General features: G+C 41.8%; 2 protein-coding genes across 2 annotated transcripts; one reads left to right on the forward strand and one right to left on the reverse strand.

The window, feature by feature from the left end:
- Nucleotides 1–11,292: 11,292 nt before the first annotated feature.
- On the forward strand, nt 11,293–85,808 carry LOC121868617 (retinal homeobox protein Rx-B-like). The gene is made up of 5 exons (XM_042369437.1): nt 11,293–13,035; nt 48,079–48,245; nt 80,819–80,966; nt 82,854–83,027; nt 83,778–85,808. The coding sequence occupies exons 1-5, from the start codon at nt 12,351–12,353 to the stop codon at nt 83,906–83,908; spliced, it is 1,305 nt and encodes a 434-aa protein (XP_042225371.1). The 5' UTR covers nt 11,293–12,350; the 3' UTR covers nt 83,909–85,808.
- Nucleotides 85,809–88,975: 3,167 nt separating this feature from the next.
- On the reverse strand, nt 88,976–116,673 carry LOC121868619 (venom phosphodiesterase 2-like). The gene is made up of 15 exons (XM_042369438.1): nt 116,592–116,673; nt 107,622–107,726; nt 105,809–105,961; nt 104,721–104,864; nt 103,148–103,258; nt 102,449–102,556; nt 101,485–101,716; nt 101,037–101,118; nt 100,104–100,239; nt 99,340–99,525; nt 98,142–98,379; nt 97,110–97,292; nt 90,668–90,872; nt 90,213–90,363; nt 88,976–89,704 (listed from the first exon to the last, which is right to left on the reverse strand). Exons 1-15 carry the CDS (start codon nt 116,601–116,603, stop codon nt 89,513–89,515), a joined length of 2,238 nt encoding a protein of 745 aa, XP_042225372.1. The 5' UTR covers nt 116,604–116,673; the 3' UTR covers nt 88,976–89,512.
- Nucleotides 116,674–144,179: the final 27,506 nt, after the last annotated feature.

Below are 144,179 nucleotides of genomic sequence, written 5' to 3' on the forward strand. Positions count from 1 at the left end.
TAAACAATAATAACTAAGCCACAAAGCCAGGTCACCTAGAGTCCCTATCCCCGACCCCTGTTGTGTGCTTGACCCGTGCCCCCTCCGTGACCACAAGGCCCTGGGTCACGCAAGGTCAGGGGTGAACACGGACCACCAGGGCACCTCAGCACGTGGGGACATTTGCGGTAATAACGGAGATCAAATGTCAGTTAGTATGAGTGGGGGGTGGGATGAGGTGGGTAAAAGGGTGGGGTGGGGTGGGGAAGGTTGCTTTGGTGGGTGCTTGAGGGGGAGAGGATACATAGATGGTTGGAGGATTGTGTGGGTGGGTTGGGGGAGTAGGTGGGTGATTGGGGGGGAGTAGATGAAGGTGGGTGGGGAATTGGATGGAAGTAAGTAAATCCATGGTCGGGGAAGAAGTTGGGTATAGATGAGGGGGGGGTAGGTGGGGGGTGGGAAGTGAGGAGAGGAAAGAAGGTGGGTGGTTGAGGAAGTAAGTGGCTTGGGGGGAGAGTTGAGTGAATGGATAATTGACGACACAAGCCGGAATTAACGATGCTTGAATGATTTAAATCTAATGCAATTGAAGATACAACCCGGATTTAAAGGTAGCATCAGGAGAAACACACACACACACTGTTACCAGACTAAACAGACGCAGTATTGTCCAGGATGTGGTCACAAATACAAGGGGCAAGTCAAGTGTGTACTAACAGCACAGATTACACGACATGAACAAGAACACCAACCCTACATTTAGGTCGACACGTTCATAAACATCACCAGTTAGGAAGAAAATTCAACATAAGAAGTTTTGAGAATTTGAACACATATTAAAGGACAACCAATACTTAAGGACAACTAAAGAGGACAACCCATACTTAAAAGAGGGCAACCCATATTTAAGGATATAACTAAGGAGGGAAAAAAGTCGAATACACACGAAATGAGGAACAGTGAAGAACCAGCAAAAAGAAAGAGGAGATGCCAGATCAGCGGTGACACTTGCGATGGCAGTGTCAGCAGGTCAGGGGGGCATCAGCAGTGTGTGAGGCGTCAGCAGAGCAGATGTCAGCAGGTCATAATTCAGCCAACGTGACTTGGGGTCATCCCGGCGCCAGAACCATCATCATCATCATCACCTCTTGCTCCTCCTCCTTCTTCTTACTCTTCCTCCTCCATCTTCTTCACCTCTTCTTCCTCTCCTCCCCCAACACCACCATCACCTCCACCACCCTCTCTAACCTCAGTATCCACCTTGATATTTAAAAAAAATAGTGATGTAAGAAATATTTAAAGTAACATTAGTCGATTATTATCAATAGTAAAATTAAAGGGTGCATAAAAATGAAGACTGCAATACATACATACAAACATACCATATTTATGAAGACCTTTCTAACATCTTATGCATTAGAACTTATCTTTAGAGTTGGACACAAAATATATTATCTTTGTTTTGGGTTCTACGTTCTTGCCTGTACTGTACATGAACAAGGTGATGGTTCAGCAGTAAGATGCTCTTGATAGCATTATTAAAATTAGATTCAAATGTTATAATGATCTGGGTCCCATATACACGGCCCAAACTCTGGTACACATATTAGAGACAAATAAAGCATGAATGTATACTTTTTTATAAATTTCCTAAAACAAGATTTTAAATTAAAAAAAATAAGTTTAAACTCTAAAACCTAAAGATGATGAGTGTCTCAAAGGTGTTACTTTCTGTATAGTGACCCAAATACTTGCAACAATAACATTAATTAACTTGTAGACAGAGTGAATTTATTATTCCGTCTTCATAGTCAGCTGATAAGAACAGAAGAATGGGTGAAACTGCAGCGGGCCTATTGGCCCATACTGGGCAGTCCCGTTTACACCTAACCCCCATCGCTCATATATCCATCCACCCTATGTTTGAAACTATCGAGCTCATTGAGTTAATGATGATGTTTGGCAACTTGTTCCACTCATCTATTTCCAAACCAATGTTTACCTATCTCGCGCCTAAATCTAAATTTGTCTAATTTAAAACCATTGTTACGAGTTCGCTCCTGGTTGGATAGTTTGAGTACCTTTGTTACATCACCTTTGTTTAGCCCTGACTTCCATTTATACACCTCGATCATATCGCCCTCTACGTCTCTCGAGGGAGTGCAGATTCAGGTGCTTTAATCTGTCTCCTTAGACAGAATTTTTTCCTCTTCCTCCACTTATCTTTTGAAAAAAAATAAAATCAATTTCCAATTATGATAAATCATCACATTCACCCATTTTCCAGCTTTGTCGTTACCATCAGTACCGTTTTTGGGCCCTATATTTTACTTCTTTCCAAAATTATTTAAAAAATTTTCTCCATGCACTTTTCTTCAATAACTCTATCATTTCACCGGCTTCGTTTATTAGTACATTTCTTGTATTCTTCTCTGGTGTCTGTCATCCTGGTGAACTATAATGAGTGCCTCGCCTTGTCATCATCCAGCTAGAACAGATGCCAGATACAAGACAGTGTACTGTGGTCTTCCTTGGCTACAGCCAGGTATTATATTATAGAGATTATCTTCTGGTAATATCTGCATATATCAGAATACAATGGACTACTGAGATGGTTATATAATACCTGTGATTAACTTGCTCCAGGTGGGGTGAATCTCAACTACCTGTAATTCTAACCTGTCATACTGGGTCAGGTCTATACAGCGGCTCAAACTCCTTTCACCATCTCAATTCTCCCAAGGCTCTTAATCTGCTCCTCTCAGCGTATAGTCAGAATTACATTTATACTTAATCTTGTTCTTACATCATTTTATATGTATCCATTACTTGTTACAGAGGCTACCATGGGGAGACGGTCATATAATACAATATTTTCAGGGATGAAACTCTCACACTGAACCTCTACATAGTACTTGACAATGATGTCTTCCAACCATTTACATTATGAGCTGTAATATGGTATAAAAATAAATATAGCTGCCTCCAACATCTCTCTATCAAAGTAGCAGCAACAGCAGTAGTAGGAGCAGCAGTAGTAGTAGTAGTAACATCAGTAGTAAGAGCAACGCCAGCGTGGGAAGTGTGGCCATTAACAGTTTACGAGTGTTGTGGTGCGGGTGAGTTAGCAAGGACGACCTGCTGGTTTACTAGCTTATAATGTGTGCCAGCGGCTCTCTCTCTCACCCCCGAACCCCACTTCACCCTCTCTCTTATACTTGCGTCCCTTATTCCATTTTTCACCCTCCCCCCCCCCCTTACTTTTCATTCCTCCTCAACCCCCTGTCTTTCTGTACCCCTTCCATCTCTTCTCTACCACCCTTTTCCGTCCCTCCATCTCTTTCTCTCGCCCTCCCTCTTTACTCACTCCTCCTCTCTCTCTCTCCCTCCCTCACCTTGGCCCCCCTCCTACTACCACACCAATAAAATATATTAACACACACACATGTGCCTTCCTCAGCAGCACCAGTTCCCTGACTCACTGAGGCCACATACTGTACATGAATATACCATGCACGTGTTGAGTAACTTTTACACACACACACACACACACACACACACACACACACACACACACACACACACACACACACACACACACACTACAAAAAAGTCATACCCACAGGCACCCTTCCCCATACCTTCTTGATTTGACACTCACAAACATTAACCCCTCCCCTCCTCAACACCTATTATACACAAACACTTTCTGCTCTAAACACTCCCTCCTACCCATACCTTTCCTAGCCTCGCCCACAACATACACCCATCTAAATGCCTTCCCCCAACACAAACACACCTACCCACCCCAGCACAAACACCCCCTACCCCACCCCCAACCTACCCACCCACCCCAACACAAACACCCCCTACCCACCCCCCCCAACACAAACACCCCCCCTACCTACCCCCCCCCACCCCCACACCCCCCACCCACCCCATCCCCCCACACAACATAACGCTGGGATTCTTACCTTCACAATCTCATCCAGGTGTTAATATTTAGGTAAAGGAACCAATTAACATTAAAGACAGGTGATAAAATAGTCTTAACCAGAAATAAACTGACACCAGCTGAGGTCAACGCCATGTGAAGGAGCACTTTGGAAATACGAGTATAGGTCTTGTCAAGGTCGTGGTTTTGAATATACATGTAATAGCAAATTCCTTGTTTTGTTATATTTTGCTGTTATTTGTTTTGATTATGTTAACATGAAGTTCCTTGATTTGATAATGTTAACATGAAGTTCCTTGTTTCGAACAGTATAAACTATGTTCCTTGATTTAAAATTAGTATTATTATCAAGTCGATCTCAAACAAGTGAATCAATAGGTCGAGCTGAACGATTAATAAGAGGTCGAAATAACTCTCACAATTTTTCACTACGACACATTTCTCACACATGGTCCAGGTTGGTGCCTATTGGTGAGATCCAAGACCAAACACAGGTGCTGTTTCTGCTGTAATAGATGTGTTATGGTGCGGTGTTCCTCGTGCACAACAAGGCCCCTAAATATCACTGTTTTATCCTTGTCGCTTCACACACGCCAGCATAACGTCCTTCACCATTGAACTACTTGATGCCACGGGACTATTAGTGGGTGTAATATATCCTGGGCTAACACTGTGTGGAACTCCCAGCCACAGTGCATGTGTTCCCCCCCCCCTCCCCTTCCTCTATATGTAACGTCCATCGGTTGAGAACATCCTGCTTACAATATTATAAGCTTGTCACTGTTAACCATTCCTGTATGACGACCACGCTCTTCTGTTTACTTATTGGAATTTATGTTGAAAAAATGAATATAAATTAAAAAATAATGAAAAGTAATAAATTAATGGTCAAATAGAAAACACGATTACAATTTAAATGATGTCGCTCTCTTCAACTCTCAGTTATAAATATTCTGGTTTAGGTAACTGTCAGGTACAGCGATGATGCTTAATACATTGACAAAGAATGTCTTACTAACCAATAGTTTCGATTTGATTTGACGAAAACTAATATCCTAAAATGTTTATAATTTCTTATCTTCAGGCCAACAGTAGCACCTGTTTTATTTTAAATATTGATTATTATGGCCATCTTTAGTGCTTTTAATATTTCTGGCAGAGAAACACGGAGACGGACTGCTGAAGACATATGTACATCAAGTTAAGAAAATTAGTTATAGAAGAAACAGACACTGCAGCAGTACCTTCACATACAGCAGTAATAACAGATGCTGCGTTAAAAACATAAGTGTTAGCAGCAGTAACAACAACAGCAAACGTAAAGCCACAAGCAGTGGTGAGACCAGCTACAAGAGTAGTGGTAGGATAAGAACCACCACTGGTAGTATTATAAGCAGACGCGATAGAATGAGAAACATTAACAGTGTAGCAGTGGTGGTGGTGGTAAGGTAAGAACCAGCAGTAGCAGTAAAATAAATAACAGTAGTACAGTGAGAACTATGAACAGTACAGGAGGAGCAGCAGTAACAGCAGCAGGAGTCAGTGAGGACCTTGCCATGGGCTGGAGTACATGTGGTCAGGTCCGCCACACCTTCTCTTGACGTGAGCGTCGTCGGAGCATCAGCGTCAGGTTCACTTAGGACGGGGCGTGGATGATGGTGGCCAGGGGTCTTGAGGAGAGGTGACGTCCTGAGGTATCCAGCGAGGGGCGGCGGCCGTGGCTTCGTCTTGGAGCTCCTCGCCTTTTAATGTGTTGAGCAGCTGTGTTGATACCGAGATGGTCCTCCATGTCAGTGTTGTTTATGTTTACCTTAGTCGCTGATTGAGTTTTACAGGTGGGGTCTTTTTATCCTGTCGTCCTCCTGATGCCCAAGACAAATTATATCATGACGGAGGTGACGATCTGGTGAGGGAAGTCGAGGAATATGCAGATGAAGATTTAGTCTTGATATGGTGGTGAGACCTAGAGGGTTTGAGGGTGAGGGAGGAACTCACTCTCCGGCTCACCCTTACAGCCCGGGCCTTTGAGGAGTGTTAAGAGATTTGTTTATTTGTGTGCGCGCGGTGACACGACCCCCAGATCACCCAGCACAGGCGCCGACCATCCCACCCAAATTACGAGCTTTTCTTTCATTCTGGGCCGCTGAGAACACCGTCGTGTGTCATTACCTCTGACGACTTAATTGTTGGATGCACGACACAGCAGCTGCAGCCAAGGTGTCATTAACTCCCCCTCATAAATACTCGCTGTTCTTCTCGCTTTCTGCTGGTTTTATATCTTGTGTTCTTTAAGTATCATCCAACTTTACGATATTTACTGGATCATTAAGTGACTTTAATTGATAGTTTGTTTAATCAAGATTTCTCGAGCTTTTATTTGTCCTGTATTTTTCTACACGTTATCTAAATTGTTAAGGATTATCAGCCCACATGGGAGATCTAGATACGTGATGAGTTTAGTTGGATTGTTTTATCTGATCTCCAAGTTTTTTTCTTGGCGACTTTATTATTGAGATTAAGAAACACGCATTTCATAAACATGATACCACAGTGAACCTTGAGTAGCCTGTGTGTGTGTGTGTGTGTGTGTGTGTGTGTGTGTGTGACGCTCCCCCAACACTGCACCATCATACTTCAGAACGAGGAGTCCATATTCATCACCTTAATTTATGTGTTTATACAATTCTATCTGATTAACGAAGCAAGATATTAATATTACTGGATGGTCGTTAAAGATTATCTTCTTACTCTTCTTCTTCCTCTTCTTTTAATATCACACATTAAAGACCTTCTCTTAGCGACAAACAACCCAGTTCATTCTTAAGCGCAGACGGCTCAAGCCTCTATAGATCTTTCACACTGATTCAAAAATAAGATTTACACAGCCAGACAAGAGACAGCCTCATCTAACACACGTCTAGCTGAGTGGGGTACATGCAAGTCCCTTCAACACCACTAAAACAAAATACATACTATTTAGTGAGAAGCGTAACACACACCATTCATTAATAAGTCAAGCTTGGGTAGTAAGATGACTCGCTATAGTTTTCCAGAGGCCGACATAACATAAACGAGTGTACAGAGATGTGCTGACAAGACGTGTTATGTCACCTAAATGATTGTATTACTTTAGGATATGAGTAAGTGTGTTTGGGATATTTCAACTGGGTGTTGTCCTCCCCTGTCACTTACTACACAAGTCTTACATTAATCTCCCTCGTGTTTCTCTCTTTAAGTTTCTACCCGCCTTCCTTCCTTCCCCGGTATTGGTTAGGTTAGGTTAGGTATAAGTGAGATAGACAACGTTAAGCTAGGTTTGAGGTGGGTTAGGTTAAATTTAGATAGACAACGTTAAGCTAGGTTAGTTTCAGTCAGGTTAGGGGTCGGTTAGATAAAGTCAGATTAGCTTACGGGTAATTAAGATTAAATTAGTTAGATTAATTTATGGGATCAGGAACTACTGTGTAAAGCATAAAGATCAAGACGATGACAAAAATTAAAGAACACTTGAGAACGAAGGAGCTGATAACGGTGACGACCCCCAGGTGTGTGGTGTAGTCGTCATCAAGGTGCAGGTGAGGTGTGAGGAAGAGACTGGCCGAAGGACCTAAGGATATAGTTTAGGATGCCTACACAAGAGACCAGAGAGAATAAAGGTGAACGATTAAATGAAGATGGCGGTAAGGACATTTATGTGGAGTGCAGGTGTTTACGACTCAAGACACACTGGGGGAAGATGTCATTAATTAGTCACAAGTGTTTGAAGTGTGAGGTACAGTGAGAGAAGATGAGAGAGATGAGGTAGTGAGAGAAGATGAGAGATATAGGTCCAGTAAGAAAAAATGAGAGAGAGAGAGAGAGAGAGAGAGAGAAGACATGAATGAGTGACACGCCTTGATTATGAGGAACAAGACATGAATGAGAGACATGCCTTGATTATGAGGAACAAGACATGAATGAGAGACATGCCTTGATTATGAGGAACAAGACATGAATAGGACGTGACTTGCTGCATCGATTTTTTTAACTTTTCTATAAATTGAAGGACAACATAAAAATGTCTTCACACACACACACACACACACACACACACACACACACACACACACAGCGGAGGAGGTCAGTGTTGTTGGTGAACCGGATGAGATAACCATCTGACTCCTCCCTCACCGCCGCCACCACCACCACCACCTCCGTCACGTAAACCACCACAACTACCACCGTCACGTAAACCACCACCACCATTACAACTACCACCATTACCACAACTACCACCATTACCACAACTACCACCACCGCCACTACCACGACAGATAGAAAAAAAACACTTTCACTGAGTTAGATAAATATTATCATAGGCAGAAAAGTAACGTGTCGCCCACAAGATTTGAGAGAGAGAGAGAGAGAGAGAGAGAGAGAGAGAGAGAGAGCTACCACACTGTCAGGTCCTGGACACTAACAAGACGTTCTTCTCTACTACAAATTAGCATAAGCCCTCGGTAAGGACCCCCAGCCCGCCCTTAGGGTAATTCTCACCCTAGGGGGACCCCATACGAGGGTAAATATTTAAGGGGAGAACATGGGGGAGGCTTTGGGGAAATAGTACAGGGAAATATTTTAGGAAATGTGAGAGAATATGATAATGTAGGGAAATATCGGGAGATTGTTTAAGGAAATAATTTTATAATGATGTAAGTTAGGGAAAAAATGGTAATACAGTATAAAAAAAAATCTTGAATATTCAGATAAACAGCGAGACGATTTTAAGAAACAAACAGGAAAATAAGGAATCATTAAAAATTAAGAAAATATTCAACCAATGACTAGAAAAATAATCAACAGAATGAACACGGGAATTACTGAAATATACAGATAACACGGGGAATAGTTCAAAGCCAGGAATAGGTTAATAAAATGAGATTGGTTAAAGGCAAGAACGTGAGAATATATAGGGAAAGAAAACGGGAATACCTAAAGAAAACGAGGATAAAGAAAACGGGAATACCTAAAGAAAACGGGAATACCTAAAGAAAACAAGGATATGTAAACAGAAAGGTTCAGGTTTATTTATTTACATCAAACAAATATGACTTGTGAACTATTAAGGAAAATGAGTTGGCTCTATGAAACTGTGTAAAGGTTAGGTAGATGACTGGGAGGAGGTGAGGGGAGGTGAGAGGGAAGAGGGGAGGGAAGAGAGGGGTGAGGGGAGGGAAGAGAGGGGTAAGGGAGATGGGTGAAGCAGAATGGTAAAGTGGGGTAAGGGGGAGGGAAGAGGGTGAGGGGAGAGGGGTAGGGCAGATGGGTGAAGGTAGGAGAGGGGAGAGGTGAAAGGGGGAAGAGGGTAAGGGGTGAATGGGGGGAGGGTGCGGAGAGGGTAAAAGAAGGGGAATTGGAGACTGGTGAGGGGAGAAGAGAGGGAAGGATGAGGAAAGTGACAGAATGGTGAAAGGGGGTGGAGTATGGGACTAACGAACACACACACACACAAAACATAATTCCATTCAAAACAATTAACACTCCAGTACGTGTTGATGTCCTCGCGCGTGTGTGTGTGTGTGTGTGTGTGTGTGTCAAGAGCAACCAGCTATGACACCGCCAGCCCGACTGTCAACGCCAATCACGACCACACCAACCACCTCTTAATTACTCAACTACCCTCCTAATCACTCACTCCGGTCGTCTTATATTGAATCGAATTTCTTTATTAAACTCGTAAAATTATTAAGAAAAAAATCCTTTATTAAATTGTTTGATTAGCCAGTCTGAATACCTGTTGATTGGTTATGAATGATTAAATTGTAGCTGTTTGATTAGCCAGTCAACAACCTTGCACACCATCAACTACTAAATTGACCAATCTCAAAATTAGTATAAGCTATTTAGTCATCATTAACCTGCAAGTGTTTAATTTATTTATAAAAAAACAACCAACAATTCTATCTATCTATCTATCTGTCTGTCTATCATATGTATATGTGTTACCTGCCTCACCTGGTGTGTTAATAATAATGGGTGAATCTAAAAATTTATAACACGTACATCTGTTATAGAATTAATTGCATGACACTTAATAATCTCACCCAAGAAAATAAACAATTTATACTGACAGTGAAAAAAAGAAAATATTACTAGATGATAAAATAAAAAGATGGATCACCAAAACAAACGAAAAAAAATACTATAAATAAAATTAACCGTAAATGAGTTTATAGTCAGATTTTATTATTAAAAATATTATTAATAGTTTTAATGTTTTATTTAGTTCAAAAGCCAAAAATGTTTAGTGTTCCCCATCTGACATGTGAGAATAAATGTGGAGAAAACATCCATTTAATAAAGTAGATAATTTGATCATATCTCGGACCTTTGTCGCTTACTACAGAGGCGCCTCGAGGCCCCACTTGTCCCACATATTAGGAGCTTCCCAGGACCAGAGCGTTATCCACCTAGCCACGACCTCCACCAACACTTGTATACTGCATTAAGTGACTCGTTAAGTAAGTCCAGGTACAGTGAGCAGGACCACACCACTGCATCACATCAGCCGTCACCACACCACTGCATTACATCAGCCGTCACCACACTGTAAATAATACACAGGGGACTTGAAGCCTTGAACCAACGTCAAGGTATTTAGGCAGGTGATAATTAGTGGACAATCTGTGTTTAATCCTCGGTGACACTGGCATTGTAAAGTGGTGTCATCAGATAGTGGTAAGCACTGTGGGTGGCCCGCTGTATAGTGTATGATACCGTGCCGCCCCGCCACCCCTCGCCGCCGCCCCGCCACCCCTCGCCGCCGCCCAGCCGCCCCTCACCGCCCCCCTGTCCATCAAAAGTGGCCTGTGACAGTTTTATAACTTGCCTCTTGTGTGATACTCTCTTAAGATGACGTCCACATACACCTCAGGTTTGTTTGTTTGTGGATTATTGTGTGTATGTGTGTGTGTCAGTCGCCAGGGTGTGTGTGAGGGGGGTGGCACAGTAAGGTTGAACAGGCGTGTGGGCGGGGCGAGGGCGTGTGAGTGAGGTGGAGAGCCAATAGCGAAGCGCGGCAGGTTGCGCGGGGCAGCACACTGAGGGGACACAACAACTGGTTCCCCACATCTGACGGATCAATCCCTGGTTATTTACTCACATTTTAAGTATCATAGAGAGGACCAAAAACCACCAGGTGTGTAGAGTAAACTGGCGGTGTGTAGAGGTAGTGGATGTAGTGGTGCGGGTGCCTGCTGGGAGAGTGAGGGCAAGAAGCTCCTCCCCCTTAGGGCACGTGTGGGTGTGGCCAAGAGGGAGGGCGGGGCGGGAGGTGTGAGGGTGAGGGTGGCGCCGGGGTGTCAGTGAGTGTGGTGGCACCTTCTCCTGCTGGCTCCTGGTCCACGCTCTCCCCACCCACCTACCTACCTACCGTGTTGGCGCCACCGTCACCAGCACATAATAAGGTGCAGGTGGGACGACGCCACGCACAAGACACGGTCTCATCCCCCCTCACACACTACACTACACCACGAATATACCCGCTCTTTTTTTTCTATATTATTTTCCTGGCTGTCCCCTGACCAACAGCCGCCTTAAAACCATTCTAACATTAACACGAAGGAAAGATTGGATCACGAATTCCTTGGGAAGTTCTTAAGTCGCGTAAGAGTGCGGTAGCGAGGTGCTGTTGTTACTCTGGGCATTGGCGAAGGCCCGCGACCCCGCAGGCCAGCCGCACCTCTCACGGTAATTGAGAGTGGCACCCCCGGGGGCAGTGCCAACCTGTGCCACTCAACCTCCTCCTGCTGCTGCTACACACCTTGGAAATGAGGACTGACTCAAGAAAATCAGATAAGGGGAATAAGGTCCGGGTTTAGAGGCAGGAGGTGAAGCAGTGAGGAGGTGTACGGTGCGACCCAGGGCACGACGTCCCTCTGTAGGCTTCCTTGCCACACAGCGCCTCACAAACTGTCCTCTATGTTGAAGGAATCCATTACAAATTATCAGACGAGACACAGCAAGAAAAAACACCATCATGGATATTACCGCCGACAAGTGTAGTTGTGTGTGTGTGTGTGTCCTGCGGGCAGTGAACTGTGCCTGTTGATTTGTTCTTAAGTGACGCGTGCTCGATAAGTCGTTTATAGTGACATTCTTGATAATATGGTCCCGATAACTTTTCTTTTGTGACCCTTGCATAGTCATATATAGCGCCTGGTCCCCTGTGTGAAATAATACGTAACACAACTATTTTTTTTGTGATCAGTGTGTAAGAATATATAAGGCACATGTTTATTTGGTGACGTGCGTAATACTATATGAAGCGCACCTATTTTTTGGGTGTGACGTGTGAGCGGTAATTTGTTCCTGGTGACGCGAGTGTGGTCAAGACACATCGCTCTCCATCTTCACCTGGTGACCAGTGACCGTCACCATGATGAGCTACAACATGGGTGGTGGCGGGAGCGGCGGTGAGGTGGGTTACCTGGACAAGGTGGTGACCGCCCCTGGCTCGCCTAGTGAAAAGCGCTTCACGGTAAGCCACCTCCTGGACCTCCCTGACCTGGTGAGGCTGCCCCAGAGCACGCCCTTCACCCATGACCTCACCCCGGCCCTCCACGCCCACCCGACGCCCGACCTGGCGGCACTACACCAGCTACAGGGCGCTCCTCACCTATACCATTCCGCCAGGTCCCCGTCCCTCCACCACCACCAACAACACCACCACCACCACCACCAGGCACAACAGCAACACACACCTTCAGTCCACCAGCATCATCCTGTTGACTGCTCAGTGGCACAGCAACAACATATCCACCACCATCAAAAGCAACAGCAGCAGCAGCAACAACAGCAGCAGCAGCACCACCATCAGCTGCAACAACAGCAGCACCACCCCCAACAGCAGTCTCAACCACAGACACAGCACACTGCTGCTGGTCAGGTTCGGGTACAGCAGCAGCAGCAGCAGCAACAACAACAACAGCAGCAGCAGCAGCAGCAGCACCGGCAACAACAACAAGGAACGGCAGCTGTCGCGGACAAACATGTGAGCTGCCCGACGGCGCCCAAGACGGAGACATCGCCCGCCTCTGCCCCCGACACCGACAAGAGCGACGGTGAGTGTTACCGCGTCCTTCACACACACACACACACACACACACACACTGGATGAGGTAGTCACAAAACAACATAATCAACTTTAACACTTAATGAACAACACATAACATCTGTATCAAGTAAATACGGTGATTTAAACTGTTATTTATTTGTGATTCATCACTTACAGTAGTTCCCTAAAACTTGTAATTTGTTTAGCGGTCGTCAATGACCAGTGATGTATTGAGCGGTCGTCAATGACCAGTGATCTATTGAGCGGCCATCAATAACCTGTGATTTATTGTGCGGTCATCAATAACCTGTGATTTACTGAACGGTCATCAATAACCTGTGATTGAGTGGTCATCAATAACCTGTTATTTCTTGAGCGGTGCTCAATAACCTATGATTTACTGAACTGTCAGCAATAGCCTGTGATTTATTGAGCGGTCATCAATAACTTGCGATGTATCGAGCGATCATGATACTAACAAAACCAATAACTTGGGTGATTGGTTATTTAATCTTCCTATGCTAAAATACCCATAGAAGAATTAAACTGCACAATTCTTTGTAATTTACTTGTACAATTAATTATGCCCCTTCAAAGGTATTTTTATCACCTGTACTCAAGCTAATTAATTAACACGATGAGAAAAATAATAGCAAATGTAAAATAACACGAAATTTAACAAGAAGTAACAAGGCAAATTTAACAAATCGATTAAAAAGACAAAGTGCGTTATATAAAGGCCGATAATCCAAGAACAATATCTTAAATCGGCCAACACCGATATCACCAAGATGGTCAGGCTATATATACACTGTTAGTTATCAGTGTAAATAATAATAATAATTAACAGTTTATTGAAAAAGTTCTGCAGCCCGAAGGCTGAAAATATACAATGGACATAAATGACTTATTACATACATTGGTGGTTTAACAAAAGCCTTCATTAGAGAAAGGCAAAGGAACATACAGTGAACATACAGATTAATGTAGGTGTTGAACAGCAAACACGTATTGTAGTAACTCCCTCCCAGATGGTGTCATGAGGGACCTGACGGTGTAGTAATTCCCTCACAGATGGTGTTATGAGGGACCTGACGTGGTGTAGTAGTTCCCTCACAGATGGTGTTATGAGGGACCTGACGGTGTAGTAATTCCCTCACAGATGGTGTTATGAGGGACCTGACGTGGTGTAGTAACTCCCTCACAGATGGTGTTATGAGGGACCTGACGTGGTGTAGTAATTCCCTCACAGATGGTGTTATGAGGGACCTCACGTGGTGTAGTAACTCCCTCCCAGATGGTGTTATGAGGGACCTCACGTGGTGTAGTAACTCCCTCACAGATGGTGTTATGAGGGACCTGACGTGGTGTAGTAGTTCCCTCACAGATGGTGTTACATGAGTGAGGTGTGGTCCCAGGCCTTCCTATCGTAGACAAATTAACACATCGCTGGTTGTTGTTGGGTCTCACGGGCAGTTATCACTGGGTACCTGGGACCTCACTGTGTGAAGGTTAACTTGGGTACGACTCGGCTGTTACTGTTGAGTTGTTCTCATTGACTTAAGCACTGTTCACCACAGTTCAACTCTGTTCAACACTGGTTCCATTCCTTTCCTAAATGAAATTGTAACTTCTGGCGAGAACTTGTTGATATTCCGGTGGGGAGGAGGGGTTCAGGGGAGGGAGTTGGTATGGGCCAACTTAACAGTTGACCTGGCTGCTACCAGAGCAGCGCCAGGTACGTCTTGACCCTTCAGTGGTCAAGGATAGTATGTGTGTGTGTGTGTGTGTGTGTGTGTGTGTGTGTGTGTGTGTGAGAGAGATAACAGTATACAGCTAATAACCTCTGCCCTCACGAAACACTCCATTAAACCTATACAATAACAACCACACTTACACCTCAACTACAACAAAAACAATAACTACGCAAGGAGGACACGAGGGAGAGAGGGTGGGGGAGAGTCACAACCAACACAACCACTACAACAGTAAACGTGTGTCGTATACAGCAGGTGTTGTTATATAGGGTGTGGAGGTGTATCATACAGTAAGGTGATAAGGTGTAATACAGGGTGTGTGGAAGTGTTATACAGGGTGTGTGGAGGTGTTATACAGGGTGTGTGGAGGTGTTATACAGGGTGTGGATGAGGTGTATCATGCAGTAAGATGACGAGGTTTACTACACACAAGACACCCCATCCATCATCTTCTCGTATACCCTCAACCTCTGCTTGGTGAAACTCCCGGTGTTGACAGGACGAGTCACTACAGTATACACACGCTTATTAATGTTAGTCCAGAGATAATTTACTGAGGTGGGAAGTATAAAGAGGAAGCCACTAACAAACGGGACAAAATAAAGCGAATCTTGAGTTTATTTAGAGAATGCTGATAAGTTATAGAGATGAAGCACTTGTTGTTAAGGTAATTTTGTTATTATTAGGTGAATTAATATTTGGTATCTGGACCAAGTTGAACCACCGGGCCAGCTGCTATCGGTGAACTGGATCAATTTGGTCAACAGCGATCGATTCATGACGAGAACTTTGAAATCTCAGTAATGGTCTTAAGTCCCATTAAAATCATACCGACGTACTTATTTCATTACTGTACCTGTACTTAATGAATAACTGTAACCGTACTTAAAATATTACTGTACCCGTACTTTATAAAAGACTGTAACCGTGCTTAATTCATTACTGTACCCTTTATGAACAACTGTAACCGTACTTAATTAATTACTGTACCTGTACTTACTAAATTACTATACCCGTACATTGTAACTTACTGTGCCCATATTTTATTAATTACTCTATCTGTATTTTATTATTTACTGTATCCGTACTTAATGAATTACTGTACCCGTACATTACAACATACTATATCCGTACTGTATTGTACCCGTACCATATAATGAGCCTGTACTCCTACTGTTATTTCTGTATAAACCACTTTCGTAATACTTAAATACTGTATCTGTACTTTAAAACTGTATGTGTACTTGAATACTGTACTCTGTATTTTAACACTGTATCGGCATTTTAACACTGTACTGTATTTTCACAACTGTATGGACTTAGTAGATGTCCGTCCGTTCCATCCGTTTTCCGTCCTTCCGTGTGTGTGTGTGTGTGTGTGTCCGTACATCCAGTAAACGTTTTAATTGGGACATACACAATACACGGATAACAACCCAACACGATCCCAAAAGACCAGTTCAATATAATCAGTGTATTTCCTTCATAACTCAGGAGGGTGTTGTAAGTTGTGGTCAGTTGTGCCTACTGTATGGCGTCGGGGGGGGGGGTAGGGGGAGCTGGATACATAACATACAACACTCAGGGGGTTAAATTACCATACCCAAGGGATTGTCATCGTACTCAAGGGGTTAAATTACCATACTCAAGGGATTAAGTCATCGTACTCAAGGGGTTAGATTATTATACTCAAGGGGTTAAATTATCATACCCAAGGGATTGTCATCGTACTCAAGGGGTTAAATTATCATACTCAAGGGATTAAGTCATCGTACTCAAGGGGTTAGATTATTATACTCAAGGGGTTAAATTATCATACCCAAGGGATTGTCATCGTACTCAAGGAGTTAAATTATCATACTCAAGGGATTAAGTCATCGTACTCAAGGGGTTAGATTATTATACTCAAGGGGTTAAATTATCATACCCAAGGGATTGTCATCGTACTCAAGGGGTTAAATTACCATACTCAAGGGATTAAGTCATCGTACTCAAGGGGTTAAATTATCATACTCAAGGGTTAAGTCATCGTACTCAAGGGGTTAAATTATCATACTCAAGGGTTAAGTCATCGTACTCAAGGGGTTAAATTATCATACTCAAGGGTTAAGTCATCGATTTTCATTGGTTAAGCCGGTAAGTCATCGTACTCAATTTGTTAATACTGAAGATAAGTTTGGAGCGACTTGCATTGACTTACAAGTGGATGTTCGTCATGGTTGTTAGTGTAAACGAGAAGTTATGGGTTGTGGATGTTGGTGTGGATTTGGCAGTTATGGTTTCTGGTTGTTAGTATGAACGAAGCAGTTACAGTCACTAGCTGTTGGCGCGAATCAGGTAGTTATGGCTTCTGTTTGTCCGCACGAACGAGGTACAGGTAGTTACGGTTGCTAGTTATTGGTGTGATAATACAGCGTGTAGTAGTTAACTGGTTGTTACGAGGACACGAGTCTTTCTTAATGTGTGTGAATACAGAAATCTCTCAACCACATCACACAGACAACTCAGGCCTGAAATAATTAAGACGCAACATGTGTACGTGTATAAAAAGCGCGCACATACACGCACACATGTGCATGGGGTGAACTACTTCCTTTAAAAGTTTTTCATGAGTTTACACATCGGACTAGTAGCATACATATGTTTACATACTGTACGTGCGGTGTATAGACTTAGAAATATGCGTTGTGTGTACATATGAACGTGTCTGGTGTACGTATTAATGTTGACATATGACCAATACCCCACAACAAATACAACTTACCACTGCACAAAATCCTGCTGCCCTTTATTTTAAGCCCCCTAATCTTGCCGGATACGTTAAATTAATTAGGTCCTGGGTCAAGTTCAGGATTAGCATAGGTTAAATTAACCCTTATTAGTTAACCTAGCCTGAGGTCTGTCAGACCCCCCCCCCCATCCCCTAAAAAAAAAATCCTACCATTCACTGAAATTTACACAACATATTCAATGTATTTACTCTAAATGAAGCCTAAATTTACGTATGTTGGTTATATAAACAAGGCGTGTATGGCGTTTATTATTATTAATGTATTACTGTGGGAATCATTTTTACATAACCCAACCCCAATCTAGTATAACCTGACCACAATCTAACAACCTAATCCTAATCTAAAGTAACCTAACCGTATCTACCTTAACTTAACCTAACTGTACCTACCCTAATTTAACCCCAATCTGACCTGACCTAACCGCACTTATTTTAACCTAACCCTAACCTAATCTAACCGTACCTACCATAACCTAACTTTAATTTCACCTACCTTAACCTAATCTAAACTTAACCTACCCTAACCTTAAGCAAACCTAGCCTTAACTTAATCAGAATTAACCTTAACCTAACCTGCCATAATTTAACCCTAACCTCAACTTAACATTACTACCTAGCCTACCTTAAACGTAACCTAATCTAGTCTTAAAACATTAACCTTCTAACAAAACCTAACCAAACAATAACCTTACAGCATAACGGACCTTAACCGAACCTGTCATAATCTAACCTAACCCTAACTAAACAATAACCTACCGTAACCGAACCTGCCCTTACCTAACCTAATCCTAACCAAAAAATAGCCTACCTTAACCTAACCTGTCATAACTTAACCCTAACCTAACCCCAACTAAACAATAACCTACCGTAACCGAACCTGCCCTTACCTAACCCAATCCTAACCAAAAATAGCCTACCTAACCTTAACCTGTCATAACTTAACCTCAATCCCAACCCGTTCAAACAATAACCCAACAACCGAAAACTCATACCTAATCCCAACCAAACAATAACCTACCTTAACCGAACTTCCGTCATAACTTCACCCTAACCTAACCACAAACAATAAATCTACCTTAACCGAACCTGCTCCCATTCCAATCCCAACCTCGGGGGGTACTGTACGAGCATGACCCCGGGCAAGATGGGGAATGACGACCTGTATATGACCTAGTTTGACTGGTAGGGAAAAATAGTTTAATTAGTATTTATGAGAGGCTGGAAATGTTATGACACGGAGGAGGGGAGGAAGGGGGGTAGAAAGGATAGGAGGGGGGGGAGGGAGGAGGGGGGAGTGAGGGATAGAGAGAGGGATGGATGGATGGATAGAGGGGTATGAGAGATGGAGAGATAGGAGGGATGGAGGGGGAGTGTGGATAGAGGGATAATGGGAGGGAGTGATAGATGGAAGGATAGGAGGGATGGATGGATGAAAGAGGGGCAGTGAAAGATAGAGAGATAGAGGGCTGGATGGATGGATAGAGATAGAGGGATGGATGGATGGATAGATAGAGGGATGGATGGATGGATGGATAGAGATAGAGGGATGGATGGATGGATAGATAGAGGGATGGATGGATGGATGGATAGAGATAGAGGGATGGATGGATGGAGAGAAGCGGTGTACAGGGCGAGAGGAACGGTGTGATATTTTATCTTATGTTGTTTGGAAAGAAATGGCTGTGACGCAACCTATCTATCTATCTATCTATCTATCTATCTATCTATCTATATCTATCTGCTCCAGCTCCATTCCATCTACAAAAAAAGCATACCATCTAAACAACTTGTGTATACTTCCACATAAAAAAACATAGATAGATAAATAAATAAATAAATAAATAAATAGATAAATAAATTAATAAATGCTCTAAGTAAATAGATAAATAAATAAATAAATGTAAATAAATAAATACTGTAAATATATAAAATAAATAAATAAATCCTGTAAATAAATAACTGCAGTAAATAAATAAATAAATCCTGTAAATAAATAAATAAAGAAGTAAAAGGTTCATAGACAATAAGAGTAAAGGTAAATAAAGACTTGTGAAGGTAATGAACGAAGATAAAGGTCTACCAAGGGTCAAATTACTGGTGTGAGAACTGAAGGAGTGACCATAAAGATTAATTGTTTACAAAAAAAGAGAGAGACTCGGGGGAACACAATGTTGTATGCCTCTGCTGTAATGGTAAGTTATACAGTAAATAGAAACGAGGCTGTTTACCTAATGGCCACCCATAGAGATGGCCATTAGTTTGTATAGGATCATTCCATTCTTGATAAGAAAATACAAAATACAAATAGTACTTTATTATTAACAGTTAAAATTTTATATATTAACAGGTCATCTGAACTACCATGATGAGGGTTTGTTGTTGTTATTGTTGTCGTTCTTGTTGTTATTGTTGTTTTTGTTATTATTATTATTATTATTATTATTATTATTATTATTATTATTATTATTATTATTATTATTGTTGTTGTTGTTGTTGTTGGCCTCTATTGATCGAGTTATATTTATTATCAAATTTATTAATGTTCTCGGTTTTTGTGATTATTTGGTTTTGTTATGGGTGGGGGTGGTGGTGGTGATAGTTGTGTCGCCTGGTGGTGGTGGTGGTGGTAATGTTGGTGATGATAGTGAGTGGTGATGGTGGTGGTGGTGATGATAGTGAGTGGTGATAGTGGTGGTGGTGATGATAGTGAGTGGTGATAGTGGTGGTGGTGGTGAACGAGTCTCAGGTCTTCAGAGTTTCGCTATTTTCACTTGACTGTAATCATGGCACCCTTACTTGGCACCGACTCATTTGGCACTTGCCTTTCCCGCTCGTATCTATTCATTTATCTCTGTGCCACACATTCCAGTCGGTAACAGCTCGGCTACCTCAAGTCTTCCAGCAGTTTAGAGGCTGATGGTGGTAATGTGACCCCCTCAGTGACACGCTCCACCCCCTGCCCACCTGGTAACAGTCTAACTCACTTACAAATTAACGCCAATCGATTCCTTTTGATGTGACTTGTAAGTGAAACTATTTAAATCTCCTTTAAGTGACTAATTAATTAAAATAATTGGATTCGTTCTCAAGTGTCCTTTAAATTACAGTAATTCCCTTTTAAACGATGTATGACCTATAACAATTCGAATCCTATTGAAGCAACATGCGTTAAAAGCGAACCAAATGCATTTCTTTATAGTGCCACGGATACCAAATCGAATTCTTATTTTATAACTAATAAATACAACTCTATGAAGACTCTAAGAATTATCTAAAATAAAAACAAAAGATCTATTCTTAGTGACCAATATAAAAGACTGGAACCCTTAAAGTGACTTATTACTTAAAACAACTTAAAGTCCTCTCACGTGGATTATGCATTCAAAACATCTCTAATTCCTTTACATTAACAATATAAATAACGCGAACTAGAATATCTTTTGAGTGACTTCTGAATGAAAGCAATGGAAATCGGATCCCCATTGAGCGGCTTTTACACAATAACATATCAAATTGTCTTCAGTGATTAATAAATAATTTAAATTTGTGATCACCTCTAAGCGACTTGACACTTTAAAGAACTATAACCCATTTTGGTGCGGCAGAATATACGATACAGCGCTCGCTTCGTATCCTTAGCGCCACTGGTTTGCATCCGGGGCACTATCAAACCACTTAACTGTGAACAGACACCTTATATCACAGTTTTGGAAGTGAAGACGGTCGAGTGCAGTGCCCTAACCAGACATCACTCCTATGGCGCTTAATTACACTGAAGGAACTAATAAATCGATACAACTGGAATCCCTTTTAAGTAACTCACGAGCAAAAACATTAAATCCGTTTCCAAATCGTATCTTTTTAATTGTAATAATCTACAACCATTAAAATCCTCCTCTTCAACACCCTATACTACTGGATCCTACTGGAAATAAGTAATTGATGGACTTTGTCGGCTATCCTTGGTCTAATTGCCTCACTGCTCAGTTAAGGTAATCTCATTGTGATGTTGTGCCCTAACTGTATGATAAATTAACGTATAAGGTTTAGTCTTTCATTGCATTTTGTCCCCTTAACTGGTGGCAAGTGAATGTGTCTAAACTATAAGTAATGTTAATATAAATGTATCTTCTAACTGGTGCTAAGTGATATCTAGTCAGTATTTCAATATATAATTTTGATGCATAATTAGATGTTGTTTTAATCTTGATTCAAAAGGTTTTATAGATTAACTTATTAGTTTATTTTTCAATCATGTACTTTTTCTTATTTGGTTCTTCGTGGTGTGTGTGTGTGTGTGTGTGTGTGTGTGTGTGTGTGTGTGTGTGTGTGAAAGGAAATATAGAAATGAAGATCTGTATGTCCGTCCGTCCGTCCGTTCATAAACAAGTTTTTCTCACAAACACGATGAATTGTTTTCAAACTCTGCGTCGGCGCCGACTTAAGTCTTCTACAAAATCTAAACAACTCAAATTAAATAAAAAGGTCCAGATGTACTTACAACTATAATGATAAGAATGAAGAAGTGAAGTAAAAATTAATAAACAGATAGAAAAGAAAAATACATGGAATGGTGGTTAAATAAACATGGAAAAACAAATTACAAATTAATAGACAAAAATATCCTTCTTATCAAATTATATGAATAACAGAATAATATGCATATTTAATTACTCGTATATAATCATCTGCACACTTCACTGGATTTAATTTTCATATTAAACTACATAACTACATGCTGTACACATTAACTTATGCAAATTTCTTGTTTATTCATTCAAACTTTATTTAATTTCTTTATTATTATTATTATTACAGTACTGCGCACCAGCATCACTGTTATTACTGCTATTATTTAATAAAAAAAAAATAATTCCTACCGATAGTGATATTCCCAGCCACACGTAGGTCAGAGTCACAGTACAACACACGAACAACAGGTACTATATTATGTACTGGCGACCGGCGGCTGAGTGTTAAACCTTATCACAGCAACACAACGGCCGCTAAAAACTACCCCCTTAGAACATGAATTAACAGATAGTATCACAGCTGCTACAATCTCTACAATGATAATGTATACCACACGTAATATTTTCCCGAGAACGCAATACGATGCCGTTTATCAGTCTCGCTGGCTGAGGTACACACAGTTTATTATCTACTGTGTCTATGAATAATTATTTTATAAGCTGAACATAAAGTGTATTAAATTACTAATAATATTTCAAGAAACAAACAGGTGATCTCAAGTTTAATTGTTACTGACTGAAATAAGAATAAACTGTTCACCTGCGCGGTAGTCGACGAGGTTCTCAACAGTACAGGTAGCGTCTCAGGCTATCAGATGACGTCGGTATACGCTTGACAATACCAATGGCTTTTATTGTATACACATCAACGGGAACCAGGTTAAGTTAGGTTGTAACATCGTACAGGCTACATTACAAACTGGTAGATGGTTTTTGAACAGAGCAGCCCGTAAGAATATAGAAAATTCCGTGTAGCCCAGTTAACAAGATTTCATACGGCAGGTGGTGAAATTATAAAGTAGTGGAGCAACACACACACACACACACACACACACCTTAACTACACAATATCTTATTACTTAACATTATTAATTGGGCTCCACTCTTGGATCAGCTCTCACTATTGGTGTAAAATGTTGCATATTTAACACCTATTACCGTTGAACAGTGACAAATCAGGCCCGCTGTAGTAACCTCGGTCGTGGAGAGGGAAGACCTGTTTTGTTTACCCATATTAGCAAACAGATCACGCGAAGTTGAGTAAACCCCGTTCATTTCACCTGCTGATTAAACACCCTTATGCTAACCTAAGCAAACATAATCTAATACAACCTAACCACATTTAATCTAACATAACCTAACCCCTCTATACAAAGTTAGGGTGTTTAATTATCAGGTAAAACAGGTGAGGGTTCCTAATGTTCATGTGGTCCTGGTAACTTACACGACGAGGACCGAACACGTGTACTGTATGACGTCTCACCCGGGGGACGTTCCCTCCTAGGCGGCGCTCAAAAGTCCTCAATTAGGGATTAGAACACAGGCATTGTCCGACACCACGTGAAGAAGGTTTCCCGTGGTGGTGCATCCCCCGACACTCATTTATAAGGGATTACTGTGGGAGAGGGAGAGGAGGGAGAGCTGAGAGAGGGGCAGAAGGGTCCTAGGTGGAGGAAGGAGGAGGGGGGGTGCAAGGAGGGAAGGGGAGGAGGTGGAGGGATGGATCTGAGAGCAGGGTGAGGATGGTGGCAGGATGACGGTGGTAGCAGGATGAGGGGAAGGCAGGGTGAGAGTGGTGGCAGGGTGGGGGCGGTGGTAGGGTGAGAGTGGTGGCAGTGTGAGGGCGGTGGCAGTGTGAGGGCAGTGGCAGGGTGAGAGTGGTGGCAGGGTGAAAGCAGGACAGGGTGGGGGTGGCAGTGGCAGAGCCAGAGCTGGTGGCAGGGTGAGGGGCGGTGGTAGGGTGAGGGCGGTGGCAGGGTGGAGGGCGGTGGTAGGGGTGAGAGGCAGGAGAGGATTGTAGGGGTAGGGTGGGGGCAGGGGTGAGGGCAGGCAGGTTGGGGGCGGCAGCAGGCTTGGGGCGGTGGCAGGGGGGTGGGGGCGGTGGCAGGATGGGGGGGGCAGGTGGGGGGCGGTGGCAGGGTAGGGGCGGTGGCAGGGTAGGGCGGTGGCAGGATGGGGGCGGTGGCAGGCTGGGGGCGGTGGCAGGTTGGGGGCGGTGGCAGGTTGTGGGCGGTGGCAGGCTGTGGGCGGTGGCAGGTTGGGGGCGGTGGCAGGTTGGGGGCAGTGGCAGGTGGGGGCGGTGGCAGGTTAAAGGTGGCAGGGTGGGCGGTGGCAGGTAGGGCGGTGGCAGGGGTGGGGGATAATGGCAGGGTGGGGGGTGGCAGGGTGGGGGTGGTGGCAGGGTGGGGCGGTGGCAGGTTGGGGGGCGGTGGCAGGTTGGGGGGCGATGACAGGGTAGGGTGGTGGCAGGTTGGGGGCGGTGGCAGGTTGGGGGCGGTGGTTGGGGACGGTGGCAGGTTGGGGTGGGGGGGCAGGGTGGGGGCAGTGGGCAGGTGGGGGTGGGCGGTGGCAGGGTGGGGGCAGTGGGGGGTGGGGGGTGGCAGGGTGGGGCGGTGGCAGGGTGCAGGGGGGGCAGTGGCAGGGTGGGGGGCAGTGGCAGGGGGTGGGGGTGGCAGGGTGGGGGCGGTGGCAGGTGGGGAAGGCGGTGGCAGGGTGGGGGCGGTGGCAGGGTGGGGGCAGTGGCAGGGTGGGGGCGGTGAAAGCAACTCTTGTGGATCAGGTTTATCTTCCGGCGGGCGGTTCTCCAAAGACTACTCCCCCCCACGACCTGATTACCGGGGTGGTGATGGGTGGTGAAGGGACCTGGCCGCCCACACCACCGCCCAACCTCCATCATTCACACTCTCCAACACGACTCCAACTCCACCCATCCCTCCACCACCCAAATTACTACCTCCTCTGCACCGCCCACCACTACTACTAATACCAACTCACTAGGCCAGCACCACCAACACACCGCCCATCACAGCTACTACCTCTACCACACCACACCACCCTCTGCCACACCACACCACCCTACACCCACACACGGTATCAATAATGAAATCTCGGTGGAACAGAGCCTTTCACTGGTGGTCATACAGCGTCTTATCAACAAGACATCGGCCTCTGACTAATAAGCTTCTCAGTGAGCAACTTGGTGTACTTGATGTTGCTGACTGACAGGATCACAGGCTCCGTCAACCTCACCATAAATGACTAAGCTGGGATGCTCGCAGTCATGAATTTAGATACACAAAGATTCTTAAGTTAATTTACACCAAATTGGTGGGTGGGGATGGGCGGATCATTCCCCCTGTGGTGGACGGAGGTGGGCGGACCACTCCCCCTGTGGTGGGTGGACTCCCCTTTGTAGTGGGTGGAGGTGGACTGACCACTCCCCCTGTGGTGAGTGGACCCCCCCGTGATGGGCGGAGGTGAGCGGAACACTCCCCCTGTGGTGGGTGGAGGTGGGCGGAACACTCCCTCTGTGGTGGGTAGAGGTGGGCGGAACACTCCCCTGTGGTGGGTGGAGGTGGGCGGACCACTCCCCCTGTGGTGGGTGGACTCCCCTTTGTAGTGGGTGGAGGTGGACTGACCACTCCCCCTGTGGTGAGTGGACCCCCCCGTGATGGGCGGAGGTGAGCGGAACACTCCCCCTGTGGTGGGTGGAGGTGGGCGGAACACTCCCTCTGTGGTGGGTAGAGGTGGGCGGAACACTCCCCTGTGGTGGGTGGAGGTGGGCGGACCACTCCCCCTGTGGTGGGTGGAGGTGGGCGGAACACTCCTCTCATCTCATAATTACAGCCGCCAGTTATATATCAAACGAGAATCTCATCCTAATTTCTCAACTGCTGTCTGTCTCTGTTGTCTCTCAGTGCTGTCTAGCTGCTGTCTGTCTCACTGCTGTCTAAGTGCTGTTTGTCTCTGTTATTTCAAGCTTCTGTCTAACTGTTGTCTCTCACAGTTGGCTCTTAGGATTGTCTAACCGCTGTCTACATCATGCACTCTTGTCCCCCCAGATGTCTAAATGCTGTCTATCTCTACTATTTAACTCCTGTCTGTCTCAGGGCTGTCTAAACGGGTCTGTTTTATTGGCGGTTACTAAATTAGATCACTATCTTCATATCCAGTAAGATAGAGCCTCAATAAGAATCACACACACACACCAAAACCTGAGTTAAGCATTCCAAGCATCAAGTTATATGAAATATTCACGTTTTCTAAACTTATCACACACAGCCAGTAACTGAAGGATACATCGACTTAATAACACAAGGGCAGTACTGACACACCGACGCCAGCAGGGTGTGTTGTGAGAGAGGACCCACCCAGTACCTTGAAGACTGTGTGTGTGGTGTGTGTGTGTGTGTGGGTGTTTTTTTTTTGTCTTTAAATGTGGCAAAACTTTTAAGAAATTATAAGTTTCTGTCTTTTGATGTTTTTTTTTTATTTTCGAGTCATATACTTTTGTTTATAAATTAAGTGAAGTGTCATGGGTGTCGTTAAATCCAAATAATATAAAGGTATATCGTGGTGTTGAGTGCTGACATTCTCTGCGGTGCACCAGTCTCTCCCCAGGGTAAAGGGACTGTATATCTTGGCACTGCCCTGACACGCGGCCCCTCCTGGATACTACTGATGTCTGCCCCGAGTCTTGTGTCTCTTTATCAGTGTTGTGTCTGTCCTAATGGTTTATAGATAAGTTAAGATCGGGTACAAAATATCCTGCTAGAAAAATTGGAACTAGCGGCCAACATTTCAGCTGAATTGGTCTATTTGGGTGGCGGCGGTTCATGACGTAGGACCTATTGTGAAGTATTACCCAGCGTCTCGGGGATACCACGACCACAGCAAACGTAAACATTGCTCTACTCTCTTGTTGCTATGGTTGTTACGATGTGCTCAGCAAAGACAGTATCGCTAACGAAAAATACGTCATCGGTACTGTTTTCCTGAAGGCAGTCTTTGGAGGTGGCGTGTGTGTGTGAGAAGGGTGAGATCAGGTCAAGTGTTGGAGGGTGTGGTTAGGCCGGTAGTCGTCTGAGTCACTGGTATACAGACAGTCTGTGTACACAAAATTATTTCTTGGTATTCCAATAAGCAGCCTGTTGGATATACAGTATTTTACGCTAACGTCAGTGTTGACTGTCTCGACCCTGTCTATCTTGCTGACTACTGTCTCATTATCGTCTTACCTTCATCACCGGTGAACTGACAGTTGCTGCCTACCTGTGAGAGAAAAAGAAAACAACAAAAGTTAAAGTGTACCATTGCATCCTGATAGAGTTAATTATCACCTCATCCTAATCACGTCAAACCGAGACTCACATAAACCCCGGACCCGGAACTAGGCATAAATGTGACATAACCTAACCGTAATCTAAGGGCGCGACGGCCGAGTGGATATACACTTACACCCTGTCCTTAGGTCGCTGGTTTGCGTCAATTGCACCCCCAGATCACCAGTATGTGCAGGGGTACCCATCTTTATAGTTGAAAAAAAAAGGAAACGGGGTCAAGTGTAGTGCCGACCATGCTGCCTCCTTGTGTAACGAAAACTAAAGTTACACCTTAAAAAATACAACAGTCTAAAATAGGTTCTTGATTATCTTGTGCACCAATTAGACACACTAACAACTATTTTTATTTGAGAATTACTCTGAGCTCCTTATAAGGTAAACAACAACAAAGACACAGCAGGCGACAATCAAGGAGACGACAACTGGGTCGTCCAGATGCCAGCTGCCCCTCAATGGAGTAGCCTTTCCTGCTCCACCAGATACAAAACAAATACACAACAGATACAAAGTCATAAAATTAACTGAGTTAGTCTTCATAAGCTTGTAAGCTTCTCTCAATTAAATAAAAAATACATCAACAAGATCAGATTTCCATTCAAGGACATCATTTGTCAACGAACTTTAACAGCACCGTCAGCAAGATTAAGGCCAGTGACAAGATAGTGCGAACCAGTCAGTGTGTGCTGCAGTCATGAATAACGTGATGGTAAACAGGATATGAGAGAGAGAGAGACCCAACACTTGGCAATATCCGGCATCAAGTTTGGGTTATAAGTGATCAGTTTATTGCTGGAGAACACTTTTTATGGTAGAAAAACACTGGTTAAGGCTGGTTAAGTGTTGCCTCTCACTGGTTAAGTGTTGTCTCTCACTGGTTAAGTGTTGTCTCTCACTGGTTAAGTGTTGTCTCTCACTGGTTAAGTGTTGCCTACACTGGTTAAGGCTGGTTAAGTGTTGTTTCTCACTGGTTAAGTGTTGCCTCTCACTGGTTAAGGCTGGTTAAGTGTTGCCTCTCACTGGTTAAGGCTGGTTAAGTGTTGCCTCTCACTGGTTAAGGCTGGTTAAGTGTTGCCTCTCACTGGTTAAGGCTGGTTAAGTGTTGCCTCTCACTGGTTAAGGCCTCACCGTTAATCTGACGTCTTAGTGACCTATTTATATAACGTCTGGCTAATATCTTTAAAATTAACCCAACCTGAGTTAATTATGATCTAAGTCTACGTTATTTTATTGCTCAAGTCACTGTATGTGTTTAATGGTTTATAGCTCAAGAGACACTGTATTTGTTTAATTGTTTATAGCTCAAGAGACACTGTATTTGTTTAGTTAATAAGTGACGGACCCCCCTATACCCAGTCTCTTTAACCACATAGTGGTCATTTTATATAAACATTTACCGAAACCCGGCGCTTGAGTTTCCCTTGTGAGTGGTGTGTAGTGGACGCCAGTGTTCTTGTGAGTGGTGTGTGGTGGACCCTGGTGTTGCGTCGCACGTGGCTGTGGTTGACCATCACCCATGCAGGAAGGACACAAACCACGGCCATCACCTGCTACTTGTCACACTCACCTCCTCACTCTTGAAAGAAAAAACATTAAATAATCTTACTTCTCGTACTCCTTATATTCTACCAATTCTCTTGCTGTTTTAATCATTCTTATTCATTTTTAATTTGTTATTCGATCAGTTTAATTGATCTTAATATAGCAGTCTCTTGCAGCACTGTAATTCTGAGCCCTCTAACCTCCTCATGTCTGTTGAATTGTCCCGCCTCACACCCTTACACCAGTACTAAAAATAATCAACATTTCAGAGGACGTTTTCTCAATCTAAAATCAATGTGCTTTTTTTAATAAATCTCTAAGATTATTAAAAGCAAAAGTGTGTATTTATCTTATATACAACGACAATAACTGTACTGTGTCTCGATAAATAATGAAAAGTTTTTTTTTTTTAGGTTTCAGTCAAAACTAAATAGGATATATGAAAGTTAATAACAAATCTCTCTCACACACCATTGTATAAACCAACCTCTGGCGGAGAAGGGACATGGGGGGAAGGAGGGGTTGGAGGGAAGGAAAGGGAGAGGAAGGGGAAGGAAGGAAACAACCCTCGCGTTATTTTTGCCGACCCTCGTGCCCACAAACAGCGGAAGAGGGCAATTTTCACTTCACTGTGGGCCCAGAGTATCGCCTCCAACCCCCCCACCTAAAACATCCCCGCCGGTCCTGCCCCGTGGACAAGGGTAAGGAGGAGGGAGATGACGGGGGAATTGAGGGGAGGGGAAAGAAGAAGTGAAGAAAAGGGGAAGAAAGATGTGGATGGGATGGGAGGAGGTAGGGAAGAAGAGGAAGAGGGAAAATAGTGAATAAGTGGGAGGGTGGGGGAGGAAGGGAGAGGAAATGTAATCGGAGAGAGAGAGAGAGAGAGAGAGAGAGTCAACGTATACAGTACAGTACAAGTATATCTAAAAAGCATAATTGATTTCGCTCTCTTGTTTTGAAGTGAACTGTCCACTGATGACGATGATGATAATATACACTTGAGACAGACATGCGTTTGAAAAATTCCTCAAAGAAATATAAAGACGGAAGAGGAGAAAGGGATTGGGGAGAGGTTAAGGAAAAATAAGAGAAGAAGAGATGGAAGGGAGAAAACTAGAGGAGAGAAGAGGTGAGTGAAGGATGGCGAGAGAAGGTGAGAGACATGGGAAGAAGGAATGGGAGAAGGACGGGGAGGAAAAGAGGAAAAGAGGCGAAGGATATAGAAGAGAGAGAAGGAGAGGGAAGGACAGTATTGGTGGTGGTGGATGTTGTTGGTCCAGGTCAAACACGTCACAACAGGTCAAGCTTCCGAGTCAAGGGTCACCACCCACCATTACAGCTGACACGCACATGGTTGTTGCCACGGTCCAAGTGTGTGTGTTTTTCTAAGTAGACACAAAGCGATCATACTAGACAAAAACATAAAGAAAAACATTTAAAATAGACAAGAGTGTTGACAGACATAAACAGACGACCAAGAAACACACATTCGAACGAACAACAGACACATCAGGTCAAACATAAAGACAAAGAAACAGACTGTTACAGACAAATACAGACTACAGGTATAAACACAGACACATATACATCACCACACACTGAGAATATAAAGACATACAGTTAAACAGGCGGACACTAAATCAAAGAGACAGCCAGACGAACACTGAGACAGTGAACAAGTCGCGTCAGCGAGTCAGGAGACAACAATACCACGTGCTTAGTGAGCAGACCTCAGCCTCCGTCACCAAGAGGGGCTGAAGGAGTTGTGTTAAGTCTTATGCTCTTTAATGTAGCCTTACACACACTTATTGTAGACATTCTACAGTAGTACAACTCACTGAAGCTCTGATGTTACGGTGATAATATCTGCATTACGGCACAGACCAAACCCTACACAAGACGATTCATCAACTGGGAATAAAAAAAATAGAATATATATGACCTTGGATTCTCTAAAGCCGTTATTAGAAGTATATAATTACAAATGATGAACTCTGACCAAGATGACTTGATAAACGTGGAGACCTGACAGTAATAAAATCGGCCTGTATGACAAATTTTCTGAACGGAGGCACAGTACAGCACCGGTATACACAAACACAACTAGACGATTATGGGATGGAGTCGTTGGCACATCTGGCGAGGCTGTAAACACCACCGGAACACTCAGCATGTAAACCATGTGATAAGCCTTTGAATATAATCTTGAACTGTACATTATAGCACTGCCAGAGCTCACACCTGGCCCATTATATCATCAATTAAGTAACTTCTTCATTGAATCAGGTAGCCTAAAAAATATTCTGACAATTCATTCTAAATTCACTTGTCTTTTTGTAATTAGTAATATAGTGTTAAACCCTTGAGTACGGGGTTAGGTTAGGTTAGGTTAAGTGAGACAGTCTATAAATGAGTCAAAGCAATATTATAACAAGAATACTCATCCTACCTTTATCCTATCTCTCCTATTCCCTTCCCCTTCCTTCATCCCTTTTACCCCTTTCTTCCTCTATTCCCTTCCTCCACCCATCCCCCCATTTCCTCTTCATACCTTACCCCCGTGACCTCCAAACACACCTTCTTCTCCCCTTCCCTCCTTCATCACCTTTCCTTCCTTCCCCTCCCTCATCATCCTCTCCTTCCTTCCCTTCGCCTCCTCATCACCCCTCACTTCCCTTCCCTCCCTCATCACACTTTCCTTCCTTCCTCCTCATCATCCTCTCCTTCCTTCCTTCCCTCCTTCATCACCCTTTCCTTCCTTCCCCTCCTCATCACCCTCTCCTTCCTTCCCTCCCTCATCCACACTTTCCTTCCCTTCCCCTCCCTCATCATCCTCTCCTTCCCTTCCCCCTTCATCACACTTTCCTTCCTTCCCTCCTTCATCACCCTTTCCTTCCCTTCCCCTCCTTCATCACCCTTTCCTTCCCTTTCCTTCCCTCCTTCATCACCCTCTCCTTCCCCCTCCTTCATCACCCCCTTCCCTCATCCACCCCCCCTTCTCCACCCCAGAGGCCAATCACGTAACTACTTCCTTAAACCCGAGTCCTTAAAGGCATTCTTATAACTACCCTTAACTCACTTGTCTAAAACGATGGATAACCTGAACATTAGGCACCCCAGTTTATTTCACGTGATGTCTTAAGTACCCCAACTACCTAATGGGGTCAGGTTAGGTTAATGTTAATTTAGATTAGATTAAGTCAAATTAAGTTAGGTTAGTGTCAGAGTGGTTAATCACCTGAAATATGATGGGGTGTTTATTCTTCAGGTGATCCCTTTAATCTTGTGATATGTGAAGACATTGTCCACTCTTATGTAGGAAGCTCTGTCATACACACGAGGAAAGTGGCGGAGAGGAAGAGGAGTGAGAGAAAGAGGAGGAGAAGTGAGGGAAAAGTAGGAGAAGTGAGGGAAAGAGGAGAAGTGAGGGAAGGAGGAGAAGTGAGGGAAAAAGTAGGAGAAGTGAGGGAAAGAGGAGAAGTGAGGGAAAGAGGAGGAGAATGAGGAAAGAGGAGGAGAGGTGAGGGAAAGAGGAGGAGAAGTGAGGAAGAGGAGGAGAGTGAGGGAAAGAGGAGGAGAGAGTGAGGGAAAGAGGAGGAGAAGTGAGGGAAAGAGGAGAGAGGTGAGGGAAAGAGGAGGAGAAGTGAGGGAAAGAGGAGGAGAGGTGAGGGAAAGAGGAGGAGAAGTGAGGGAAAGAGGAGGAGAGGTGAGGGAAAGAGGAGGAGAAGTGAGGGAAAGAGGAGGAGAGGTGAGGAAAGAGGAGAGTGAGAGAAAGAGGAGGAGAAGGAGGGAAAGAGGAGGAGAGGTGAGGGAAAGAGGAGAAGGAGAGAAAGAGGAGGAGAGGTGGAGGAGAAGTGAGGAGGAGGAGAGGTGAGGGAAAGAGGAGGAGAAGAGGGAAAGAGGAGGAGAGGTGGAGGGAAAGAGGGAGAAGTGGAGAAGAGGAGGAGAAGTGGGAAAAGAGGAGGAGAAGTGGAGAGGAGAAGTGAGGGAAAGAGGAGGAGAGTGAGGAGAGGGAGGGAGGAGGGAGAGGGAGGGAAAGAGGAGGAGAAGTGAGGGGAGGAGGAGAGGTGAGGGGAAAGAGGAGGGAGGAGTGAGGAAAGAGGAGGAGAAGTGAGGGAAAGAGGAGGAGAGGTGAGGGAAAGAGGAGGAAGGAGGAAAGAGGAGGAGAGGTGAGGGAAGAGGAGGAGAAGTGAGGAGGAGAAGTGAGGGGAGGAGGAAGTGAGAGGAGAAGTGAGGAGGAGAAGTGAGGGAAAGAGGAGGAGAAGTGAGGTGAGGAGGAGTGAGGGAAAGAGGAGGAGAAGTGAGGGAAAGAGGAGGAGAAGTGAGGAAAGTAGGAGAAGTGAGGGAAAGAGGAGAAGTGAGGGAAGGAGGAGAAGTGAGGGAAAAAGTAGGAGAAGTGAGGGAAAGAGGAGAAGTGAGGGAAAGAGGAGAAGTGAGAGAAAGAGGAGGAGAAGTGAGGGAAAGAGGAGAAGTGAGGGAAAGAGGAGATGAAGTGAGGGAAAGCGGAGGAGAATGAGAGGAAAGAGGAGTAAGAGGAAGGGATGTCTGGGGCTACACTTCAGTATCTATCATAATATTTATCGGACTCAGTTTGAAATAAAAACATCCTGGCGCTCACATCATGATACTATATCTTATAATTTCCCGCAATAAAAAAAATAACAAGAGAGATGGAAGTAAAGTGTTTGTTCCAGGGCTTGTGGTTGGTTAATAAATAGTCGGCTGTTGATTGGTTGAGCTCGTGACTAAGTCGTAGGGCGTGTGCATAGTTGTCGCCAGTACAGAATACACAGACAGCTCAAGGTTCCTTCACGGACACTCGCGAGAGGGTCACTTATGCATCTTTATATGTAGCGAGTCTCTGGCTGTATGTGAAGTATAAACAATCTTTAACTACATGCATAGTCAGACCTGGTGGATGGGCACTATTGGGAGAGAAGAGAGTGTCTGATGCTCTGGTAAGTCTCGCAGTGGTATATGGCAAGACTGGCACGTGGGAATAATGACCTTTTGGCAGCAACGACCTAGGCTGTGCATTAGTTAGAGGCGGATGACCTCTTGACCTGTGGCCTTTGGGAGCAATGACCTTTCGGTTTACGTTGTGTATTCACCTTGCACAGGATGTAAGGGGGTGCCCAATAAACTAGCCCCCTCGAGGGCATTCTAAAAAAATAAATAAAAAATCTTGTGTAGGACGACCTATAACGCAGCGACCTTCTGAACAGTCACTTTTAGGAGGGCAACCCCCTTGTACAGTATATTACTAACACAAACCCACAACTCTACCATAAACTTAGTATCGGACTGGAACCATCTTGGCATATACCTGTACTGTATATGTCACGCTACTTCTAAACTTCGAAAACAAATTTTATGAAACTTCGCCGAATATTGTTAACAGTTAATCCTACAATCTATGGTTACAGATACAAAGCTCAGAATGACACACAGACAGATACGAATAAATATACTGCTGTATTCCCCCTTCTAGGCTGCAGGCATAAAAGATTTATATTTAAAACCGACATTCCAACAAGCACACTCCACGCAGTTTAAACGGATAAGAGTTAACCATTTTTAGTAAGTTCTCATAAACATAAGATTTGTTTCTTCCTTCTTGTAACCTCAGCCAGCAGCTACAACGCAGAGCCTGAGCCGCTGTGTGGGTTACCTCACTCCCTTGACAGCCTCTTGTACACCCAAGGCTTCTTCTATCATAGCCAAACTCTCTCGATACTGTCTGTACTGTACTCTTGTTACGGATCAATATGTAAGAGCCAGTGTATTGTACAGCGAGCACCCAACCCTCCACCCACACCAGGAATCAAACTCATCACGATCTACTTTACCAATGAATCACAGAAAATTATGATATTATTAAAATTACATAATACTATAAAAACAGTAACGAGACAGAAGCATAAAAGAGACGAGTAATTCTCTCATTTGTAAGTCGCATACGAGGAAGATTATAAACTAAGCAACTACAAAAACATATAATTATAAAGATAATCTTACTAGTAGCCAGACGAAATCAGCCATGCGTGTTAAATACGAATAATGTAACTACATATACCAAGGCCCTGGTGGACAGACACTCAGTCAAACACAAAATAAGAGTCATCTGTAAATGCCCCCCCCCCCACTATCCTGAATCAAGGGAAAAATAATTCACAGGAAATAAAATCACATAAAAGTGTCACCTAACCTAGCGAAAAACTTTGCTTACTTTTCTCTTGCAAATTTTCCCCGGTCACCCCATCACACCCAGGCGACCGAGATGCAGTTGTGGACAAAATCCCTGAACACTTGACAATATAAGGCATCTACCATCGTCTCGTATACTGCACAGTTTATGATAACGCGACTTTTAATCACATATTTTTTGAGGGAACCAGAAAAAAAAAACCACTTTAAAAAAAAAAAATCTGAGAAAGTACGTTCAAATTCGAATCCTCTTCCCCCAATAATCCTCAAGTACTTAAACGCCAGATACAGTACAGTACTACCAAGTGTCCAGAGAATTGTGTCTGCATCAGTACACTTCACAACAGAGCCATAACCGAGTCAAAAGTCATCAGAATTGAATCATCTTAGCATATGTACATTAACCATCCATACACGCCATATGTATTAAGCTTAGTGAGATTCCAATGACAATTAATATCAACTTAAGATTAGACACCCCAGCTTATTTCACCTGAAGATTAACCACCCTAAAGCTACCTAGGGGATTACAGAAAAGACATACTGTATATTTCACTGCACACAATTAAACATACTTTAATTACAGACAAGACATGTTTTTATTACAGACAATACACGATTAACATTGATATTGTCCGTCACCGTGACTGCATGTGTGTGTGTGTGTGTGTGTGTGTGTGGGGGGGGTGTAGACTCCGCCACGCCATGGGAAAGCGAAGGTGGACGAAAACCACACTCCACTACCTGATACCGCCAGATACCACCACCATTCCACTTATACCACCTCATACTAGAAATGTATTACCTTGTATACTAATCTAGTCTACCTTACACCAGCAGTATACTACATAAAACTGCCTACTACCACTTTAGTTTACCTTCTAGGATAGTAGTATACCGACTCACACCGACTTATACCACTCGCATACCAATCAAAATAGTTTATATACTGTCTCAACACACCAGGTACCGTCATATACCGCCGTCCGCATACCACTACCATATTTATATCGCCAAACACTTATACTTGTTCCCTAACACCATCCAACTACCACCTAATACCATCCAACCACCACCTAATACCATCTTTTCATACTATTTAAAACGAATTATTTAAAATACCGTTCCAATACCACCTTATACAGACTTATACTTGCTACTTGTCCACTAATACCATCAGAAACCCACCTGACACCATTCTTAAAGTGCCTAATACTTCTTCACTACTATCACCCATATACCAACTGATACTTGAACAGCCACACATTCCCTCAACCTCTTTCAGTACAAACCACAGTACCTGAAGACCCTCATAAAGACAGTTCAGAAACAATCAAAGATCACTCAATGAATACAAACAATTAATAATACACCAAAAATATGCAATGGCAACAGTCCCAAAGCGTGATAACGTAACCAGAAATTGATGTTTGTGATGGATGGCTGGACAAATAAACGTCTGGAGAAACAGACAAAAGACGGACGGACAAACAGACAAACGGAAAGGGGAAAAATAATAAATAGGTACAATAGATAAATTGATGTATGAACTCAAATATAAGTAAAAGTGAATAAATACTCAAAGTCAATAAACATTAAGTACAATAAACAAGCTTAATATAAATCAATATATAATTTTTAATAACAATAAACTCAACACAAAATCATATTATATTCATCATAAACACAAACAAAATCATTAAGCTGTACCAACAAACAGGAAATAAAAAACACAATTACAACAAACAAACAACCAGAAGTCACGGGATAAACACCTAAAAACATCCAAACAATAAACACAATCACAACAAAACAATAAACACAGTAAATCACACACACACAGTAAATCACACACACACAGTAAATCACACACACACAGTAAATCACACACACACAGTAAATCACACACACACAGTAAATCACACACACACACACAGATACATAATACACGGGATATAAACGACACGACCCAACCTGCGCTGACCACAAGGGTTTGTTTAAGCTAACAAGCAGCTAACAAGAGCGGTCATTATGCTCTAGGCTCGAGGGACGTCGCACTGTGAACCTCGCCAGGGTTGGACACACAGTCGCCCCCCACCCACTAACTGTTGCCAGACACCCATCCACGCCCACCCCTGACCCCCCCACACCCAGCTGGGACGAGTACTGTACATTGCCTGGTCTGGAGCTTGTAGGAGAGGACAAAATGCACATAGCTTCTGGTAGTACTGAATGGTCGCGTTAAAGAGACTCGTACGGGGGTTCTTGCACTACAAATTAATTCTTGTATTGTATGGGTGTAACTGGTGTTTGTGCTCACATGTAGAGGCCGGCAACAGAACGAAAAATACACAAACTATATGAACAAACACAAGAATACTATAAATCAGCACATACAATAAAAATCAACAGACAATGTAAACTAATGATAAACAAAAAGTATTACAAATTAACATACTATAAAGCAGACAAGATAAATTAACAAATAACTATCAGGGTGTGGAACCATATGGAATCAAATACAAAGCGGTTATCCTAAATACACATCCGTGGTTAAGCTGTTATCCAAATTCATACTTCCTGAATCTTGTGTTGATTAAACCTCACGAGCACGTCAAATAAGTGTCGAATAAGCCAACATCATTTCAGTCTCCATTACTCCCTGTGGCTCCAGATCCAATCGTCATAAATTTGGACAACAACTTCACCACGCAACTCTTTGTATAACTGCATTGTCTTAATTAATTCTCAAAATGCTGAAAAAAAACTAATCATTACTTCACATTTTCTTTAAAGCAATACAACTTAATAAAGAGAACACTAATAATCCAGCAGAATTTATCATGCAATACAAACTAACAAATGAAATATTAACTTAAGAAAACACAAATTACTGAACAGATAAAAATATTCAAACATTACACATTAATCACAAGCTATACAACGTAATAAACATTGCTATACAAATTAACATATATAATGAATTTATAAATCCCACTGAAAATTCATCCACGAAAATATTTGACGAGGTCTATTTCTTCCTATTTACTATTTCTTAACGATTTTGACCATCAACTACCAATGTGTGTGGCTTATCAATAGACCAATCAACTGTGACAATATCAATCAAACTCGGCTGATAACTGTGGAAGCTATGGACTTGATAATAGAAAGATACATCATAATTGAAGCTCTGTTTATTTTCTAGCTCCCTTAGCAACCATTATATTGTAAATTACTTCTCGATGTTGACTGGATGATGGTTGTTAAGTGACTCGTGACTTCACATCAGCGAATTCACTGATCTCTTTCTTTACTTTTCGATTTACGATATTTATTTTTTTCCCAGGTAAGAGTTCTGTAGGAAAGACTATGTAGCAAACAATCCAAAAAATGTCTTCAGAATTTTACGTTAGACAATATGACAACAACGAAGGATTTGGACACAACCCTACCCAAACAATAGGAGTCTCAGTGTTCATTTTAAAATTCATCTGACCCCTCCGTAAAGATACTTTTTTGATTGTGTATATATAGAAAATATCTTCCTTCCTGTTATATATGGGAACTCAAGTAATAACTATATCATAAAATACCTGCAACAAAAACATTACCACTGTTATTCTTCTCAGTTAACACCAACAATTTCACCACGACTACCATCGTCACCACCACCCTTGTTACTATAACCATCACCACCAGTACAATCACCAGTAACTTCATAGATAATTTACTAATACAACCAGTCACCTGCACTACCATCACAACGACCACCATCACCACAAGTACCACCACTACCACTACCCCACCGGCCGTGCCCTTGGGCTGGTTCGTATCCAAGATAGGATAGCTTTTACACACCAGGTCAGCTAATTGAGCCATTTCTCATGGTGGTGGTGGTTGTTGGTCTCCCAGCGTCACCGGCACAGCTCCCCTCTGTCCCGCCAACCATCCTACTTTTAGGTATGTGGCTCTCTCTATCTCTCTCTCTCTCTCTCTCTCTCTCTCTCTCTCTCTCTCTCTCTCTCATATTAGTCCGTCACATTACCTATTCCCCATGTGTGTGTGTGTGCAACTCTCCTGTCCGCCATGCACCCAAGTACACTCCCAGGTAGAGTATACGTAACATAAAGTCTCTCTCTCTCAAGCCCAAGCCACAATCTCGTTATCCACCTCTCACTACCACTACCCTCTCTCTCCACCATCACCACCATCTCTCTCCACCACTAGCCTCTTTCTCCATCACCATCACTACCCTTTCTTTATCACTACTCTCATTCTCCACCACTACCATCTCTCTCCACCACTACCATCTCTCACCACCACTACCATCTCTCACCACCACCATCTCTCACCTCACCACTACCATCTCACCGCCACTACCATCTCACCTCACCACTACCTTCTCACCGCCACTACCATCTCACCTCACCACTACCATCTCACCACCACTACCACTCACCGCCACTACCATCTCTCACCTCACCACTACCATCTCTCACCGCCACTACCATCTCACCTCACCACCACTCACTACCACTACCCTCTCTCTCCACCATCACCACCATCTCTCTCCACCACTAGCCTCTTTCTCCATCACCATCACTACCCTTTCTTTATCACTACCCTCATTCTCCACCACTACCATCTCTCTCCACCACTACCATCTCTCACCACCACTACCATCTCTCACCGCCACTACCATCTCTCACCTCACCACTCAGCAAGAGACAGCGTGAGACAGAGGTTTGAGGGACCCTCCCCTAAGACCCTTCGTGGTATTAGAGAGATAAGGCTAGTTAGTTCAACCTCATTGTGATAACTGCTATCACCTGAGTGTCTGTATGTTAGTGTGTGAGTGACTGTGTGTGTGTGTGTGTGTGTGTGTGTGTGTGAGCGAGCGACTGTGGGTATATTTATGTGCGAGTGACTGTACGTTGATGTGTGAACGACTGTATGCATATTGGTATCTGCCTGTATTTCTCCCTGTATCTCTGCCCGTATCTTTCCCTGTATATTCGTCCTTATGCGTGCCATTGCCAATCTAGCCGGCGGTGGACATACAGTACCGTATTAAGGGACTTTTCAACGTAAGACGACTCCAGACAGGAACAAAGGTGTCGGCAGCTTTCATTACTGAACCTCAGTATGCAGACCACCTCACCCTTGTCGCTCACACTGAATGCGACTTACAGATCCTAAACACCTACCCAGATGTGTATGCATCTCAAGCCTTTGGCAGACTACGTACCTGTGCCTTCATCTGTAGGAAGCTGAAATTATCAACAAAATTGCATATGTATCGAGCAGTGGTCCTCCCCACCCTGCTGTATGGCAGCGAGACATGGGTCACATACAGGAGGCACCTCAAGGCACTTGAAAACTTTCACCAACGTAGTCTACGTTCCATCCTCCGAGTTCGTTGGGAAGACAAGAAAACAAATGCCAGTATTCTTGCTGACATCAACTGTAGGAGCATTGAGGTTACCATTATCCATGAACAACTACGTTGGACTGGCCATGTTACCCGCATGCACGACAGTAGACTGCCAAAGCAGCTTCTTTACAGTCACCTAACGAATAGTAAACGTAACGCTGGTGGGCAACTGAAAAGGTGTAAGACAAACCTGAAAAACTGCCAAATCGACCCCCTCACCTGGGAGACGATCACTCCACACCGTAAAGCTTCGAGGAGCACCACACGAGAAGGTGTCAATACTTTCAATTTAGCCCGACTACATACCGGAAAGACGCTGCCGCCGGCCCTCTCTCACTAGATGTAGCTCTCCACATGTATCGGTCTCTTAAGTCACCTCAGAGCTCACCAATGAAGGTGACATCCTTAATAACTCAGATCATTGTATCATACCTGGATGATCGTCATACTCGATTCCGAGCGACAGCAAAATAGTAGTAGTAGTAGTTGTAGTAATAAAGTAGTAGTAGTTGTAGTAGTTGTAGTAGTAGTAGTGGTGTGAGTGACTGTGACTATTTGTTGGTGTGAGTGACCGTGATTGTATTGTATCGGGGTGATAATTTTATGCTAATTTATTTATCATATATGACTGGGTATTATTTACTATTAATTCTCTGCTTAACATAATTCTATGATCGAATAACGTATATAAATATACTATTTAAAAGAATACAACGTTAATAGCCTCACTCACTGTACTATCTTCATGAGGGAACGATATTATCACTTGTTCTTCAGAGACTGGAGAACTTAAGTTGTTATTATTACATACAGTAAGTGAGGGAGAGTTAAAGCAGAGTCATTTTAACCCAATTTATTTTATAAGATATCAGACAGATAACAATGAATTATATCTCGTTCTCCTAGTTTAGCTATTTATATCCATTTATATTCTGTCGCATGGTATTGGATTTCGTATGTCATTTGATTATCACAAAAAAATACACTAAAAGATTCGTTTCGAAATTCCCGTCACGATGCGGCGGGCCCTATTGTAAAAAAATTTCGACGACATTTCATACCAGTTGGTATAAATGGCAGACACAGATAGGTGATGCACTGTACGTGTCACGCCTAAGGTGATCCAGTTCCAGGCAGGCCACTTGGGATTGTCCTCCACCATAACACCAGGGACTGTGAGACGTCAACAACCTCACAAGATCCACTACGCGGGGACACTCCTGGTCCAGCAAGGTTGACGACAGCCATATACACCACGGCACTTATCTGTGTGTGTGTGTGGATGATCAGGGCAGGGTACAGAGGGTGTAGTGGACAGGGCAGGGTACAGAGGGTGTGGGTGGGCAGCGCAGGGTACAGTGGGTGTGGGTGGGCAAGACAGGGCAGGGTACAGAAGAGGGTGAAGGCTGGACGACGCTGCTCACCCATTACCAGTTATCACGAAGATCGATCAAGCGGTCAAATCCGGCTATCTGCCACCACCCAGGATAGTTCAGCGGTGTTCTCCAGGGAGCAATTTGTGTCCAGGGTCCTCCGAGACACAATTCTTGCTGCTACACGATACTTTACAGCATGAAATTCCTCTTATTAAAAGTCCTTTGGGGGCTTAAATGGTTTGATTAAGTAATGTTTGTTGCTTAAAATTCATTTGGGTAAAAAAAAAAAAATTAGTAGTATGGAATCCGTTATTGAACAGTATATTCTGACCTAACTGAGAGTATTTCACGCCTCACCACACACACACACACATCCACCTCACCATCTATACCTATGGAACTCTTGGCGCCACGTTAGCTCACCTAGCCACCTCACCGACCAGCCACCTAGCCACCCACACCTTCCACCTCGCCACCCACACTCATAACCTGGACAGATTAAGAGGCCATGTTGTAACCTCCGCTACAAGGATACAGCATCACCACCAGGGCCGTGCCTCACCCGGTATCGGCACCACACGTCACCACGAGCCTTGACGGTGTACCACAAACCTTCGTACGATGAAATGTTCCTCCTAGCTGATGATAGAAGACTGTAGGTAACTGGTTGATTTTGGATTAAGTACAGAAATAACGAAGAAAATAACACCAAGACTATCGTGAGTAAATACATTCCCTTATCACTATTAAAGGGTAAAATTACTATTGAAAATCATCCTGGAATAAAGAAAATCCTTGTTTTATCTCAAAGTAACTAGTTAAGGCAGTCTCAGTAAAACTTTAACTTGTGTATGTCTATTTTTGTTTGGTTTTAACCTTAATTCAAGTTAGGTACAGTTTAATGTTTTCAGTTACTAAGAATATTTACCGTATGAACCTCTGAGAATCTGACCCTAGTTTGTTACGCTATTTTTACCAGCGATGGACGTAAGGATTTTTTTTCTCTTAAGATTACCTGGAAGAGGTTTAAATCAAGCTCATTTATATAACGAGTTTTGAGTAGGTTAGTGAGTGAGTGAGTGAAGAAGGGAGGGAGTGAAGAAAGAAAGGATGGAGTGCCGAACGAGAGGAGGGAAGGAGGGAGGGGAGAGAGGGAATGAAAGAATGAGGTAGGAAATGACTGGATGCATGAGTGAGAAAGAGAGAGAGAATGAGTGAGTGAGAGAGCAAGGGAGTAGTGAGTCAGTGAGGGCAGGGTATAGGGTTACGTCGGCACACGAACAGGCCGCCACCGCCACCTCAAAAACCGTGAAATCCAATTAACAGCACACACACACACACCACACACAGTCTCTTACTCACACGCACACACTCTCTCTATCACACACACACACACACACAGTCTCTCTTACTCACACGCACACACTCTCTCTATCACACACACACACACACACACACACACACACACAGTCTCTTACTCACACGCACACACACTCTCTCTATCACACACACACACACACACACACACAGTCTCTCTTACTCACACGCACACACACTCTCTCTCTATCACACACACACACACACACACACACACACACACACACACACACACACACAACTCCTGGCGATTCATTTTTTGAGGCAGTAGGATTGGCACTCTTGGTTCCCGTGTCGTAATTCTCTCATAAAAAAAGGTAAGACTGGCTCGTTGTGACTAAGAACATCGTAACTGTCACATGAAACAGAATCCCTTGTTATTATTCATTGACTTGATACCTTGTTAATTTTCACATGAACAAGACCACTTTGTTAGTACTAGTTCAGACATTGCTGTAAAAGATGGAATTTTCACATGAACTAGGCCACTGTTAAAATTTATCCACACATAATTATAGTGCCGTTAATTTTCACATGAACTAGAACGCTTTGTTGTTGTTTCGTCATTAGAGGAGGAAAGTTTAACCCCGTGTCGTAATTCTCTCACATGAAGTAGACCGCCTTGGCTTATTACTAGCGGACACAGTTTATAATGGTCGCCTTGTTGTTCTCCCGGAGTGAACCGTGGAGAACTTCTCAACAGTGAACCATGAAGGACCGACTCTCTTTTTAAGTCACGGACGGTCGACCATTGCGCCGAGGGAGTGTCAGCCACTCACTCAGCACCTTGAAGAGTAGTTATTATAATCCTGGTATGTCGGGTTGCAGGTCCACTGGGCCCCAGTCCTAACAGGCCCCAACCTTACATAACTGAAAATGACCGAAGGTTACAGTAGAAATTAGTGTTTTTTATCTTCTACACTGGGATTTCAGTGTTATCCATTGGACTTGGGCCCATTAGAACCGGAACCTTATAATACTAAAGTATATTATAATTGGTCTTATTACTAATGGTTAGGTTAGGGTCCATTATAACTGGGCCCCAATCCTAAGTTAGGCTGAAAGCGGTGTAACTTACTCCTATCACCAACGTAACTCTCACAGTGCCAAAAATTAATCCCATAAAATATAAATCCCAGTATTCAAAATCTGTCGCTTGGCCTCGGCGTTAACAAGGCATCAGTCAATCAAAGTGTCATCCTTATGTCTGAGGGTTGGCGACCACGACCCTCCACTCCTAGTTTACGGCTGCCTTTACTAACCTTCCCAGGTTCTACTTATCTCTGGGGACCATAGCTTTAAATTTTATTCACCCGCCCCAGTCTCTGCCTTCTCCTCACCCTCCCGCCCACAACACTTACACATTTAAACCAAACAAAAATTCCTCATTATTGTTGTGGTTATTTATGACTGTAAGTAACCACTAACAACAAAATGTATGAAAAATCTCAAGGGTTGGACAATATTCACATTATTAATCAACTTCGCGACGCTGTTTCAAAGTCTATTGCTTACTCCCCATTTTCACGCTCAGTACTCTTATTGTTGGAACACGGCGGCTGTAGGATTCAACGTTCGCCTCCCCTTTGTCACAGTTTCGTGCCCGTAGCGTCCCCAGTTCATCCAGCTGTCAATGACTACCTGACTTCACAGTTTGGGGAGTGAGGATGGTCGGATGCAGTGGCTGCCTTTTGTACCGAAAAAGAGGCTTTGGTCTGCAGTGTGTTGAATCCTCACTGCCCTTAACGGGTCCTTCACGCCTGCGGGACCCACTTTCACCATCATTGTACATAAAGAAAAATTAATGTTTACTACCAACAATTAAAATCAACAGAGCCTATATAACAACAGATGTTTCATTCAGTTTTAGGACCGGTCGTAACAAAACATACATTCATACACACCACCAGTTGTTGTAAATATTATTGTGGGTATTTACATTTTTGTTCACTAACCACTACTGTATAACAACCACAAATGAGAGAGAGAGAGAGAGAGAGAGAGAGAGAGAGGACGTATGGATGGTGGATAAATGAGAGACAGACGAGGATGGATGAACGGATAGAGAGATGGTCGACGGCAGAATGGAAGGACGATGACAGGAGATGTACAGTACGACCAAATAAAATAGACGACCACTGGCGGACAGACAGATGGAAGAGACGAACATGACGGATGGACGGAAAAGACAACAGACCTGTCCACCTTATATACAACATTTTACCTACATGGACTAAAATAAGGCAATAAAACAAAATAAAAAACACACAAACAAATATATACAGACCAGTAAATCCAATATTAGCGCGCTCTTGTGTTGGCGGCGGCAGCGATGTTTACAAAGTGGCGCTGTTCCTACGTCACTTATGTCGCTCTCATTATTACCCCGTGTGGCTTAGATTACGACCCACTGCTAGTATAATCAGACGTAATCCTCGCCGCCCGCCTCACACCTCAGAAATACCCACGAAAAAAATCTGGGGAATGGTAGGGAAGAGTGTGTGGGGATGAGAGGGAAGGGGATTCTTCCTCTGAGGGATTAGCGAGAGCTGCGACACGTGTCCTGCTGGGAGACGCGGTACTGAGGGAGATTGTGCCACTTTAGGCAGAGGCTGGCAACTTAAGGAGGGGTGGCACTTAAGGATAGGTGGCACTTTATAAAGGGCGGTATTCAGAGAGGGGTGACACTTACACAGGGTAGCGTTTATAGAAAAGTGACACTTAGGGATTTGAGGTACTTAAGGAGGAGTGCCACTTGGTGAGAAGATGCACTTAGGGAAAGGTGACACTTCAGATTAGCCTCTCGTTCAACATTTTCTCACGTCGGCCTAAAGTAAGGAACATAACGCTTTATATCCTTGCATCCATCACACATGGCTTACAGTCGGTAAATATTGATACAGCCAACAGATTTGAACCAATTTCATACGTCGACTTATATCACAAATATCTGGCATGGTGTGTGCTTGTGATGGAGTTACGACCCTGTAATAATCTTATAGTGCAAAATCTTGGTTTATGTTCAATAATTCTTTGATACAGAATAGATTGTAACTAAAATTAACATACAGCTTTGCATTATTGCGGGAGTGATTGACCTTTAGTGTTAAAATCTGAAAATGGTGCGTGGATCTGGGAGGCCGCCAGAGCCCCAGGTGGGTTGTGGTTGGAGGAGCAACACGATAAAGACTCCTCGCATTTTGTTTAGTGTAGGTCGTCGCGTCTGGCAGACATAATACACTATATATCAATATACTAATATGTTATACACATTATATATCAAAATTTTTATTTAATTGTACCTTTAATATTCCTGTCCCCGCTATTTCAAAATGTGGCATTGATTCTAAACTTTCTTCACTTCCTTTATACCAACACTGAATAGTAAAAGTATCAAACTACCAATAACAATTTGCGTCTTCCTTTTTAAGTGTAAACAGCTGTAAAAAGTTTGAGATCCTGGAGGGGGTGACAATGAGGTGCGCTCTGTACAATCCACAACGTCAAATTCACAAGACAAAATGAAACCGCTTCTCCTCAGTTTTGAACCTCCTCAATGATCAACTTTGGTCCTGAATGTACCTGTATGTACTTGCTTCGGCAGCACTTATACTGTACTAAAATTGGTCCTTGATTTTTTTCAGCGTTATATTTGGTACTTAAAAAAAGGATAAAACTTTGAAGAACATAAAAACACAGTTCATCATAAAGCTTGTATATAATAATTACGTCAACTGCCATCTCAGACATGAAGTCCTGCCTCCACTGTTATCACTTGTAATTAAAAGGACTTGTCACGGTAATTTAGAATAGTATTTTTATTAAAATTTTCTTTCAATAACTTTACGAGAGAAAAATATACGAATACGTAGTATTATAATAAATTTCTGAATAATAACCGACTAAAACCAGATGTGTGTTGCGTGGTGAACACAGTCCACGATACGTGACCCCACCTGTAATATCATATTCACCTGCTCCATCTTAATGCTGCAAAACTTATATACAGTACAAGTAATAAGACAATTATTTGTATACTAAAGTTTATTAAGAATATGTACGTATTTCTAACGCAATCCTATTGTAATTATTTTTTACAACAGAATGAAATCATAAATTATATAATAATTAAGCATAATTAGCCCTGATATCTTAAGTCCCATATTCTTCGTTCATGTCCATGCAGGCTGACGTCAGAAGTTTAAAAGCTTAGAATTAGATATTGAAAAGTGATTACATGGCTCACCATTATTCATTCATGCGCCAAAATCTGTCATTAGTATTACGCTTGAAATTTAAGGCTATCGCTTAAAGGAATCATGGTGTCTTGGAATTTAGAGTGTCATATAAGAATACGTTTGCTGTGAAGGTGTCTGCTGGAACACTCTACTCACACTGGCTCAACTTACCCTGCGGAGCAACAGTTAACCTGATGACAGAATGTAACTACGTGCACTTGGTTCACTTCGGTAACAGCACAATGATGGCTGCCAAAATTATCGCCAAAGTTGCACTACACTGAGACCTTTCCGCTTCTCGACATGTTTGCCATCTTGATCCTGAACTAACTAACTAACTTTCTCACAAGGATACAGAATTCAACTATCCTCCATTAATTCATACAAGTTCCCTCTCAGGCGAGGCTACAGAGCAGAAATCATTCACTCACTAATTTCTTTATATCTCTTACAGACGAGGACGCAGAAGGGAGGAAGAAGAAGCCGAGGAGGAACAGGACGACCTTTACGTCTGTACAATTGACGGCGCTGGAGAAAGTATTCGAGAGGACGCACTACCCTGACGCCTTCGTCAGAGAGGAACTGGCCAAGCGCACCAACCTCAGCGAGGCCAGAGTCCAGGTGAGACACAGTATATATTCTGTGATACAGCCCGACGCAGGAGAGTTCACGGTGACGCAAGTTGAGCCATGTAGATAGACACCTGTTATGGCGTAACTACTGATTAAGGTTATTATCACACAGTTAAACTTATTGTGCATTCCCTTGACAAACGTAGAGTGAGCTGCGTTACAATCCTAAGTGTACAAATAGAGAAGACGGGGTTATATAAGTGATGTTATATAAGTGAAAATAAAACACACCAACCACAAACTACGAGCTAGACTAAACTGAAGTACGTTCCCGGTAAAACAGAGCGTCGGTATTTGGTAGTCGGTACACGAAAAATATTACTGTCTTTACTTAATGGGACGACTTTACATCAAGCCTTCAGTGATTTGGTGGTCAACAAGAGACTGGGGAAGCGTGGAAGAGGGTCTGTACAGTTGTTCTCGTTTTATAATTCTATTCTATGACTGTACAGTTGTCGTGTTTCCTCCGCAGTAACTTTCAACTCATCTTCCCATTAACTCTGCTCTTCTGCTGGTCTCACATCAGTGGCCGGTAAACTCTTAATAAAAAAATTCAAAATCGAACAAGTAGAGGTACCGTACATTCAACGTGTACATGTACACCGCCCTGCACTTCGCGCAACACCTAGAAGCAGAATGGGGTAGGGGCGGTGTATAACAATGAGTTTTACAACAAAAAAATACCTTCGTTCACGTAACACTGGAGTGTTGACGGGCGACAGCAGGAAAAAGGTTGTTCTAGTTGCCGGTCCTGAGGTGGACCACTACCAAAGGTCCTCTCCCCGGTGTACGACGTTATTTCCCGTGTCCCATCGATTCCCGCTAGAGGGCGACATTCTCCATCAGTCTTCCTCACATTCCTACAAGCCCCCCTCCCCAACTCCTGTTCTCCAAAAGGATAACTTTCTGCCACTTTAACACCGCTGGACAAACAGGCTGGATGCAGAAAATGCAGGATTCAATGATATAAAGAAAACACTGGACCGCTTGTAACAAAAATAACATCTGTTACCATTACAGTACTACAAACCACACAAGAAGACCATCGTGACCACGTCATCCATACCAGGATGGCCGTGACTGAGAAGCCAAGTTAAGTACTGTTAGTGTCCTGTTGTTTATGAGGTGAGGCCAGCCGATAGCATGTTTCATCCATATGGTCTTTGTTTTGTCTCTAGCTCCCGGATACGTGTACTGTACCCTGACAGACAACATCTCCTTGACACGATCATCGGGTGAAAGAACACCAGACAATACCTGCCCTTGTTGGGATCCGTGGCGGGTGTTGGGGATGGAGGTGAGAACTTGGTTATCAAATGCTTAGGACAACTGTGTATCCAATCCATTATCGTCATCTGTTTTGATCACATCGTTTTGGAGATGAAAGTGTGTGTGTGTTTGTGTGATGTACAGCAGATGTTTATCAAGGATGGTTTACCGAGTCAACAACTTTGTGGCTCCTTTAAAACCTGCGACTTTATTTTGTGTCCAGTCGAGTACGGTAGTTTTATTTTATGTGATTTTAATATAGCCAGCGTCTTATAATTCACCCTCGTTACATCTTTAATGAAAACCACAGACACCCCCATAAGTATGAATTAAGACAATCTCAACACGCATAATAAACCACAAGATTCAGTAGTAATGTTTTCCTCTTTGGGTTGAGCGTATTGGTTAGCAATGTTAGACTCTACCGTGTGGGAGTGAAGGTTTATGTCGTTTTCTAGTAACTAAAAAATACGCACAAACACACACACCACAAGACACCTACACAAGAACAACAACAATATATTCTATTTCAGAAAACGGAATAATCCTGATATACAAAGATGTCGGAATGCACCAATCTGGCTCAAGAATGACGTCAAAAATGGAATCAAAATTACACCGAGTCTCTACCGTAATTAAGGCACGTTCATTTAATACCAAAATCAACGTACATCTCCGTGAGCCCTTAATGACTGTGTAGGAGTAAGCTCATCACCCCTGGCCAACACACAACAAGGCTCAAGCTGTGATACATATACCTTACTGCCAAGCGCGTCTTGTCACCCCACCTCAAGCTTTTATATGTAAGAAATCTGTACTGATCACTGTACACATATTTAATTCACTAAGTTATTTCTCCCTCACTAACTTCTAAATTTACATTATACACAAATATCTGAATTCTAGCATTTGTTTATTATTCATAAATATTGAATTTATAATCAATCATTTCTTCCTCCCTAACTTCTAAATCTGAATTCGTCGTCGCACACAAAACTCAACATTTAATCAAATTATCACCTTCCACACACTGCCTCCTTTGAGTCAACACACACACCACGGCTCCCTCACACTGCCTGCATCTCATCAACTTGTCTATTTCTGATCATACGGTCTACAGCTCCACACACACACTCACTCACTCATGAGGATGCAGGCTGACTCCATTACTGTACCACGTATATATGTCGAGGTTCGGTAGTTTTTGGATACATTTCTCTTCATGTCTGTAGTAAATTAAGGTAGGAAAACTTATTCCATTATTGGGCGTATTTAACTTGGTTCTGAATGTATCGATACATATTAAACACAATTACATACAATATGTTAAGATACAAAAGTTTCTGATACCGTGACCACTTGTGAATGGCTGTACCTGTATTGTATATCTCAACCCTGAAGTTGCACTGTACTAAGTTATCTTTCTGTAACTATTACGGCACCATGTTCATAGAAGTTACCATATCTTACTCTATACCTAAACCTGCACCTGTACTGATGCTTCTGTGCTGAGACACCACCTGAATGTATGATACTCTTACCTCCTACCTGCATATTACACGTCAATCTTCACTAACTGAAATATCATTGTAAACCTTGTAAATCTATCGTGTAAAATATATGTCCATTGCTTCATTCACCTGTGGATATTCTTAAACCAGAATCTAATGGCTGCAGCACACTTTTCAGGGTAAATATATATATGACTTATATACATTAACGAGGAATAAATTCACCAGAAAACTCTATATATTTTAGTTATAAATAAATCAGATAATAATTATACTGCACTGTACAATACATTAAAAACAGAAATTTAAGGTACCAGTAACGATTCAATTAAAGTCAGATATGAGAGCGAATAATTTAATTAAAAACAACTGTTTATCGATAAAAATTAATTCAACTTTAAATTTAGATATTCTTAAATGTTTATATTATCTATTCCTCTCCCAATTTTCAGTGCGGGTAGATTAAGGGCCACAGAAATGACAAAGAAATGGAGGAATGATAAGGTGAAGAGAGAGAGAGAGAGAGAGAGAGAGAGAGAGAGAGAGAGAGAGAGAGAGAGAGAGAGCTTCAACTACCAGTACACATCTCAACACACACACGCTTGTTCATATCCTCAACCATAACACAACACACCTAAAGAATCCTTACATGTATAACTCACACCTCTGGTAATTCACTCGCCATAATAAGTTGAACCGTCACAGTATTTGTTCATATAATTTCCTCTATGAGTATTACCACTTTCAGGGAAATGACTGAGGGAATTAAATGGAATATTTCTGAGTAGTTTATGAGAATCAGCCGGGAATGAAGACATGTACACACACACACACACACCTGCTACTCCCCTCACACAAGACCTAAAACTCTCCCTCCGTCGAAGTTTCATATATAGAATCCCACAATACGGTGGCGGAGTAGTTGATAGATAATTAACTACTGTAGATAGATAGATAGTAATACAGTGGGGTATGCTATAACGAACGTAATTGGTTCCAGAACCTCGTTCGTTATAGCATTCGTTCGTTATAGGATTAATCCGTTCCAGGCCCCCAAATACAACCACTTAACACTGAAAAAATTCTGTGGAAAATGTAAAAAATAAGGTACTTTATCTTACCTTAGTGTTATTCAGCATGCAGGTACCCCTAAACACTGGCACATCACTATCACTTCCACTGGGAGTCTTGGCTTTAAGGTCCTCAAACAATTGTTTAGCCTTCTCACAAATTATAGCTTCACTAATGTTACCACCTGCCATTTCTTTCTCCTTTATCCACACTAAGAGTAAATTTTCTATCTCTTCAATCACATTACACCTTGCTTTGCTAAGTCTAAAGATTCCCTTAGCCACTTGCACAGTTTTTAACTCCTCTTTATTCTTCAAAATCGTACATATAGTCGATTTAGCCATCCCATACATCACTAAGTTTCGCAATGCTTCTTCCATTCTCACGTTTCTTTATAATTTCTTTCTTAGTTTCAAGGGTTATTAGCTTTCTCACTCGCTTTGGACGACTCATTGTTACAATTGTATACTTGTATAACAAAATAGTTATACAAATAACGCGAATTTCCACATCAAAAGACGAAATTTCAACAATAACAGTGGTGCACTGGCTACACAATGAGACAAAGATGGCGCCTGACGCTCTTGTTGTGGGTCGCGGTACAACAATATTCATGCGCCAGGCAGTGCGCCAGTTATAGTGAACCCCGTATTCATCCGCGTTCGTTGTAGGAGTTGCGTTCGTTATAGCATTCTCAATTTTATAGGTAAAACCGTTCGTTATAGGAATATTCGTAGTAGGATCCGTTCGTTATAGCATACCCCAGCTATAACGAACGCAACTCCTACAACGAACGCGCGATGAAATACGGGACTACTTCACCTGGCGCATGAATATTGTTGTACCCTTGAAACGAAACCACAACAATGGCTAAATCGACTATATGTACAGAGCTGTGCAAGTGGCATCTTTAGACTTAGCAAAGCTCCAGGTGGTAGGCTAAACAATTGTTTGAGGACCTTAAAGCCAAGACTCCCAGTGGAAGTGATAGTGATGTGCCAGTGTTTAGGGGTAGTGAAAAGTCTTGTTATAACGTCATCATATAGCACTGTGTTAGTCGTGTGAGGTCTGGTGACTGTATCGAAGTGGGTGCTTATACCGTTACCATACCAGTTAAAGCTATCACCTCAAGCTACACCTTACCAGTCTTGTGTAGCAGTCACCAGCGGAAGAACAAACCCAGAAGAGGAGATGTACAGTCCCCTCTCACTAGTGCGTTTACAGGAGCTCGTCATATAAACAGTCCACAAATCATTACCTTTGAGATATTTGTTTTAATATGGATTTAATTTGATTCCATACTGTGTTTACTGTTGCGAGTTTCCTTCTGTCGAATGTAAACAAACACAGACCTGCCACACTGCACAAAATCTGACGAGCTCCTGTAAACGCACTAGTGAAGGGGGGTGTATAAGGTAGAAAATGTCAAGTTTGTAGTGGTGATGGTGGTGCCCGTCCCTGTCCCATTCCTTACCCGACTGTCAGTGACGCCACATACCTCTGTCACACCTCCCCCTTCTGTCCTATACCTGTCACTCACACTACCCTCCCCTGTGTACTTCTAGGTCTGTTTATATATACTTAAGACTACTCTATTCAGCCCCAAGTCAATCCTTACCCTACACACCACCTAAAATAAATTATAACCCTTACTAGAGCAATGCAGATGTGATCAAACAAAATTACTCTCTTAACTTCTCGGTAGACCCATGTGATAGTTGATTGACGTTAAATAACCATTGTAATTTGAAGTAAACTCCTAATTGTATGGTTGATTGTGGTAATTACATCCCTGACGACGCAACAACTTAGGTTATACAGTATGTCGCTGATTTGCATGGATTTCGAGGAGTGGCAATCAACAAGAACTTAACCGTGGTGTTAAAAAATTCTCCTTGATGATGTTAGTACCCAAGATGTGAGCTTAATGCTTGCAGATGTGGTTATTAAATTACTCTCTTAACTTCTCGGTAGACCCATGTGATAGTTGATTGACGTTAAATAACCATTGTAATTTGAAGTAAACTCCTAATTGTATGGTTGATTGTGGTAATTACATCCCTGACGACGCAACAACTTAGGTTATACAGTATGTCGCTGATTTGCATGGATTTCGAGGAGTGGCAATCAACAAGAACTTAACCGTGGTGTTAAAAAATTCTCCTTGATGATGTTAGTACCCAAGATGTGAGTGGCTTATTTCCACCCCTTATTCATGCTTGTCTTATTCAACTGGTTATTATTTGTCACTCATCAGCTACTCGATATTCCTTTACTGACTCATTCGTTGTTAACTCCTCTTTGGTGTTACCCTTACCTGTCACTCATCCTGTAGTACCTATTACTTATTCATCACTGATACGACACTCATCCCCCAGTTACCTACACCCTGTTACTCACCTGTTATTCTACTCACCCTCTACGCCCCCACCTGTGAGTTATTCCGTCACACACTTTCTTCTGACGGGTCACTCATATTACTCATCTGTGAATACTGAAATTCATCCTGTGGTTCATATTTTTACCCGTCTCCTCACTGAAACTCCCCACCCCTTTCTCTCCCCTCACCTCTCGTTCATTTATCTCCCCTCATCTCACTTTACTCTTTCGTCACATCTCACTTACCCTTACCTCACCTCTTACTCCCCCCCCACCTCCCTCAATTCCCTTACTAATCACTCTCCCCTGAGTTCTCACTCCCTCATCTTTCATTTTCCCCTCATGTCTCCTCCCCCCCCCCTCCTCCTCCTCATCAGACCACGGAGTGAGGGGAGAGAGGAAATACCGGGGTGAGGGGAAGGTAGTGTGCGATTGAGGGTCTGGGTGGCGCCCCGTTACGCCCCGCCACCCACGCCCACACGCCACCCTGATGTTCGTTACCTGCGCCGCCCACCCACGCCACCCTGATGCTCTTTATCCGCGCCGCCCATCCACGCCCACACACCACCCTGATGCTCGTTACCCGCGCCGCCCACCCACGCCTATACGCCACCCTGATGTTTGTTACCTGCGCCGCCCATTCACGCCCACACGCCACCCTGATGCTCGTTACTCGCACCGCCTATCCATGCCCACACGCCACCCTGATGCCTGTTACCTGCGCCGCCCATCCACATCCACACTGTGAAACACACACACACACACACACACACACAAACACACACACACACACACACACACACAGGGCCAAAGACTAAATTATTGTGCACTTCTTACTTACATCTCACCGGTCACAAGGTCCCCATGTCTGTTATTTACTGCATAAGGATGGTACTGTAGGTGAGCACCCAGGAACACCTACTGAAAGTGCGTTCACTTCGGGGTAGTGAAGATACAGTATACAGATCATCTACAGATTAGCTCCCGTGGCTATTTCACCTGAAGATCAACTACCCTCTTGTCACCTGGAGAGGGGGGTTAAGTTAGGTTAGGACTGGTTAGCGTTAGCTTAAGGTGATACAGTATAAGCTGAGGGGATAACCTTTAGGTGTCCAGCACTAGCACACAAGGAAGCGGTGTGACCGACACTACACTCGATTGTCTTCACTTTCCCAAATGTAAAATTTGGTACCCACTCACAGCTGGGTGGACAGGAGGGCACCCTGGGTGCGAACTAGTGACCCTAAGCAAGTACTGTAACCACTCGTCCGCCGCATCCCTAAGAGTGCCTGAAATATGTAAAAAGACCACAAGAACACTTTTATTTATTCCATGCGACACTGTAGTAACTCGCTGTTAGCTGTTCTAGACACCTGTATATCCTACCACATGCTGGTACCTTAAGTACTATCACATTTTGGCACCTTAAATCCCATCTCACCTAGCCACCTACCAGACGGAGAACCACCTACCAGGGCAATCTAGCAGTACGAGGCTACCTAGCAGCAGGAGGCCACCTAACCATACGAGGCGCCTAGCAACACGGGACTATACCTAGTAACAGGAGGCCACCTAGCACACACCGACACGGCCCACCACCTAGCAGGCTGTGGATGCCAATAAGAAAGTAACATCAGATGATCCGGAGACACATCTGACAGTTAAACGAGAAGCAATAAATACCAAGTGTTGAACCTAGTGATGGAGGAGCCAGCCACATGCCGCCACACGCCTACCTGCCTGCTTATCTATACCACCACGCCTCCACAACCCCCAAACCATCACAATACCCATCACCACCACCACACCTTAACCACCCCCACGTCCATCATTTACTGTCTTGCGTTGGTACCCTATATTAACGAGCAGTTTCATTAAAATTCGTTCGCTAATATTTGCGATATTTAATGGAATAGAGGTATATGTACGTTTTTTTTTTCTAGCACACAAGTCTTTTCCTTGTGGTATAGGGTGGCTGGGCAGGTGCTCCTACCCAGATTCCACCCCCCGGCTAGTCCACCCAAATATTTGCTCCGCCATCTGCAAGCGCCTTCGACAATGTGCAGTACTCATTTCTCTGCTACGTGCACAAAGAGGTAACACAAGGCTTCTACTCCCAGAGGGAACTGAAGTCCTATTTTTACAGGTTAGCAAACTTCAACATGCTCGCCATCTGCAGCTCTGACAATGTCCAAACTATATTTCGTTTCACTCCTGACGGTGGCCAGCAACTCTGGTGCCACAGTGGCGATTGTGTTCTTACTGGATCCTTGAGTTCAGCGATATTTGTCAGCTAGGATGAGTACACAACATTTATGATACAACTCCAAATAAAAAAGATCCAGGAAGGTAATATCAGGTGACGGAGGGGGCTAAGGTAAGGTGCCATCTCTCCTAGTCCACCTACCTGGGACCCGGACGTCGAGTGTCCCAAACATCATCAGAACAATGTGGATATCTTCAACAGATTTGTTCTCCCATGTGCACTGTGCAGTGTTTCATGTTCTGTGTACAGTACAGCAGATGTTGAAATTATTTTAAGTTTATAAAGTTATTATTCATCGTGGACTCTCTTCCGCTGTGTGTGTGTGTGTGTGTGTGTGAGCATACCAAGTAACCACAAACATCAACACTATCAGCCATTTGTCAACCACTGGCAGCCCCAAATACTCTCTCCACAGCACGCACCCATACCACTACTAAAAAATGGAACGAACTTGATCTCAACCAATCAAATTAGATATTACAAACTGGCCAATATCAATTCATCCAATCAGTAGCGAGATAAGATATAAATGCGTGAGTGTACGGGTCCCTTCCGCGCTTCACACAACACCAGTTTGTCATGAGAAACAAACATATGGCGGCTTAATAAAATAAATAAATAAATAAATAAATAAATAAATAAATAAAAATCAGCCCAAAATTCCACCGACTAATGAGAGCCTTGAAACGACGACCTGACAGTGAGTGGAATTAACCCCAAGTTACAACACAGGTGACCATGACCTGACCTTCTACTAATAATAACGACAGACGCGGCACCTCGACGGTGATATGGGTGGCAGTAGCACCTGTTGACGAGCCTGGCACTTGGGTGGCGGGGTGGTGCGGGGTGAGGTGGGGTATTGGGGAAGGGCTGGGCGGGGTACAGGGGTGAGGTAGGGTGAGGTGAGCCGGACGGGGCGGGGCGGGGTGTAGAGACAGACCGCCCCGTCAGTAACAGCAGCACCGCGACGCCTCATCTCATTCATCTTGTGGCCACGTCGTCAACTCCACACACCCACACCCTCCCCACCTCCACCTCCGCTATCTTTGTCACTCCACCCTACCCTCCACTACCTTGTGTATCACTCCATTCCACCCTCCACAGGTACTCACTGGCACTCCACGCCACTCCTTCCACAGACTGCTCAACTGGACCTGTTAGGTGTGATGAAGTGAGTAGGGGAAAGGGGAGTGACAAAGTAAAGGGGAGGAGAGAGTGAGGGAGAAAGTGGAGGGTAGAGTGATAGTGAAAAGGATAGGGGAAGTAGAGAAAGCTAGGGAAAGGAGAGAAGGGTTGAAAGAGAAGTAAAGGAGAGGAAAGAAATGGAAGAGGAGGGAAGTGTGGCAGGGAGAGAAGGATGAGATAAGCAAGAGAAAGAGGGATAGAGAGTGGCAGGGAGAAAAGGGAAAGGAGAGCAAGAGAGAAAGAGGGAGAGGTGAAGAGGAGAACGCTACGTTGCACGGTGTGTGTGTGTGTGTGTGTGTGTGAGAGAGTGTGTGTGTGGTCTTTGTCATGTTTTTGCGTGAAGGTGGTGGTGGTGGTCGCTCGTGTCTGTGACGTGGAGTTGTCTCTTGCTCTGGGGTCGTGTATCTTGTGTTCCTCTCCCAGGTGGTGGTGGCGGTGACAGTGCAAGGTAAACACTTTATAATATTATTTCCTTCCATTAATTCTCAGGCAATTCAATGTACAGTTACATCTAAAGCCACTGAGACGAGCACTGTGTTGTTTGATATTTAATTCATAGTGTCAGAATCACAAGGTTTACGCGTAAACATTCATGTAAATACAGACTTTGGCATAAAATACAGGTACGGTAATATCCCAAGTGGTGGCAATATCATAAAGGTGGTGTCTTGATCTACACATTAAGGAACATCAATACAAATACAGTACAGAAGAATATTTTGTTTTAAAGTGACTGTGATATTTCCCATCGTTGTATTCACTAAAGAAACTCATTCTGAACCCGAGGACTAACGGCGTCTTGTCACAATCCAAGCGTTTCACATCGAGACAAATAAAGGAGTTTTTTACCCAGACATGAAGAGAGATGTAGTCATAAACTACTACACCTAGTCGAGTACTCTTGTTAATGGCATCAGTTGCTTCATAACCAGTTGGAACACACAAACAAAACTAAATGTTAAAGAGTTAATAGTGGTAGAATTAGCTGTTTCATAACCACTTAGAGCACACAAAGGTATCTCTAGGTGCTCAGAGTAACATTACTATAGAATCCCTCTCTTCATAATCACCTGGATCACATACTGTATTATAACAAGCCAAGTTAATCTTTCCAAAGGCCTCATTACTAAGCGACAGATCACCTCTCCTTGACATTAATGTTTATGGTGTTAAATCACTTCACTTTTATTCGTTTATTTAGAAGAATCAGCAGAGGTACAGGTGTTGGTAGAGACACAAGTACAGGCACAGATATTTCAAAATAATACAGTACCTGTAGCTTTGAGTACATTAAGTAAAGAAGCATTATTATGCGTAACCCATTCGCTGAAGCATTTATCCGATAATAACAAACATGGCCATACAGTTGCACACTTGGCCCAATAGCTTCACACATGGCTCAATGGCTTTACACATAGCCCAATAATTTCATACATGGCCCAACAGCTTAACACATGGCCCAACAGCTTTACACATGGGTGGGAAGTCAGCGAAGACGGCCGTCAAGACATACAGCCTCACATCTCTCGGGGTTTATAAAATAGCCGAGGCAGCGTGATGGATGGGTTCCTCGTGTCCACAGTCGCGCCAGACCACCTGGCTACCTGTACACACACACACTTGATATACGGGAAAAATGATTGAACTCCATTTGATTATCTCTCTCTCTCTCTCTCTCTCTCTCTCTCTCTCTCTCTCTCTCATACACCGGTATAGTGAGAATAGCTATGATAGTGTACAGACGTCTGCTTGTTTGTCTGTAGAGTTTATCATGTTGTTCTACGTTAAGTTATCTCTCCTATTATCAAAAGCGACGATGTTTTGGGTAAGAATGTTGAGTAAATAAAGTATAGAATGGGGGTTGTGTTTGAGCTGTCGGGGACTGTATGACCCTCTGCTGTGTACAGTACAAGGTCACGGTGACATATAATCTACTTCTAGTACAGTATTTATCTACGAAATTTATAGTACTATTACTGCTACAACTGCTACTTATGCTCCTACTACCAGCACTAATAGTACTACTGCTATTATCACTACTACTATATGTTTCTTAAGTCACGCACCCCAATGTATATAACGTTTTTTCTTTAGTATTTAAATGTTGTCTGGGACTTTCACATCACCCAAATTTATGCTGAGACTCCATTTGGCACAGCTTGAAAGATCTTAAGGCAGAATATTCTACCACAATGAACACACGCTGCTGCTGCCTCGTGCACGACAAGTTAAAAAACAACAACTGAAGAGCGGGTCGTTCCCCACAAACTTCTTCAAACGTGTCACAACCTGTCAGAACCCAGACCAGGCATACTGCTTCCCTTCCTACACGATTTCAATTCCAACACAGTTTCTACCGTCTATTAACACAGTCTTAATTAAAACTCATTTTCACTTATTCAAAATTATGTTTGATAGGGTTGAGTGAGTTCAGAAACACCCTGTTGCTTTTTAATTTTTTTTTGCGAATATGTACAGTATTGAGAGAGAGAGAGAGAGAGAGAGAGAGAGAGTGTGTGTGTGTGTGTGTTGGGGGGTGACCTTACTTCTCCCTGATGGTAAACAACAACAACGAAAATAAATGAAAAGTTTCGTCATCACAGTTGTCTTAAAATCAAATAATATGGAGACAAAAATTATTGAATGTGTCAGTAAAACTATCTGGTGTAGCGGCGAAAAGTTGTTGACAGTTTATATACAGGTGCGTTTTATTGTTTGATGGGCAGTGTGGCAGCCATCATGTAACTCTGGCACCACTCCACACAACAACACCCACTAACTACTCAATTAAACGTTTCTCTTACAATCTAACCATTTTATTTTGCGCTGGGTGAAGAGTGCCACCTGAGGGTAAAATATCAACAGGGAGAAAATTACCACCAAGCAGGTGCCATGGGACGGAGAGTGCCACAGAGGGCCATCTGAGAGAACAGTACCACTGGGCATGAGAGAAGCCGTGTGGTAATGTCAGAACAGTGTCAATGTGCAGGGGACAGCCACTACACAGGAAAGTACAAATGCCACCTAGCAAGGCACTGTGACACGCGGCCTCCTGGTGCTTTAATAAAAAAATCTTGTTCCGCATATATACACGTGCGATGTATACTGTATGTATATACTATATATTATACATGCATGTCCTGTACGATGTATATTTAAATTTATGGATGTATATGGGAGAAGAATGAGAAGGTGGATGGAAAGGAAGTGAAGGAGGAAGAAGTAAACAGGACGAAGAAAAGGAAAAAGTAAAATGCAAAAGAGAAAGGGGGAGAAGGAAGGAGGGAGGGAGGGGGAGAGAGGGAGAGTGGAGTTGGAGGGGCAGGCAGGGAGTGTGGTAGCCGGGGCCAACACCCGTGTAATGTACGAGCTGTTAATGGCACCAAACACTCGGCTCGCGGCCCTTTACAATTAGCTCTCATTTTCGCCCCATTTTGCGCGTGTCTGGTGAACAAGGCGGGGCGAATTTATAATGCCCCGCGACCCGTCAGCTGCTGCTCCCTCATCTCCCTGCCCAGGTGCCCCCTAATGACACGGATGCTGAGGGGCGATAATGAGGATGTTGGGATGCTGTGAGGGGAGAGAATGAGGATGTTGGGATGCTGTGAGGGGAGATAATGAGGATGTTGGGATGCTGTGAGGGGAGATAATGAGGATGTTGGGATGCTGTGAGGGAAGATAATGGGGGTGTTGGGATGCAATGAGGGGAGAGAAAGGGGATGTTGGGATGCAATGAGGGGAGAGAAAGGGGATGTTGGGATGCAATGAGGGGAGAGAAAGGGGATGTTGGGATGTTGTGAGGGGAGAGAAAGGGGATGTTGGGATGTTGTGAGGGGAGAAAAAGGGGATGAAGGAATGCTGTGAGGGGAAAAGATGAAGATGCTAGGGTGTCTCGTTGTAAGTGTAGCAAACAATTTTCCTTTGAAGTAACCTCCAACAAAATTCCTACATCCGGCTAACTCATTCATACAAAAATTTCCTATCCGGCTCATCCACACTAAAACTTCCATATCCGGCTAACTAATCCATACAAAAACTCCATATCCGCCTCATCCACATCAAAATAATACTTCCGGCTAACTCATCCACACATAAACCCCATAGTATCAGGTTCATCCACACCAAAATTCCATATCCGACTTAAGTCATCCACAAGAGGCGCCACCTTCCTCCCTCAACTTGTCAACTATGAACCGCCGCTATCAATACATGAGACTCCAGCCACGCCAGGAATGTCTCCACCAGGGGCTGAGTTCACAAAGGTTCGTAGGTCATTTTTCCCCTTCGTAACTGGCGACGAGAGAACGTATCTTGCCTGGGTATAGTCTCAGATGTATTTTGACGATATTTTGACTGCCATCTTTATACGGATGTTAAAATAGGTTAAATACAGTCTTATATCTCCATCTAGGGTGAAAATTTAATATCAGAATCTTTGAGGTTATTAATGTGTTGAGTTTTAAGAGAGCCGGTGAGATACGATTTCACATCTCCTGTTGAGAGAAAAATTTAGCGTATGAACGTCTAGGAATCCATTTTTGTGCCAAGTCTTAAGTGAGCCAATTAAGATACGTTCTCACACTTCCAGCTTAGAGGAAAATTAACGCACAAATGACTGAGAATTTGTACTGAGGAGTGTGTGTAATGTGTGGCCGTTATGTCCTTCTTCCTCTTATACCTCCCCTTTGTGTTGACATAGTTATTATCGCTACTGATGGTCGGGGGTCCAGAGGCCGCCCCTACCTGCCTCACTACACACAGCACAAACACTCTGACGAGGATTCCTAAAGATTTTTATGCTGATTTTCTTCCGTCATTGGAGCGTAAAAGAACGCGTCTAGTTACGGTAGAGGCGCAGTACAGCTTCGATACTGTTTAGGCCACCAACTTAGTGCCGAAGCTCAATCACACTAATTAAATCAGTTTACAGATCACAACTTAAAAGCGAGAATTTAAAACAAGAACCTTTAATAATAGGGCTGGAAATTTTCGATGGTTGGTACAATATGTTTTCCTTTAACTATATACAAGAAAACGTATCGCCATTGTAGTAGACCTTTAATAATATTTCGACTCCCATTTTCCTGCTTAATTGAGTCAGACACGTTCCTCCAGCCCCTGATAGAGCAATGTTACGTTCCTATTCGAGTACAAAACTCGAATTACGGTTCTGAAGCCTAAATATTAGTAGTGACCTTGACCTTTAACCCAGTGCTCCCGGAACTGATAGTGCCAGAGGATCATGGTGCAGTACCTGGTGTAGAATAATGCTCATTATTGTTACGGTTTGGAAATCAATCTTTTAGCTGACAGACAAAACAAACAAAAGAACAGTGACAGATTGAGACAAAGGAATGACACAGACAGACAAACAAACTAACATTAAACGCTCCCCGTTCAATGAGGGGGAACGTCATACTTAATAAAAATACCTGGTCAACCAGGCTGAAGGACTATGGTGGGCTACGGGTGTAAGTCGGAACAGCCTGGCTGATGAGCGTCACCAGGGCAACTGAGTCACTCTCAGGTGTAGTTTGGACAGTGACTGGAGAGTCTGATTCACTCATGGTGGGTGACGGTGCGACTGATGGACATGTGTGTGTCAGACGGCAGGGAGTGTTGGTGTTACTAATATCTCGGCAGTTACATGATTTGTGAGTGTCATGTGGATGTCATATGGGCCGGGCGGGTGGGTGTGTGTGTGTGTGTGTGTCAGTGCCGAGGGTAAGAAGAAAGGACATTAGTCCGTCTCACCACTCCGCGGCGGATCGTTTCAGTGACGCTTGGTGGTGCGAGGGCGACAGTTCCCAGCTGCTCAACACGCGCCCGGGTGAACTGAGTGTAAACCGCGTGTTCCTTCCCTGTGATGGGTCACACCGCTGGTCAACAAGGTAGAGGAAACTGTGTGTACCCATTCACTCGTCTTTTCTATTTTCCTCCAAGTTTATCTCCTCACCCCACACACCTGCTATACCTCCATCAACATCCAGTTTGTCATCAGTTCTGACAAGTGACAGGTCAACCGGGCCCAAGTCTTAACAAGTCTCGCCCTTTACCAACTGAATCTTAACAAAATAGATATGGGGCCCAGTATTAACCTAACACAACCCAGCCCAACCAAACCTCACCTCACCAATCCCAACCTAATTTAATCAAACTTAATCCAACCATCGGACTGGAATCCCAATCCCAACAGTTAACCCATGCTAGGGGAGGGGTAGGGGGGTCTATTAGGCTGAGACCCATTTGACCAAACGGCGGTGAGTCAAAGTAACCCCGATGTCGCCATAGCTCAGGTGGGAGGCAGTTGCGGGAGGGAGGGAGGGAGGGAAGAGATCAGTGAAGCCATCTACCCCAACACACTCTTGTTTTAACCCTATACTTTTTACCTCTCTCACACACGCACACACATATACACACACATACACACACACTTTTTGCCCCCCCCCCTCTCCAACACACACACACTTTTTGCCTGTCACTCACACAGAGGACTCAAGGGAGAACGAGAGTAGAAAAAAACACAGATAAAGTAAAGACGAGGAAGAGAGAAGAGAAGAAATATTGAGACGTGTTTTCAAGTGTGTTGTGCAAAGAGGCGTAGACGAGGGAGAGAACAGAGAGCTTGTTTACGGAACAGTAATTACACACTTAAAGGATTAGGTAAATGAAGAAAAAAAAAGACGCATAAAGGGAAAACAGAAGGAATGTTTACACGAGAGTAATTATATTATTTAAATGATTTGGCAATTGAAGATAAAGAAGAAAGAAACAGAAGAGAATAAGAAAAGGTTTGTTTACGTAAATGTAATTAAATAAAGATAAGACAAATGAAGAAAGAGGCATAAAAGAGAAATAAAGAATTTGTTTAAGTAATGAGAAAAACAGGATTAAATAAGTGTTGAGAAATTAAAGCAGAAATATACTAAAAAAAAAAGGCGATGTTTGGAAGTGTCTAAAGAGGCATAGAAGGGGAGAGGAGAGGGAAGAGGAGAGCTTTTGTTTACAGAAGAATAATTAGATAAAAGGGGCGAGACATGGTAAGAGAAAGGGGGGAACAGTATTTATAAAGAGGCGCGACGCTTGTGGGTGTGTTTAGTAACGAGGTGAAGTGAGAGACTGGAAAAATAAAGCACTGGGCCATGTTTTACAGAATGACTCGTCCAGGGCAAAACTAACGTGATAGAGAAAAAATAATTATTAACACAAGTACAGGAAAATATAAAACGGGTGGAAGTTCAGGTACCAATAAATGTTTGTAAGTGTCCTGTGTAAAGTAACGCATAAGAATGAAACAGGTACTTAAAAGGGGCACTTGTATTTACACTTAAAAGACAAATAAGTTAATTACAGTAAATTACCAGAGGGAGTAAACTTGTGAATATATCTATACAGGTTAACTAGTGACATCTACAATAGAAGCGTCAATTGGGGGAAATAAAGGATTAGGTCTTGTTTAACAAATGTTACCATTCAGGGAACTACTTCATGTTAAGAAAAATATCAACACCTTGAGACAGTCGTGAGGAATACGTAGCAACTGTAAACATCAACAGACGCTCACAAGTGCTTAAAAGACTCGTGGGAGAGTGAAATGATGGGTCATGTTTTAAAAATATGGGACACACTTCATATAACAGTGCAGTTGTGTTGGGTGAGTGAGGGAGTTAGAGTGACGGGAGTGGCGGTGAGGTGTGTCAGTAATGTTGACATGCACTGTTTAGACCTTGTGGCTGTGTGAGTGATACAATATGTTAGACCTTGTGGCTGTGTGGGTGATACAATATGTTAGACCTTGTGGCTATGTGGGTGATACAGGAGTAATATAAGGTTAGAAATGATAAATACGTTCGCCTTTCAAAACAAGTTGTTACTGTGTACTAATTCGTCTCGTTGTATCGGTCAGGTCATGATTGTAAACTGATGTTGCAAATTGCTATAAAAAAAACCCTTATGCTGATCTGAGTTTAAGATTTTATACACGATAATATTTACGTTTAAGAACTGAATTATAATGAACTATATGAACCTAAGTAACAAGACAGTTGCACATAATGACATCAGCCATTAATGTTTCAAGTAAGATAGTCCAGTGGAGTGACAAACTGTACTACAAACAGCAACACAAGGACTATATGGCCAAGAAGTATGAATAAATGCCACAAAAAGTAATTCAGAAAAACTCAGTATAAATTTCAACACAAGACTAGAACTAAACAATGGTAAGAAAATGTTCCGAAAACAGTATTCCATATTTACCCTTGTCCCAAAAATGCATAAATAAATGGCCAGTTATATTACAAGTGTGTAGTAAAAAAAAGTAAATAATAATAATAATAATAGCAGGGAACACCTTACCGACCCGCCCCAACGCTAACTGACACACAAAAAAGCATGTAGATCACAAACCCCGACATAAAAATTCTAAAAATGTGAATGTGTCCCAAGATTTAGTTGTTGGGGCGATAGTCTGGGTGGCGGAGGGGAGGAGGAGGGGTGGGAGAGGACAAAAAATGACCAGGTGTCACCGTGGCACACATCAAGTGGCGGGGAGGGGCGGGAGGGGGTGTTGGGGGTAGGTGAAGTGGTGCCAGGGAAGTGATGTAGGGGGTAGGTGGTGGTATGGACAGGGAGGGATGTGGAGGGTAGGTGGTGGTAGAGTCTGGAAGGGATGTGGCGGTAGTGCTGTGGAAGAGTGTGGAGGGTGAAGGGTAGATGGCGGTAAGGTCAGGGAGAGGTGTTGGGGTAGGTGGTAGTTGGATCAGGGAAAGGTGTAAGGGGTAAGTGGTGGTTGGGTCAGGGAGTGATGTAGGAGGTAAGTGGTGGGTGGGTGGATCAGGAAGAGATGTGGGGTAGGTGGTGGTGGGGTCAGGGAGGGGTGTGGAGGGTAGGTGGTGGTGGGGTCAGGGAGGGGTGTGGAGGGTAGGTGGGGACGGACTAGAAAATGAGACAGGTTGGGACGGGGCACAGCAAGGACGAGACGGTACGGAACGAGGCCAGACAAGAGGGATAGGAGCGGAACGGGGTAGACAGGGCGAAACGGAGTAGGGTCAAGAAAGAGACGGGGACGGGGGAACGGGGCAGGACAAGGTGAGTAGCGTAACGGAATGGAACAAAACACAACAGGGGGGAACAGGGAAGGAACGAGACATAACAGGGTGGAGTAGAGAAGAAATGAGACAAAATAGGGAGGATGGAGGATGGGAAGGGGAGGGGACGGAAGAGGGCGGCCTCCTCACTACGCCGAAGAAAAAAAAGATCTTAAGAGCAGAAATCTGCCCCCAGACACTAGGGATATCACACCTGGCATAAAGAAATTTAATAAAAACTTACTTTAAGTTATATTTAAAAATTCTCGAGGAAGTTTCTTACGTTACTGTTAGTGTCACTGTGTATAATGTTTCGTGTTTTTCCATGATCATGAAATTAATGTAAATATGTTGTCTCTTAAAAATATAACAAAAACATTAAGCTTACAATTTCGGAATAAAAGGAAGATGTCTTTGGTTTTTTCAGAACTTAATAACATAGAAAATATTCTTTTCAAAATAAGAAAATGACAAATTTACATATCGCAAAGAACAAAAAAGAGTCAGAACTTTCTGAAGAACATAAGATAAATCTTAATTGTCCTGATGAACATTATATATCGACTGTCGTTACGGAACTATACTGCACTAACAAAAATCATCCTTCAATAATTAATCAATCATCATACAGCAACATCCAGGAATCAACTGTATGTATGAACACGAGCGAGCATTGCAGCCAGTGATTTATGGGGATATTGCAGCACTGTGAATGAACAGATTATGAAGAAAGTCTGCGTTTGTTCTTGGTGTCTGCCGCCTAACATTACAGACTAGTGCTGTTAATGTGTGACGTTGGGTTGTAGAAAAACGTCCCAACTAACACTGACAATTATTTGTTTTGATTTGTAAGATTCTCGTAAAAACAAAGGTTTGAGGAACTTCACCAGGACTTAATATATGTGAAGCAAATCATTAAACATAGAAGACAAAAACTGTAGTTAACGACAGAAATGCAGTAACATGTAATGAATAGTAAAACCCATATAACTGATAAAGCGAGAGATGATAAACTTGGTGAATGATGCTTAACAACCCTGACAGCTCCAGCATCTTACTGGAAATACTCAACTAAAAACAAAAGCACATCATGAAGAGAAACACTTTCTTGATATCATTACTACAAAATTGTGAAGATAAAATTGCTTATTCTACTTTATTTTTCATTTTTTTCGTGTATTTCGGTGATGGGTAGAGGGAGATAATGAACAATGGGGGAAAACAGGGGAGTATAGATAAGAGGTTAAGAGAGAGAATGGGGGATACTGTATAGTGATAAGACGGACTGGTGATGACTGTCGTGGTCACCCCTAGAATTCTGGTGAAGTGATCCTCGCAAATAACATAAGACATAGACTACTGCAACAAGACATCCCCCCCCGGTACACAATACACTAGACTGTAGTGGCCCCTTCATTATAGTTACTACCTGACTATAGTGGTCATCTCATTAAGGCGGTCAATTGACTATGTGGCCAACCATCTGATTAGTGGCCTCTGCATTATGGTCGTCACTTGACTATAGTGACCATCTCATTATGGTGACCAGTTCATTATAGTGAACTCCTGACTACAACAACAGTGTGTGTAAAGCTCCTCTTACGACACCTCTCTCTCTTTCAGCGTTCCACCGTTTTCTTTCGTTCTTTCTATCTCTCTCTCTCTCTCCCTCTTTCTAATTCCCCTCTCTTACTCCTCTTCCTCTGTCTTTCTCTCTTCTTCCTTCCCTTCCATCTCTCCAACTCTCTCTCTCTCTGTTCCTTCCCCCACTCACTCTCACAACGACGGCGCCTGTTTCCACTTTCTTCACTACCAGTTTTTGCTTTGTTTTTATAGTGTGTGTGTGTGTGTGTGTGTGTGTGTGTGTGTGTGTGTTATATTCATATTAGAATAACAAAACTAGTGTATCTGTTCCCTAAGTGTCAGACGAGCTAAACACAGTAAAATCCAGATGATAATAATAATAATGTAATAATAAAATCAGCTTACAATAACAACAACAACCACAATAATAATAATAATAATAATAATAATAATAATAATAATAATAATAATAATAAGCTGTTTCTACCGTTTGACAGGGTGCGAATAAAAGTTCATATTATGTCGTTTATATGCGGTAGTGAAATCATCAACATCATCATTATCGGGAAAGATATATACAGTACTTACAAAAACATAGCTGTAGTGAAATAATAGCTCAACCACTTTTATTATGCAATATCTTGTTACTTAAAGACATCTCTAGTCGTGCACTACCCAAGTCTTTAATCACTGGTGTCGTAAAACTTACAGATAAGATCCTCTCAGATGAACAGATTTGACCTCGTGAACGACAGTCATTGTGGTGTAGGAAGCTTGGCCGTGATGACTCGTCCACCAATGAAGTGTAACATATTAAGCCTCTTGACGTTTACTAATTAAAAGAGTTAAATAAGATCTTCAACTTCGTGTAAATATTTTCAAGGGAATTTCACTAATTTGTTTCTTGTTCGGAAAGAGGATAAACACTGTACGTACATGACATATCGTACAGTACAGTATACCTCGACAAAACTTCTAAAAATCCTCTGAGCCATGACTCTGGCAAACTACTTTTAGAAAATACAGTAAAGATATTCTAAGCAGTGACGTCAATGCTATAAGCGAGTACAGTATATGAAATTCCATTGAGATCATCAGACTCTTTCTTATGTAATGAATGAAAGCATAAGTTCATGCTGATACACCCAGATTTTTTTTTTCAACCTGACGATTTTCTCAAGATGGTGAACGGACATACACACACAGTGGTAACATTAAGATCCCCTCTACTTGAAGATGACTGGGATATCTAAACATGGTAGTCCAAATCATACTACCCTAACCAACACTGTGGCAACAATAATATAGCTTAGCCAGTGTTGTGCTGTCCGTATATCTGGCCACTAATTCTAGAAACTTAACAGCTGGAGCAATTACTAATAGGGCTATATAAAGTACTACTATTTTACGGTTTTCAGAAATAACGATCCACTTTATTACCACTTGATGTCTTCAGGTTTTCAGATATGACCCAAAAATTTACTAAGCTTGGCTGCTTAGTCTTAGTTTTGCGTAGTTTCATATTTTGTTGGGGTCCTTGTGTCTACAGTATACACCGAAAAGGCTGAAATTAATATAATGAAAAGAAGAAAAATGAGAAATAAAAGGAAAATCATCCGCTCTCTAAAGTTATCATTTCATAATTAGTCATCGCGATATTACACCAAGTCGAGGCGATGTATTGAGTACAGGTGAATGAGGATCGTTATTATTCTCTCCCGAAAGTAAAAACATTGAAATGACAAGCTAGTCATATAATTTATCTGCTATAAAAAAAGTAAATATATTACGGTGGACACGCTGTACTGCAATAACTGAAGGAGAAATAGTAAAATTAAGGCTCAGCTTAAAACAAGTCAACACACACACACACACACACACACACACACACACTGTATGTAATCATATTCAGATAGATGGAGGTTGGTAACCCCATTAAAGGATATCTATTTACGCAACTGACTGAGAGATCTGAGTTAGTTAACGCTCCAAAACACACATGTTCCAACAAGTGCCGTGACTGTTGGTACTCCAGAGGCACACCATAACAGAACATACCCATTACACCAGTCATACTGAAGGAACGACGGTGTGTGTGTGTGTGTGTGTGTGTGATGTTGAATTCGGGACACATGGATTAATACAAAACTTAAAAGAGAAAAAAATAGACGTCTCACTACCCTACACTTAAAGCGTCTACCTCCCCTACAACACACCATAAGTCACACCACCTTGCAACTCAGTAAGGAGCAGGATGCCACACCGAACCTAATCATTACTGAGAAAATTTAAAATAAACTTTCCCCTCCAGGAGTAAACAACTACCCCCTCAGACCTCCCCCGTAACTCATATCATCTCCTCACCCTGATGTGAAGAACCTCAACGTATCGACACCTGCCCTGATAATTTCAAGCAACCTACTCCTTCCTTCAGACGTTAAAAAGTAACCCCTCAAACAGTCATCTAATATTCATACTAACCCCTACATAGGAAGAAACCTCCAAACTGCCCCCTCTCACCTATACCCCTTTCCCTCACGCCCACTTACATCTCCTCCTCCTCCTCCTTCTCATCGTCTCTCGTAACTCAGACCATCTTTCTACACGGTGACGCGCAGGGCCACACCGAATCAACATCTTTACACCGACAATTTTTCCCACCATAATGCAGTGGGGCGGAGTTTACAGCCGTAGCGCGCCAAGTGGAGCACGACAAACACTTTGATCAGCTGCTTTATGATCGTACCTTTGTGTGTGTGAGTTGTCGTACCCGGAGAAGTAAACTTGTCGTGCGGAATAAATGCTTTATAAAACGACTGGGAAAATTATGCTCACGCGTGGGGTAATTATATATAATAAAATGACATAAATATACGGTGGCATGATATAATTATATTTTGTAACGACGGATAAAGTAATTTGTCTTGTGGGATATATAATAAGACGACATAAATCTATTAAATAAAGAGACGGAGTAAATTACAGGAGGGGAAAACTATCTTGTTGTGGGAGATAAATATACAATTTAAAAGAGAATGTACAATAAAACGCCATACCAAGAGTAGTGAGCAGACAACATGATTCTCTTGTTGTGTGTAATGGTATGCATTTCAAATATGTATTAGCCAGTTAAGGAAATATGACTGATTCACAAAACAAGACTACTGAAGCCATTCTTGAAAATTTCCAAACGCGGGAAATGGAACAACATTTCTAACAAGTCAGAAAAGCCAGAAATTGGACTGACTTTTCCCAATTTTACAGACAAAACAGCTTTAAAACGAAAGAAACACAAAACAACACAAATAAACAATGCAACGACGGAAATATTTGTTGTACGAGACACATATACAAAAAACATGTGTTTGGAAGGCACTCGAACTTAAGAAACATCAAAGGCACTGAATATCTGCCCCTCGTCTGAACGGCTCCCCTCACCTTAACCAAAGCTCAATATGGAACACGACTCGTAGAAACATGGGACCCAATTCTCAGATGATCGTAAGTTTATATTTTTAGGCCTTACCTGACAGTGAGAGAAACGCATTTAAGTATGGTAGGTCTCACTAGAATTTCAACAGATTTTCAGCAGTTCTTTAAAGAGGTTGATATTACTATATGATTGGTCACACAAAGCTGACAGTACTGCATCACAGGTCACCACGAGCTGACACAAATGGACAACGGATTACAGCTGACACTCTTGAATGACGGGTTACAGAGTTTACATTACCTGTTGATGGGACACAAGCTGACACTTTTGTATGACTGACACTACCATCTGACTAACAACAAGGCTGAAACAACGATACACAAAAAGTTGACACTATCGTCTGACAGCTGACGTTATTGTCAGAGTAACCACGGAGCTGACACAACCGTTTGATGACCCACAAAAAGCTGACAGGACCATCTGATAACCCACCGCTTAGGAAACCGCAGAATGCTGATTCTACCATCTAAGACAGCAGACCTCACACAACTGACGAACCAGTATGACTAACCGTTGACGTCATTGACCAGACTAATGGCTGAGAGCTGACACTACCAACTGACTAACCACAGAAATGACACAACCACCCAACTAACCACAGAGCTGGCACATCGTTTGAGGCCAGCAGATAGCTAACACGACAGTCTGAATAACGATTGAAGTCACTGAGCTGACACTACTGCTTAAAGGTATGCAGAAAGCTGACACCGGTCAAGGCAGAGGACCACAACCCTCTTTACAATTAACAAGAAAGTCTGTAAATTCCTTTTTGGTGAGTGCCGCCGGGCCGCGTCTCCAACGGGTTATTGGCGTACCTGAGCCGAGGCCCCGAGGGTGAGCGGCAGGTGCTCCCGGGGCTAAATTTACGGACTTGGAGACGTCGCTGGTCACGAACCGTACCAGACGATACGATTTTACCTGCGTCAGATAGCTCTATGAATACCAGTGTTGATTGATTGGCTGAGAGAACTATCTGACCAACCCGTGTTGAGACTGTTTACGATCAATGTTAAGCTGCGTCACACGTCGCCCTGACCAACAGACAGAGAGAGAACTTGTCAAGTAGCCAAAATTGACGTTACTTTAAAACAATTCGCAAAATATTAACCTTATTATCAAGACATTAAAACTTGAAAATTAGGAATTAAAACCTCTACAACATCACTATAACAACAACTTTAAATCTATACAATAATTTGGGGTTTCCAAATATTTTCTACAATACTTAAAATAATGTCAATTTATAATACTGTACTAATTTCCTACGGTAATTCAAATAATTTTCCCCCAGTGAACTCATAAAAACTTTCTCTGCAAATAACATAATTTCCCACACTTGATCAGTTGAATTTTACTCTACAAATATATCTATGTCTGCGTGTACCCCAGATCGGTTAGGTACCATAAGTGAGGTGCGCAACCGCCTGACCTAACACACAAGAGGTGTAAAAGTGAACGGGCCCACCTGTGGTACTGGGCGTTTCGCAATGAACCTGTCCACCCCCACCTCAATAAACACACACGGCCGCGGGGGTGTGACAAATAGATTCAAAGACATATATATATTATTTTTTTTAGCACATTAACTAATATTCCTTTACTAATATAATATTTTTCCTGAAACCTACATAATTATCCTACAACTTATAATATAATTTCCTTTAGTAGAAGGAGTACTGCAATATAACCAATATGATTTTCCTCTAGCAAATAACTAATATTATTTTCCTCCAATATAATTTCTCAGTAATTAATATACTTTTCCTCTACCAATAATATAATTTTCCTCAATCAATAAATAATTTCCCGTCGGTAACTAAAACTCTTCTTTTCCTCCACTACTGTAATTTACCTGTAGTAACATAATTTTCCCCTTAAAAACTATTCTCTTTTGGTAATTTTCTAAGATATTAAGTAAAAAAAATCGTTTTAATATAATTTTCCTCCAATAGCTAACATTTTATGCCTCTAGTGATGAATATAGTTTTCCTCCAGCTAATGTGACTTTCCTCCAGTGATTAATACCACAATTTACCCCCATGACAAAAAATTTTCCTCCATTATTTAACATAATTTTCCTCCGTGACAAACAGTTTTCCTCCAAACAAAATAATTTTCCTCCATGACAAAAAATTTCCTCCAATGATTACCATAATTTTCTTCCAACAACATAACTTTCCTCCAAACAACATAATTTTCCTCCAATATTAAACAATTTTCCCCCAGGACAAAAAAATAAAAAATCCTCCAATAATCATGATAATTTTCCTGCCATTACTAATATAATATATAAGATAATCCAGACCGTGATATTAATGCAGTGAGGCGCAGGTTGGATGGCCACCATTAATCTGACACATGCAAGTCGTTTAGTCACGGAAATGTCATTGCTTGTTGTGGCTTCAATCTTAAATACATTTTCCGATTTGGATTCAACGAGTCACCTGACGATTAAACACCCTCAGCTTATTTCACCCTATAGTTACCTAGAGAGGGGGTTTGGTTAAGCGGTAGGCTGGGTTTGGTTTGGTTCGGTTTGGTTAGGTTATACTATGGTATGTTAGCGTTAGGGTGGCTAATTTTCAGGTGAAATAAACTGAGGTGATTAATCTTTAGGTGAAATATTGTAAGCTGGGGTGTTTAATTTTCAGGTAGCAAGACAGGTACAGTAATTTCCGTGTGGTAACAGTCATCAATTATGGTGTTTTAACCTCTAAATACCCTTAAACAGATCTGATGCTAATTTTTCATCTATATTTAATGAGTAAGAATTAGTTGATTAAATTAAATACTATTAACTCCTGCAGTGAACATCGTATTAATTTGGCTAGTTAGAACACGTAAAGCGAGTCTTTGTTTGGTTAAGTGACAGAAATTATGTAAACGACTCTTAAATTTGGCAAGGGACGAGAAAAAACTGGTATGAAAACGACTGACTATTTTGGCCGCGGACAAAAAAAATATACGTACCGGCATGTGAACGACTCTATGGCCGGTGATAAAAATTATGACCTGTATCTAAACGACACTTTATTATACTCGATGGCAAAAAAATATGTAGACTACTCTTAATTTTCGTCAGACAAAAACTATATATAAGCCGCCCAGGTATTGTGGTGGTTAGTGAGTCAACATGCTGCATATACTGGCCAGTGTACGCTCTCAGGACACAGTGAACACGTCCCCATGACAGCTATGGTCAAACTAAAAGACATCTGACTACCAGAGGGGCTTCTTCCTCGTGTGTACACCCACTATAAAAATTTATTGGGCACCCTTACGGCGTGATACAATATGACACGGGTGCCGAATAATTTTATAGTGGGTGTACATGTGTGGAAAAAACTTAAGTGACTACTTTTGGTCAGTGAACAATCATTATGTTACTGATTACAAAACAAACATATAAACACGGTATTACTGTAATAAAAAATGAATACTGTAGTTCTGATGAGACTTTTAACTACATCCCTACCCAAGAGTTTACGAGGAAGGGAGAGGTGACATCATTGAAAGGACTGGATCAGCAACAGACCTCCGGTGGGAAAGTGTGGCACACGGGCGAGGAACGCCGGAAGATAAACACACGGGTCTTGCTGCGAGGTACTGTACAGGCAAACTTAGGAAGGATGATTAAAAAATAGAAATAAAATAAAATAAATTTTTTAAATAAAACGTAACAAATTAATTAACATTAAACCTCATAAAACACACAATAATTTTAAATTATGTTTAAGTTGTAAAGATTTTGTTTTTAATTTATAAATTAAATAAACCAACGGGTAAGTATTTTATAAGCTCAGTGATATTTAGCTTGTACAGTTGAAATAAATCCCTATCTTTAACATCTTAACCAAATTTTCCTATACTGTAGTGGTTTATATTAGATGTTATGTACAGTAATAAACAGAGCTTTATAATAACATTTCAACCCCGTCACACCGCCATACCATAATACAAACACACAAACAGAATGACACTGACACACCATAACAAATGTAACCGAACTGAAGCTCTCGCCATAATGTAAATATAAACTCTCACACCAATATTCCGTCATATAAACAGAGTGACACCACTATTCTGTCATATAAACAGACTGACACCACTATTCCTTTATGTAACAGACTGACACCACTATTCTGTCATATAAACAGACTGACACCACTATTCCTTTATGTAACAGACTGACACCACTATTCTGTCATATAAACAGACTGACACCACTATTCCTTTATGTAACAGACTGACACCACTATTCCTCTATGTAACAGACTGACACCACTATTCTGTCATATAAACAGACTGACACCACTATTCCTTTATATAACAGACTGACACCACTATTTCTTAACACAGACTGACACCACTATTTCTTAACACAAACAGACTGGTCACTGCCATACCATAATAAAAAATTAACACACACACACACACACACACACACACACATATATATTGACGTAGCATAATATAACGTAAACAAACACACAGCCTGACACAACCATACCATCGAGTACTGTACATGTTATTCATATTAATATACCAGTTGCAGCTAAGAACACTACTGTATTAATATTAGTATCTTGCTTCCACATTCGTACATTTCCTTAGAGAGTATTAATAACATGTCAAGTAATGAGTACAGTTAAAGGCCAAGTTCCCTGGATACTTCTAGCAATATGTCATCAATTTAAGGGTCATATTGATAAGGTGGGATTGACGATTCTGATATCTACGTACAGTATTTACATTTGTTCTTGTATATCAATAGCCGTTTATGTTGTAACCCTGACGTATCTATGAGGAATACCAGTGGCGATTGATTGATTGTGGCGACGCAACAGCTTAGGTCATATGTCGCCGAATTAAAATAAGGCTTAAAAGACTAAGCTCAAATAATGCGCGATTACTTGTCAATAACGTACAAGAGCAGAAAGAATATTGTTCATTACTGTATATTAAAGTACAATATGTCCAATATATCCATGTTAACAAAGATGGAAGGCTGGATCCCTCTATGACATCAAAACTACAGCTAATATGTTCGTCGCGTCCCGGGAATTATTGGCTTAGGTTATTTTATTTCATTACATAATCAATTACTCATCTCTACAGACTCAAACCATCAGAATTACTCAGATATAGCCTGTTATTCACCCATATGTTAATTGGTCTACATTTCAAAAAGTTCAAAAGACGCAAAATCCGTGGAAGATTCCTTGACCAATTTCTCAACAAGTGACCTTGACCTCTGACCTTGTGATCCCGAGAAAGCACAGACGTATCATAGCCCCTGGATTACCATGTCTTAGTCCTTTGAGTATGATACGAGTAGTTTAACCCTTATTACGATGACTTAATCCTTCGAGTACGATAGTTTGAACCCTATTTTCGTCAACTAGATGTGGTTAACATCAGACACACACACGAATACACACAGCGTTGGTGATAATAATACTGCTTCCCTAAAATTGACGGAGAGGTAAATCACACAACACGAAACGATAACAGGTAGTGCAGGAAGGTGGGGAAGTGTACAGTGTGTAGTGCAGGAGTGTTTGGGAGTAGGGGAGAGGAGGCGACACACACACATGTCATCGTGGCCTCAGAGTGATGGTAATGAGCGTACCTTTTGAAAGCCATCAGCCGAGCCGACCATCTCCTTCCCTCTCAAAATTTTCGCTTCTTTGTTTACCAACAAATCCATCACGTCCATTTCAAATTGCTATATTACACTAATACTTACTATTAATGTTATATTCCATACGTATTCAGGCACGGTGGATTATATATAAAGCACATTGAGTCCCGGCATAATAAATTCGTTAAACTTTCTGGCCGCACACAACGTTTCGCGGCTGTCATGTTGCGTTGGTCGCGAGCCAATCAGACGCCCAGCTATGCGGTGACGTCACACGTTGATGTCTCGTCGGCCAATGAGAAGTGACAGGCGGAACGAGCTGGCTCTTCTGATGAGCGTGGCTCCACCCTGCCCCAGGTATTTTGGTTGCCGCCTGCATAGCTTGGAGCTCCCCAACCAAATTACTTGTGTTTCCACAACATAATTGTTTTCCTTTTTTGTAGTTTATTTCATAGCAAAAAACTAAAACAAAACCTGGTTGGTCCCAGTAAACAACCATGGTCATGGAAATGTTTTACTGAGATTACGTGTGATCAAACCTTTTTAACTACCAAGACACATCTTACAAAATAAGCAAAACTAGTGAGAATTTCCGCCGCGCCCAAAACACCAATAGAGAAATCAGAAACAGATGTCGCATAATTCTCTCTCGCCCCTCCACCTCTCCCTCCCCTTCAGTCTTCCCCCATCCTCTCTCTCTCCCACCTTCATTCTCCTCTCCCCTCCTCCTTTCCGCTACCCTTCCTTCCCTTCCCTCCTACCTCCTCCCCTCACTTCTACACCCTTCCCTTTCTTTTACATCCCCCCCCATCTTCCTGTCACATCCCCTTCCCTTCCTTCTCCCCCCCCCCCTCCGGTACTTTCAGTCGTAGCGTGGTGGTCACGGTGAGGATGATCACTGTCATTATATATAGAGGTGTGAATCACCAACTTGCCAGGGTGGCCCAACTGTAAACCTCCCCCATCCCCCCAAACTACTATCCCCATCCCTAACATGGTCAACACCCACCCTTCACCTCCCCAAACCCTTCAGATCCCCCAAAACTCCTAAGATCCCCAAACACCTATGATAACCAACACACCACCTCCCTGATCCCCATTCCTATCACTACCCCACTCCAACACCCTGGCAGGTGGCCCCCTCCCACGACGCACACTTCACTGTTACCTGTACATATCACTATACTTTATTATGTACAGTACTGTACCTTGTTTACCCAGCGACCATTACCTGTAGTAATGGCTTTATCAGGTGAGGGAAGCCCGTGTGTGGGTCTCACCATTGTTCCTAATTATCTTGTGTGTTGTTATTCTAAAATATAGCAGTACTGTATAGTATTCCTGTGTCCACCGTCTCGGTAGGGAGGGAGACACTTCCACTATCATTCTCTGAGTGAAGATGAATTATCTAGTATTTGTTCCACATACTGCCCTGACAGTGCACAAGTTGTGAGAGATACGAGCTACGACAATTTATTGAAAGTCAAAGTGAATATTTATGTTTTCCCCACAAGGAGGAAGACAAATTGTTTTTCCTTTTCTTCTTTTTTCCTTTCTTCTTACAAACAATTAACAATTAATCGTAACTCCTGCACTCCTGGTCTATCTAATTTGAAACTTGGCAGACTTGTACAGTACAACACCTTAGTCCAATACTGTACACCTTAACACCTTTGTTTTGTCCTTTTAGGAAGTTTATGGTGTCATCGGTCAACTAACTCAAATTATATACTGTATATATTTGGGACTCTGTGCAATGATACCTTAATAGTGTATAGTGCAGGTCTTAAACAGTGATGCGGTTCAGTTCTGGTGCCCCTATTATAGAATGGATATAAATTCACTAGAGTCGATGCAGCGAAGAATGACAAAAATGATTCCGGGACTTAGAAACCTTCCATATCAGGATAGGTTAAAGAAACTTAACTTGCATTCCCTAGAAAGACGAAGAGTGCGGGGAGATATGATAGAAGTATTTAAGTGGGTGAAAGGAATCAATAAAGGGGTTATAGATAAAGTTCTTATAATATCCGAGCAGGATAGGACTCGGAGCAACGGATTCAAGTTGGATAAGTTTAGGTTTAGGAGGAGATAGGAAGAAACTGGTTCACAAATAGGGTGGTGGACGAGTGGAACAAGCTTAGCAACTTTGTAGTAAGTGCGGGAACTCTGGAAAGTTTCAAAAGGAGGCTAGATAGATTCATGGATGATAGAGAGTGGTAGTAACTCTCGACAGGAGCTGCCATGCACAGGCCAACCGGCCTATTGCAGACTCCTTATTTTCTTATGTTCTTATGCTCTTATGATCATTTACAGTGGTCAAATGTCATGGGAGACTGAATGGTGGAGAAGTGATGCATTAACTTGGGAATGTCGGCCTCTATAATGCTCGAAGGGCAAATAGGCTTACCAGCGACTAATGGATTACAACAGATGTAATAATAAAAACAAATAATAACAACAATAATAATAATATCGAGAACTACGGTAAACATTGTTTCAAGAAAGTGAATCAAAACTTAAAGATTCAGTTTGTTTTCTGCTTAAGCTACTAAACGAAATGACTACGTACAGCATTTCTAACTATTATATCATCCCTTTCCTTCTATACTTCATCAATCTGTCTTTTATTTCTCTTCTTTAAGGTCTCTCTACCTTTTGATCTATTCCTAACAAATGCAGAAGAGGTTTGAAGTTACCCGACGGATAGATAAGAGATTTGTTTATGCAATATAAGAGAATTACCTCTTTATGAGACAGGTTAGATTACAGTAACCTCATCAGAAATTGGTCCTTAACACATCTCCCCCTTGACCATCAACACTGAACACACTAACCTATTCAGAAGGCACTGGACAGCCACTTTCCCTCTATTTGCCATTTATATCAAACCTTCCCTTCTACTACACACCTGAACTACCGCACCTTCCCCATGTGGGTCATCTCTGGATAAACTATCACCTTCTGTGGACATTCTGGAACTTAAGGCTTTTCCCCTTGACGGTCATCTTTTAATATAATACCCATTGAAGTAGAATCTCGAACTCATATCAGTTTCCCTCCGGCAGGTGTGGTTCCAGAATCGCAGAGCCAAGTTCCGGCGCAACGAGCGGAGCGTTCTGGCGCAGCGCAGCTCCTTCCGTCCTACCGACACCACGCCCTCCGCTCCCTCCTCCACAGGCCCTGTCGAGCAGCCCCTCGCTCCCCGGCCCTCAGGTGAGTCGCCCTGCTCCTTAGTGACCAATAATCCCAAAGACCTCATCCTTCAAACGACTACTGTACATCTCAAAGCACCTTCAGGGCCCCAGGACACACTAGGGTAAATCATTTCCATTACCGGTAATCTCAGAATGGGATTCATTATCAGCTTTAGTTTAAGCATAATAAATCTAGTCCCTCAAATACGGTTAACTCCAAATCAATAATGAAGTCGCGCCCTGTGTGACGGGATGAGCCAGCATGGGCGGGAAAGACGAGCCAGGTAGGACGGGGTTCATGTCCTGGTGATGGTGTACAGATCACCCGGGAGTTAAGTGACTCTGGATGAATGGTCAGGAAGAGTTTAGGTACATCAACCAACTTAGTCGCATCACACACTCAACACTGTAGCTTCAGGTGGTAAGAGGATAACCCATCGACTTATAAACAACAGTTCCACAAAACAATTTTGCTGTGTTCTTTCGTAAATCAATTGTGTTTGAATGTTTAATGATTTACTCTATTTCCCGATTGAATAATTCCGTAGCTTTCTTTCTTTTAAAAATGGTTAAAAAGATGCATGTATGTCTGGACAGAAAAGCGAGACTGACCAATTCAGTTGTTGCTTGTGTCAGACGCTGATGAACAACTGACATCGCCACCAACAACTTTATAAAACAGTCAATAATGGATATATTGCACATGTAGAACTGTAAACATTTCCCTTCTACAAGATACCAAGATCTTACCATTACCTTTACAGATAAGGTGACTCGAGCAATGTAAAATATGTTATAAACAGCACCTTAATTAAGTACTGTATAATGAAAGGTGTCAGACTCTTGTATAATAAAATGTAAGGCGCACCCACCGAAACAATGAAGTGTCCAAAACACCGATTGTAAACCAAGCGGCAAATCATAACAATTGAGCCTAAATTAATTACGAAATGCATGTACTGTACTTCAGCAGAACCTGGGCTGTCTGAGTGGTTTTATGCAAGATATTATTAAAGATTTCTGTTCAAATATGAAAATCAATATTCACCATCATTATCTCTCATTATCTCAGAATGGGAAGCTAATTTTATGAGTAAAGTCGCAATTAATAGTCAACGATGCGTATTGTGAGCTGCTCCAATTAATGTAAAGCTCTCAGGTGCAGCGAAAACCCTTAACTTTAAAACATAGATGTTTAAATTTTCAGGAGTGAATATTAATTTTAATGGTTACATCAACGACAGTCTCATGGCACAAACTAGAACGACGCAGAGGATCGGTGTGAAACGAAAGATTATTGGTTCTAGAAGTACACCAGAAGAACAAGGATTGTTTCCTTCAGAAGACCGACAATAAAACTGAATTGTTTAACTTAAGATTCAATTTTTAGCCTGGCAGTCGACCGTTTTGAAATAGGGAAATCGTCTAACAGTGCCGGAAGCCAAATCGGGAACTGGGAGTTAGTAAATAAGCTTCAAACACACGAAAACGTTTCATCACAAAATGGAGATATTGAAGCCCATTTGAAAATACTGTAGTCATCTTGATAAGTGAAAAACTGCGATGTGTGATCTGCTCCTACAGTACAGTACAGTACCACCATCAGGACTACTGTGCTCAAACGCAGCTCCCCTAGTTTCAGGATTACTATTACCAATTACGGATACTGATCTTAACAATCGTACAACATTGCCACTACTACTTCTGGTACTACAGGTACTATTACTACAACTACTAGGTTTACTGCTGCTGCTACCACTACAGTTGCGATGGTGGTGGTAATAATAATAATAATAATAATAATAATAATAATAATAATAATAATAATAATAATAATAATAATAATAATAATAATAATACAGTAGTTGTCTTTGGTTCCATGTCAACAAGATAACTACACTTGCAGGGAGTGGCAGTATGGTCATGTGTGATTACAGCGGCTACGGCAGCGTGGGTGTAGGCGTAGGCGTGGCGGCGTGGAAGGGCTCTAGCGGGGGAGTGGGAAGTGCTACACCCCCCTACCTATCTCACTTCACACCCACCAGCTCCCCGACCCCTATGTGTACCTCCCTACCTCCAGGTATGTTCGTTTATACACACAGCTTTGATAAAATAAAGTTGTTTTATCCTTAGAAAAAAAATGTTCTAACACGTTTCCGTCTAACTTAATTTAACATTACCTGATTCTATTTGATCTAACCCAATTTCATATAGCATATCTTATTTAATCTACTGTACTTCATCTATCCACAGTACCCTATTCTAAGTTAACCCATCACACACACACACACACGAATACATATCAGTGTTGTTAAATCATATCGTCTTATCTGTTCCACAATCTGTAAAAAGGTATTTTTGTATCATCAAATTTGTATAAAATATATTACAGGGTATACAGTATTTAGTTTCATTTATTAAAACCAATACATTACTTTATCGTTATTCTATGACCCTCGTCAAAGTGAATGAGATAACTATTTCACTTTTTATTCCTGACAACCTAAACCAGACGTAAAGTAATTAAAATAGAGGATCAAACAATCTATGACAGCTCTAGGCATAGAAAATCTGACAGATTCACTCTTTAACACACTAGGGTCTTTTATAATTTTCTTTCTATCTTCATCATATTCCATAAAAATCATGGAGATGTTACTCAACAACGGGTTAGGGACCTCAGGGGAAATCTTTTATATTTCATAAAGCACCAGTGAAGGGTTTAGGGTATACGATAACTTATTGACCAGGAAGCGATGATACACTTATAATCAATTCTAGATGATTCTTATTACACGTATAAACACTAATAATCTTCCCTCTCCCACAGGACTGGGCGGGACGTACGGCGGAGGTGTAGGTGGGACGGGCCAGATGAGCGCCGGGGCCTACATGGGGTCATCCTTGGCCAGCCTTCGTCTGCGTGCCCACGAGTATTCCCTCCACCAAGGGCAAGTGTGAGGAGCACCCAAGTTCCCCAACACACGCCTCACACACCTGCTGCCAATATGCTCACCTAACGTGCACTGGCATGCCTCTTGTTGCCAGAAATTGAGGCCATGTATTGTCCTCGTGCTACTAATTGCAGGTGTAATGAAAAGTTCCTCTGAGCTCCCTACACCAGAGGGAGAGGTAACAAGAGGAGCCGAGAGGTTTTGTACACCTGCTGACAGGCACTCTGCCAGCGAGACATCTGTGATCTTGCTGTCCTCCCTGCAACATCAAAACCAGGGAGGACAGAGTAAATGACTAACCCGTCCTTAACTGCAGCACAAGAGAGGGCTGCAGCACCTTCACATATCCTTCAACAGCAGTACAGCACTACGATGGACAAAGTACCACCCTATTTGTCTTTCCCCACTTGCGGAATCACCACAGCTTCACTTTTCCCCTTCACTCCAGTAGCATCACCACGGCAACATATAATACCCAAATATAGCCTTACTGTCATCACCAGGAACATTACCACCACAGCAACTCCTAGAGGACATACAGATATGGACTACACGCTTCTACAATCTTCTATTCTGAACCTTTCTCGTCCATCCAGTGACATAAGATTTCCTGTTTTCATAAACCAATTAGAAAATACACCAACAGAACTGGCATCAACAATTGAATACCTTCGTCCTATATCCACCATTTAACAGTCATTGTGCTCGTAATGCTCAGATTGAAAAGTGAACTTTACCAAAGATATGCTTTGCTCCAAATCGGTAGTCAAGTGTTTAAATAATAAACTTATCAAAAAATGAATTAAGACTGAACTATTTGTTGTGCCGTGGCTGAAGGACGAAAATACAGGAGGACAAGATACAAGACAGTAAAGGCAGGAAATGCGGACCCTAATGGCAAGTGACGATCCTTGATGGATGACACCTGGGGTAGGAGGTATGATCCCTTGGGCTGGAAATGATGCATAACACCGAGTGCAAGAGGTTTGATACTAACTACAAGGATGGATGGCGTCAGGGGTAGAAGATATGATGCTATAGAGCTAGGACATTGGCCTTTGTACAGTAGGCAAGACAGATCCGGTATGTTTGGTCGCTGTTTAACGGCACCGGACAGCCAAGGTCCAGCAGTGTTAAGCATACCTAAAGACCACATGAATGTGGGCTCCACCTGGGGCACTTTTGTGTAAGTCAAAAGCGTGTGTTTGGAAGGACATTTCTCAGTCAGGCAGTGAGTTCCGTTTGTTCGGAAGGTTGAAGGTGCATTTTTCAGAAGCCAGGCAACTGTTCATTGTGCTTGGAAGGCACGCATATGTTTCCTTGTGCTTGAAAGTCACACAGTATCTCCTATTTGTGTTGGAAGGTGCTGTCCACCAGCAGATCAGTTATTCAGTGAACGCAGCTTGATAGAACAACACTGAACCGTTGATGGAGGAAATACACAGACAAACACATTCACTCACAGACGTAAAAAACAATGAGAAGCCTAATTGTGATGGAACTGTCAATGTGTACTTATTTGTATATAATAACTAATACTTCTGAGAGACACTGTCTGTGAATGACTGAACAATGTCGTCCTGGTGATGGTGGCGTCAATTAAGTGTATAACAGGAGCTGTTTGTGTTGACACGTGAAACTGCATTAATGAATTAAAACAGTAACTGGTCATGAAATCTGTAATTGATCAACGGGAATTATCCAAAAAGCCTTTGTGATTACCGAAAGACGCTACAATACATGTCACTCTCAAAGGGAGAAAACCTTTTGTTATTATATTTCAATGTGTCAAAATAAGAATCTATGTTAAAAAAAATATTCAGATTTAATGGTCAGATGTTGTTCATTTAGACGTGGACAAATTTCTTATTGGATGTAATTAAAAAAATAATATATTGTGGACCACACTTTCTCTTCTTTTCTTGTCCTTATTCTTATCAATGTTCAAAGTAATATTTTACTGTGCAAATCTAATCTGTTTGTGGCATCATGACAGACACATAATATATGTTAGGTGATATAAGAGTATTCACACAGCCAGTCCACTGACTCTACATACAGTAGTTGTTTACTTATTTCATGATTTCATCTGAGGGAAGAGTTACTTTTTTGACTCGCCAATTTTATTTTCCACAACTGTCACCATCACGACGACCTCTCTCCCTACCCCCCCCCCCCATCCCAGTGTTACTATCATTATTACCAACATCATCATTAAAACTCTTAGCACTATTAACGCTGTCACTATCACCATCATAGCCTCCAGTATCATTGTAAACCTCCAGTACCATCATCATAATCCTGTGCATCATTCTCATTACCATCATCTTAAGAAGTATATCAACAAGCTGGAGAAGGTACAGCGACGAGCAACTAAACTCATCCCAAGTTTGTGAAATAAAATATGTTAAGACTGGCGGCCAAGACACGTTCTCCTTAAACAAGTGAAGACTAAGAGGAGACATGGTTGAAGTGTGGAAAAACCTCAATGGGGATGATAATATAGACACCCAAATATATTTTCGGCTTAATACAAACCAAAATACTTAAATCAATGTCTTCTATTTAGTATTTAAGCAGTAATAGGCATTTCAAAACGAAGTTTGATACATTCTGCAGGACAACATTGTAGACATGGGTAAATTACTATACATACTGTAAGTGCCCACCACTAACCAACTGAAAAACTAACATATAAGAGTATTTTACTAGCCAACTGGTGGACTAGCAGAGCTCTGAAACTGATCAAGAGGATGACCGGTGCACTGGGGCACCATACTGGCCAACAAGCGAAAACACTCAATATTCTGTACTATAAAAGCTAAATTTTCCTCACCTTTATTACGTGATCCTCTGGGTAAGACGATGGTTCCTTGGCAGAGACGACAATTTTACCTTACTTGTCCTCTTGAGTACTTGACACTGCATAACACCATGCCAGTTGCTAGTCTCACAACACAACTGGAAAATATGACAATAAATTGCATATCCACCCCACAAAAGTGACTTCGAGATGGGAAATTAAGAAAACAGGATAGCTCTCAATAAAGTTTTTCCTTTACTTAAACAAATACAGTAAATGGATAATGTGTAAATTGTGTGTCAATTTGTTTGTGTGTGTGTCCCTGTCATTTTACTAGCCAAGGGTGTATGCCTTATGATCAGATAGCAATTACACACTTGAGACTCCGTTCTTTAGCCCGTGTTCTTCTGTCCCCAGTCATCCAAACTGTTAACCACAAATGCATCGACAGCAGTAACTCAAGTTCTGTAAAACGTTTATTGTTTTGTTTCACTTATTGCAGTGACTTTTCATTCTTTGATGTAAAGTATTCCATGAAACTCAACAGAGGTAATTATTATACTTACTACACTCACCTTCAGGATACAGAGTGAGGAGCTATACATGGCTGGTACATTCAAGCAACATCTATATAGTGTACGGTAGCTGCACAGTGAAATGTGCCTTTTGTCCCAATTGACCCCCAACCTGACTGAGACCCAAGACAATTGGACCAAAAAGTTCATGGTTGATTGGGGCCTCATAAGAATTGAATACATATCTTTCTAACTATCTACTATATCCTGAAGACCGCTTAACCCATCACCAGTGGGACAAGGTTCATAAGTTACCCCTTAGAGTGGAAAGAGAATGTTTCACACCGGCTGTCTCTCTAATAAGGTATAACTTGAGAAAATCTGTGTTTTTGTGTCATCTTGGTAAAACTTATAGATAGATAACTACATATTCAATAAAATCGTCATAAAAGTTTACTATGGTTTCGCACGTACATAAACAGTGCAGGTATGTAAACAATGGCAAACACCGAGTCCAATCAAACGAGGTGTTCAAACATACTTGTGACAAACACAATTCTGCCTCATAACACCAATCACACGTGTGCCTCCTAATATCAAACACACAACTGCCTCATAGTATCAAACACATATGTGCTTCATAATATCAAACACACCTGTAATTTATGCTATCAGCCACGGAAGCGCGTCATAGTATCAGGAGAAAGACACGATAGAACACATTACAAGAAGGTAAATGAGTGGTTGAAGATGCCACGTTTGACTATAGAACCCTAAATACTGTACAGTACGTGTTATAAAGACGAAGAGGTGGTTATAGAGGTGTAAAGCCTTGTCTAGTACAAACCTTAATGACCTGAGTACATTGGCTTAACACACAATGACTGAACTCAGATAAAATATAACCAGATATATAATTAGAGACAAATAGAAATCGAATTTGTTATAAGATAGATGCACCTTTTCCAGTTTGTATTAATTTCCTTTAATAAAGGTATTTCCAGTACCAATGATTAGTTATCAATATCCATTCAAGAAGCTTCAGCTGTTAGCGTATCATGGACTAAAGGGGGGGGGAGGGGGAGGGGGGAGTCCGCATTACGAAAAACTAAGAGGCCTAAAGTCACACTTACAACAGTAAAGTTTTTTCCAGTGCTTATGTTTATACTGTAGAGGTCTAAAAATTAATGAATTCGTTATAATAATTTTTGAAGATTATATGAATAACTGTTCTTAAATTTGGGGAGTTGTATCATAATTGTATTTAAATAATTGGGAGTGCATTGTAAAATATGATTAATTTTAAGGTGAACTAAGAATAGCAGGTTTGTTTTCCTGTGACGTCGTGCCTGGCTCACCAAAGAGTTGATGCTTCCTTCAAATACCTGTAGTTCGTGTTGGTGGTCTCCTGTAGCTTGTGTTTATTTATTATTAAATATTGAAATAACAATTGACTAATGATTTCCTTTTAGTATGAAAAATTGAATTTATATTAGGCTTGCACCTTCATGGTATAACGCAGAAAACTCATTTTCAACTGCCAGAGAACTGAACTTGTAAGTAAGCCCCAGCGGGAAATCGAAGATAGTGTCTACATTAATTCAATCCTGAAAATATTGAAATAACCACGTCATTTCAACGCCAAGTGCATCCTCTGGAACTTTTCATTTGCTTTACATATTTCCAGAACTTTTCTCTTACTAGACAGGACAACAAAGTGATAATTCCCTTTAACAAGGACAACACTAATAAGAAATTTCGAAAAACATTTATTAATGTATAAATTACACATCACACATTCCAAGACCTATATTTAGATTCAGTCTCATAAAAGATCCGAAAATCTTAAACATATAATACCGTATAACTGTATACTAACTACATGGTAATCTAACTACAAAGTGCATCTATCTACAAATAACTTTTATTTACAGTGATATCTACCCTACACAAAGTCTTATCTACAGTAACACACGAGTCTCTAACCTTAAGTGTCCATTCGTCAACCAGGCTCTGATTTTGCTGAAACCTTTTCCTCAGCCATCGATACCTTTTGAAACTACTCCACTGACTACTTTTGGAGCCTGCTTCACCCATCACGACGTGATCCATTTGAAACTGTTTCAATACATACATTATCATCTCTTTGAAACTGCTCCACTTAAAACAATACCAATCAGATAATGGTCTTTTAAAGCTGGTTCTCTTTTTAGTTTCCTCGCAGTATGATGCCTTCAAAGTTAAGTTACGACTGAGAATCAATTTCCTTGAAGATGGATCACAAAAGTAACATCTACTTGGTGAGGCCGAAGACGTCTGAACGGATTCTGTTGAGCCAGGACTCGCGGCCCCATATGTTGGAGTGGACCCTCAACCGCAGTCTCACTTGATGTTCGTAGTACAGGTGCGGGTAAAACTTAATACCAGTTATCTTCTCCACATCCTGAACGGTGGCACTGAATTCCCGGGCAAATTGCTCAGCGTTCTGTTGAAAATGTGGAATTAGAAAACGATAAAAAGATTTCAGGTTTGATTTATTTTCTTGCAAACTTTATCCATTCCCTTATACCTGTCGAGTGGCCAGCATCAAGAGTAAGACAGTCTCCCACATTTAGTCATTCTAGCTCCTGCAACAGATGTGTTGTGGTGTTCCTCTTCCATAACAAAAACCCAATATTTCCATAACTACTTGCCTCCCAGATAATTATGAACATTACACCATGGGTGAATTTATAGTCGTAAATCTGTAGCAGTATACAATATGTCACGTGGGAGCTGATCACTTAAGTTTAATGAACCTTTGCACAACAGTCCATGAAAAACTAATCCAGAAAACAGTAACGGAACGTACCATCTAACAGAAAATCTTACAACATACAAATTTTATTCTAGGTGTACATCAAATTTAATGAACTACTTTATGTGCAAGAAATCTGGGAAATTTAATACAAAAATTTTTGGCAGGTGATCGACATTATACAGCATAGACTTACCAAACAGTTGGAGACGGTGAGAGTCTGAGGGTAGACGAAGGCCAGGGAGTCGAGATAGTTGTGAGGGCACTTAGCGAGGTTGTCCACCCATACCATACAACGAGTCACCACCAGGAACATATGGGTGGGCACCACCAGATCCCCGCCTTGGCTATTACACACACACGGAGAGAAACATAAAAAAATCTAGTTAAAGGATAACATCAGTAAAAACATTTCAAAAGTGACACTTAAATGTTTCAATTACGATATTAATAATGTATTTTTAGGCATCTTTGATTTTCATACACATGCTACAGTACTGTACATATATTTTACGTCTAACTTGTATGCAAGTCACTTAGTCGCTATAATGTCCTTCAGAAGGATCACTATCATGTAGCTTTCTTAATTCATCACAATGTAAAAAAACAAAAAATAGAGTAAACTGTACAACTACATCATAATTTTCTTACCTGATTATATGAAGGTCATCAACGAAGGTGTCTGCATCATAGTCGAACACAGGTCCAGTAACCACGTTGATGATGCCATACCTGTATTTCCATTTCTTGACAAAATCAATGAGCTGCTTCCACCGCTGTGTCAAGAAGTGGGTGAAGGGGGCAGAGTTGGACATGAGGTAAGGCAGCTGACCACACTCATCTCTACCGGTGAACTCTGGAGCGAGGAACATTAACATTATCGCTCTGACATAACTACTATGTCCCGGTACAGTATATATAACTACAAATATAACAAGTTCAATTCAATTTCAATTTCAATTGTTTATTCCTTGATAGAGGAAGCGGGATCCTAGTGCTGTCACTAGGTATCCCTGTACAATGACACCAGAAGCATCTGGCAAGTGTGACAAGTATATACAGTATAAATATTATAAAGGGGCTTACTAAAGCCTAAGGAAGGAAGGATATTCCTTTAACACAATCAATATTATTTACAAAATATCTGGCCAGTATGGGGAGGATCATCGTGTCTCCGTCAGGGGGTCGTGGAGTGGTGGACCAGCAGGCGTCACGGAAGCGTTGTGTGTGGGGACATCTTAGGAGGTAGTGGATAAGGGTGCGGCTGTCGGGTCTTCTGCATAATGCACAAGAGCGTTGCTCAGGGGATGCGGGGATACCAATCTCCCAAGCAAACTCATACCCAATGATGATACGGGCAGCAATCACGTCCCCTTTCCGCGACCCTTTCCCGTAGACATACGAGAGGTCAGGAAGTTTACGGAGGACATCGTACCAGGTGGGCGGGGAGTCCAGGGGGATGGCTGCTTCCCGAGCTTCTCTCTGTTTGCGGAGAAATTTGGGTCCTAATCTGAAAGAGTGCTCGAGGAACAACGTAGTCAGGTGTGGCCTTGTTGCAGCCAGTCTTGGCAAGGCCATCTGCTGCCTCATTCCCCAAGATACAGACATGACTGGGTATCCATAGGAATGTCACGGGACGGCCTGCATCCTGAAGTGTGGATGTTAACCCTCGTATTCGGAGGATGAGGTCCTTATTTTCCCCTGATCCAAATGCGATCCCGTCGAGAGCAGACCTGGAATCGCAGCAGACAAGCAAGGGGCAGAAACCATCAGCTTCTTCCTCAGCGAGAAGGGCAGCAAGGAGGGCTATTAGTTCAGCCTGAGTGGAGGATGCCCCCGTCAGAAACTCTGAGACAGTTTGATAGGCTCAGGGGCATCAGGACGGAAGATGTAGACACCAGCCCCGGCCCTACCTGTAGCGGGGTCAACAGAACCATCAGTGTAGAGGACGACCCTACCTGGGGACCAGTGAACGATCCTGGAGAGGTGGTATTTGCAGAGAATAACAGGGTTCACCTGGGATTTCGGGAGCGGTCCACCGAGGGCAATCACTTCAGGTTGAAAATCCAGCCAGGGAGAAGGAGACGAACCAACAGCAGGGGTGACAACAATATCAGGCAGGAGGTCGTGTTCCTGAAGGACTCGGATGAGTGACCCTCGCCACTGTCTTCTAGATGGAGGTCGGTCTCGGACAGCAAGAGTCAAGTTGGTTTGGACATAGTTGCCCCGAGGATCCCGTAGAATGGAAACGGCAGTTTTTAGGTAAAACTCCTGGACACGATCCTGTAAGGGGGGAAAGACCAAGTTCGGTATATAGAGAAGTAGAGCGTGTCCACTGAGGAGCCCCAAGGATGATACGAGCAGCTTTCCTCTGGATAACTTCGAGACGGTTGACAGCAGTCCGACTTATGTTGACGAGGGCAGGGGCGACGTAGTCGACACAGGAACGGACAAAGGACTTGTACATGGTGAGAAGTACAGAGATGGTGGCACCAAGGGAACCCCTGCACATGGTAGAGAGGGGAGCGAGACGCCGAAAGCATATGTCTCGAAGATAGCGGACTTCAGGGATCTGACAACGTGTGCGAGTTACATACACACCCTGGTATTTTGTCTCATTAACCCAGTCCAAGGGCGTTCCTGATAAGAGAAGGGGTGGAGGTACAACACGACCGTGCCACATGGCTTTTGTTTTCGCAGTTGAAAGAAGGAAACCAAGTGAATCACACTCTCTGGAGACCAGATCAAGGGCTTCCTGCGTGCTGAGGTAGTCAGGGGCTTGGAGGAGGACATCGTCGGCATATCCTGAGTGGACAACTTCTGTCGGCCACGGGAGAGATGCAATGGAGTGCATCAGAGCGTTAAACAAGGTGGGACTCAGGACTCCACCTTGAGGGGTGCCGAGGTTCATTTCTTGAACAGGAGACAGAGCCTTCAACGCGAACCCGGGCCTGACGTCCAGTGAGGTAAGAGGCGATCCATTGTAGAAGTCTCCCTTTAACCCCTAACCGCGCAAGTTCAGCTAAAATGAGGGCAGGCCGAGCCGTATCAAAGACTCCCCTGGATATCAAGGAAGACGGAGATGCGGGCAGTCTGATTGCAATAAAAGGAAGCAATGGAGTGTGCTGTGATGTTCAATGAAACCATTGAGGGAGTTGTGGAAGCCGCCTATGGTGTGAAGGAGGCGACGATGGAGTATCCTCTCCATCATCTTGCAAACACAGGAGGTAAGACTAATGGGTCGATATTTCCCAGGACCTCCCGGCTTAGGGATGGGGATAATAGTGGCATTTTTCCAGTTAGACGGGAGAACCCCATGTTCATAAGACATATTGTAGATAGCAAGCAAGGGGTCGTTAGGAATATTAGTACAGGCGTTGAGGACGGAGTAGGTTATCTGATCATCCCCAGGAGAGGTGTCTTTTCTAGAGCGACGAGCACTGTCAAGCTCGAACTGTGTGATGGGATGATCAGTGGGGGCAGGGGAGGTAAGAGCAGCACGAACAACAGGCTCAGACGCATCGATGCGAGCCTGCACTGCCTCCTGCATTGGATCTGGAAGTGCCTCAGGGGAGGAAGCTCGTGCCCAGTCCTCCATTAAAGAGCAGGCAAGGGAGGCGGGGTTAGGGTGGGGAGGAGGCCTCCGTCGAGTACCCCGTATAGCATTAATCAGATTCCATACATAAGAGGGTGACGACTGGAACGATAGAGACCCCGTGAAGGATAGCCAGTCCGCCTCACGTATCCGACGGCGCTCCTGAGTTGCAAAGGAGCACCAATTTTTGAAGTCTTCCCAGTCCTCTGGAGACCGAGACCTCCGTATGGCAGAGTGGAGATCACGGGTTACCTGCCGGAGATGTCTCATGGCAGGGATACGATACCAGTAGTTGGTGGCACTTCTGGGGTGACGGGGAGGGCGTGGAGGGGTAGCGCGATTGACAGAGTCATACACGGCATCAACAAAATCAGCGCTGTAAGAGTCAAGGGACTGGGGGACAACATAGGAATCCGCCCAGGTAGAAAGGTATTGGGTAAAGGAAGGAACAGCATCTTGTGTGAGACGAAGGCGAGGGGATCGATAAGGAGCTGATGTCGGGGCAGAGAAGGAGAGCCTGAGATGGGTAGTAACGGCAAGATGGTCACTATACAGAGCAGGCTCGGTGCAGACGGTAGGATGAAAAGAGGTATGACCGTTCAATAGTGAGCCAACATCAAGGAAACTATGGGGGGAGGCGAGTAGGATCGTCAGGACAAAGAAAGCGAACATCATCATCCCCATTAAGAAACTGTGAGAGATGTGATCCGTTAAGGGTACATGGAGTGGGATGATCCGGAGTAAGAGTGGGATGGCGGGCATTAAAGTCGCCAAGAACAATAGTGGGAATCCCATCATGGAGGTCATGAAGAACCTGGGGGTCCAGAGAATCACTCTTGAAATGAACATTGACTACACGAAGGGTCCGGTCACCAAGAGTAAGGGAGACAGAAAGTAATTCAGACGGGGGTCCATGTGAGTCAGGTGAAGGGAGACGAACAGATGGAATGGTGTTACGCACAAGGGTGAGGAGGCCACGAGCCTGCCCACGGTACCGAGGCAGGGTGTAAACAGTATAGCCAGAGAGGCGGAGTGGAGTAACATCGTCTGTGATGGTTTCCTGAAGTAGAGTAACATCTACTTGATGGGAGAGCACAAACTGGGCGAGGTCTAAGTCCCTGGATGTTCCATTGTAAGAAGAGGAGGGAACGGCCTCCGGTGTGAGATGAGTCGGAGGGGCTAGACAGGGCTCCAGAGGAGGTACCAAATTCTGTTGAGAAAAATGGAGAGGGAGGAGTGGGAGAGCGAGGGATGGATCCTTCATCTCGGGAGATGGAAGGAGGCGGGTCATCAGGGCTTGCAAAGTGCGCCCCTGTTGGGTCAGGGTGTCCAGAATGAGTTGTTGCCTCTGCAATGTCGCAATTGTTTTCACAAACAAGTCGAGTTGGGCAGAGAGAAGGTTGATTTGCTTGGAGTGGCGATCCAGACGGAGAGTGATTGTTTCCATAGAACCAACTTGGTGTACCTGTACAGGAGCTGGAGGTGGCGGCGAGGATTGCCGAGGGCCCGACTGGGCAGGTGGTGGTGGTAGCGACGGAGAGGGACGGTGAGGGTTCAGTTGAGTAAGAGGTGGTGGTGCTGGTGAGAGACAGCTGGGGTCCGGGTGGGCAGGAGATGGTGGTGACTGTGTGGCAGGGCCGGCAACGACCTTGTTCCAAGAACGGTAGGGAGAGGGAGGGGGGAGAAAGGATGGGTGGTGGGGGTGATAGGGGTGATGGTAGATGAGAGGAGACCAATGGTAAATCCTTGGTGGATGGAAGAGGCGGTGGTGGATAGGATTGAGGTTTGGTTGACAGGGGCTTCGTCAGAGACGAGGGCGGTGGTACAAGGTAAGTTTTCCCCGGGCGAGTGCCAGGACGCTGTGGGCAATTGGCATTCCAGGCGTGGTGACTGCCATGGCAATTGACACACCGTGGAATAACTGGGATTTTGTTCTGAATTTTCGATTTGCATTCCACTGTTTCGTGAGGACCTGCGCAGAAACCGCAGGCGACCATCCTCGTGCACTCCCAGGTGCGGTGTTTCCACGATTGGCAACGACCACAGATTTTCGGGGTTCCGATAAATCGGTCGAGAGGACAGTTGTGAATTGGTCCTACATTCACCTTCGGAGGGAGGGGGCCCACCCACCAGCCGATGAGTTCGTTGGATGGACGTTTGGAGACCGGGTTGATGCGGCGTTCCATGTCCAGTAGTTGTGGGAGAAGAGGGCGAAGATCGTCGATAGGGATCTCCCAGGGTACGTGGCGAACCATTACCTTGGTACGACGAGTTTCTGGGGTGATGGTGAACTTCAGCATCACCTCCCCCTGGGGAGCAGGAAAGCCCACCTGAGGAGCAGGCGTACCGTCTCGTTCATTTGTGTGGTGACTATCACGGCTGTGGGACCTCGGCGGAGGCGAAGTGTTGAGTCCTGAAGTGGAGAGCAGTGACGGAAGAACCAGGTCGTCCGTGTGCTCAGAGGCAAGTCCCGAGGGAAGGCGAGACGACGAAGGCGCGACGGGGCAGGGAGACAAAGGGAATCCCCATGTCCATCGTCGGCGGAGGGTCGGTCATTGAGCCACATGGAAGCTCACTTGGGGACCCCGATGACAGGATGAGTCCACCCTCTACAGCCCCAGAAGGGGTGCAAGGGGGAGCCGTGGCCCCTGCTGGAGACCCTGACTTCTGAGGTTTTCTGCTTCTTTGACGTGTCTTCAAGAAGAAAGTCGTCAGCATCACTGTCACCTACTGCCGCAGTTTCCAACGAACGGCAGCGTTTAACGGCGGGCATAGGGCACGTTGGCAACACTGCAGTCAGGTGGAGTGGTAATGACGTCACTGCTACGTCACACTATCACATTACGCAAACTTGAAAAACTTTGCTCAGAGGGATCGGGCGGTAGGACAAGATGTTTTATCCCCCAAAAATGACACTAAGTCCAAAAGTAAAAAAAATATATGCCACTGTGCTGATAACTGGGTCTTACTATAGTTGTCTGCACAGGCTGGGATTGGTAGACTCGCTGAATTCGTCAGAAATACGAATTTTACGGAGCAGTCTCTTACAGCCTTTGTTGACACTCCGCACGCATGCGCGTTCCCCATATAACCAGTTGAATTATTTTTATCTCGACCAAACATTAAATGAAATAACCTTTCTAGCTTTAAGCTGATCATTATCACTGTCAACATCAACGTTTTATGGCAGAGGAAATATTATTTTTCCATAATGTTAAAGGATTCCTTGAATGTTTTAAGATTCATATCTATCTCTAGTAACAAAGACCTTAAAGTCAACTGGTTTTACCAACTGTGTATAAATAACTTATGTAAACGTTCGATTGTAATGTGCCAGTAAGTATTTACACAGTGACTATTCCCCACAGGAATTTTTTAATTAGAAATAATAAATTTGGTTGTAACAAATGATACCATTAGTTTCCTCAATTAATTCTTGAAAAAATTCCAATATGCTCCTCTATATACCCCACGTAGCGCCATGGTCATATGACTCACCAGGAGGAAAGAGTGGCTGGGGAGAGATCTGAAGAGGGGCTAGAGTCTGATAAGCACTGCAGGGAATTCGCTGGTCCACCCCCAGCCTCACGTCACTTCTCCAGCTGAATGCCCTGCTGCCCCTACTCTGTGTCTCCAGGGTGAAACTCGTCCACAGAGGCATTTTTACCAGGGAAGAGTAGGCTGTGGACAGGATGAGAGGGATGTATCACGGGATGACAGAAGAGGCCATTAATATAACCATGACGTTTTAAAAAAATAAATAATTAAGATCGTGTGGTAATACAGGTAATTTTAAGATTATCTAAAGAACAGCAAAATTTCTTACTGTACATGTATTGCTCAAATACTTATCTTTCATGGTTGAATTACATCTACTGACTTAAACATCTAAGAGTGAATAAAGTACAATATACGAATTATGAACATATATCGTTGCAGCCCTTACCCTCTGTTCTTAAGACTCAATCTTCCCTTAATCAAATGCCCCAAAAGATCAACCACAGGAGAACGAATCCAAGAAAGAGACTCATCATCTAACATCCACTGGGATGATAACCCTTTAACCTAAGACAAAGCGGCCACTCAAACTTTTTGTATTACAATACTCCAATATGGTGTCAAGGATGGATCAATTTAGATTTCTTCATTGTAAAACACGTTTCTAGAAATGCACCACAAATAAAAGACATACAATATAGGACCCCATTTGTATAATAAAGGCAGTTCCATATATCCCACCTGGGTCACAATAAAACTAGAACAAAAAGTTCTATTAGATTAATATTGAAGTGTTAAAATGTAGGGGATTTTCCACTCCCCATTAATTCCCGCCAATAAATGAAACTCCCAGGCATGATTTGATTCAACCATCGACTCCAACGACAATTGTAAGGAAGACAACAAGGTTACAATTATTTCTTATTCTGTTGGAAAAGAGAAATGTTGTCCATATCTTTCAAATTATCGGACATTGCCTTTTGAAATCATTTAACATCGTTAAAAATAATCCATTCTATCGTTCAATCTTACCACTGACGAAGTCTGGTTGCAGCAGCATATAGGTGAAGTCTCCAGTCTTGCCCATCTGAGGGAGACCCCAGGGGAGGTGTTTGATTATAACCTCATTGGACTCTTCCTGTGCCTCTTGTAGCATCTCCAACCACTCATCATCGTCATGAAGATCTCCCTCACACAAGACCTGAGGTTCATAGTACCCGTATGACAGTACCCCTGATGCAGGTACCTTTGCTATAGGAGGCGGGAATTCCTGAAAACGTAAGGAAGTGGTTAGTCATATTGTGACTTATTTATTAACCTCCTCCCCTAGGTGCAGGGATAAAACTTTTAGTTTTGTCTGTATATAAATTTGTGTACAGTATTCAAATATAATACTACACAATAAGTTGCCCCGATTTTAATGAAAATTAGCAGACTGGTTAGGTGCTAGCCAAAGAGATTCAAATTCAAAACTTTAAGTTGTGCATCATGCTGGGGCTATTGCTGCTTTAACAACCGCCTTGTTACAACATGATGCGATTGTTATTATTAACCTTATATATGACGGCACCTCTATGCACCACCACCTTATCACTCAAGAAACTGAGCTACATCCAGCTAAACTGAATTAAACTCAGTTCAGCCGTGCTAGTACAGATGGACGATGTCACTCCCAATTTCTTATGAAGTACAAAAGGACCACAATATAGGTATCTGTCTCTCTACACAACCTTCCATTACCTATCAATTGTACACTATTAGTGTAATTTAAACAAATACTTTATGTCAAACCCTGAAAATAACCTTAAATAGATACAGTACTCTAAGACTAACGCTACAAATACACGATATACATAAAACGTTTAGAGTGGAGACAGTCGCCAACCATCACACATGAGGATGGCATCGGTTGACTGAAAATATTTTAAATGGAATGACATTCAAACACACTTCAAGAATACAACTTGGACATCACTTCCTTTAAAAAGTTTCAAATATGTTTGGAAAATATAATCAGACGATGCAGCTTGGAACAATCTAACCCAGATGACAGTGTAAGTTCAAATAGTTTTTTAAGTGTGTGTGTGTGTGAGTGTGTGTTTGTTTCTTAAATCAGACGAGCACACAAAGATTCTCATATATTCGTAATTAAAGAAGTAAATATATATTCGTAACTAAATAAGTAAATATATATTCCAACGCACAGACAATATTAGTAAGGATAACCCACCATTGCTGCGGAGTATGGTGCTGGAGGAGGGTGGGCCAGGAGGCGGTGCAGGGAGCCCCAGGTGCCATTGTTGGGGGCTGGTGTTACCCCCAGCAGGTGACACATCAAGTTGTATAGTTCTATGTTCTGGAAGGCCTCTACCTCTATGTTCTGGCGGATGTCTGGGCCGTGGGCTACGAACATAGCCTAAGTGAAGAAAAAAAATTATGTTAAACTGTGATGCAAAGTAACACCATAACTCAGCCAGTTTATGGAAACCTATGGCTGTGTCATGGAGTGCTAACATTTTTCATTCAAATTTCTCACATTTCTTTAACTCCTCCTCTCAGTAAAACTTGGATATCTCGTATACTGTAAAGTACATACAAGCAGAACACAAACACACCAGTATTGGGCAGCTGTCCACTTTGGGGCTAAATCCTACAAAATAATTATATACAGTGACATAGAACAATTGAGTTTTTGAAGACTGCCTGAAATGGCCTTCCTGAGTGGAACTACTTCGAGTAGATAAGTAGGATGAAGCAACTGCCAATAACCGCCTACATCTTGATAGTTCACAAATGCTCTGTTGTCCCGACAGGCCCCTCTTAACTGGTTATTAACATGGCTTTATGTCTCCCATTAATAGATAATAAAGACGTCTCCAACATATCCTTGACCTTAACAGAGCAGGGATCAAATTCTGGTGAATATTAAGAATGTAGACACTAATGTTTCATAGGAGAGTAAGAAGATAAGAAAGAGGGATGTTCCATACTCACGTTCATGGAGGAGAAATAGTTGTCGTAACCATGGTCGCCAGCATCGGCCTTGTATGTGTTGTCACCACCCACTGAGAACCCAGCGTCCATGTCCAACACGATGTCCTCTATCCGTCGTTGCCTCCCCACGTGCCACCTGCAAAGGTACTCTAATTACTGATGTGACAATTACTGGGTTGCCACATCTACTAACGACTAAACTTATTAATGTGGTAAGCATACATGCCATATAGGTCTTTCAATTTACACCACTAATAATGACTGAAGAGGAAAGAACTTTTTTTTTTACAAATATAAAGCACAGGGAGAGATCGGACAATTGTCGTTGTTATGGTACAGTGCCACATAGTCCTCGTCCAGGGTATAGATAAATTTTGGTAGGCAAAGGTTCTTCAAGACAAACAACGAAACAACGGCAGAAAAGGCAGGCCCTCCTATATACCCTTGCAAAGGTGCCAGTGAAGTCGGCCAGTGGTAACTTCGGCCCAGTGACCTCTGCCCAGTTTAGTGATTTCGGCCCAATCATAATATGGGCCGAGATCACCAACAATAATTTTCTTGGGTAGCAGTTGAGCCATATGAAAATTATCCACTGAAGATTAGGTTAGAAATGTAATCGCAGTGAAATTTATGCACACACACACACACACACACACACACACACACACACACACACACACACACACATCACTGCCCCCCCCCCCAAAAAAAAAATTCCGGCTAAGCCCTCGGATGTATCCCTCTAAACTAAGTATGCCAGGTCTTGTAAAAATGAAAATGTCTATTGTCTGGCAATAAGACTGATAAGACGTAAAGGAAATAAGTTTGAAGTAAGGCCGGTTATATTATGTTATGGACAGTTATGATTAGATGATGTTAGATTGGGTTAGGTTAGGTTAGGTTTAGGTTAGGTTAGGACCTTCAAACACATACCTGATGGGGAGTGACGTCTTTTCGTACACTCGCATCTCAGGTCTCTTGCACGATAGAGCACGCATCATCTCTTCCTTGGTCTCTGGGGATGCAGGAATTATGATGTTAAAAGAAGCTATGTATTTGTTTCCATAGATGACCGACTGGTCTGTTTGAGATCAAGTTGCAGGAAAATAAGAATGTGTTAGGTCATCTTGGAAGGTAAAAATCAAAATAATTTTATTCTTCTGACAGAAGTTGACTAGTACACTACTACAAATACCATGAAACAGAGTAGTGTATCGGTGAAATAGCAACTGAATTTGTAATGCATATATACAGTATAGCTATATCATTAATTTTATATATCAAGTGCAACAGTAACCTTTCATCAAGCTTGAATTGTGAATCAGTGTTTATATCTAATTGCTAACATCTCCCAGATAGTAGATTATAGACTGCACCGTACTTTGTGAGCCATCGTTAGGGGTCATCCTGCCGAAGACGCCATCCCAGAACCTGGTCCTGTTTACGATATTGGGGATGTAGCTGTCGAGGCGCAACACCCTCTGCTCCCCAGCCTCCACCATGCCGTGGTCGGACACCACCAGGAGGTTGACGCAGGAGAACAGGTTCCTCACCTTCAGACCATCCAACAGACGCTTCACCATGTTGTCAACGCGAGTTAACATCGTGTTCAACTGTTTAGGGAAGTCCACATTATATTCTGGAGACTGGCGAGTACATTATTATAACTAATTGCTGATACAGTTTGAATAGTGACTGGTAAGACTCGGGTAAGACTTTGTAAATAAGGTGCGTTTTATGACAAAGAAATTATATTTAACAAGGTGACTGATAAATAATGCAATTTATAGATTGACCTTGTGAGGAAGATGACAATGAAAAATGTCCACTAATTATGCTATCAGTGACAATAATGAAAAATAAAGTAGCATACCAATACTGAGAGCACCACAGTAAGTACGGAAAAATCGAACAGTATGAATGTCAAAATGAGGAAACAGGAGGACACATCAGGGGTGAGGTGATGGGTGGTGACAGTATAGGGGTGTGAGGTGAGGGGTGGTGACAGTATAGGGGTGTGAGGTGAGGGGTGGTGACAGTATAGGGGTGTGAGGTGAGGGGTGGTGACAGTATAGGGGTGTGAGGTGGTGACATTATAGGGGTGTGAGGTGAGGGGTGGTGACATTATAGGGGTGTGAGGTGATGGGTGGTGACAGTAAAGGGGTGTGAGGTGATGGGTGGTGACAGTAAAGGGGTGTGAGGTGATGGGTGGTGACAGTAAAGGGGTGCGAGGTGATGGGTGGTGACAGTAAAGGGGTGTGAGGTGATGGGTGGTGACAGTAAAGGGGTGCGAGGTGATGGGTGGTGACAGCACAAGAGTATCAGGGGAAGTTTAGGGACAGTACCATAGGGGCGTCAGGACCGTAGATATGGCCCATGTTGTCAGGCTCGTGCATATAAAGCGTCATGAAGGATGGCCTCGTTTCAGCAGGCAAATCCAGCCATGCCAGTACCTGAAACATTAACGTGCGAGAGAGCGGTGAACCATTTGGTAAATTATCAAGTTATTCCTTTCATTTACAACATTCACGAGCAGGAAACAAATGAGTGATCAGACTGTACTTGGAATTATGCACTGGTTGTAAACATGGCATTACAAGGGGGCAATACTTCTCTTAATACTACAGTAGATGAATACAGTAAAACCTCCATTTAACGGACTATATGGAGGGGGAAATCCATTATATCGAGAACCTGTTATATGTGAAACCTCCACCGAACAAAGTATATAAAGATGAAAGTCCGTTATATCGAGGATTCATTAGATATGAAACCACCATCTAACGGAATGTATGGAGAGAGTTTTCCGTTATATAGAGGTTTTACTGTACTCTACTTCTCATAAGTTAAAAGAAACACTGATCTTACAGCCTAGTAAAAAACAGGGTGTTCCACAAGTCTGACTGGTTGGGAAAATATACAAAATATAAAGGATGTATTTTCCTTCAACGTATGAATCCTTAATTAGAAAATCCAAAGTCCTACGAGTCTATAGTTTATTCAAGGTGTACGAATATCTGAAAATATCTTCTCTGGGGACTTACCTGGTCAACGCGATGCTCAAAGGGGATAGATTCATTATACTTGAACCAGAAGGTGGGTTGGTTGCCATCCACCTCTGATCCCGGCCAGTAATATGTCGCTGCTCGCTTGCCCTGTGAAGACGACAAAATGAGTTTATCTTTTCACTTGTTCGTGCTGTAATACTCAATACATAAGGTCGTACAGTACCACAAGTTTTCTACAACACAGGATATGTGACTACAGTATATATTGTTACGCCGTCTCTTAATTTACTTAAATATCCAGGTTCTAGGCGTAACCAAACAAAGAGTGAAGTAAATTGAGAGAATAAAGATAAATAAAGTAAACCTTTAAGAATTTAATTGATTAAATATTAACACAATAAAGAGCCTCGTAGGCTGTCACAACAAATTGATTCACCATCGAAACTTTTAAGACACAAGTGATACAAAACATCGAAACATCAAAAGAATAAAAATAAAGCATTGGATTACGTTAACACAGCATAAACATGTAAAAACTATCACTGAAATTAACTAACGTGAAACAACACTGAATTACTTGAATACAACTAAGCAAATACTGATGGACACAAACAGAGACATAAATAGGTACTCACATAGATATACCACATTGGTGGCGACAGGAACAACACAAATAAATTAAGTATAAGTAACAAGTAACACTCAAAGGATGTGTACTGTATGACAAGAGAACTGAACTGACTCGAGTCAGTTGGTGGGTCCTATATATAAGGTCGGCTCCCGCCACGCGACCCGCCGGTGGGTCGTTTAACGATGCAGATGGTCGTTAGAGAACAAAGAATGCTGGTTACAATACAAAATGAAGAAATAAGATGGGCTTGAACAAATAATGACAGTTAAAACCTTAACAGCACAGGGTAAGGTGACTAGAATATATAATAGTAAATTTAACACATCATTACAGGAATAATATGGAACATGGGAGCACGTTATATATAAAAAAAATAGAAAAAATACGACACGGTCGTAACAATATATATATATATATATATATATATATATATATATATATATATATATATATATATATATATATATATATATATATATATATATATATATATATATATATATATATATATATATATATGGGTAAAACAACTCGCACCATCATGAAGACGGCACAACACAACAGTAATTCAACTTTTCACCTAATAACGACCTTTTTGGGAGTTCATGACTAATTTGATGGTAAATACATTAATTTCATACTATTGTAGTTGTATTCATTTTAAAGTTGCATATATTTGTAATTTTTAACAATAATGTTTTAACACTTTCAAATTACTTGTCTTAATATTATAGTTTTTAATAGCAATGATCTTTACGGAATAGGTGATGCAGTGTGCAACGACAAGGATAGACTACATTATTTTGAAGTCTTGTGGCAGAGAAGTAGCATGAATTTTTTTTTTTACATAGGTAAGAATTAATGAATAGCAATGAATGTTGTTAAATACGTGTGTGTGTGTGTGTGTGTGTGTGTGTGTGTTTCACGGATTCATGTCCGCTTGCATGTATAAAGACACCAACACCACCAGTGAGTGACCTGTCTCTCTGCTGTCCGCCAGATAGGTTCGCCTCCCCACCACCGTTTTTTGAAGCTCTCCGGATTCCCTAACCGGAACTCAGCGCGGAACACCGGGTCGTAGAACTTATTAGCGATGATCCCATGCGACGGTGGGTACATCCCCTGCGGGAAGAGGAGGTTCACCATGAAATTAGTAGGATGTCGTATTTATCTTGGCTACATGAGGCTACGTCAAATTAAAAAATACTTCTTTACATGAAGAATTAGATCAGGTTAAGTTTGATCTGGTTTGACTACATAAGAAATGATTACACTAATTTTTTTTTAGATTAGATTAATTTTAAGGTGAATAGATTAAGTTCAAAGGTGATTGTGATCATTTATAATCAGCACGAAAAAGGTTTCATTTGCTTTGATGAGGTTGGGATGGATTAACTTTAGCTAAGGTAGGAAAGATTACCCAGGCTAGGTTGGGGGGGGGGGTGTACTAAACACTGGGAGGGAATCTATACAAAAGTTACATCTGGTTAGGTTGGATTAGATTATGCATTGTTAGGTTGGATTAAGTTACACAATGTTAAGTTTAGTTTGGTTTGGTTATACAATGTTTTATTAGATTAAGTTACGTTGTATTAGAATATAAAATGTTATTTTAGGTTAGGCAATGTTTGGTTATACTGTATTAGGTTAGTTTAGGTCAGACTATGCAATGTTAGGTTAAGATAGGTTAAGTCAGGTGAGGTCAACTTGAATTAGATTATGCTTTGTTAGATCATCATAAAATTACTAACTCACTCCAACCAACAAAGTGTATCAACTCCATCAGCTAAATCAAAATGCCGACCTTTCTCCACGTAGTCAACCTCTGAACAGGGAGGAGTGAGGTAAAGAGCCACAAACTTCCTCTCTTAATCAACCTAGTCTCTCATTTGGGAGTTGTAAAGTAATTATATCTATCAATTTTCCTTACTCCTCAGATAATTTACGTTGTCTATTAATTTAAGGACTAGTAAAATAATTATTTATATCCCTCCTTCCTCCCTCAAATATTCTACTTAGTCAAGGTCTCTAGGAAGCTAAAAATATATTTCCCTAGCTATACTGACGGTGGCGATGGTGTAGTGGTTGGGGAAGGTGATGGTAGGGTAAGAAGGTTTGACGTAGGGGGCTCGCACTCCCATGTTGCCCAGGGCTTGGATGGTGGGAGTCTTCCCGCGTAAGAGGTAGTCCGCCCGGAAGCCGTCCATCGACACCAAGATCTGCAGGACGGGAAAGTCAAGATAGTTATTGATATTACCCAGTCATAAACATAAGTACATTACCAGTTATAGGAAACTTCGCTCCGTGTAGTAAGATGTATCAACAGGAGAGTTGCTACAAAAAACATAACGCCATTCAATATAATTACAGGAATTTTAACTCCCTTTATTATAATCATAGTAAAGGTACAAAAAGTTACATAATCTTAACTCTAATCTTTAAAAACTTTATATATAAATAGTTTGACATATTAACTTCAACGTTTTAAGATATTAGATATGTATAAATAGTTCCAGAAATTGCTGCTTCATTCATCAGAAATATTATTACTGTGCGATACAAGTACGACCTACAGATATATCCTAAGTGCGTTTCCTTCGCCTAGCATTTTCCAGGTAGGTTCTGGTAGTCTGAGTCCAAATCTAATTAAAGTAGACTCTCAAGTTACAATACTTATGAGCCTCTAATGTGAGCACTGTTAAATGAGAGTGGGTACATAGTTAAGGCCGGCAGTAACTGGGGCTGTGACCTGTGCTGGAGGGGAGGACCTTGGTCTTACCCAGGGCAGTTATCATAACCCTCTTACCTCAGAAGCACTGCAACTGACCTATAGACTACACGCTTTTTTGGGGGGGAGGGTGGGGGGGGACGGGGAGGAGCTTGCTTAGCAACTATCGTAATCCGTAAATGGCGACTGGTTGCTAGGGGCATAGCAATGTCATACCAGCAAGTTGGAGGCCAGTTTTTCTTTTAAATTTTTTATACAATCGACTCGCTCTATAGGGTCATCTGCCACTATCAAGGAATCCGCCAGAAGTAAATCCTATATTATAATTAAACTAAATATTCGTATATTAGCATCACATAATTTTGCTCACAATGAAACTATCAAGGTGCATCATTTTATACACAAAGCAAATACATACTGTTTGTTTACTATCTTGTGGAAATAGGAAATTATACATGTAAAACTAGCAACACACACACACACACACACACACACACACACACACACACACACACACACACACACACACACACATCCTTGGTAATAATTGTATAAAGCAGGAGAAATATTTGTGAGGGAATGCAGAAAACTTACATCAAAGTCAACGTCACACATCAAACAGTTAACGTCACACATCAAACAGTTAACGTCACACATCAAACAGTTAACGTCACACATCAAACAGTTAACGTCACACATCAAACAGTTAACGTCACACATCAAACAGTTAACGTCACACATCAAACAGTTAACGTCACACATCAAACAGTTAACGTCACACATCAAACAGTTAACGTCACACATCAAACAGTTAACGTCAAACAGTTAACGTCACACATCAAACAGTTAACGTCACACATCAAACAGTTAACGTCACACATCAAACAGTTAACGTCACACATCAAACAGTTAACGTCACACATCAAACAGTTAACGTCACACATCAAACAGTTAACGTCACACATCAAACAGTTAACGTCACACATCAAACAGTTAACGTCACACATCAAACAGTTAACGTCACACATCAAACAGTTAACGTCATACAACAAAGAGTTAACGTCATACATCAAACAGTTAACGTCATACATCAAACAGTCCATCAGTGGGTGTCAGACGTAATCGGGTGGAAGCAAGGGTGAGATACTCGCCAGTGGGTGGTTGTTGCGGAAGGTGGGCGGGCAGGTAGAGGTGTCTTGGGCGGGCATCGTGTAGGCCGCCCACGCCACGTTCAACGCAGCTGATAGTAGAAATACCTTGCGGCAGAAAAGCTAGTCAGAACAGGTGGAAATACAGAACAATAGACATTTATTTGAATTCATGTAAAATCTAGTTATTCTCGTGGCGAAAACTTCCCTATTGAGTTTAATCTTCATGCCAATTGTTATGTAGAAATGAATAAATAGTTAGGTGTTTCTTCTCTCTCTCTCTACCAGCCAGTCGACGGGTAAGGAGTGAACATCGCTCATCTACATAATAATACCAACCGTCAGTGTTTATATTGTGTTTGAGTGATAACTGCGACATAGAGATGATTTATATATACAGTACTTATTTCCCTCGGCATTTTTAACAGTTCTACATATATGGATGTCCATGTAAATAAGTACCTACAAATTATATATGAGCATCTTCACCCTCAACTAACCTAATGTAATTCCGTTAAAGTTTGGTTAGGAAAGTGAAGGGTGGCTTTAAATAGTAAATGTTATCGTACATGCATTAATTTCCATGGAATTATGGCAATACAGATAAAAGATTTTCCCTATATCTTTAAATAGTATTAAATTCCAAGAATGGTGTAAATTTAAGTGCACAATTACAGCTGGATGGACTCGGAGTGCCCTGAGATCGAAGCAATGACTCTTGGAACAGGAGGCAAGCAATACTTCCATTCCACCCAGTTGCAGAACCTCTGTAACTAGCAATTAAAAAAGTAAGTTTGGGCTGAATGAATCTAAATATGTATCTTAAATTAATATTTGATGTTAAAGGTAAATTATAGAGGAGAATAACCAGTATAATGATAATACAGTATATTCGTTTTAGGAAACTGGGGAATGACTGACAGCATTTCGATTCAATTTCATCGGGTTGGTGAAGACGAACGCTCCGTTATAACAGTGGCAACAGGTTGCACAATCAGGGAGGTGCGGACCACAGACATACAGTGTAGGCCAGAAGGCACCGACGGTCTTCAAATATGCTGAGGCCGTCAAGTTTATTTTTATAGTGCACCACTGCTCGCCTTGGGGTACTTCACTTGTAGGTGTTAGAGTACACCGTTACCGCCTGGCGCTCGGGACAAGGACGTACTCCATAAAAAAACGTGCAATTACTTTTCTGTTACTACAGTATTTATGGAGTTAAAGTATACTGTGAAAGTCTACTGAGAGGATTCAAAGTTCTGATAAACTCCACCATAACTGTTGTCCTTTGACGCTAAAGTCAGACAAAAAAATTTATAACCTGTTTTTTTAGGCTATTTACGAACTAGAAGTGTGCGTTAAAGATCTGTTTACAAGGTTTGCGAGCACTTCAAACCCTACTGACTGACAACACAACTGCTGCCCCTGGCCACTAAAATTAGATATACAGTATATAAATAAAAACATTCTCCACATAACACCACATAAACATCTGGTTAACAACATCCTCCACATAACACAAGCATCTAGTTAACAACAGTCTCCTATAACCACACAAACACATGGTTAACAACATTCTCCACATAACACCACACAAACATCTGGCTAACATGTCAACCTAAATATAGAAGACTCACACGTAAAAACCACCTCCGATGCTGACATTTACGAACAAGTTTACAAAGGTTAAAATTCACTAAACTCCCGAACAAAAAAAAACACGAAGTAAAAAATGAGTTATTTTGTCTCAACATAACTATGACTTTTTAATGTTGTGGTCGCCCGATGAAGGTTAAACTATGTCAGTGACCGCTCACGTGTGATCCCATGAAAGGTCTTACCTGGAATATTTCTACCGAGTGTCATCAAATCTGAGTTTAACACACACACAAGGACAACGCCGGACACATTTTAAGCATCGTGTTTCATTGTTTCAACTTAAGACCAAAAAGTGACGCGCAATAAATAAACTGTCAATTGATCCTCAAAACCAACCAAGTCAATGTAATTAACTACCTGCAATAAACTATAAATTGCAAACACGACGAACCCTAACAACACAAGACTTACAGACAAGAGATTATATATATATATATATATATATATATATATATATATATATATATATATATATATATATATATATATATATATATATATATATATATATATATATATATACACGGTTTATCATAGAAACACAGGTCAACAGGTCCGGTGATCTTTCATGGAGAGAGAGTAACTATCACAAACCGGTGACAGCAATTCGAAGGTTCATGTCAAGGTTTCTGCAGACCAAGCCATCTACTCTTTGTCTTATGTGCATTGAATTACTTATCCACATTCTTTTTTCTTGATTCTTTTTTCTTTCTCTGCTATCCTTTCCGTCTGTTTCTTCTTGCCTGTCTTGTCTTCCTTAAGTGAAAGACTCGGACACACACCGAGCTGTTTGTGAGAGCTGCAGGACAGGGCGGGAAAAGCCTCAACGAGCAACCGATGAAAGTACACTTTCACACCCTGACACATTTACGCACCTCTGTTACCTCCTCTACCTACACATTACCTCCATCAGTCTATTACCTCCTCCACCACTCTATTACCTTCACCTCTCAAAGGAAGCATGATCCTCCATACACACTTGTGTAACGAACTCGACAATGATACAAATGACAGATCAAATGTTATGGGTTGGCACTAGGGAGGCGCAGGATGTTGTGACTGCAGAGTGACGACCCCCTTACCGGACGCCAGCTAACAGCAATCGGCACTTGTGTCAAAGAAGGCAAGAATGTAAACGCTGTAAACGCTTTGCCACTTCGCCTTGCACAGGATGCAAAGGGGTGCCCAATAAACTAGTACCCGTGCGGGGCAAATCTGAAATCCGCAGAACACAATAAAAATGTGAAAAGTTGATCCCCCCTTGGAGTGGTAGTAGCTCTCCGGAAGATGTGTACTTCCGGCGAACAATTGACCTAACATAAAACGACAACCTGGTGGCTGAGAAAAGCACTTCATCCTTGAGGGAGAGGAAGTTGATTCACCTCATCTGAACATCTCTGTGTGAGATGCGAGTCCTGACTACCCTTATATCCTGTAAGGATTCAGGTGAAACTCTACCACATTGAAAGTATCCTAGATGATGCTACTGTACCAGACCGAGTGTGTGTGATTACGTCAAACCACGGCGGCGTTATTCCCCTGTGACTCATACTCCACAAGTCTCCAGATAATGTTGAAGGTGAGACCTTTATGATACGGTCAGTTGTGTATGTCAAGTGTTTCTGTTGATCTGCATAGTGCAGTGAAGTGTGAGCTATTATAATTTGGATAACACCACAATATGTTGGTGTGAAGTAAACTTATTGTTAGTGTTAATATAATATTTCATCCCCCAAACCTAAACACACCCAATTAAAATCTTGCTGACAAGAAATATGATGCCGTAAGAGTTAACAGTTTATAAACATCAGTACTGTATAAAGAAGTAAAAAAAAAAGTGTTACGATGAGACAGTAACCTTCCACACCTGGCTGACGCATCTTGGTGAAGTGCTGTGTGATGTTTTAAGACTAAAACAAACTCCATCTTCTATATGCACAGTTGTCACCCTCCTCTCCAATGTATGTATGACAACTAATGACAGTCCACTGGCAGTTGCTAGGCAACGTCCACACAGATAGGTGACGGCAGCACAAAACAACCAGGACATATAACGCCCCGGCGGTCATAGCGTGCAGGTACTTTTTCTTGAGTACCTGGAATGTTTGATTAAAAAACTAGTCCGCTAACAAGACCAGGCTTTACCACCCTTAGTAAACACACACCAGACGCTCACCACAGAACACCTCACAGTTCCTTCTTTGATGTGGTCAGCACCTGGCTCCAATGACACATCAACGTACTCTTACGCCAAAGAGTACTAATAGCGAACTTATCACGAGATGGATTATCAAAGGTTCTAACAATTATTCTTTCTTGGAAGTAGCTTACAGGTTCACATAAACTATGGCAAAGAGAAGGAGACCAAAATGGCGACTAAACTACTCTCAGACTACTGTATACATTCCCAAGATATGACTCACTCCAGACAAAAGGCAAGTATTATCGTACGAATCTTTGAGAATCTCACCTTAGTTACATATGGTTGTATTTCAAGTACCGTAATATTATCTTCCTTTACTTGGTAACATCCACCTGTGTAACCCAGAGGAGAAGCAAGAGTATTTACAGCCATCCACTGTTGGCATGTCAGGATCTTACTCATAATGAAACATACACTACACACTTCACATTTCTACCACACACACAAGCAAGATACGGGTGTTAACACGAATAATATCCTCACACAGACAACGTGATCTCCATACAGCACAACGAACGACTGAAATAGTGTAAAATGAAACTTTTAAATCATATCACAACCAAAGAGACTGCCTCAGGTAAACGTAGGTGTGTGTGTGTGTGTGTGTGTGTTATATCGGCTATGGAAAAACATAAGGCAGGTAAGTGACTTCATTAACCACTGTTCATCGTTATTTGAGTCCGTAAATTTAACGCTATAAATGGATGTAAAGATGGTCCAATTTATGCCCTATTTTGTTTAACATATAATATGCAGTTGTGGCCAAATTTCCGTCAATACTCAACAACACCTGACACCTACTGGGGGGTCATTATGTAATCACTTTATTGCTGCTGAACGAGACTTTGCAAATAAATCTTACAAAATAGATGTCTAAATCACCACCCCCTTACCTACATGTCCTTTCAGAAGGAGATAGATATCCCTAAAGGTGTCAAGGGAATAATGACTGGCTAATCTGATAGATGTACCAAATTATGGAGTTTAGCGTCCACCAGGAACCGGAAATACTCTGGCCAAACATTGACTTCTGATAACAACCGTGCAGTCAAGAACCTTCACGCAAATATATATACATCCACCTACAAAAACAAATAAATATATAAAATAAAAAATAAAAATAATTCAATCATAAAATATGGATGACTCTGAGTATTACTATATAGTAAAGCCCTCCACACAGCAGGTTGAGAGAGAGAAACGATGGACTGTGGAAAATGTTAGTGTGGGCGCCCCAACTCTGGGTGACCTTGGTGCAAAAACTTCTGAATCTTAGGGGAGGAAAAACACCCCACGCACGCTTTTTTGCTTTCTCCCAGTCTGCTTCCCCTCACTGTCTGTGTGTGTCTGTTCATGGCACAGTGGGAACGCGACGTGACGTGATAATCAAGGGAGGTGAGACAAGCTTCTTGATCCTGGAGTACGCCGAGGCAACACCCACCTCACTGTGTGGAGGAGGAACACCCACCTCTCAGACGAGGATCTTGCCTGGTCACACTATATTATGTCGGAGAGCATGAGACTATTCTATCATGTGAAGAGGGGGAGAAGGGCCTTCCTGTATTAAGAGTAATAGAAAGGGAGTATTCTATCCTGAGTGGAAAAAACACTAACATTGGCTTTACGTGGACGCGATAAAAGTAGGTTATTTTATACTGTCTAAAACTAAACGAACGAGCGTGTATTTGGTGTTGCAATCATCCCAGGGAAACAACGGCATTCATGAATATAATATGTCAGTGGAACTTGCTTGACTCACCGAACTCTTTCCAGTCATTCCACATGACCCCTGTCATGATATATACAACTACTAATCTTCCAAAGTAGGTTGTGCCGGCTGTTAGGACCTCAGAATGTCATGCAACACGGGATGGATAATACTAGACCTATACCCCAATACCCATGGTGTAACTAAATAAAAATAATGTGACTAGTTTTAGTAGACAAAACAAATAGTATTCACATCAAAACAACTATAAGGACCTGCCCGGTCGCTTTCCCTGTGCATCTGTTTATTCCTTAGAAGGGAACTTGTATCTCAAACCTTATTATCACTTGCCCTTGTCCCGTATAACACCAGGTTTTTGTTTTAAGATTAACCCACTTTACGTGCAAGTCATGCTAAACTTTCCCTTCTTATCATGGATGCAAAATCACCGCCATTGTGTCTACAGAGATTCTGGACCCCTCGTACAATCTGCGACGCTTGCGTGTTTGTCGACCTTCATCAGCTGGACACCCGCCGCCCGTGACTCACCTGGCGGCAAAAACTACAAGCCAAGCAGGTAAACAAGACCGACCCCCACCCCATCCACAGTGCAGCTCCTCGTCGTCCATGTGCGTTCTGTCTCCTTAATCAACAGCTTAGCTCTATGATTAGCTGACTACTGTGTGGGTGTGTGTCATAAATAGTGTTGTTGTATTTTGTAATTATCAGTAAATTGTATTGCTATTTGTATATCTTTTAAGTGTACTGTACATGGAAATTTTCTCAGCGTTACTGTCACTCCTGCACGGTGGAAGTGACATTTCCAGCCAACACGTGGGTCTCCAGGTACCCGTCCTAGTCCATGTTTTAATGCTGGAGGATCCTAAACACAAAGGTAAGGTCGTGGGTGCTGGTGGTGGTGGTGCCCGGGATGTGCAAACTACTATCGGGGGAAGAAACTCGACGGCACAGCCCCCTCCCCTCCCCTCTTGGTCGCTTACATGACCTGAGCTTGACTACCTGAGCGAGGCCAAACAACATAATTCAATGGCGTTAACTTGCCATCACGGAAACACAAGTAAATTATGGATAATTTCCTTCAGTGCGACTCTCACGGTGAATAGTACTCAGAATCTCCAAGGTTTGTGCAGTAATATTTATTTTCCTTTTTAACTTGGTAAAAGCGAATCAAATAATGGAATTGTGTCAATGGAAATTCGACGCCATTTACTGTACACTGTCACTTCATGTTGCAGATGAGCCAGCTAGACGCCTGATGACATTTATAAGCAGAGGTAAAAAAAATGCATACGAATCCCTTAGTCCAGACCAAATTGTTCCTTGAAGACGACATAACACCTCCCTCCCTCCCTGGCCATAGCTGACTGGGCGGCGAGGAAAACTGGGTGATTTTACAAGTTAAGGATAGAGCGACTGATTAGAGGGGAACCATCTGAGTACAAGCACATCATCTTGTAATAAAAATCTACGCTTGACTGTGAAATTCCGCTTAAGACTGGTGGGTGAGATGATTCTATGATTACAGACAACTGGGGATGATTGCACAACTCACATCCATCACTATTTCATCGCGGCTTGGGGATGGGGGTGGGGGGGGGGGGGGAGGGGGGTTGTTTTCCATCTACAGCTCTTGTGAAACTGTAATGTAATATTCACTGAACCTTGATTATAAATTAACATTGACCAAACTATATTTATCAACAAAAATAAATAGCAATACAATTTCAATTTCATTTAATAATAATGACTCAGATACATGAGTACAGATATGTAGATTTCAGAAAGACAGTGTGGGAACAATGTCATTCCCGACACTCAGTATCACACACACAATGTAGAAGCGCAGTTATATATCGCCCACATCTACACTACACAGAGATGACCAATCAACAGTTATTCCCAGTTTAAGCGCTAGTTGTTAAATACACTAAGGGTCAGGTAATAACACTCTCCCTACACACACAACTCTGCTCCTCTATAATCCACAACTCACACTACTACCAAGAATATCCCCACTGGTAGACCTCAGCCACCCAGCTCTTAAACGACACCAATTTCACCGAAAAACTGACAGAGGATGACGTCACATGAGACAAACAAACAATATGGAACAACTATCCAGCAACCAACGATACAACGAACTCAGCAGAGAAATTACAATAAAAAAAATAACGTCAAATTTCCCAGATATCACAAGTAATTGCGGAAGCCAAAACGTGAGCCATGCACACGACACGGACAGACAGACAACCACTCCAAAGTACGATGACCAAAATTAAACAGCAGTATCCAAGTGAGTCTCACTAATGCTACATAAAGTTGTGAAATAGCATTCGTAGTCTTGTTGCTAGCGCTGCTAGATATAAGACTTAGTGCTTTATTAGCTTTGTTCTGTACATACATGAAAGCGAAAGGCTCATTAGGATGTGTAACTACAGCTCAGTTTATACAAGTGTTAGTTATACATGAAGGCAGCTTGGCCGTCATTTCCCTAACTTGTAAAGTTAGGTAGAGCTGGCTGGACTGGGAGTGCCCGGGGATCGAATCAGCGACTTTCAGTACAGGAGGCAGTGCTGTATCCACTCGACCGCCAAATACATCGTTGGGATCACGATCACAGTCTTCAGTCACCCACGGAAAAAAAATGTTCATCAATAACAGACTGATGCAGTCGTGAACGTGAGGTGTGACGACCTCTCCAGCAGCCTACACGGCATTATGAAATCAACAATAAATCCCAAATAACAGTGTTCTTTGATGTTACATTACAGACTGTAAGCTGTAAGACGAGTCCCAGCACACACTGACTGACTTTCAACCAATGGAGATAACGACCTCAGAATGCTGAAATAAAATACCTTTAAATAACATAATCAAGTTTCTAAATGTCTTGAAGGTAAGAAAGCATACACACTTCATAGCAGTCACCAGATAGAGCAATCCAGGCTGACTTAAATCAGACGAGAACTTAAGCACACACTCTCACATCACTGAACATGACACAGAATCACAAATATATCACAGTTGTACATATCATAAATGCCACGGACGCCTTAATAACGATATGAAGAAACAGAGGAGTGGAAAAACCGTCCATTCTGCCAGAGGACATTAATATATTATGAAGACACATTATATGAAATCACCAATCGCACTCATCAACCTCCTGAAATACACATCACTTATCACAAACCAAGTCACAAATAACATGACGTCATTTAGCGTAATTAATAACAATACAGAAGGCGAGATGCGGAGTTTCATGCAATCACCTAAAACTGAAATCACAGCCACAAATAACATAACAGTCTTGAATGTAATAATAACAAAATTTACACTTGTCGCACTGGAAAAGCAGCAGAAGAAACAGAGGCATACATACCTTGACGTCCATCACTGTGGGTGTGTGTATGTATGTGTGTGTGTTGTGGTCACGTCTAACACTAGCGAGCAACTGAGCTGGGATACGTCGACCCACTCAGCGATCTTGACTACCCTCAGCTGGACGACCCAGACAGTGCCCGCCAAAACATCCTCAGGGACAACGGGTATAGAGACTCGTGTTGTTTTTTTTGTTTTTTCCTGCTTCCATTTTTTCCTCTCGGTTTATCAAGCTGTTGTTAAGGGCACGGGGTCTAATAAATATTGTTTTGACTGACTGATGTGGGAGTCTTCAGGGCCACGGACGAGCCACGGAATTTTTTGGGTATATTCTTCCTTGTTTAAACTTAACTTTTTTTTTAAGTTCCACATCTATGTAGGTGGCTTTAAAGACATGGGATATGGACGGTAACGCTGATTTGATATTGCTTCTTACTCTCTATTCCTTATTTATGCACTGGGTCATAAGAATCTAGAACGTGTCAAATACTGCAGTTTTGTACAGTAGGTCAGGTGCGCCGTTCTTCAAGGTACATTATCCACTAAGGTATAAATATTTATTTGCTCGGTATTGTGATTTATTTATAGAACTGAATTAAATTTTATGTTTTAAAAGTGTGGTGTTGGTCTTCAATGTTAGAAAGATAAGACATATTACAGTATTTGTTATTTCACCCAAAAATACAGATTTTATTATGGCTACGTCAGAAGGAAGACAGACTTTTTTCTTTTTTCCTTTTCTTCTCTTTTTCTCTCTTATTCTTTTGTTTCTCCGAGTAAATATTGAACAATGAGTCACCACTTCTTCAATTCTGGTCCAGTTAATTTGAAATCTTGGACCACTAGTATTGTTATTGGTTAACGCCAGACGATTTTATTCAGCTTAAGAGAGCGGGGGCGTACACAAGGGGTTAGCAGACTTCTCGGAGAGGGGAGGGGCGTACACAAGGGGTTAGCAGACTTCTCGGAGAGGGGAGGGGCGTACACAAGGGGTTAGCAGACTTCTCGGAGAGGGGAGGGGCATACACAAGGGGTTAGCAGACTTCTCGGAGAGGGGAGGGGTGTACACAAGGGGTTAGCAGTGTACACAAGGGGTTAGCAGACTTCTCGGAGAGGGGAGGGGCGTACACTTCTAGGGGTTAGCAGACTTCGGAGAGGGAGGGGCGTACACAAGGGGTTAGCAGACTTTCGGAGAGGGAGGGGTACACAAAGGGTTAGCAGACTTCTCGGAGAGGGGAGGGGCGTACAAAGGGTTAGCAGACTTCGGAGAGGGAGGGGCGTACACAAAGGGTTAGCAGACTTTCGGAAGGGGAGGGGCGTACACAAGGGGTTAGCAGACTTCTCGGAAAGGGGAGGGGCGTACACAAGGGGTTCAGGAGAGGGAGGGGCGTACACAAGGGGTTAGCAGACTTTACACAAAGGTTAGCAGACTTCTCGGAAAGGAGGCTCAGAGGGAGGGGCGTACACAAGGGTTAGCAGACTTCTCGGAGAGGGGAGGGGCGTACACAAGGGGTTAGCAGACTTCTCGGAGAGGGAGGGGCACACAAAGGGTTAGCAGACTTCTCGGAAAGGAGGGCGTACACAAGGGGTTAGCAGACTTCTCGGAGAGGGGAGGGGCGTACACAAAGGGTTAGCAGACTTCTCGGAAAGGGGAGGGGCGTACACAAAGGGTTAGCAGACTTCTCGGAAAGGGGAGGGGCGTACACAAGGGGTTAGCAGACTTCTCGGAAAGGGGAGGGGCGTACACAAGGGGTTAGTAGACTATCTCCACAGGTCAAACATGTCGGAATAAGTACTGTAGGTAAGAGACAGAGTCCCGTGAAAACACTGACCTTTTTAATCATTAATTTTCAAAGAACTTCCACATCCTTAAATCATCTTCCAGTTTCTTATTTATCCTCTTTAATATAACCTGGATTTAAGGACAAGAGGTGTGCTTACAATAGAGGTGTTGTAAATGTGAGGTGTGTTGTGAATAATGGTGTGTTGTGAATGAGGTGTGTTGTGAATAATGAGGTTGTTATGTGAGATCTGTTATGAAGACGAGATGTTATAATTATGAGATGCTAGGAATATGAGAGGTGAAGGTAGTGAAGGTGTCTCAGCCCCACCCAGCGCCAATGACCTTCTTCTCGACTGAACAGGAATATTAATTACTCCTTGTCGGGCCTGAGCCACGTTCATCGTGCCTCGCCTCACAAGTCTACACTGTTTTTCACCTCTTACTTCTTCTCCACATCATAATTATTGAACTGTCTTAAAACTGTACATGTTTAACGTGAATTTTCTTAATAAATTTGGGAACGAGTTATATACAACGATGTTAAGACAGCTGGTTACGAGTACTATACAACGAGGTTAATATAGCATCACACGAGTTCTATACAACGAGGTTAACATAGCCAACATGTCTGTGAGACATTAGAGAATCACACGAGACGTCAAATATGTAACCTAACCTAACCTAAGGACGCAGGGGACGCCATGACTCTTGAAGGAATGGCCATATAATCTCCAGACGTCACAAGGAACACTGAACCCTACAACAGGAGCTGAGAGGATTCTGAAGACAGTCGCTGGTTCATTCTAATATGATCAAGCTAAGAGGAATGGATGGCGTTCGGTAATATATCGCGAGGTCGACTTCAGGTGCTCTCGCGCAGCGTGGTACTCCTGTGGTTCATGAATATTTTGTATTATTTCTCACGATTGCCTATACAGTATATTTATGTCCTGCCTATCAAAACTGAATATCAGTTTCTACCAACATTAAACACCTGTAATAATCAACACTGAACAGCTGTAATATCAACACTAAACACCTGTAATATCAACACTAAACACCTGTAATAATCAACACTGAACACCTGTAATATCAACACTAAACACCTGTAATATCAACACTAAACACCTGTAATATCAACAGTGAAGTGACATAACAGAATACCCGTCAACAGTAATATAACTCTCAACCATTTATGACTTTAACGGCAAAAAGAGAATTATCCAACAACAGTACCGCCAATCCTAACCTTCAGTGCCGTTAACGGTGGGACAGAAATAAACGGTGAAGGAAAAGATCTCACTCAAAGGGCAAGTTACGTTTTCTGATTTTATCTCACTAACTTTTCTTACCGCATGACACTAAATCCTATGTTATATCAATTACATAACACAAGGGCGTCTGAACATTAATATTTCCGCATTTCGTGAAGATTAGACACCCCAGATTATGCTATTTACTCGATTATACACCCTGACCTAACCTAACCCACCCAAGGTAGCGTCAGGGTATTCATTCATAGGCTGAGATAAGCTAGGGTGCCCAATCTTCACGTGATATTTCCTTACACTCAAACTGAAGTCAATGGCTTCCATCACCACGAAATACTGACCAGCTGACGGAGAACATTCACAGTGTTCCAAGACTCGTTAAGTTATGCTACAATAACTAATGTTCTGCTAGCCATGAGTTACAGACGTGGTGTATGTTATTCACGATCATGCAGTTGGAGTACTTGATGAAAAATATGGATAGATTGTGTGACCTGTCCATGAATCTGGAGTTCTGATTCATCTTGTGTTCAATGACTGTCATGGTAACCTTCTTCACTTTAATATCCACAGATTATTGCCTTCTACACTTGCTTACACCATCACTAACATTTATTCACTAATTCACAGTTGTCAGCGTGTAAGACAACTGGAGAAACTTCTCTTTACAGCACAAATACAGTGTTTAAACATCAAGAAAAAAGAACGACTACAACATTCACACTTATACAGTAGACACAATTACTACTATTACAGGAACCAGGGACAACAGCGGTCCTGCCACCACCACTTGTCTTTGTCCATCTCTAGCGATAAGTTTGATGTCCTTTCATACACAAGATACTGACGAAAATAAGGGTACCAATTTTCGACATAAACCCTTTAGTTTGAACATTGATGATAAAAACTTTGCATATATCAAGAGCATAAATTTACGTCGACCGTCTGATATGCAGTTCAATACTTAAAAAAAAGTATGAGATGGGCGGTTTCAAAACTAGTCGTTTCATGGATAACCTTCCTCACACACCACTGACTGACGCCCTCGAGTAGTTATCCCATTGAATATTTGTTGATCTCATCAATTTTACTTTATATTAAATATTTAAAGAGAACATTAAGACAGAAATGATGAAAGCAGCGAATCCTCACTACCTTTTAGCCTGTTAGTACGTTAACAAATCAAAAGCTCAGAGAGAATGTGGGCGTCGCTTATTTTACATATTCAAAAGATATAGACTATAGTTAGTGTGAAAATGTCTTCAACAGTTTTAATTACATTATAAAGTCAAAGCTAAGGAGTTACCCTTATCAAAGCCATTACATTATGCACTAAATCTACACACCACTAGACCAAAACTGTTCACATAGGACAGGCACAATCATTTATATAGTGTACTGTACTCTCCACAGGTTCACAATATTTATAAAAGCGTCACTAAAATTATCTACGTACATTAATTTTGTCTCCAAACTTATGTTATGAGAACCTAATCTAGTTAACCTACAGTTTTAGTATAAGTTGAACGCCATTTTGGACGTTATTTTAGTGGATAAATTTGTAAATGTACTCTCTACGTGCGCTCGTGCATCACCAGTTACGATGAAAATTTAACAAAATCCGCTAAGAATTCTGGACCTCAAGGCAATCCTCATCACTAAGATAATAGTGAAGGTTAGATTAAAAAAACATTCTTCACATTAGAATGTCAGATGAGTGTGTTGCCTTGAATGGCGGGCAATGACTGGGCTGGACGACCACATAACAAGTGCCAACAGACTTGACCAACTCCTGAAAACCAGTAATTTAATACTGAAACGTAAAAACTGACAAAATCTTCAAATATCTCTATCATAAGCAGCTTCTCTTTTTTTCAGAAATTTTACCTGGGAGTAACATTGTTATTGACAATTGCTCTCTCTCTCTCTCTCTCTCTCTCTCTCTCTCTCTCTCTCTCATTCACACACACAACACTCACAAGCACAAGCTCATGCACATAAAAAGTACTTACGTTCTCACTTTGGCACACAAACACAGACATTCTAAGTAGCATTACACTACCAATTACGCCAAGGCAGAGGCCAACAAGTTGGGAGCTACATTTAACATTCAAACTACAGAATCGAACAGACAAAACTAAATGCTAATGCTAAACAGACAATAATAAAAACCGATTAATGAAATAGCTACAAAAGAAAGCTACAGAACAAGACCCTGAACGCTAAAAAGGATACACCCTTAACCCCAAAAAGACAAGACCCTTAACCCTGAAATGTGAAAATCTTAAAATCACGAGAAAAATAAATAAATCCCAATTAAATAGCGACAGAGTATTTATCATTGGCACATGTAAAACACAACCTTGATGGGTCAGAAGTGGAAGAGTAAATTACTGTCGCCTGATTGGCCTCAAATACAAACGCTTTTATCTACTGTTAGTTATGAAGCCAGGAACCGTTCTATCTGATGTCTGAAATATTAATGCAAGACAGGGCAACTCGACCTATACAGGGGTATGTTGTTCATATTATGTTTCTGTAGTTTAACAATAAGCTCTTCATGAACGTACAGTACACTTACGTAGGTTCACTCAGCAAACAACAGCCACTAACAACTACCGAAAAGAGTACAGCCTTTATTTAATGTTATAGTGTACAGTACAGTACTGCTACGCTTTAATAACTAAGGTATTCAAGCGCATATTCAAGGTTAATAACTATAAAATTTTCGTGAAGATGTTAAGATGTAATACAGCGCTTAAATACCCAAGGTCTTTAAAAGCTAAATGTAGACACGATGTTGACGTGTTACTGCGCTTGAACAACTAATGGCTTTAAGTGCGTTTACAAGGTTAACAAATAAGAGTACAGTATTCACTAATATCTAAATATTAAGAGCGAACCCTCTGTCTGCAATATTGAAGCACTGATGCTATAATGTATTAACAACTAAGGTCTTTAAGCGCATATACAGTAATAGAATAGCAATTTGAATAAAAATTATGAGTTTCAACTTTGAGAGGATCACGTTGACGATGCAGTATAATGCATTACTGGACTTCAGCAACTAATATCTCTAACTGACTAGTAATTACACCGGTTTCTTATCACTTATAATTTACGATAGTTAACTCTCCATGTAGACCGCCCGCCCTGTAACAAATAAAGTCTTTAAAAGCATAACAAGATTAACAAGATTAATTAACACTAATCCATTTACAATGCTTGAATATAATTTTATAAGAGATCGTTCCGTAAGTATAACAGAGCTACAGACGTCCTGGGTAAAGAGGGACACAAACCCAACAGCCCTTAGGTACCAAGTAGGTCCTTCTTATCCTCAAACTTCTATTTTTTGAAACTGAACTGATATTTACCCTTCAAGCCCTGAGCTGAGGGAGGGAGCGGGTACATCTCTTATATTATTTTTTAACTTGGCCCCCCAGCGTGCCCTTCAATGTTTCTGTTACCATGCTGGCGAGGTCGGGGGATATTTTGGTAGCTTACTAAATACTAGATGACGTTGGAGGCTCCGAGTCTTTTATAAAAACAAGATGAAGGAGAAAAAAGAGAGACAGGAGGAAGAAAACGATCAAGACGATGAACGAGATACATAAATGCAAGACGAAGAGCAACAAATAACACCAGCTGTGACATCAACATAACAATAACAGCCAGAAGACAACACTGACAGAGACGGGTGTAACTCTAAGTCTGGGAGGTGTAACAGATCGCACTAAATACAGATTATTATTGAGCTTTTGAGATCTTGATGGTATAATCACAACCAGAGACGATTACGACCCATTCCTATTTTTTCACCGAGTTCACAATTCCCGGACGGACAGAAGTAAACTATGCATGTCTACGTCCACCTCTGACTGCGGGGCTAAAAAATACCGTGCATTACCCCCAACGAGTATGAAAATATACAACACTGTCTCTTAATTCGTAACAAGAACCAAAGGCTCCTTCAACTACAATTACCCAACTCTGTGTCATAGCCGAGGTGAGTCAGAGGGTTCTCTACCTTAATCTTTCAGAATCTACTGTAGGTCCTGCATTATAATTACATGTGGCAATATTTGGAATACTTCAAAATGTTCCGGTACAGTGATGACCCTTTAGTTACTCGGTTATAATTATAGAACTTTATACTAAATACATTTTCATATTTGTTAATCATGGCTAATCCTTTCTCCCGGTTGATGTTTACTTTCCTAAAATAGTTTCTTGGTTACAAGCATAACTCCCACACTTACTGTATATGACCGTCCTTCATCAATACCACTTAACACCACCGCTCACCCCTCAATGCCACGTACCACCTGGTGCCTGTGGTCCTTGAGACAACGGCATCGCATCGTTGCAATAGGTCACTACGGATCCACACACAAAGAAACTCAAGTTTGGACAATTTCTTCGCAGGAGGTGAGATCCCCGCTACTCATACATCTTACATAAAAGATTACATATCTTTTCAAGGGGACAATAAACACGATCGCAGGTGGTTGGGGTCATTTCTTTCACCTTAAGAGACTATGAGAGGGGTCGTATTCCACACGAGGTGGGACTTAACAAGCCTTTGGTAAGCGCCGTCACATAAAACCGTCAGTCAGCCAACACAGGTTATTGTCTTTCACTGCAAGAGTCGTGCGTCGAAGGAGATCGTATTTCCCAAGAAGTCGAACTCAACAAGCCTCTGCTAAGCCCCTTTTAATTTCGGTCGATTGTTGTGATACTCCTAAAACTTATTACGAAGTTAATGCCTAAATTTCAGCAGACCATCAGCATACGGACACACAGCCAATTACAGCACAGCAGATCAGTTGTGTGAGCAGCTGGTATTATTAGATGCTTGTAGAGACCAGAAGGGGAACAAAGGACTTCATATAGTACTAGTATTATGACCACCATCCCTCGCTGACCTCTGTCCTCCCATTCCACCCACCTCTCTCAACCACCTTTCCATTTCCCACTTCTCTCCCATCACTCTGATAACACCATAAATCGCCCTTTCCATCTCTCAATCCCCTCCCACCCTTCATACAAAACAACAGATTCTCCAGGGTCGCTCGTTCTCGTTCAAGACACCTTTGTCTGGGTCTCTAATTGTACCGATCTAGCACTGTATACAACAAGCCCCAATCTTATTGTAGAACACCAATGGAACAATAAAGTAATACGTGAACTGTAATATCCTGTACTATACTGTATACCCAACACACTACCCCACGGTGCTCACAGACGGTCATCCTTGTACACACAAGAAAGGGCCTTAAATAAACATAGTAGCGAAGCGTAACGAAGATAAACACTTGTATCTGTGTGATAAAAATGACTTGGTAAACACAGACTTGATGCGGTCAAGGAGGAGTTGAGGAGGTTAATTTAGGTGTCACTGTGTACTTGCATCAATAATTCTGACTTAGAGTAAAATTTATACTTACCTTTACACATCTGAGTACTGTTTTTGTGTACCGTTAATATTCTCAATCATCTTTACCTGTATTACTATTTGTTACCTGACCCTGCACTAAGTTTATGGTAATAAATAATCGTGTACACTGAACCTGAGTAATGCTTGTATAATGTTAACATTTTGAAAATCTCTTGAAAATGTAGAATTATATGTAATTATTATCTAACTCTGTGCTGATTTTCCTCAAACTGATAAACTAAATGAAACTGAATTAAAATTAAGAATCATAAAACAATAACGAGCTGTAAGGCCTTTAAAACAGCCGCGTATCTGGGAGATTTACTCACCTAAAAACATTAGTTACCGGTTATAATACAAGATCTTAAGCTATATCTCACCCCTCACTGGTCTTTGACAACTTACCCCCTGAGATGAGAACATTTTGAAGGATCTCACTAACCTCGAGAATTAAGGCCTGACTTCTACAGCTAAATACGTACGTACTACAGTAGCTAAAACAACTATCTGTGCAGGTGGGGGTCGATATGCGCCGAAGTTTTACGTGTGACTAGTGACAGCCTTCATATACCAAAATTTATCGTCCATGGTCTCATATTGTTTCCCACAAAGTATGCACATATAGTTGTTTTAGCTACTGTACCTCCTTAAGCTAAAATATTATGAAGATATTAGGGATCACATTAATACCCCCCCCCTCCCATTTATCCATTCTACAGGGGTACCGACCTGATCTTTAGTTAGTCTCAGTACGTACAATGTCTTCTCTGATTAAAGTACTGTAAATTACCAATAGACTTTACAATCATTCTTGACAGGCACCTCCTGAATAACTACTACACCAACGTACCTGATTCGATTACCATATACTGAAAGCCGTGTATCCCTAAACATCGAGCTATCATCTCACCCCACATACACACAAAACAAGTCGGGCCAGGAACCTAAACTTGACCTTTACGTTTAGGAAGATCACAAAAAAAAGGTCGCCAAATGGAACGTATAGCTTCGTCTGGCTTCTCTACCATGGCAGAAAAAAAAACCCACATCTTATCTTCCTAGAGAAATGGTCGACCCGGAGAGGAAGTAAAAAAACAAACATATGGAAGTAGCTACTCCAGAATAACGCCCCTAAGGCCTTCTTTATCTTACTCTGGGCGTGGTCGCTATCATCACTAATGCGTATCGTGAAAGACATAGCTTGACATACTCAGATTGGGTGAATAGATGAAAGTATGTGAGTAGCAAAATTAAAGGGTAGCCCAAAACTGAGTGCAGGACAATTTACTAATGGTGTAAGAGTGTAAGAGTGTGTGTGTGTGTGTGTGTGTGTGTGTGTGTGTGTGTGTGTGTATAAATAATAATAATAACAATATAACGGTTTATTAATAGAGTTGCAGCCGGTGGCTGAAAATATACAGACTTACATTTGATTTAGACATACTGATATAATATGCATTGAATACATTTACAGGGCTCTACAGGGCTGTGTGTGTGTGTGTGTGTGTGTGTGTGTGTGTGTGTGTGTGTGTGTGTGTGTGTGTGGAGATCTATAAGAACGTGTTAATCTGTCTTTACTTCGTCAACAAAATAACAAAGGCAACCAAAACAGACCCGTATTTGCACTGAGACTCCCGTAACTATATACAGTAGATACGTTGTATTATTCCCAGCGAGGGCTAAGTCTGTCGTGCCAATCTTCGTGAATTCGTACCCTAAAGAAGTTAACAGTTACGACGATGATGATTCCATAGATATGAGTTGAAAGATGATGACGTCAACCTTAAGACCATAGTGAAGGAGAGTTAAACGTCGATTTCTAGTGGCACAATGGGGTTACAGTATGTTGTGCTTTCCTCCCATGGTGGCACCTCTCGTCACAATTTTAATCACAATTTTAGTGTGAGTGCGTGAATGCACTTAAAGCGTGTGATGAGCTCATGTATGAACCTTTGCTTGAGTGCCTGCGAGCGTATAAGCATGAGTGTAGGTCATGTAGTGCGTGATGGCAGGATGCCTTGAAACGTGACGTGACGTCAGGGGTACAATCCACTACCTGAGTTTAAACTGTTAGTCCTGTAGTGAGGATCAGAAGGGGGCGTGACCCCGACTAGGAGGCTGACCTCTACAGTACACGTATGTACAATAATTCATAAACCAGCAAAAAACCATCAACGTTCTCAGGCCATGGCAGCTCAACCTAACCAGAACAAGTAATCATCTGCCAAGCCACGTCATGATGTTATTATATAAAGTACGCCAGACACAAGCTAGCTCGCAGTGGTGTTTCTGTAAGGTATGACCAAAAATAACAGTTAATTACCTTTAAAACTGCTTACTGCCTGATGCTGTGTATCTAATCACTGTATTGTACACATTAATGTAAAATACAGTAGACGAATGATTCAAGGTAAACACCATGCTGTATGTTGACCACGGAGTACACCCCTCCCACCCACCTCTTGTACCAACACCCACACCCTAACTCATACACCTCCACCTATACTACCCGCGCTCCACCTAAAACCCCGCCCCCCACCTACATCCCTCGCCCTCCACCTACACCCCTCGCCCTCCACCCTCCGCCCCCCACCTACACCCCCGCCCCCACCTACACCCCTCGCCTTCCACTTACACCCCTCGCCCTCCACCCCTCGCCTCCACCTACACCCCTCGCCCTCCACCTACACCTCCACCACCCCTCGCCCTCCACCCACACCTCCACCTACACCCCTCGCCCTCCACCCCTCGCCCTCCACCTACACCCCTCGCCCTCCACCTTCACCCTCGACCTACACGTATTACCACGACTTCCACATCCACCCCTTCACCTAGCCCGTCTTCCATCTACACCCTCGACCTCTACCTATAACCCCGCCATCTAACCACACGCCCATCCACAAACACACCTCCATCACAGACTTACCTGTACCCACTTACACCCACCCGCCCACTCAAACTTCCTCATTCCAAGGTGAGAGGGCGGCCTCCCCCTCCTCTGGGTGTAGATGTAATGAAGGCAGACCAACAAGAGCGAGGTCACCCCACACCCGCCTGCTGCCCACCCGGATGCTACTGTACACCACTCGGAAGACCCTCCTCCCCCTATGGTACTGAGTGAGTACTGCTGCTACTACTCAAGGTTGATGGAAATTACAAATACCCTTCTATCTATCGACTTCACCCTGATCCGTCATGAATGACGAACAGAATACTCAAATACACTTAAGAAACGGCAACTCATAAAACATCACTGAATTAAACTTAAGCAGAATATAAACAAAGTTACAAAGGCTAAATATTAAAAAATAATCTTTGTAAAATATTATACACACACACAAACATAGCTATACTGTATATATATACAGTAGTGTGTATATATTGTATGTGCAATTCAATTTCAAATGTTTATTCCTTGATAGAGGAAGCGGGATGCTAGTTTTAAGTGCAATTGTCTAACTATAAGCTCAGTTACTGATGGCTGCTGCAGCAGATGCACTAAATTTGTTTACTGAGAAGCATCACTCAACACTTTTAGTTTTCGGTAAAGATCAATCGAAGGTCAAAGATCACTTGATTACCTTGAACTTTTTATTAAAGGTGTTGCCTTCAAACTTTTAGTCTGTTTGAATCTTCATCTGGCGCCATCTTTTAGCACAACTTGCTTCCTGAATGTTCATGTGTTTGGTCAAGTCTGTCAAAGGTCAAGATCAGATCAAGGGTCAATGACTTATTCCAAACTATTTCCCTCAAACTTTCACATTTGATTTCATCAAACAACTTTACTTTGAGGAAATATATTCTGCGAAGCTCCTTGCATAATCTAACTCGGTGGGAGGTCAAGGTCAAAGGGTCAAAGGTTAATCCCTGCCACAAGTGTTTTCCTGTATCATATAACCTCAATCAGTTTGTCATCTTGCTTCAAGTACCTTCACACCAGGTCAGCGGACGCCCCGGTAAGTACAGTACTTTTGATGACGACACTTGTCTCATCTTTCCCTGCACTTCTTATTTACAAAGGTAATGACTGCTTTAAGGATATTACCTTTTGAAAAAAAATTAATGATTGTCGTAGAATTTGCTCTGAAGCTGACCTGTTATTTAAATATTCTTGATAGTCGGATACATTGATCAAATCGCCACAAAAGTTACGAAAGTAGTCTTGGCCAAGAATGGGAGGTGAGTGAGGCAAGATCTGATGGGAAAAAGTTGATTAAAGTTGGTCTTGTTTAGTGTTAAAGGCAAAATTAAGATTTGTCATATGCTCGCAGATGAAAAAAAAAGTGAATAGAAAATTTTAACACCTTTGTCACTCTGTCACCTTCAGATTTGATTTTACAATTTGGAAGTAATTCTGGTATATTAGTCAAATTAGGTCTGGATTAAATTTGATCTTTGTAATTCACATAAAATCCCAAACAATTATTATCGTGTTTCCATGGCAGAGGATCTTATTTTAGGCAGGACCCATGGTTAAGGGGTTGAGGAGGAGGAAAGCCAAGGCAAGCTTCTGAGTGAGTACAGACATTCTTTTACGATCAGTAATTGTTTTGAGAACTTTCTTTTACTGCGAGTCAAGAAACTATATTTCAGTACTTATGTGTACAGTATACTGAAATGTGTTCGTTAACCCAGAAATTCTGGTTTGATCATCAATTTATATGTATAGTGCCTCAAATTACCATTACTTTAAGTTTTATTAGTTATTAATCTTATAAAGAGACGAGTCATCGACTGATTTGTATATACCGTAGTAAAAACTAGTTATGTGATGCTGTACTGTATTTACCTAAGTTTTCTTTTTTACAAAATAATGTAACAGACTTTACTATACATACATACATCTACTATTTTATGTGACAGAAACGTTACATAAAATAAATACATATTGTAGTTGTAAATATATTCAAAGGTAACTCTTATACTGCATTCTGGAGACGAGACGAGGTCTGGACATACAGTATACTGTATACTGATAAAGAAAATAACATGTACAGTATTTAAAAAAAATCTCTCAAGAGATTGGTGACATTGTTCTACTTAAAAACATATTGGAAACATTTCGCATCTTGATATTTTAATGGACTGTTAGTTTATATGAGACTTAAGGTGAAAACTATGAAGGTGGTTGACGCATTAACTGTTCAGTCTCAAGTTATTAAGTGAACATTTGCCTCAACCTTCTGTTATATAAACAATAACAAATAGTTTACCTTGTGTGTTAGGTGGTAATATTCTCAGCAATGTTGACGTCATCAGTTTGTCCCCTTTTCTTCAGCCATCAAACTTAATTACCGTTTCTTCACTTTGTTTTCTTTGCATCTTGAGGTGAAGTGACATAAAAATATTTGCTTCTCATCTGTAAATTTGTGTTAGTAGAACTGAACCCTAAAGCTGAACATTTTACAAGCCTTGGTTGTCTCAGTATCTGAGGTTGGCACCGTTAAGTTTCCAATACTGGCGGGGCAGGTGTTAGTACAGTACAGTATATGGCATGCAGAGAACATCTAATATCCTCCCCTGACACATCAAGGCTCACGGGTCAACAAGTCACAAATCTGTGTTTTATGGACCAGCAATATTGTAAATAAGTTTAAATTCAATAAAATATAAATCTTTCTAAACCTTTACTTTTGGATGTGCACATCTTAAAATGCAACACATTGCAATGTTAATCGTCTAAAACGGTAAACTTGCACTTACCCCGGTGATGACTTCTCTCACCCTGTAAAACAAAGTAATATTAGATCTGTGTTTCTCAAGTGAGCTGTTTTATGACTCATATATGTTTATGTATTGTACCTAAAATGACCTTCCTTAAGAAACAAATATTTTCCCTGTGATAGGCTCCCATACCAGGCCTACCTAATTCACTCAGTTGTATGCATGTTTGTCACTAATGATGAAATCACTGACGTAGGAAAATTTAGTTACAATAAGCTGCTAAAACTTATCAAACCACTTCATATAACCTTCTTAGACTAAAATCAACAAAACGGAAAAGTCACTGAGTGCATATTTTTCAACGTTCAGGAACTGTTTTGAGAACTGTCTTTTATTGCGAGCCACGAAACTATACTACAGTACAGTACTTAACGCACAGTGTATGTGAATGTGTTTATCCTTGAAATTCTGATCTTGGTGATCATTAGACATTTATTACATGCATAAAGAATTTTTAATAGTAAAGTGAGCTTTTCTATTTTATAGGTTCAACTAAAATCTAACCTAACCTAGAACCTTCTAATTTTAATATTCACATCAGCTTTAGTGACTGTTGCCATTGGACATCAATTAGATCATTCCCACGACACAAAACAGAGTGAAAAGATGGAGGGGAAGGGTATGAACCCAGCCCTCTCCTACTTTGGTCTCCCAGTAATTCTTCACCATACCCGCCAATGCCCTCATAAGGCGTCCTTAACTCCCCATCCTATCTTCAGATGGTCCTACGGTGCCTCATGTAAAGACGCAGCCTCCCCTTTTGACGTTCGTCAGTCTTGAACCCAGCCAACCGCAGCCATAGAATTGTTTGAATTTCCACCTTAATTTAGCAAATGACTAATTTTTACTGTTTATGGCTGCCTGTAAGAGTGACCCAACATGACGACGTCTTCATTGCGTGATATTCCATGTCAACTATACACATTTTCATGTTCAAGTTAAATTTGTTTGTACAGTAGTAATTTATCGATATCAAAGTATGTACAGATATACTGAAGTGCTCTCTCAACCATGCATAATCACATAGTGCCCTTCATGACGTGTGCTTCCCTCCCTTGGAAAATCCCTGGATCCATCACAGGTAAATTCATACTGTATTTTGACCCCACAATGAAAATCTTTCTGTCGCCGTGTGTGTGTGTGTGTGTGTGTGTGTGTGTGTGTGTGTGTGTGTGTGTGTGTGTGTGTGTGTGTGTGTGTGTGTGTGTGTGTGTAATCGATAGCTCAACATACTCGATGATTTTCCTCAAGTGCTAAAGGATCGTTAAACAAAGAACAACCTAAGATATTAACAATAAGGAAGTCACGAGGTAGACCACCCTCACTGGGGTACAAGAAACATCACGGGTCTTGATCACTGTTGACGTAAAGACCTAAAGAGGATTTGAAGAGCCTGGAGATCGATTGGTCACTGGTGTAAGTATTTATGCATGTCATTAAACAACAATTTAAAAATTTCACCTAGAAGTAAATTAAATGTCAGTTTATCCGACGGCGACTAGCCCATGGTGACGACCCCGAGATGAAATACACACCAGGAATAGTACAGTACAGTATCACCTAACCTGTGTTTCAATGGCAACAACTAGTGCAAAATATAGTAAACATCAGATAAGGTCACCATGAATTACTGCACACTCCTAATCTGGTGCACCAAACAGGTTTTTAGACTGATACCCAGAGCGGGTTTTTGTCAACAAGAGCGAGGTGTAGGACTTTCAGTTTCAACGACCCTGAGGGGAAGATGCGGTCCTTACTCTACTTGTGCTCACCACCACCAACAGTTGCCTCTGATGACTGATACACAGCTAAAACCTTGGGAATTAGTACAAGCTCACTAACTCACTCTGCATGTAGTGAATAATGAAATAACATACAGTTGTCCAGGAAGGCAAACTGGCTTGTATGTAGATCAATGCCACTGTTGGGTGTGTCTGTTTGTGTACTACGTATATAGATCGGAGAAAATAATTTCAACATGCTCTCTAATGTGACTTAAAGGCACTAGTTTGTCTAATACAACTTTACTAAACAGTACATGAACAGACATATTAAAGTTGATCCATAGAAAGTGAGAGACAGATACTGGCCGCTAAAGCAAATAAGAAACAACCCCACAACAACGAACAACAAACACCTATAATTACAAAATGCACTATCTGAAATCTTAAATGTTGTCTGTTGTAAAAACTAGATATTAAACTGTGGTTAATAATAAACCTTGGAAGCTCAAACACCCAAGACGAAAAACAGCAATAAACTCTGTTCATACATTACCCATTAAAAGTAACCTAAGTCATATAACACTACAATATCGTCTACTTGGAGGTACCTAGCAAACTTAACCTAAAATAACCCAATCAAACCTAACTTTAACCCTTAACTACCTTAGCCTAACATGACTTAATTTATTAACCTAGTTAACCCCTAGGGAATTTAACCTAACATAACCCAATATAATCTAACTTTTACCCCTAACTTAACCTAATATAACCCAATCTAACAAAACTATAACCAAGATAATGGCATCCCGAATATCGTACCGTTAACCATTTCATAAAAGAAACATTACACAAAGACCCGTCGATGTAACAAAAAACACACCCCAACTTACCTGAGCCATGCATGGTGGTCATAAGGAAGCTCACACGGAAGTACTGTACGTAGCTAGTGAGGTCACCTTATTTATACACTGAAGGTTTTGACTGCAGAAGGCGGCAGTGAGGCAGACGCTGGGCCATTACACCGGTCCGTTTAGCATTAAGACTCCTCACAACACTATCGTACCTGTTAAAGAAAACACAAGGTAAAAGATAAATCAGTCAGGAATATTCATGCAAGGACACTGAAGGCAACAAAGCAACATGAAAACAATACAACGCCAAATGATAAAACAAAAAGAACTTGGGCAAATATTAAAGAGATGTAACAAAGTAAAACAGTCAGGGAGTGAAATTAAATGAAGATAATATATCGATGCAGCGCCATATAAAGAAAAACATCAGAGTATTTGTCTTTAGTGTAAATATTTAAATAAACGTCTCACAAAGTAATACAATCCAGGAGTGAGTGAAGTTAATATAAGCATAATAGAACGCTAATTTAGGAGATTAATAATATAATTCGCCATCGACTAAACACTATGAAAGAGGTTCCAGTACAAGGTAATAGCTATCACTCAATATAAATAAGGATGAAATAGTTCCTTTAACGACGATGTAACCCGTATATAGAGGGCAAGAAGTCATTAATCGTCTTTCAATGTGACACAGTTAAGTAGAAATTACAGATATTTCCTGCAGTAGTACCAATAACGACAAGCCCAGGTGAACAGTGACAAATACAGACACCCAAATACAAAAACCCGACAAATTCGGATAGTATTACCCGACATACATGCAGACAACCAGATTTTAGTAACCGACAAATAGGCCGATAATATTACCTAATAAATGCAGTTACTCATACTTTGTACTGTATCAACCCACCCAATATTTTCCTTATCTAACAAGTACAAAATTACAGTAAATCCACAACAACAACAACGCTAAAAAACGCAAATAACAACCAGGAGGTTTTACCCCCGTACGCCTGTCTGAAAACCCGGAAATACTGAACTTTGTCTATAATGGCAGAACTGGGTACATGTGCATATTACAGCAACCATGGAATTTGAAGGGAAAAAAAAGTGGTTTTATGATGGGTTTTGATGCGATTAGTTCATCTCTGACCTTCGTTTTTGTCGGAAATCACTCGTTTGTGATTTAGCCCCCCATAATAGTTCTATCGATTGCGTGTTCTGATTTCCCGGTACTCTGTGTTTGCTAACTTATACCATATAACCAAATTAAACCTAACCTAACAACTTAGGCGGGAACTCCGCCCCCGGACCCCCAAGCGCTACTGTATGTAATAACCCTAGAGTCGCGTGGTCAGCCTCCACAAGAATATAAATAGCTGTTAAGAGTATTTCTTACCTTACACCGAATCAGGGACCAGAGTACGTCGTGGGTTCCTCTGTTCCCTAAAGTTTCCTTTAGAGAACTAGTGTGACGCCACTTTAACTAACCTAACTTAATGCAATTTCAAACTTTAAGTCCATATGACGCCACACATTCAATCACTACATCTTCAACATGTACACACATACACACTAACACACACAAACATTGTCTAAGTCACCATAAACGTTCTGCCTCAGAAATAGCTAGTACTGTATAACCTGCCCTTAAGATATAAAAAAGGGTGTACAGGTATGTTTTTCTGGGGGTCATTTAAGGCCAGGGATCACACACACACATAGCAACAAACTTGCCCTTTGTCTGGACGTATACCTTAACTACTGTATTCTATTATCTTATGTAACCCATGTGTTTACCTTGTATAAATTCACTGTTGGTGCATACTGTATGTATTGTGCATATCTGTATTAAGTATTCTGGGCTGCTGTATTTTGTGTATATCAATATCACTATGGGTGCATGAAGTTACCTAGAACTCTGTTGTGTAATAAACCACGCACCTTCATTCTTAAACATTTTAATGTACATTATGCAGCAGTTACCCAGTGTGATGTGCTGCCAGCACCACTCAAGATAATCACGTAATGATGCATTTTGACATTTTGCCACCGTTCACACTGAAAAGTGAAGCTCATCATAGAGTACAATATATCTGATCATATCAATCATAATACACAATTAAAGGGAACTGGAATATAACTTTGAGTTAGGTTCTGTAGTTTCTATGTAATACGTCTTTTACCACAAAGTAGTGGTCGGTCGGACAATCATCCATCTTACCCTGACAATGTAAATAGGCAGTGAGTGCTTCTACCGCTGTTGTTTTTCCTCATTACTTAATAAATAGTGAAATCTCTGCCTCATGAGACTTTCGCTAAGTCTCCACTTTAACGAGATGTCTCTCTCCAATGTGGATAAAGCAATCTTAGTGAGGATCATTTAAAAAACCTGGAAGATCCTCTTTAAAAATAAGTTTACATACGAGTACATAGCTGACCTGGGTTGTACAGTACAGTACTACACAGAGTAAAGGTAAATCTGGATTAGCCTATTACCTGTAGTACACGTGGCGGCCTATAATGTGGTGGTCAGCGTACATGATTGGGAAATAAATTATGTGCAAGTTCTTTGTTTCGTTTACCTTTGTCTACCCAGCAATAATTGGGAACTTGGACTGAAGGATCATGTTTCGAGGTACAGTATTGTAATTGTTAGCCAATGCAGTTGGCAAGTTGTCCGGTCTTCTTAAATATTAATCCTCGACAGTGATTTTCACACTTCGTTACCTCAGATTGTGGTTGTTGTGTTGGCGGCAGCTTCCAAACCTTAACTATACGTTTGGGTGGCCTTAGGGTGAGCACCACCGAACACAGTACACCTAACCGCCAGCTTAGCTGCAGACAATACGTAGCCACCGGACGAGTTTACGACTTAGGAGCTATCAGGTGTCATTATGAACGACACATGTGATGTTTGGGACTGAACTAAGTTTCCACATACCTGATCTGTATTAGCCAGTCAATATTTAATGGAAATGTGGAATAAATTATTCGGGAATAAGAAAAATAGTCTTGAGTGTGAGGTTTCACTGTACTGTACAGTATATTGACATTTTAGCTTATTCCTCAAGGGTTTCATTGAACAATAAATTGATTCACAATTTTTTTTTCTTAATTACACTTCAGATCAGATTCTTTGTATTTCTATTCAAGGAGCTTTAAAGAATGGTAGTTTGTACTTTAAAATAGTTAACTTTTCTCCGAGTAACACTGATTTTAGAGGCCAGTATACTTTTTCCATCACTGTAGCTACCACAAAAGGTAAAGATCAGGTCCAGAGTACAACTTCATAAAGCTCTCCAGTGTTTACCTGTACATGGTAGTTGGTTTTAATATTAAGGCAGAACTGAGTATACCTTGCCAAATGACATAATACTGACAACTTCATAATTTTTGGGCCGTTTTCAGTGCTTCGGTTTTGTTTTGTTTTCGATTGTAGACTGGTGATTGGTAGTTTCAAACCGTTCCATCGAGTCATCTGAGAAAAATATATATATTTTTTTTATATTCTTATTTTTTCGCCCCCGGGGCCCCGTTGTGAGTCGTTTGATCTGTGCCCGGGTAAGCTAATTCCCGGGGGGCATACAGGCAATAATTTTTTATACAATTTGCCTTAAGATGGAACGCTCCAGCGTGGATGTGATGTACTGTACTGTGAATGTTACGTGTTCATGTTAAACCGTCTTGTCTTTGGGACTGTAAGGCTTGCCTTGGGGAAAAAATGGCAAATATAGCTTTTAAAGTATGTTACACCAAATCTATTTAATTCTGTAGGTTTTAGAAAACGATTTTCACCAATAAAATATTTACAACGTGGGCTTGCGAATAGTGTGGGCCACGATACTGATGTGGTGTCTGACACTTCAGCCTCGTATGTATTCATCATCAGGTGTTAGTATACTGTACGGGTATAACAGGAAGTGGATTGCTGTAGTAGTGTTTAACCTTGTATCTAATATTGAAGAAAGTGCCTAAATGTAGCTTTTCAGCCTTGTATCAATATTTTAACCTTGTATTTATCATCAGGTGAAAGCACTGGTATGACAGGTACTGGATTATAGTGGAAGGATTCAAACCAAAAATCTAAATTGGTGTCCGATAATAAATCTTGTATCTAACACTTAATGAAAGGTTTGAGTTTAGTTATTCCATCACTTATATAACATTTCAACTAATTATCACCAGGTGAGTGATACGAGACAGAAGATTATTCAACATAAGAATATATTTATCCCGGTGTCCAACAAATTAATCTTATATCTAACATTTATTGAAAGGTTCTAATGTAGTTCTTCCACCGCTATTAAAGTGTGACAATAAGTAGATACCGGTGCGCGTAATTATGGCGAGTGCTTAAACGGAAATTTAACTTGTCATATATTTCAATTTATTCTGAAATAGCTGAGTGCCTTAATGTAGTCGTTCAACCTCGTATCTCATATCTATTAACGTATCCTAGTATCCGAAATGCCTAGAAGATAAAGTAATCTAGATACCAGAAACAGATGAGGCCTGAGGAGGAAGGGAGAAACAACATGAAATAAGAAAAACAAAAAAGGGAGAAATAAATAAAAAAGTCGGAGTAATTTTTGGAACTGGAAGCAAAACCAGTGAATACACGAAGTTGGATAATGTTCAAATGTTGTCAAGACTTTAATTCTACGTTGAAATGACGTCGACTGGGGGAGTTGGGAAGTGAGAGGCGGGACTAAAGAGGAAGGTAGTGTAAAGGTTGATGCCCCTTACTACAGGCAGATCGGCGAGCCGGGAATTCTAGTAAGGCGAGTTTTTATAACTTTTGGCGAGAAGATGCACCTTCCCCCTGTTGACCTCCGACCACCGTTAGCACCTACATAACTTTATTGACAAGATGCCCGTCTTCCTGTTTTAGTCTAACACATCATATGCGAGTTTGATTTTGAATATTTCATAAAATTTTTAGGCATATTTCCATGTGTTCAGCTGAATGCTTTGGTAATATTTTATATACTGTACTGTATATATAATTAATCTTTTCATTCTGCGTTTTCATTATTTCTTTCAGGTCAGACAAAACAACCAAGAGATGCTGGGGAGAGAACACATCAATGTACAGTACTATTTTTTTTCATAGTAAGGTAACTACATGTACTAGCGAGCTATGAGCAGGATCGCGGCTGTTGGTAACGGTGCACCAATAAAATCCAAACGATTACTTAGGAGACAAAATCTACCCATTAATATTAAATTTACAGTAATCGACAAAATCCCACCAGACAATTTTCAACATAAAAAATATTAAATTTCAACAGGTAATTCCTCTATTGGACAAAATCCTACTTAACCATTTTCTACTGGACAAAATCCCGCTAGATAATTTCCTACAGGAGAAAAGATCTAGCCATCAAAATAAACGGGAAAAAAAATTCGCAGTCTCAATATTCCGTAAATCTTCATACCCCTATGTTAAACAATATGTCATCCACAAACTAGAAACACAAGTCAACAACACTCAGCCACGTTTTTTCTGTACCCAAAAGTATTGGCCTAATTACTCTATGGATTACCTTGTGCAGCATAATATCAGCATAATATTAGAGTAAAATTTTACAGGCGGCTAAAGTTTGGCGAAGAATAACGACCAAAAAGTGTTGGTTCATCTCAAGGTACATCCACGAGGCGCAAAACAAACACGCCGAGGACAGCTGCGTCTGACATTTCTTGTGTGACAGGTGACCATAATGCAAATGACTTGGAATGTCTAAGTTCACGCTATTAAGAGACTCTGAACACACCGTCGGTTCAGCTATTATCATAAATCATTACAATCAGTTATGGTTCGGTTTCACAAACTGCTTCTGTACAGTTTACGTACTGTATACACAAAAGGGTATGCACACTGCCACATGTAAGCCAGTGCCAGATTCACGCATGGACAAACTGGGCTGCAGGATACCAACGATCCTCAAGGCTCGCAGGGGCCTAAGCACCACTCGTCAATGACCGAAGTGTAGAATTCTTGCCCTGAAGTAAATTACCTGACGAAAATTGGCAATTTTCCAACCTAAAATCGGTGATTTTTTTGAGATGACGTCTTGCATCCCCGATCATATCATACCTAATTATAAGCTTGGTATCGGCAACCGTTACCAGACTGTGGCTAAACAGCAGCCAAAATATTCCCATTATACACGATTACGGTTAGTTGGGAATTCTACGTCCCTGATAGTTTAAAAAAAAAATCCATGAACTTTATTACATTACTGTAGTAAGTTTTATTCGTGAATATTCGTGAAATGGGATTAAAACACTGGAACATGCATGGGTGTCCATTGAAATTATCAGCTCACGACCTCATTAATCAGGCCTTGATTTAAACGCACACACAGACATTCATATGCATACAGTATATTGTACTAGATTGCAAACGTATTCTCACCAAGACTGAGATGAAGATAGTTCAGTACACTATTTGAATACATTTTATTTCATGTACGTGAACAGAAAGACAAATACTGGACAAGCATCAAATATGTCACTTTCATTGTACAGTCGTAACTTACGAAGTTCGGCGGACACTGCAGCGCTCACCTCCCTCATTGAGGGTTGTTGATACGATCCCTGGACACTTCCAGTCGTAAACGGATGCCCGACTTTGTAGTTTGAAAAGTGAAGGCGGCCTCATCATGCACTGAAAAACAGTAGAATTGTAATGTACTGTATCCGCATTGCCCAGGCTTATTCACCTTGAAGTGAAATCCAAGCTAGATGTCAAATAAATTATAATACCAGTTAAATTCACAATGGTGGGAACACACTCATGAGAGAAAACCAAAACATAAACCGATATCACACATACATTATTCATAAACAAAAATAATCACATCAACAGATACATTTCAGAAAGTGAACTTGAGGGATGCTAAAAACAAGGACGATCACATACTCGTTCTATAAACTTGACCTAGAAAACCTATTGAGTATAGTGTCTCAGCTACCCGCCAAATTCTCCTCGTAACGCTTCCTGGCCACGTCCCTGATAATTTTCGCTTTGTTCCGGTCACTTCCTCAATGTTGTTTATTTTCCCTATGCCATGGTAACTACCCCCGCACCCTGACACATTCCCCGCGCCTTGGTCACTTCCTTGTGTCTTGGTCACTTATGACGCTTTGATCCCAGGTCACTTTCTTTGTATCCTAGTCACTTTCCTGGTGCCCTCGTCGCTTACCCCATACTCTGGCAACTTCTCCCTAGCTATAGCCACTTTCCAATCCCATGGTCACTTCCTCCAGTACTAACACTGTACTGTACAAATCATAACGAAGTAACGAAGGATAGTTCAACCGTCCAACCGGCTAGTTAGCTTATTAGTGGTGAATTTATAGAAAATAACAAATAAATAAAAAAATGGAATTGGGAGACTGATAGAAATGCGAGCTGAGACTCCTGAGAGGGTAGATTCAATTCAATTTCAATTGTTTATTCCTTGATAGAGGAAGCGGGATCCTAGTGCTGTCACTAGGTACCCCTGTACAATGACACCAGAATCATCTGGCAAGTGTGAAAAGTATATACAGTATAAATATTATAAAGGGGCTTACTAAAGCCTAAGGAAGGAAGGATGTTCCTTTAACACATAATCAATATTATTTACAAAATATCTGGCCAGTATTGGGAGGATCATCGTGTCTCCGTCAGGGGGTCGTGGAGTGGTGGTCCAGCAGGCGTCACGGAAGCGTTGTGTGTGGGTGAAGAGGGTAGATATATACACTAATAGGAAATCCTGTACGTGGCTCGCATAGAAAGTAACTCACTATTACTGTATGAACGGTTACCGGAAAAAAGGATTGTTCGACTATATTTGTTGATGGAAAGAATGAAATGAAAGTGCACTATGTGACAGTACGACATGGTAGTTTTTCACTTAGTAGAAGCAAAATCAATATTGTAGTAAATGTTAAGTTACAGGATGGATGAACGAGATTCAAAGAAATGTGAAGGTTATAAATTTCAATAGTTAAGGAAAAGTATAGCTGAAAGATTGAAAGAAATCAAGATATAATGGGCGAGAGTAAGGAATCCATTCGTGACATTCAATAGGTAAAGAAAAGAAATGGAAAATCACTTCCAACGAAAGTGAACTCCTACTAAAGTTTTGGCAGGTACTATTATCTAGTGTTAAGCCGATTCAATACATTGCATGAAAATTACTGCAGAATTAAAGCGATGCATTAAAAACTATAATACCGGAATTCCATCTTACTTTGAGTGAAAGCGGTGAACTAAAATACGGTAAGCAATCAAGGTGTTTACCTTGTTTTCCTTAGGCTGGTTGCATATTCTTCTCCCTGGTTCTTCTCTCAGTTTACAACAGCAGTATCTACACAATTTGCTTCCCCCGTAACTACGTTACCTCAGGTATGGTCGCACCTACAAGTAACTCAAGTTGAGTTCTTGTCTTGTAAACTCCCGCATCCGCGGTTAATATCGCCTAGTCCTGCCTATAATGCGTACTGTTAATTATGGAAAATTAATGTACCCTAAAGGCCCATTCTAAGAAAAGTCCGATTCCAGCACATACACTTAGCCTTCACTTACGGAACTGTTAACTTTGGTACCCATCCACAGCTGGGTACACTGGGGATGCCAGCTGCCCGAGGAGAGGCGACCACTGTATCCACTCAACAACCACTGCAACTTATTGTAAATTATAATAAAGTTCAAACAAGAACTCGTTGTAGTTCGCGTTTTTTCAGCTACAACTCATCATTTACTTGTGTCAAAACTATGCAATAAACTCATCTTCAGGTAGATTGTTTCTTGATACAGAATATACCGACACTATCATTCCAGAGTAGGGTGTTAGTGACGGTACTGATGGGTAATGCGGCAGTGCAACCATATGATCCTACACCTTAATTTCGTATTGTAACAGGTACAAGTGCATGTATCGAGATCATGGGAATGGTTCCAAGCTACGTAAGACTTTGCATAAATTATTTACATAAGTTATTTTATATTTTCTTCCAGGTTAATGTGTAAACAGATTCTATCGTCTTAGGTTCTCCAGTAACAATTATCTCTACGCAGCCATGTGCAGCCTCCTGGCGACCAAGTGCTCCTACAGGACGTCGCACGTCAGCTATTAATGCACGAGAGTTGAATAAGGGATGTCCGACTGTGCTAACATGTTGGTGTTTTACTTGAAAATCCACTGCTGTTATTGTTGCGCCTAAAGTGTCAATAATTACTGTATAATTTATCGAGGTACAATATCAGCCGAAACTAAATAGGTCCCCTTACGAAAAACAATGAAGCTCTCGCCACACATTATGTCCCTTGACTAGCATCGACCAGTTTAGTTTCAATCCAAACGCTGCTTTGTGTTATACAGCAAGGTTTATAGATGACAAAAGGTATAGTACACTTTGGGTCTTCCTTTGATTCGCTCGTCTGCATCATGAAGATGTTAGTAAGACCAGAGCCGAGTTTGTCAATATTATAATTTCATAATCTTTGCAACACCTGTTCTCGCCAAACTTCGTGTTTTCTTCTTTCCTTGTGGTTATCAGCATATATATATATATATATATATATATATATATATATATATATATATATATATATATATATATATATATATATATATATATATATATATATATATATATATATATATATATATATATATATATATATATATATATATATATATATATATATATATATATATATATATATATATATATATATATATATATATATATACAGTGACCCCTCGTTTAACGAACACCTCGGTTAACGTAATTTCGATTAACGAACTGCCTTCCATAAGGATCTTCAATTCGGTTAACGAAAAAAATTCGTTAACGAACTTCTTACGAACCGACCTCAACATGTTTTCGCTTGCACTGACCGGGCAACCAGCTTTAGTATCAGTCCGCCAATACATTAATCGGTTCTAGGGCTTAAATTCCTTACTATTTTTGTAAATATCAAGAAGTTTATACTATTCAATAATTTTAAAAGTTTAATATTCAATTTTTTAGTCATTTTAACAATTATTGAACGAAATTGAAGGTAAAGTGACTAGTTTAATGCGCGGCATCCAGCCTCTTAACACAGCAAACAGGCGTCAGTCTCTCTCTGTTTTCACTGGAGGTAACATCTTGCTTGAGACTCTCTTCAACTAAATGCTTTTTTTCTGTGTTTCCAAGCAAATTATTGGTCATTTTGAAATATATTTTATATATTGACAATATATAATGCAGTGCAGCATTGATTTAAAGAAAATAATCTTGAATTAAACCAGAGAGCTAAAATTTTATGGGTGAAATGGCACCATGGGGTGACTTCTCTTCCACCCCAATGCCTTCTCTTCTTCCTTCTCCTCCACCCCCATTCTAAATCCCATCATCATCATCATCATCCAGGAGCCTTCTACATACACACCTCAAAGTAAGTGAACTTTTCTACCATTTTTGTTGAATTTAGGAAATTTTCGGTGAGCTGGAACCAATTACCCAAAAACCCATTGAAACAATGGTTTCGGTTAACGAACGTTTCGGTTAACGAACGACCTTCTGGAACGGATTGAGTTCGTTAACCGAGGGGCCACTGTATATATATATATATATATATATAAACTACTGAATTTTCACAAATGATACGAACTACAAGTTAGCAACGTTTACCTTTACAATCACTCCAAAATAAGACTGTATTACTGCTGGTAGTATGGCACACGCACGAACTCTTCGCTCACTGACAGACGGAAGCGGCGTGAAGTTCCGGCTTCCGGGAACTTCGA

Source organism: Homarus americanus, unplaced genomic scaffold (assembly GCF_018991925.1).
Source record: "Homarus americanus isolate GMGI-L3 unplaced genomic scaffold, GMGI_Hamer_2.0 scaffold59495, whole genome shotgun sequence".
NCBI classification, from domain to species: Eukaryota; Metazoa; Arthropoda; class Malacostraca; order Decapoda; family Nephropidae; genus Homarus; species Homarus americanus.

Bases quoted from the DNA above. Each gene is read 5' to 3' on its own strand.
- LOC121868617 (XM_042369437.1), top strand. From the start codon at position 12,351: ATGATGAGCTACAACATGGGTGGTGGCGGGAGCGGCGGTGAGGTGGGT. The intron at 80,967-82,853 runs GTGAGTCGCCCT...CTACACTTGCAG, and splicing joins CCTCGCTCCCCGGCCCTCAG to GGAGTGGCAGTATGGTCATG. The intron at 83,028-83,777 runs GTATGTTCGTTT...CCTCTCCCACAG, and splicing joins GTGTACCTCCCTACCTCCAG to GACTGGGCGGGACGTACGGC.
- LOC121868619 (XM_042369438.1), bottom strand. The intron at 104,865-105,808 runs GTCAGTATAGCT...CTCTTCCCGCAG, and splicing joins ACCACTACACCATCGCCACC to GGGATGTACCCACCGTCGCA. The intron at 103,259-104,720 runs GTCACTCACTGG...TCGTCTTCACAG, and splicing joins GGCGGACAGCAGAGAGACAG to GGCAAGCGAGCAGCGACATA.